At 40.8% G+C, this 144,179-nt stretch overlaps 1 protein-coding gene across 3 annotated transcripts; it reads right to left on the bottom strand.

Moving 5' to 3' along the window:
- Positions 1-37,284: 37,284 nt before the first annotated feature.
- On the bottom strand, positions 37,285-117,106 carry CC1H1orf87 (chromosome C1 C1orf87 homolog). Of its 3 annotated transcripts, XM_078450609.2 has the most exons (12): positions 116,915-117,106; positions 115,728-115,847; positions 98,067-98,283; positions 85,089-85,229; positions 84,264-84,527; positions 82,370-82,491; positions 78,474-78,636; positions 70,806-70,903; positions 57,969-58,033; positions 49,155-49,234; positions 45,448-45,655; positions 37,285-37,427 (listed from the first exon to the last, which is right to left on the bottom strand). In XM_078450609.2, exons 2-12 carry the CDS (start codon positions 115,832-115,834, stop codon positions 37,384-37,386), a joined length of 1,509 nt encoding a protein of 502 aa, XP_078306735.2. In that variant the 5' UTR covers positions 115,835-115,847; positions 116,915-117,106; the 3' UTR covers positions 37,285-37,383. The 3 variants fall into 3 exon arrangements, with proteins under 3 accessions (XP_078306735.2, XP_078306733.2, XP_078306734.2); XM_078450607.2 differs by lacking the exon at positions 84,264-84,527 and having other exon boundaries at positions 116,915-117,098; XM_078450608.2 differs by lacking the exons at positions 84,264-84,527; positions 85,089-85,229 and having other exon boundaries at positions 116,915-117,100.
- Between the last annotated feature and the right edge of the window lie 27,073 nt (positions 117,107-144,179).

The raw sequence follows: 144,179 nt of genomic DNA, 5'->3' as shown, positions 1-144,179 counted from the left end.
GCTGTTAAGATATAAGAGATAATGGATGCTAAATGGTCAATAGGTATATATATTTTGTATACATATGATATATATATATATATATATATATATATAATGATTTATACATACATACACACATATATACATATATATACACATTGCTCTATGTGCAGTATATATAAAAGGTATATAAATATACATATATACATTGATACACACACATATCTATACTTACATATTGCTATACACACATTGCATCATACAACATATGACACATGTTTACAGGTGATAAGAATCAACAAGAAATGGCAAAATGGGATGGATAAGATAGAAAAACGAGGACACGGGTGTGGTTAGAAGGTTGGCATTAGTGGGGAGCCTGGGTGGCTCAGTCAGTTAAGCATCCGACTTCAGCTCAGGTTGTGAACTTGTGGTTCCTGAGTTTGAGCCCCGTGTTGGGCTCTATGCTGACAGCTCAGAGCCTGGAGCCTGCTTCAGATTCTCTCTCTCTCTCAAAAATAAATAAACATTAAAAAATTTTTTTAAAAGATTGGCATTAGTGTTTGATGCCAATTTTATCCTAATGTTGGTACAGAAAATGTTGGGAATTAGAACATTCAAAGGTTCTATATAAATTCAAATATAAAATATATTCAAATATAAAATAGAGCCTAAACTTGAAAATTCCCTGAGCAGACAATACCATGTAAGTCATGTAAGCAACACACAATCTAGCTTATTTTATGAACATAAGCCAAACTTAGCTTGGATCATTTTTTGTAAATGCCCTCATAATCATAAAAGAGACTTCAGTTACCTTCCCGAAACGCTGTAAGATTATCTCTTTTACCAATCTCCTGCTGTCTAGAAACGCCCACTTCAATAACCAATCCTTTGTAATGGTTAAATAGCTTCCTAATTTTGACTGTATAAGCCATCCTCCATAGTCATGTCTCTGAGCTTCATATCATTTTGGAGCTGGAAATTTCCCAGACTGTGAACTGCTATTATGTGCACGATAAACTCTTAATACTACTTTGCTGATCTGGTTTAATTTGTACTGTTTCTGAATTTTCGGCAAGGTGAAGCCTGACGAAATGGCTGCTGATGAAACTTGTTGCAAACCGTAGACTGTGACCAGGTACCAAGGACACTTAACCCTTAACCCTGCCCTAGACAGGTGGACCTGGTGAGGTGATATGTGTGCACACAGCAGCTGCTGAGGAATAGTATTCATTTATTGCTCAACAACCATTTATTGAGCACTTATCACAGGTTGGTTTCTATTCTAGGCACTGGAGATACAGTGGTGAAGAAGACAGGCAAGGCTCTGGCTCAGGGGACATTATGTTCCAGTTGAAGGCAGCTAATAATAAAACAATAAGAAAAAATCAGATAGCCCTATGCACTATTCAGAAAAGTAAAATAGAGCCAGGCCAAAGAGCATGATTAGTGGTTCCCTAAGGCTTACTGGTCTAGGAAGATCTCCCTGAGCAGGGAACTTTTTGGCAAGGAGCCAAAAATGCTAGTGTAGTTAAGGGCGGGGGCAGAATCCATAAAAGGACTAATGGCTCTATGGTGAGAAGAAACTTGGCATATTTGTGTTTCCAGAGCAGAGTGAAGAGGATGAAGAAATAAAAGGGCTAGGGGAGTGGTTGAGAGATAGGAGGAGGGAGATCATGTCAGGCAAGGAATTTGTAAGCCAGGGAAGAAGTTTGGGTTTTATGTGAATTTTGATCAGAAGCCATTGGAGTTTTTTAATCAAAAAGTGACATGATCTGATTTTTTCCCCCTGTTAAATGACACTGTCTTCCTTGAAGAAAATGGATTGTAAGTGTGAGAGCAGAAGGAGGGTGGGGCGCCTCGGTGGCTTGGTCAGTTAAGTGTCCGACTCTTGATTTCGACTCAGGTCGTAATATCACGGGTTCGTGAGATCAAGCCCCGTGTGGGGCTCTGTGCTGACAGCACGGAGCCAGCTTGGGATTCTCTCTCTCCCTCTCTCTCTGCCCCTCTCCCGCTCACTTCCGCACGAGCATGTGCATGCACTCTCTCTCTCTCAAAAGTAAAAACAAAACGAAACAAAAAATAATAAAAAAAATAGCAAAAGAAGGGAGACTGGTTAGGAAATCATTGTAGTAAGCAGACTGGTAGATAATGGCTTAGCATGACAACAGTAGAGGGGATGAAGAGAAGCATTTTGGATTCAGGATAGATTTTTGGAGGCAGGGTCTGTAAGATGGGCACGGTGATGGAAAAAGTAACCAAAAATAATGATGGCAATATCTCTTGGTATGTTACTCAATCCACATAACCATACTCTGAAGTACATGCTGTTATGAACCCATTTTCCAAATGAAGAAATGGAGGCACCGAAAAGTAAAGTATCTAATTTTTGACAATTAAATAAAACTAGGTCACTATTCTTATTGTATGTAGGTAGTAGTGCTATTTGTCAAGATGGGGGCAGCTCGGGGCACCCGGGTGCACGGAGCCTGACGTGGGCTCAAACCAACAAACAGCGAGATCATGACTTGAGTTGAGATCAAACTGGATGCTTAACTGACTGAGTCACCCAGGTGCCCTGCCCTGCATTTAAGAAATTCTTGAGTGAAAATGTCTACAGGGTAAATTCATAAAAGTAGACAAATTGGATCAAAGAGTTATGTTCATTTAAATGCTGATGTAACTGGTTTTTCGAGTCTCCACCACCTCTGTATGAGGAGGTCTGTTTCCCTACATACTTGCCAACTTAGAACTAATGGTTATTTGCTGATTGGATTAGTGAGGAATGATTGCACTTTTTTTTCCCAATTTTATTACTTATTATTTTTAATTACATTATTTTTAACCTCAAAAGTGATGTGGTGCATATCTTTGTAAGAGACATTTACATTTATTTTTCTCTGAAATCATGACCTTCACCCAGTAGTAGACTTTTATCTATTATTTATGTTATTTTCTTCATGGTTTTCCTGGTCTTTTTGGATTTGATTCTAGTATTTTTACCATATAGAAGTGTTTGTTTTTTAATGTAGAGTCAGAATTACCATTTTTTTTCTTTTTTTAGGGCTTCACAGCTTTGTGTCATGGTGAGAAAAACTATCCCAGCTGCAGTAATATAATTTCCCCACATTTTCTTTGAATTCTGCTGTGGTTTGATTTTTCCTTTAATATTTTTGACCCATCCGATCCTTATTCTGCTGTGAGAAGGAGGTATAGCTCTAACTTCATCTTTCCCCCAGTGGCTATCCGTTTACTAATTAATTCATCTTCTTCCTACCGATTTAAAATACTATATGTTTTTTTTCAGAAAGTAAAATATTCTTTCTCCCTCCCTCTCTTTTATCTATGTATTTACATATGTATATATGTACCTATCTATCTATTGATCGATCTAAGATTATGTGAGCCCTCTGTCTGTTGATCATTCTATCTATTCATGTGCTAATACATGTCTTTTTTTTTTTTTTTTTTAAATTTGAAATCCCAGAAGCTTAATTATTTTCTTCAATAAAGTTTTAGCCTTGGTCCCCCTACTCCACAACTTTCCTGTATTTCATATTTTTCTGGCTATTCTTTCCATCTGATTTTCATTATCGACTTGGGAGTCAGCTGACCTAGCCAATTACAAGGGAGATCATGGTGGTAAAACCTGATTCTATTGGCATCAAATCACATCTATCAGAGTCTTCCAGACTCTCAGAAGTAAGAAGTCCATCCTTCTAGGTTCTCGGACAAAGAGCTCTCATTTCCTCTCTTTCTTATGCTTCAAATGTAAATCAGGAAATCCAGTTGAGGTGATCTTCAAAATACATCCAGGACCCAAGTATTTCTCCCCACCGCCTCCACTGCTGAAAATCGTTTCACAGGTTATCATTATCTCTCACCTGCATCATTGCAAAAGCTTGGTCTTCCGTTTTCTGTGGTTGCCTTTTGAAACATGCCAGCACATTCATGCCTGAGCAGTTTTTGTTTTTTGTTTTTGTTTTTGCTTTTTTCCCAACGGAGCTAGAAGTTGGTCGCATACACGGCAAGGGAGTAGCAGGTAGGATAGCAAAGGAGAGGCTGTCTGGCAACAGGCAGCGGTGGGGGGCTGTAGTTAAGGCAGGGGGAGTGTGAGGTATGGGAAAGTATGGAATTGTGCCCAGTTGTAAGTAGCCCATTGGTCAGCTAGGGCCTATGGCTATTTTGAAGTGGGTCACCTAAGGGGCTTGTTTAGCCTATTGGTCATTGTGGACCCTTCTACCTTTCTCAGGTCTCCATTGCTCAAACCTGTTGCCTTAAAGTGGCCTCTGCATTCCCCTCTGATAGGTGGACAATGATGAATCTTTGGCATTTGGGTGGAGGTCTCATCTTCAGTAGCTGCTTCATGCTGGGGGAGACATACTGTCTCTACCTAGACTTGTGGGTCCATCAGGGGTTCTGTGCAGTTCAAGACTAGAGCATGGTGTTTTATCAATGTGTTGGTAGGCGATTTGAGCGAAATTCCTTGGTGCCCAGGTGCATGGAATTTAGGGGAAGGAGATCCTCTGATGGTATGGGGTGGAATCCTTATTGAGCCATCATTCGTATATGGAATTGTTGGATTCTAGAAGAATCTCTGTGATTTAACAAAGAGATTGAAGAGGGTGGGACCAATAATCAGGAACCAATAGTCAGGAATATGAGCATTGAGGCCAGGGGTCCTAACAAGGGAAGAAGCCAGGATAGCTATGACCAGGTTTCTTTCCAGGAAAACCACCTTTGTGCTGCATGGTCCCAGAGGGAGGAAGCCACTCAGATGTGTACAAATGTATTTTGCCTGTAGATCAAGGAGGAAGCTGGATCCAAAGAAGCAAGGGAAAAAAAGGGAGGGGGGCCTGAAAAAAGCAAGGTGGTGGCTGTACAGATTGAGTCCATAACATGTGCAGATTCACCCTGGATGAGCTTCGGCTCCCAGTTGTGCCGCACGTTGGGGGGACAGAGTGGGAGAGGCAAGGAAGGGGGTCCTTTGCCCTCACAGGATCTGGCTGTCTGACCTGTTCACCCTCAGGCCTTCAGACCCTACCAGGGAGCCACCTTGGCCAGAGACCTTCAGTTATCTGTACGAGGGTTAGGCTGCTGAAGGGCCGAAAAGAGAGTAGAGGGAAGGAAAGATCCCTCCTAAGGGCAAGAGGGGCAATCCCTCATGCTTTTGGGCAAGGGTGGTCTGGCTGGCTCTCTCTGGAGATTCAGGTCCTCACCATGGAGTAACCTTGGCCAGAGGTAGTCAGTTCCCCAGGGAGGACCAGAGCCAGGGCTACAAAGAGAAAGTCTGGAGAAATTCCTGGATAATCCAGGGGATGTCCTGGTCTGGCATAAGTTTCCTGTGAGGTCACCACATGTGGGAGGACCCAACCTCGTGGAGGCCGGTGGTGTGGGTGGTGAAAGAACTCACTCAAGGCAGAACAAAGGGCGTAGAAGTTTATTGAATATACTGCAAGGGAGCCATGGGCAGGACAGCAAAGAGAGACTGTCTGCCTCAGCAGTTCTTTAAAAAAACAAAATCGGATCATATCATTTGTCTGCTCATACAGCTGCTGAATGGCTTTAATCCTCACGATAGCCCCAAAGGCCCAGTATCATCTGGTTCTTGTCATTTCCCTGTCCTTGTCGGTTACTCCCCCCTTTCAATCTGGTGCAGTCATGGTACCTTCCTGGAATGCATCAGGCACACTCCTGACTCAGGGCCTTTGCACTTGCTCTTTTCTCTCTCTGCAGTGCTCTTCTGCCAGATACCTGCACGGCTCTGTCCCGAACCTCCTTCTGGACTTTGCTCAGAAATGATCATTTCAAGAAGGATTTTTCTGACTGCCCTGCGTAAAATGACAAAGTCTCTCCCTGCTGTTCCATTTTTCTTTATGGCACAAATTCTCATTCTGCATGCTACAATGCTCTGATTTGTGTTTATTCTCTCCCTCTGCTCCCCACTAGAATGCAAACTCCACAAACAGAGGTGATTTTTTTTTTTAACTTGCTTCACTCACTGTGGTATCACCAGTGACAAGCACATAGTGGATCCTCAATAAGTATTTGTTGACTGACTGTGTCACAAGAAGAAGAGAGAGGAGGAGGAAGAGGGGGAGGAGGAGGAGGGCGGAGGGGGAGGGGAAAAAGGAGAAGGAGGAGGAGGAGGGAGGGGAAGAAGGACAAGGAGGAGGACTGGAATTCACATCTTGGAAGAAAATAAAGCAATCTGAAGGAGACATTAAGGAAAGTAGGTCAAATATCCAGAAAGATAGTGAAAAGATGAGCTTCTGAAAGGTGAAAATGGGGTATTTCACACGTAGCAAAATAACTCATATTTGTATTAGCACCAATAGAATTTCTTTTTTTTTTTTTAATATATGAAATTTATTGTCAAATTGGTTTCCATACAACACCCAGTGCTCATCCCAAAAGGTGCCCTCCTCAATACCCATCACTAGAATTTCTAAATGTGAAAACATAATCTTTGAAATTATTATGAGACTTAATGTGTGTGGTACTTGTTAAGTACTGACTTCATTGGAAGCGATTTAAAAAAGATTTTTAGAAACTAATTTAATCTGAGGAAGGTGAGACAGGGAAGCCAAGGCACAGAAGAGAAGGAGCTTGCCCAGAGTTATTTGGCCATAAGTGGTGAAGACAGGATTTAGACCCAGATGACCTGTGCTCCCAATCTTTCCTGTTGTGCTGCTTCTCTGGCTCCTTTCATTTCCCAACTGTACTGTTTCCTCTGGTCATGGCCCTGCTTGGGACTTATCTGTATCTTTCTTATCTATAAGATGGAGGTAATGGGGTTAGCCTACATGGTATGCTGAACTTTGTAAAGCAAGTGGGGTTCACAAGTGGTGTTTACCGTGGTTATAGGTCCTATGGGATGCCGTCTATGCATTTTGAAAACTAAAAGAACAGGTAAGAACTTGACATGGGAATCTCAAGGACTGCTAATGAAAATCCTAAAACACCCATAATTTCCAAAAAGTGCGTTCTCCCAAAGACAGGCAACGCTAAACGCCACCAGGGTGTGTGATCATTTAGGACGGTGAAATCTGCGGGAAGTTCTGAGAGGAGCCTGAGAACTTTTGGGAAGCAGTGGGTTGAGTCCGCCCCCATGTGGTCATAAGGTGAAATTACAGAAGCTTAGTTGCTTGGGGAATTCTTGCTCTGTCCTTGTTGCCTTCTTGCTCTGTCCTTGTTGCCGTCCAACCCATGTGCCCGTGTCCCAGATCTAAGGTCATTGGTGGAACTCCAGCCATGCCAGTCTTTATCTCAGAGAAAGGTCTTTATCCCTTGTTTAAACTGGTCACGGGATAAAACTTACTTAGGGAGCATAGCATTTCTAGCCTTTTGTGATCTGAGGCCAGCTAACCTTTCTATCCTTGGTTACATCCAAGGGCATGTCTCTGTTCCCTATACCTGCCAGACACACTCCTTGCTCTGGACTTCTGAATGTATGATTCCCTGGCCTGGAATGCCCTTTGCCTCCCTTTATATCAGAGAAATCTCTGTAACTTTGAGCTAAAAAATACTGTGGACCCCTGTGTCCGTGCTACCAAGAGCCTGAGTTATTTTTGGAGGAATGCAGTGCTTTTGTGAACTTGCATACTCCAGACCCTAGCACTATGCAACCCACTAGCAAAATTGTGACCTTGCTTTCAAATATTCTAAATTGCATTTTATCGTAAGAGTTTTAAACAATGGAAAGCAACTAATTCGGACACCCTTACTTCCCACCTTGACTAATGAACTATCCTCTTAAATGGTTTCCCTGTTTTCATTCTTTTTTTCCTTCAGTCATTCTCCAAATAGTTGCCAGAGTGAAATGTCTAAAAATTGACATTAATAGACTACTAAGTTGCATGGAACCCTCTGCTGGCTTTCCATTACTTGCCAAGTGCCCTTCAAACGTTTTGATTATGCACATTTATTAGTAAAATGCTTTCAGCATCCACACATAACATAGATTTGTTTAGGTATTTACAAATCATATTAGGTACAACTATAGTCATAGATCATGTATGTTATAAAACATAAAAATAAAAAAGTTAAAAATAACAATTCTTACAATGTTTTAATTAACCCTGTAAAATATCTTGCTGTATTAATACTCACATTTTTATGGTAAGAGCGATATTATTGGATGTACTTGAGTATTTTTGAAACTTCTTATTTTATTTCAGTTTTATTTGAGTACTTCATTTCCATGGCTATTGTTAGCAATAACAATAGAAGCTCAAACATTTTTTCAGTATCCCAGCAGAGAATGAATGAAACACTTGGTGCAAATGAAAATCCATCTGGAAACTGCCGACTTAAAGAAAAGGATCTGAACTCTCCAAAATGGCTTTCGGGAGTCTTTAAAGCTTGACACAACCCACTCTTCCAACTTGGCTCTGAGAATTGTTTCCTTTGAAATACTTGATCCTAGACCTTCCGGACAACTTATGGGTCCCAGGTGGCACTGTACATTTTCACATTTTTGTGCTTTTGCATATGCATGAAACGCCCTTGACCTCTTTTGTCTGCAGTCAATTTCTAGACATCTTTCAAAAGTATGCATATAAAGGCCATTTGTCATTGAGCTTTTCCAAATTCCAGCCCTAAACCCTAGACTCAATTGCTTTTTCATTGGGTACTTGGATAACATCTTTACATCCCCCCCAGCTACACACACACACACACACACACACACACACGCATGCACACACACGTATATATATTTTAGTGTATTATAGATGTTTGATTTATTTGCCCAATTTTCTGCAAGACCAGCAAAGAAACTATCCGTTGACAAGTTCCAAGTTTATGGGAGAAGTTCAAAAAGTGATTTTAGAATGAATGAGTGAATGCCAATAATTGCCATCGAGTCTGAAGACTGCATATGTTTCCCAAATAGTTCTATCATGAATAAACCTGTCACCTCCAAACACGACAGAGGCAGGTCCCAATCTCTGTGGTGGGATGCCTTGATCTCCTGTGGCGAAAAGCCCATATTACTCTTCCTTTGCAGGAGACTTCTTGCCAGGGACTTTTCATAATGGCCCCAGTCACCTGGGGTTGTTCTGCTCCATTGCCTGTATTCCGCCCCAGGACTGCTGCTCTTATCTGTGCTACCCCTCACTGGAGAAAGAGGACAATATCCTGTGGATATTCTTGAATACATAGGTTTATTTTCCTTGCTTCTTTCCTTCCTCCCTTCCTTCTTTCCTCCCTTCTTTCCTCCCTCCCTCCCTTCCTTCCTTCTACCTTGTTCTCTATCATCCAACCTGAGAGGATTTGGAGGAACATGGTCCAATTCAAGAAGCCAACAGGAAAATGAAGACTTTCTAACAATTAATGAATTGAACCTTGGGCTGCACATTCTGTTGTTAACTTGATGTCACTAGCACTCCACCCAAGGACTCTAAGAAGCTACGGGCTCCATTTGCTGGAATCCCCTTCCTATGGGGTTTCAGGTTAGAACTGGCCAACGAGCAGCACTAGCAGGGGATTTGGAGGATGGAAGGGAAGGAGAAGCAAGAGTCAGCTGCAGCCCTACGCCAGGGCAGATAGGGAGTTCTCAGAGGTTTTCCTACAAGCTCTTGATACTATTTGCTTTGCTGCTACATAGTTGGCCGGAGCTTCACAGACATCTTCATCAACTTTATGGCGAGCTCTTTAGAATCACCCCCTACAATTCCCAAGGCTGAGTGTTTGGTGTTGGCTCCCCTGATGGTTGCTCTTCCAGCGACTCCAGTGAATGTTCAAGTCCTTACTCCCATAAGGAATGAATGCCTTCTTCCTGGAATACATGGAGTTGTTGCTGTGTTGTTGACCAAACTCTGCCACCTCTTGTGGTAGTGAGGGGTATAGAATGAGTTAGATAGTTGGGTTGTTGACCAGCGGTAGCAGGCATTGAAATCATCCCCAAACACAGGGGTTTAGAACAACAGCCATTTCATTGGCCCCCATTCTGTGGGGTAGGACTTTGGACGTTCAGAGCTCAGAGAGTATGTTCATGTCAGTTCCATGTGGTGCTGCCTGCAGTGGCTTGACTGAGACTGGGAGATCCAAGATGGTGCCATGTAACACCTGAGGTCTAGATGCTGGCTACCTGCTGAGGTGCCTTGATTCTCCTCCGTGTGGCCTCTCTCTCCACGTGGTCTGCCACCACTCAGGAGTCGTGACTGAGTTTCTCTCCATGGCTTCCAAGAGGGGAAAGCGGAAGCCACGAGGCTTCTTAAAGCCTGAGACCTGAAACCGCAGAGCAGTATTTTTGCCACATTCTGTTGGCTCCTTAAGAAGGGAAAAGTGACAAAGTCACGGGAGGGAATGTAGCAGCCACATTTGAAAACCATCTCCACAGTAGCTGAGGAAACTGAGATATAGAGAGGTTAAGTAACTTGCCCAAGGTCACTCAGCTGCAAGGGGTGGGGGCAAGATTTGGCTCTGATCAGTTTGACTCACATGTTCCTGTTTCCTACCACTATGCTACATTGCCTTACAAGTTCCCTTTTATTTATTTCTAAAACTCTTCCTGACTACACGTTTATGTGTCCAATTTCCATGGCCCCTCCCCTCCAAAACGCTATCTTCTTATTCTAATCTTGAAATAAATAGCCTTTTAACTCAACCCTCCACAACATTTCTCTTTAAGGTCTCACATTAAAAAAATTAAGCAAAAAACCTGTCTCTATTTCAGATAACTAAGTCAGACACCTCTGAGTGTCCTAATACTTTAGTTAGTATATGGAGTCTTTGTGTTTTACTTAAGCCTGTCAGAACCCTGTACCTGGGCTTAGATCTTGTTTACCTTTCTATCTTTTGGATCCTATAGCATGAGGGCTAGTGCATCATTGGTAATTAACAAATATTGATTGAAGAAACATGCAAACAAGCCCACCCTGTTTTTTAAACACCATTCTGGCTTCTCTGTGCCCCGGGAAATGTTTGGTCATTAAAAGTAAGATCTAGGAGCCTGGGCCCTACTCCTCTTAGTGACTCAGAACCCTCGAGGCTTCTCCCCTGCCCTTGCTCTTCTCCTGTTCCACGTTCAGCTAATTTCTGGCCTTTGCCTTAGTATCATGGCGTTGGCTCAGTTTTTAAGTGATGGTTTTGACATTCTTGGTTTTGACCTTTAATGACTTTTGAGAGCCAGTTTGGATTGGATCTTACCTCGCTTCCCATGTCTGTCATTAAGATCATGGTTTCAGTGGCTCCATTATAATCTCCACAGGAACGGGGACAGTGTCTGTTTTGCTCACCGTGACTAACTACACAATACAAATTTCAAAAAGTATTATGTGGGTTGAACTAACTGGTGCCCGGAACCAGGCCCACCCTGGCCCCTGATGAGACTTCTGTTTGAGACAGTGAATGACAGAAGTATATAATGAAGTGCTATGGGGCTGCTTTTGCACTAGGGAGGAGCATAAGGACAGATTTATCAAGAGGGGCTTCCCATAAGCCAATAAGCTGAATAATCTCGAGTGAGGCATGCTTAACATAGCCATAATGAACCTTGTGTCAGAGGGGCCAACCGGTTGCCAATTCTCTATGCATATGGTGCTCTTTTTTGCTAAACTCCCCTGGAGCTCCTTTGCTTATTTAACTTTCCTTAATAACCAGCAGATGGCTTCTGTCTGGGCAATCATCAGCTGGTGCTTAGCAATGGCAGATTCAAGAGGAGGCATGGGACTTGTTAGGGGTGGGGGAATCCAGATGCCAACATACAGAATGCCAGGTGAAGTTATCAGGCATTGTCTAATTGGTGTTGGAGGCAGGGAGGACAGCTGAGAGGGGTATTAGAAAGAACCCTAATCAGGGAGCCGGGCAATGGCGGTGGAAATCAGGAGTAAATGCAGAGCAGAGACTAGTTCTGTTCTGAGTGTTCACCATCTAGCTCTGTGTATTATGCACGCAGGTATGCAGTCAACGTACAGGGAATATAAACTGGGGCCCACCATTTACTCACATATCCTTCCATTCAACAAATGTGTGTTGAGGTCCTAACTGTGCACCAGACCCCATCCAGCACAGCCAGGCACTTGAGATACAGCAGTGAACAAGACAGGGTCCTTCTTGTATCTGTGATTGGTTGGCAGGAACATAAGTCAATACATTCATGCGGTACCATAAGCAAACAAATGGGTCCCTTCCCTTTAGAGGAAGAGATTCAGGTAGGCGGCACAATGGCATGGAAAGGATATTCAGCAACTGGAAGAGTCTCAAAGACTGGGTAGTCAGCTGACTGACAGAAATAAGCAATATCGTAGAGATGGAGAAAATCTAGGAGAGTCCAGGAAAAGCTCTTCTCTGGTTGGTCTTAGTCTTGCTGTGTAGAGTATGAATAATGGCCAGGACATATGTGATGAATCAAACTCCTTACAACAGTGGAGGGCTGCCCTTTGTTTCAGAGTCCAGGCCTGCTCTCCACTGGAATGCTCACCAAGCCCCCATAACCTATCTTATGGAGGCTTATGGTCTGGTGACGAGTGGGGGAAACATTCATTTATGCGTTCAGCAACTGTTTATTGAGCCTCTTCTCTGTGCTAGACACTGCTCTACGCCCTGGGGCTACCATGCTGGGTTACATAGAGACAACAAAAACAGACTGCCCTCATTCTAGAGGAAAACAAAAGAAAAAGGCAACAAATAAATATATGATATTATGTCTGGTAGTGACAATTGCTGTGAAAGAAGATGAGGTGGATTAATTGGCTAGAGAGAGACACCAGTGTGTAGGGGTACTTGAGTCAGGGATGGCCTTGTTGAGAAAGTGGCATTTGAATGGGGACCTAACTGGACTGAGGCAGGAGGCCGTGTGAAGGTCACGGGGAGAGCATCCCAGGTGGGGGAGAGCATGTGTAAAGTGTTTCTGATGTGGTGAACATTTGGTAAGTCTGTCTACTTACCAAGGAGACCAGTGTGGCCAGAGTATAATCCAAGAAAGAGAATAGAAGATGAGTCGGGAGCAGAAGGCAAGGTCGTATTTCGTAGAGATTTGTAGACGAGAATAAGAAGTATAGACTTTATTCCAGGAGTGACAGGAAGACATTGGAGGGTTTCACCTAAGGAATGTTGCGGGTGTGAACACTTCTGCGTGTTCCTGAACGCAATAGATGCAGGCATGTTTTTCACCTATGTTACATTCGAATCTATGCACACACGTAGGACATTTTAGAAAGAGCACAGCATTGTTGTTTTTTGGGTTTTTTTTTTTCCATGTTCAAGCTTTGGCTTTGTCTTTTTATCCCAACTAATCTTAATGGGTGAAATAATTTACAAGGAAAAACAGGCACTGCCTCTGCATCAATGTGCTACACTGCACAGGTTTACTAAATGCTAATTTATTCCACCTTCATTTTACCTGCTGGTTCAAAGGCTGGCAGCTTGTGTTCGTTATCTGAATGAATAACTGAATATTGATGCCATTGGCATTGCCCAGTGGACACTAGATGATGCAACACAACGAGCAAATGGTCAGGTTGGGATGGAGTTTGGTGATTGTCTGAGTTCAGTGACTGCCAAAACACCAGGCTGGCACTCTACCTCACAAGTTTAAAAGTGAATCTGGCCTCACTCTAGGGTCTTTAAACCATCTACTCTGGGGTGTTTATCCCACCGATCTCTGAGAAAAGCCCATTCCAGTTCTTGGTGACAATTCAGGTTTTGAATATTTCTTTGTTTTCCCCAGTGATCCAACTGGTGAGAACTGATGAGATACTATCATTTTTAATGTTTCAGTAATTGTTAGAATTGTTTCATGTTATCCAGGACATTTTACTTTTAAACAGCCTTATTGAGATTATGATTGACTTATATATGTATAATCTCACACTGAGATGCAGTTGTCTCATTTAAAGCATACGATTCAGTGTTTGTTGGTATTACATTATCAAATTATATATAAACGCAACATTACATCCTATGTTATATTTTTAAGTGTATAATTCAGGGGCATTAGTTACATTCACAGCTGTGACCATCACTGCTAATTACAAAACTTTTCCATCATCTCAAACAAGAAACTCTGTAAAACAATAAGCAATATTCAGCAATAACTCCCCCAAACCTCCACTATGTAGTCCTCAGTAACCTCTAATCTACTTTCTATCTTTAAAATTTTGGCTATGCTAGATGTTTCACTTAAGGAGATGCATACAAAATTTGTCATTTGTGTCTTGCTTATGTCCCTTATCATAATGTTTTCAAAGTTCATCCATGTTGTAGCATATATTAGAACTTCATTGCTCTTTAAGACAATGATATCCCATGTGTGTGTGGAACCGTACGTTACTGATGCATTAGTCTGTTGGTGAACATTTGGGTTCTTTCTATCTGTTGGCTATTGTGATTAATGGTGCTATGCACATTGTTGTAGAAGTATCTGTTTGAATCCCTACTTTCCATTGAGACACCATCTTGAACTAGAACTTACATGGAATTGGGAGTCAGGAGGCCTCAAGGCTAGCCCGGCATCTGTCTATGAATAACTATAATTTCCTGTACAAATAACTTTCTCCCTGGGCTCAGTTTTCTCATCAATAAACAAGACCAGCTTTAAAACTTTTTTATTAGAATGCTTTTAGATACTAGAGTATAAGATTTCACTCGAAAAATAAACACATAAAAGTTTTATTCTATTGGTGCAAGCATATTTTATAAATTCACATCTATAATGCAAAACACTGACTATCATTTATGCTGTTTTGAAACCTAAGAAATGAAATACGAGACTATTAATGATGGTTTTTATCTATTTGGCCCACTGATACATCTCTTTTTGCAAGCAGAAGACCGTTTACCTCATTTTTCTTCAAGGTGTTGAGTGATTTGGTCTCTGATTAATCATGGCAATAAAGAAAACCCATCTGAACCGGTTTAAAGCAAAACGTAAACAAGTATTAGGAGGTCAAAGGAACTCCAGGTTAGATAGAGAATAGGGTCTAATGGTTGCACGGGCAGAACAATACCCAAATGCCTTTCTGGAATGCCTTTCATGCTGTCTCACCTCCACCAGGTACTGGCAGTGTGGAGACAGAGAATGTGAATACTACCTGGAAGACATCTGGCACTGACGTCAATGGAAGCTCACATCAGCACTCTTTGCCATCTACCCGCTCCAGGAATGGATTTGACCAGTGCCTGCTTCCTTACAGTGTGTGTTGTGAATGAAGGTTTTGCCAAGGTGGCAACTAACGGGCAGGGCCTAGGTCACATACCAATATCCTTGCCGTAAGGGAGACTGGAAAAAGTTAAGTCTGACTTCTACTTTGGGGAGATGACATAAATCACACAGGGAGTTCCCCAAATATAAGAAATATATAAGGTTCATGGTTGGCCACCAATTGGACTGATGTCCCCTGAAGTCTTGATTTCTTTCCTCTGGAAAATGAGATGACTATTCCATATTGTGAATTTACTTAAAAAATTATAGGTTGATAAATTCAGCAAAATTTGAGTGATTATGAGGGTTTTCAATGTGATTGATTGCCTTTTATTCTGAATGCCATGGAAGCCAATAGAAGGCTTTGAGTGAGAAATGACATAATCTGGCATATATTTTAAGAGAATAAACTCTTCATGCTATGTGGAAAGAAGATTTATATTGGAAGGGGATGCAGTTGAAGCTTGGGGCCTGTTAAGAGTCTATCGTAATAATGTATGGGAGCTTTGGCCAGGATGATATTTGGAAAGTCACAAAAATAGGTCGGAGTGAGGATACATTTTGGGATGGGAGATTATAGGACTTGCTAATAGCATGGATGTGGAATATATGAAAAATAGAGGCATCGAGAATGATTGTAAGGTTTTGGCTGGATCAACTGAGTTGTCATTTTTTTGAAAGAGGGCGAGGCAGGTTTGGAATTGTGATGGTGGTGGGGAATTAGTTCATTTTTTGGAATTGTTAAATTTGAGATAACACTTAGACACACAAGTGAAGATACCTAGTAGTGAGTTGGATGCCTGTAGTTCAGAGGAGAGGGCCAGGCTGGGGAGATAAGTAAACACTGGGTGTAGGCGGTATATACAAAGCCATGGGCTAGATGAAATCAGCCTGAGAGTGCCGGTGGACAGAGAAGAGCAGTGTTCAGAGAGCGGACACCTGGGCTACTCTAACTCTATGCTACAAACACAAAAAGAGAGTTATTATGCTTGTGAGAAAAGACACAGAGCATAAGAGACACCATGAGTGGCCACCCACTGCCAGAGTGGTCCAGCTTGTCTGTTCGAAAGTATGGACTCACCAGATACCCTTTTCCTATGCCTGCTGTGTGGTTGTCCAGGCATCAGCATCCCAATGGAACAATGGCAGTGAGCTTGGTGTCACAGCATTACTCTGACCAACACAGGCATTATGACTTTGTGCTAATTGGTAAGTTCTCATGTCTTTGGTGTATGGCAAGGTTCATTTCTTTTGGAGGTGTTGTGGTATTCAACATCTACCTTCTGACCTGTATCGTAGATCCTTCCTGGTCCCGTCATTAGTTGACCCAGGAGCGGGAGGGTAGAAGACAGACGTAATATTGGTTAAGCTTGACCCTCAGTCAGGTAGTAATGTAGGCTCAGCCCAGTCTTCTTATGGTGGTGCCTCAACTTTTCATGGCAGCGTTCTTCTCCTTCCTCATCTTTACCTGTGTCCAAAGCCTTCCGGGGCAGTCTTTACTTAGAGTCCTTCATGAAGACATTTATAAAAGGCTTGCTACATCCTGGGTACCTTAAGAATATTTATTGTTTCATTTAATTGAATTATCAAAGCAATCCTATGATGTACATTTTCCTTAATTCTTACTATCCCCAGCTTACAGATGAGGAGACTGAGGCTCAGGTAGATCATGCAGCTGGTAAATGGCAGAACTGAGAAACAAGTGCGGGCCCGTTTGACTCCCAAGCCCGCGTTCTTGCTTTATTGCACTAATGACATATCTAATGTATTAAGAGAAAACACGTGACAAACCTGTGAGTGGTTGCTGGTGAGGACTCAGTGGGTTGTCCTAGGAAAAATGCAGGTGGGGCTGATTAAAAAAAAAAAACCAAGCAAACAAACAACACAACAGTTAGATTTCTTCAGCAGGAACATCTTTGCAAAAGCAAAGAGTGGGAATGGAGGCAGATGGGAAGCTCCAGTTGTGACTGTCTTCACGCACCAGCTAAGTTGGCTGAATTCATGTTGGAGGAAAGAGGTAAATAGTATACATTTTCATCCAGGTCACCAAACCAAACACCTGTGATTGAAGTTTTTACTTTCTGGGTGATTGTTAATGCACTGTGAAGTCACGGCATTTATGTCTCAGTGTCAGTGGGGGGTGGTTGAAAAGGACAAGTTATTCAGATCAAGGAAATCTAAGGGCTTCAGGCAAACCTACTCCCCAAACCAATCATTTTGCATTTACAGTGTATATCTAATCTTCCTCCTTTTTCTCCCACTGAAATGTGACCTTAGCCTTCATCTCTGAGCCAACCAGCCTTTGAGCAGATGCGGTTTTATGGCTTTGGTTGAGAACTCCAGATACAAAAGCTTACACAAGTTTTAAGAATGAGCTGAGATAACTACGAAAGAAAGCTCTTGCTGGAGGGGCCATGAAGCCAGGAACAAATCTCCAGGCCATGTAATCACAAGGGGTTTATGCAAACCTCTTAAAGGAGGTTTACACAAATACACATCCAATTTCTCCTTTAGAAAGGGCTGTTCCTTTCCAATGAGTCAGTATTTAACAGAGCTTGGCAAAGCGTGAGCCTGTCAGCTGGAAGAAGATGAGGTTTTAAAACCCAACCTATTCTTTAAAGGAGAAAATAACCCTTAAGCTGCATTAACATGGCCTACCATGAGCAGCAGGGATGGGGATTCTGTTATCAAGGCATCCTCTGGGCTGGCGTTTCCTTTCCAGGCTGCAGCAACCTCTGCTTGCCTGCACCTGCCTTGTTATCTGCCTCCTGCAGACGAGACTTGCCTTTGTGTGTGCTGTCTCTGAGTATGTATCTGTGAGCAAGGCTTGGCTTTCTGGGCTTTAATTTTGAATGAGATGGAAAACACACTCGGCACAGCCTCTGCCTCCTATGTCTACGTCGTGGGGCAAAGTTCACGTTCATGTTCCTATCTCATGAGAAAGAATGGGCTGCACTGGGTGTAGACATGATGGGATTATGCTCTAACGTGCTATTGTTAAATACTGAAATACTGGCCCTTTGGGGTAGTATCATACTATTTTATTAATACTTTCATACATCTGAGTCATTTGTGTCTTGAGATCAAGATCAAAGACTCAACATTTTCAAAGCATGTGAAAAGACACTTTGCTGGACAGTCTTCCAGCCTGGCCAGGTCTGCAAAGCTCGCATCCCCAGGAAGCCCCCAGGTCATGTATCACACAGCTTCTATTGCAGGAATGATTCTTCTGTGCTCTCCCAACTGGGTGGAATGTGAACTGAAAGAGATGTAGGTAGTCCCGTGCCCACTGGGATCTCCATCTGTAGATGGTAACATTGCATTCAAGGAAACAGGGGGGAATCCAAAATGGCTTATTTGAAACCAATACTATGCTCTCAACACAAACCCTGTGGTGTCTGCCCCTCTTTGCCCCTTCCCCGAAATGTTTGTTTAAAAACCATCTTCAAAGTTACCAAACAAGAGATGGGATTATTTGAGTGGCATCACTTAAACATACTTGAAATTATGTTATAGCCCTGTCTTTTCACTACTCTCTCTCTCCTTTCCCCTGTTACCCTCCTCTCTCTCTCTCTCATCTGTCTTGAATCCCCACTTCATTTCTTTCCCTTCTTGGCCCCAGTTGTCCCCCACAAGGAGGTGGCTAGACTCTCCTAGCAGAGGACAGCTGGTGGGGTTGGTGGAGAACCAGGGAGGGGAGATGGGAAAGAGGTACAGAAGGTAGGGCAGCTGGGTGCTGGCTCTCATGCCAGAGGGTCCCAGCAGAGACATGGGGCACCCCAGTTCCGGTCATCAGCACTGGCTGGACAGGAACAGTGTGTGTGGTTCCATGGACTTGTCACCAGTCAGAGGATGAAGCTGTGGGGGAGGTGGGCAGGCATGAGGGGCACTCATAAGGGGAGACAGAGCACACAGATTGATAAAAGGGCAGTTCTGTGCCATTTTTGTGATGGCATGTGCCTCTCTCAGTGGCTCCATCCAAGGCGGAACTCAGTGGCTCATGCTACGTAAGTTTTGAAACCACTGAAAAAGTTTTAATCAGGGGGAAGCAGATGTTCTATAGCCCTGTGTATGAGGAATAGGACAGCTGGAGTTTTGAGTTCCATTCCTACATGTAATCTTCCTTTGTTGTAAGGATGTTAAATGAATGCAATAAAAAACCCCCTTCATATTGTTGTTCATTTTCAGCTTGTTGAAGACTGACCTGTTTCCATGAAGGAAGAAAACCATGGAGTCAACAGCATATCTGTTGAGTCATGTAAAGGCTCAATAAATATTTGATGATAGTTCATGTTCCATGGAAATGTGTTCTCTGTGTTTGTTGTTTTTTTTAAATTTTGTTATAAAAGCCTAGTAATCCCATGGCCCAAGTCTCTCAGGAGTCTGATGGATGCTTGAAACGGATCCGGTGATGATTCTATGTTACAGCTCGTAAAGTATTAGAACTGAAGGGGCATCTGACCCACCTTGCACAGAGGAGGAGAAATGAGTTTCTCAACGACACCCGGAGAGTTTTTCACAGAGAGAGGAATTGTTGCTTGATTTACTGGGCAAAACTTCCCACATACCATTTGCATGAAGCAGGAGCGTCGGACCAGGGGTGGGTATTTTCACAGCCCTGAGAGCCAACCCAGGGAGCTCTCTGACCTCAGCTTGCTCTTACTTATTCCCCATTACTGCCTCAGATAAATCCTTCCTCAACCCGTTTCCCTTACTGCTATCATTGTTGGTTGGAAACCCTATCGGGAGCTTCCCAGGTGTAATCAATCTGAAACCAGGCCCCCTACAAGGAGGGCAAGGAGAGATGGAAGAGAGAGGTAGACCACCCCAGGTTGGCAGGTGGCAGTTTTAACAAGCGAAGGGACTTACACACGAGGTTCGCCCTGGGCGCCAGCAAGAGAAATAAATCTCTGCACCTGCTCACCCACCAAGTCTTAAAAGTTTATAAAGAGGCCTCAACACGGTCCAGTCACATATACCAGGCAAGTGTTCTCAGCCCCACATTACTGTCTCCAGGCTGTGTCCTTGCAGCAGCTTCTGGGAGCAGGAAAGGGAAGCAGAACTCACACCCCATCGCCAGGGGAGATGGGGGTAAGGAGCCTCCAAAGGTCCCAGGTCAGCTCACGGGTCAACCAGCGGTCACCTTTTTTGGATGATGTTCCCAGTCACCTCCCTGGCCCTTATGGGGCAGAGGCGGGATGGCCTCTCTACTTCAGATGCTTGGGCCCAGGCATCACTACATGCCCTTCTCCTTACGTCCTTGGTATGGCTGAAAAACACTGGGGTGGAGGTTTAAATGAGATTTTGCTAAAGGAAGGGGGTGGGGGGCATGGCGGCCAGGCTTGCCTCTTTCCTGAAAGGTTGACATCATCAGGAGCCAGGTTTACCTCTAGACGGCTGCAGGGTAATCTCCCACCTCACAACCTGGAGGGACATTCAACCCGAAATACAAATTTACAGCAGCTGTGGGAGTGCGTGAGCTTTTTTTTTTTTTTTTTTTAAACAGAGACAATGGGCTTCTTTTCCCGCTCTCTCCTGTGTTTATTTCCTGTAGATTTCTCTCCCTTTACACAAGAGGGCGCTGGAGCCCACGGTACTGCGTGCCTGGCTTGGGGACCAGGATCCAGAGAAAGACAGGACAGCGTCCTGGGTGTGTTCCAGGTGATGGCACCGGCCCTGCCAGTTCTGGGTTCAGGTACTCAGTGGGTGTTCCTGATGCAGAGACGGGAAGGGAGCGTACAAACCCCGCCTGGCATCCAGGAGCGTGGGGGTTCTGGGCCCCTCTGTGAGAGAAACACTGGCCAAGCCAGCTTGCAGGGTATCCGGCAGGGAGTGGCTCTGTGAAAACCCACTGAGGGACTCAGGGTCTGTCAGTCCAGAGAACAGGAGATCGGGGTGAAGGGATCTGGCTCTGCATTTTTGAAGGGCTTTTTCTGGAAGAGAGACGAGGCTTATTTCCTGTGGCTCCAGCAGCAGAGCTGGGACCAATGAATACTGTTTATCAAGAAGGGGGCTTCAGCTGAACACAGGAAGAACTTTGTAGGTGTAGAAAGCAGCACGGTTGAGGCAGTAAGTGCGGGCTGTGGCCTGCCATCACGAGCTCTGTGACTTGGATGAGCCACTCAACCGCTCAGCCCCAGTCTTCTTTTCTGTAAAATGGGAATAGTGATGTCTACCTTGTAGGGCTGTGGAGAGTCATATTTGAAGAAAGTACTCAGCATAGTGCCTGAGGCCTCAAACAACCCTATGAGGCCAGCATCGCTACTCTTATTTTGCAAAAGTGGCGTTCGGAGAGGATAAGAGACCCTGCCTAGGGTCTCGAGCCCCTGAGGTTACGAAGCTAAAATCCTAAGCCAGGTCTGTCTGTCTGCAGAGCCGCACTCCCGCCAGGGCACCATGCTGCCTGCCTGTGTCAATGTGGGGTCTTCACCCAGAGGGCCCCTGGGTCTGGCGAACTGTTGGCGGGTTTATCTATCACACACAATGACGCAGGGGCACATATGTTGTTCTGGCAAAGGCGAGGCACATTTTCCAATGTCGGTCGAAACAGTGGATGAATAATACAGGGAGAGGGATCAACAGAAGGGGCAAGAGGAGGCCAGAACCGCATCAATTCCCCTGCCCCCAACAGGGGCAGCAGAAGGTGCAGCTGGCGGGGCCCCGGAGTGGAGCCGCCAGCCCAATCATCTTGCCGCTGGGTTGTGCCCAGCTTTCCCTCCCCATTCTTTCTCGTTTTTGACACTTGTGATTATTACCAATCCTGGTGGCGCTGACGCCCGGGAGTGCAATGGTTACCATGGCATGCTTAATAGCGAGAGCAGATGTTTGGCAGGCTAACTCCATGCATTCTAAACACACAAGGCGAAAGTCGGTGGAGGGCGTAATTGATTTGCTGGCTGCGGAGGGAAGCCAGCCCGAGCCCGCACTGGGCCAGGGCACCATATACTCTAACGCCGCACACAGTCTCCTCATGAGCTGACCCCTTGCAGGCCCCTCTGGCCTCACGTGTTCTCAGTTCCCACCTGCTCCCTCAACACCTGCAGCCTCACAAACAAGCTCTGATCTGTCTCCTGTCTGGGCCTTTAAACAAACTGCCGCCTCTATCCCCAACCCCTTCATGTGGGCAATGCCCACAAGCCCCTCAGTCCTCAGCTTAGACATCGCTCTCCAGCATGCCCTCATGAAGTCCCTGTTGACACGATCACCCTGTTCCTACCCTCTCATAGGACTTACTCCTGTTCTGTGATTGCTTGTTTAATTGTTTACCTCCCCCATAGAAGGCGAGTCTCTTGAGTGCAGGAACCATGATATTTACAGGGACAATTCTGACTATAATTCGTATAAAAATTACGTGAAATAAAAACTTCTCTCCTTTACCATTCAGTATCCCATTTCTTGCCAAACACATCACAAGTTGGTCATGACTGCAAGTGCCCATGTCTTCCCTCCACACAAGATTATTATTATTATTATTATCTGCATACAAAGTACACTTTCCTACCTCTCAGCCTCTGTTGGCACCATGAACTCCATCCAGAAACCTGGTGTCTTCTTATTCACGTGTGCCTTTTCAAATCCTGTCCCTCAATCAAGACAGCTCTCAACTGCTGCTCAATCTTCTCTGATATACCCTCCCCCAAGCAAATGTGATCACTTCTCAACCCCACAGGCCCCTTCCCTAATACCCCCACTCCCACCCCACACTTAACTCCACAACATACTGTGTGCATCTCCTTCAGGATCCTTGACCTTCCAAGATTCGGTCAAGGAGAGTGGAGAGCCCAAGCTCTGGCCTCAGGCCTGAGTTCATGTCCTGAGCCTGCCAGTTACTTGTTATGTATAACTTGCAACATGTTGAATGACCTCCCAGCTTCATCTCTCCCTTTATAAAAATGGATATAATCACACCTACTTCAGTGGGTAGGCATGTAGGTTAAAGGAGATAATATGTAGCTCAGTGCATGGAGCACAAAAAGAACTCATTAAATGGTTGCTATTGTTAACTCACTATTTACCTATTTGCCTGATGCTACTCTCCTCAAGGAGAGGGCCTTCCTTGAGGTCAGGTGCCATAATTCCTCTGTGTGTCCTGCACCATGATCCAAGTTCATGGCTTCCTTTATGTACAACTGGGCGAGTGGAGGAAACGTGCCCACTCCATTGAGCTCTACTTTCCTTGTCGGGAAATTGGGGCTATTAGATAATAGATGTCTGAGTCCCTTTTCAACTGTAAAGTTCAAAAATAATCCGAGTCAACTTAAAAGAGCTAGTATGAGAGGGACGTGCATGGAGCAAAGGCATATTGAATTTCTGCTTCACTGTGAAGATGCTGGGGATGAGGCCAGTTTATAGTTGATTATCACCCTGGTGACACAAATGGTTTGCATTCACCTTGCCCATCTAGTTCTGAACCAGGTAAGGGAGAGGCAGAGGAAGAAGAGTGTATGTGTGTGTATTTATGTATGTGTAAGCAGCCGTGTGTGTGTGTGTGTGTGTGTGTGTGTGTTGGGGAGGGAAATGGTGGATAGCGAGGAGGTTTTCTGGGGATAGAACTGCTGAGAATTTGCCTGAAATAAAAATAGACACTTTGGTTTTGACATTATTTTCCAATAACCGCAACTAAGAGTAAAGAAACTTCCAGTGTTATGATAGTGACTCAAATATCAAATTACTAAAGAAGAGTGAGAAAGCTTTTACAAATGGTTTCATGTCGGGTACTGACAAAAGTGAACATTTGTGAAGGTCACTGAGCTGGCCTCCAGCTGGGTGGGGGGTAGGACTGGGAGGATTCTGTCATTTCAGTTATACCAAAGTTTTCAAAGCCTTTTTTCCTATTTTAATAAAATTTCTGTGATTTTTAAAAGCTTCTTCAAGAGAAATACAACTGTGGCTCGTATTTCTCAAATTATGAAGTGGATTTTTTGCGTCATGTTTTCAACAGTTGCAATTTCTACCTCTTTGGAAGGTCTATGTAGGGGATACATAGTCCTTCCACATGAGCCCAATGCTCTCTTGGTTCTGGGCTTATGTGCATGAACCTCAGGTATTTCCCACTTGGTTGAACTACAGTTAGCTTGTTCCGACTTCCTCACTTCTGTTCATCATGTGAGAGGTGAGAATGAAGTCTCTGGATTATTGCCTCTCTATACTTTAAGGGTTTCTCTGGCTCCCACCATAAGTTGTGTGATAGGCCCACACAACTCTGAGCTCTGGAGAGCTGGATTCTAAATCCGGATTTGTCAAATCTGTTACACTAAATCTGCTACACCTTTGTTACACCAGGAATATATTTTCTCCATTATGGGCCTGAGCTTCTCATCCGGAGAACACCAAGGTTGGACTCCATCATTTTCTGTGTCCTCTCAGGTGATCATATGGTTTTTCTTCATTCATCCGTTGATATGGTTTTTGATTGGTGAAACCCGCCTTGCATTCCCAGGATAAACCTCATTTGGCATTATACATTTCATGTATTACTGGACTTGATTTGCTAGTATTTTGTTAAGGATTTTTGAGCCTATGATCATGAAGGATATTGGTCTGTAGATTTCTTTGCTTATAATGTCTTTGGCTTAGGTATCTGGGTAATCTAAGAAATGAATTGGGCAGTGTTCCCTCCTCTTCCATATTCTGGGAGAGTTTATATAGAACTGGTATTATTTCTTCCTTAAATGTTTGGTAGAATATTTCAGTAGTCTCCATCCCTTTGAAGGTTTTTCATATTCTAGTCGGTTGCAGGATGATTGAAGGTACTTCCTGGAGTAGCCCACCTCAGGCCCTTTGAAGCTCCCTGTGAATGGAGGAACAGTGGAACCACTTTTCTGCAGACCGTGTCCAGAGGGGTCCCCTTCTCTAGTCACTTCTGGTGCTATCTCACCAACTTGTCAGTCACAATCTTCCCATAATGATTTTGCATCTTTTGAAAGACAGCATGGCATGGTGGAAAAGCTCAAATCCTTGGCTCTAGCGTGTGACCTCAGGCCCACATCCCTGAACCTCAGAGAGTCTTGCTTTCTGCATCTATAACTGGGCACAGTAAATTTTAGTTGACAAGGCTGTTGTAAGGATTGAAGGAGATAATACTTAAAAATGTTTGGCATAGTAGACTCTCAACGCATATTAGCCCCCTTCCCGAGAAAATAGGAACACCCTGTCCCATTTTACTCAGGCCATGGGATCCATCTGGATCAAAAGCCTGTTTACTCACCTCTGAATCTGGGATAGAGTTTTTCTGAGGGGAGTCAGAAATGCAAAGACAGAGTTGTTGTTGTTGTTGTGTGTGTGTGTGTGTGTGTGTGTGTGTGTGTTTTGCCATCTGTTCAACAAGACAAATGAGTTTACCTTGAAAATAGTCACATTACAAAGTGATTGCTGGATGGGAACAATTTGTTATAATGCTCCAATTCCACTGCTTCTTTCCCAGTGGAGAGAATGCCCTCTTCAGTTACTGAGGCTCCATCCAGAGCGTTGCTTCCTAATGGGAACTGGAGAACAGGCAGCCATTCAAATTCTAACTGGGGCCTAGAAGGATGGTTCCTTTTGATTGGAAAAAAAAAAAAAGTCATGAGTCAGCCGCTTAGGAAAATGCCTCACTGATGATATTAGTACATAGAAGCAATTTCATCTGTCTGGGAAGCGCATTTTCAAGAGGCAAGATTGACAGGGCAGAAAGGACAGAATGTTAATGAAGCTGTCAGAGGGGATGATAGTGTTGTTTCAGTTCTTGGCAGCAGAGGGAGCTGTTGTTTTCTAATCCCGAAATAGCTACTTGGCAGGAAGGTGACATCATGGAGTCTGAGGGAATCTTGGCTTCTTGTTGGCTGTCATAGAGTTCCACGATTTACTTAGGAAAATTGCATTTGGGTAGCTCTTCGCCCTCACTAGGAAGAACCAGTGGGCAAAGGATGGTTAGTCATAGTATTAGCTAGCGCTCTGCCTAAAATTTGCTACGAGTCAGTCAAGTGTTCTCAGTACTTCATGTATATTAACTCATTAAATTCTCACAACAGCAATATGAGGTAAGTCATAATATTTCTAAGCCCATTTGGGGATGAGGAAACTGAGGCAGTCAGGTTTTGTGATTTCTCCAAGGTTACACGGCCGATAATTGTCTGTACTCTTAGCTATTAATAAGTTGCATTTGTGCTTTTGATTTTATTTGATTTTACCAACAACCTCTATGAGGTAGGTACATTTTATTACCATTATTTTATTAGTGGAGAATCTGAAGCCAAGGGAGAGAGAGAGACAGAGACAGAGAATAAGGGAGAATGACCTTTGCAGACTTTGGACTTGAAGTGTTCAAGACGGTTTCAGTGCTAATATTCTAGGCTTCCTATAATTGGCCAATAACACAGAAAAAGAGTTGGAGATCAGGACTCAGTTCCAAGCCTGACTTATTCTTATTGCTGCATTGATTCCCACATGCCTCCCTCCTCTGTGCAGTGCTATGTGGGAGTGAGGTATCACAAGATGCAGAAGCCTAATCTCTGAGCTGTAGATGCCCTGGACTACATTGATGTCTCCCATATTTGAGTTTCTCAGCCCCTGGATCTAGAAATATAGGATGTGATGTTATCTCTCTCATTTGGTAGCCTGGTGACTTTGACCTTTGGTTTCTCTAATCCATCTGGGGAAGTATGTTTTCAAGAGGCAAGGTAGAAAGAAGAAACAAAAATATCATTTTCACCACTCACTACATGAGACAGGGAGAAGGCAAGTCCTTGGCCCCCCTGAGGTTTACTTTCAGTAAGATGGGTATTTGGACCACACAATAGTGACTCTTAGGGTCAAAGGTCTCTCTTAGGGTTGACATTCATTCTATGAAACCACAAGTTTATGTAAAGCCTCAAGGCTATTATTAAATCTTCATATGACGGCAGGAGACCTCAACCCAAAGGAACGACTCTAATGCAAGATTCTTCACCTTGGCACTATTGACGTTTTGGGTTAGATAATACCTTGTTGTCTGTGTGTGTGGGAGGTGTCCTGTGTATTGTAGGAGCAGCATCTCTGGCCTCTGCTCATGGGATGCCAGTAACACCATCACCTCCTTGAGTTGAGTTGGTAGTACCACAACCAAGATACAACCCCTAATAGTGGAAATGTACATACTGCGGTAGACCAGGAGGACAGATGCTTTAGGTTGATGATGATGATGATGATAGGTAGATAGATAGATAACGTTTTTATCACTGGCTACTATGTCCCACGCCCTGTCTTACACAGTCACACGTGTAAGTCACATCCTCTTTTCATCTTCACAGCCGCCCTATGAGTTTGGTAGTGTTAAACCTGTTTTATTGAAGAGGAAACTGAGGCACAGAGAAATTAAATAACTTGATCAAGGTCACATAAAGCTCATAAATAGTGAGCTGAGACTGTATACTTCAGTGATAACACCATCTGATCTCCTCACGGTAGTCCTGATGGAAAGACTTAATGTGTGGGCCACAGACTGGTGTTGGCCCATGGACTGTTTGCTTAAATCTGTGTTGGAGTAAATCAAATGCATCACTAAGCACACCATTTAGTTCGGCTAATATTCTTTTGTAGCCAGACTTTCTCAATGAAAGAAGCATTGCATAGATGCATAGATTTGTACGATGACACAGGCTCCTTATCTTGTTACAGGCAAACATTTTGTTTGCAAGCAGGCACAGAAATGAAAATGTTATCTAATATTTGCACAGAACTTTACCACTGACACACTGTGCTCCCTTCTATAATCTTACATACTCCTGATAGATGTGCCTTTCCAGACCCTATGAGGCTCACTGAAGAGGCAACATAGGGTAGACTCGCTTTCTAGTTGAGGAGACTGAGGGTCATAAAATTAAGTGATTTGTTCTTGCTATTAAGATAAGTTGGGGGTCCAAAATATAAGTCCAAGTTTCCTAATTCATAGTTCACTGTTTTAAGTTCTCAGATAGGACTGTATTCTGATCATATCAGTAAGTGGCTCTCTTCCTCCCTCCGGCTCCATTGTCATTGTAAGGACATAAAAATAGATTACCTTTCTTTCACAGGATGCTCTTCTATTATAAGATGACAGGGTTATCAAAAGAAACAAAATCATAATTCTTTGGTCAGTGTACTTCCCATTCAAAAAGTCGGAATCTCTGGTGTCGTAGAGGGAGCCTGGGTTTTGGACTCGGTCCTAGCTGCCTTATTTACAAATGTGATTTTAGGCAAGATTTTAAGCCTCTCTGACCCTCAGTTCCCTCATGTGTCATATGGGCAAAATCACATTTGCTTGTTGGATTGTTGCAATGGTCAAATTACGTGTATGCAGTGTGTACAGTGCCTACAAGGTCAAGTGCATGGTGGGAGCTAAGTCAATGTGACTTTTCTCTCCTTCCTTTTATCTAGCATTTACTTTTTGATCCACTTCCAGATCTCTAAAACTGTCTACTACAATAGTAACTAATAACAGTGGAAACTAATCTTTATCACTAATGCACAACCCATCTGGGAGAAAACCATTCCTTCTTAAATCAGGACTAATCAATGGGGCCTCAAGACCCAGTTCCGTCCTACCACGAGCTTGTAGGAACAGATGGAAAATGGGCTGGGCAGATGGAAAAACTCCATTTTCCAACAGGAATTATTTATTTGTGAAGTTGGAACCCCTTGGAATGAATATTTTGAATTAGGAGGATGAAATATTGTAAGATTCACAACAGGGCCATGAAATTAACTAATGCACTGTGACTACCAGCCTCACTGTGAGGCAGGGAGTAGGAATAATAATGGGGCCTTCAAAAAATGGTTCAAACACATAAATTATTTACTTGTGTGTGCGTCAGTGTCAATGACTCCCTTGAAGCTGTTCTGCCGATGGCGTTATCCTTCATGTCCTTCCTAAGAAAGGCTGTTCTTATGGCAAGGTCCTTTGCCTTGTGATCAGATTATGATAGAACATGAATATTATAAAATACATGGCTATCATTTTATGAGGCCTGGGTAGTGTCAGACACTGTATGTGGGGTTTTCCATACCTTATATAGCCTTGATAATGATCCTGAGAAGTAGGTACCTTAAGGCCTGCTATTTTACAGATGAAGAACCGTAAATTCCGTGAGGTTTGAGGTTTCCTGCCTCTGTTCTTGTGTCTCAGAGCTTTCCCCCCATAGCCGCTGAACAATCGAGACGTTCATCCGACCACACCACACCCCTTTGTGCTTCGTGTGGAATCTTGGCTGGGCATCAAGAGCCTTGAAGACCCGATTTTATCTTCTCCAGCTTTGCCTCCTCTGCTTTCACCTGGAGCATCGTGCTTCATGTATATGTAACCACAGCTCCCAGAACGGAGGGTGGGGTCGTGTCTCAGGGGTTTTGCTCATCTTGCTGGGCCTACCTGGCAGACTCAGCCCTGCCCCCCAGGTACCCCACTCCCATCCCTGTTTTAGACGGTTGCTTCTCCTTTGCCAGGACTTGGCTCAGTCCTGAAGGTTCTAGGAAGCCTTCCCTGACCACAGCTGTGTCCCATCACTGGGCTGAGCTTTGTGTGCCCCTGGGTATGCTGTGGCCGAGTGCTCCTGGCTTTTCTCTTGCACAGCACTTGCACTCTGTTGTGCTCAGCTGCTTTAGTGTCTGCCTTTGCTTAACAGACGATCAGTCCTGCCTCCCTCATCTCTGCATGCCCGGTACCCTGCACGGCTCTAAGCACAGTGGGGTGTTTGTTTTTGTTGAACTGATGAATGAATAAATGAACGGATGGATGGATAAGAATGACAAATGATTCCTGCCAAAGCGTCCATGTGGTATGTCTGTGGTTTTCGTGATTGCCTCAGACCGACAAATTGCTACGTTATCCATATAGGAATAAGTCACTAATGCCTCCCCAGGATCCCAGAGAGGGGTGAGGGAGACCATAGCATTGGCTGAGTGGTGTTCTCAGATTGAGAAGGATTGAGTGGGGAGAGAGGTAAATGGGAGTGAACTTTCATTTTTTGATCCACTAAGTACCAGGATGAGAAGCTACTGACAGGGCAATTCCAGACAGCGATCAGTATTAGAAGGAAGGAAGGAAGGAAGGAAGGAAGGAAGGAAGGAAGGAAGTCCAAGTTAGTGGTATTTGGGCAAGGGCATTTCCTAGGAAGTCTAGGATTTTGGGAAATTCACTCAAACTGTTTACTGAGGCCTGCCCATTGTACATGCTCAGCAAATACTTGTTAAATAAAAAAGAGAGAACTATACAGGTCTGAGTTCCTCTTTTCCCTCCTTAGACACAAGAGACCCAAGGGAATTAGAAGCCCAGAAGGAAGCCCTCCTCTACGGTGGAGGTCTTCGCAGGTCTTGGAGCTGGGAAGGTCTGTGTTAAATTTTGACTCTACCACTCTTTTGCTGAGCCTCTGAGCCTCTGAGTTTCAGCTTTTCACTCCTAAGTGGAAGTAATCCCCACCTCCTAAGGCTGTCGTGAGTATCGGGTGAGATTATAGTACCTGGCTCATAGTGTGTATCAATACTGAGAGTTCCCTTCCCCTTCCTCTGGGTTCACTGAACCTTGGCAGGACACAAATCCCAAGCCCTCCCAGTATGTGGGAACACAGTTTCTTGCACCCTGCCAATCTTGCTCTTGGGATGGGGGCACACTTACTGCTGGCAAGTGGATAATAAGCTGGGATGGAGTGGAACTGGCAGGTCTGGCGAGGAGTGGCCACTAAGAGCTGTGTAAGGGAAGGTAAGTTCTTATCTCTGTCTCCAACTCCTCTTCCACATTTAGCAAAACTGCAGAATTTCTCTGAATCTCAGCATCTTCATCTGCAAAATGCTCACCATTCTTCTTGAATTTCCCTCCATCCCTGTCTTGTATTTTTTCCCCTCAGGATAGAGGGTTTATCTGGAAACATGCCTTAGACACTGCACAGGACATCGCAGTTGACCTGGTGAGAAATCATTTGCTCCAGGAGGTGGGGGAATAATGAGCCCCAAATATGTCTTCCAAAGGCAGGGTGCAGACTGGATCTCAGGCTCTGGAAGCTCCCACTGTGTGTAGGACTTTGTTTTAGGTCTTCTTGAGAAATAACGGGCATCTGATTAGACCAGGCCTTCTGGACCACAGGTCAACTAAGGAAACTAAGGGAAATGTTGATGTAATTACAAGTGTGATGATGGTTATAAAAGAGCAGAGGAGAGTAATTCAGTTTAGGGATAGGGATGCCTTCTCTCACCTTTTCTGCCATTGGGATAAGGTGGCCAAGACCTGGCAAACCTTGACATGTTTCATAACCCAGATATTCTGTCATTCATGTTGTTCTATACTGGAAAGGAACTACTCACCTTTACCATCACTGACACATTTTCATCCATCTCTAGTGATTCTGAGGACGGAAAGCTACTGAATTAGAAAGAAGCCTACTTTACGGGGTGCCTGGGTGGCTCAGTTGGCTAAGTGTCCGACTTCAACTCAGGTCATGATCTCGCAGTTCCTGAGTTCAAGCCCTGCGTCGGGCTCTGTGCTGACAGCTCAGAGCCTGGAGTCTGCTCGGATTCTGTGTCTCCCTCTCTCTCTGCCCTTCCCCTGCTTATACTCTGCCTGTCTCTCTCTCTCTCTCTCTCAAGAATAAACATTAAAAAAAATAAAAAGTAAAAGAAAGCAGCCTACTTTATTGTTTACCAGTTCTGATTGTTAGCATGTCTTTTCCTGGGTTGAGTCAAATCCATCTATCTATAACTTGCCCAATTCCTCACTCTACTTCTGGACCCAAAGGGGAACAGAACATCTCTCTTACCTGCCTTTCTGTTTCTTTGCTCTCTCTGTCACATGCTGAATATGATGGCAGGTGGTTCCATGGTTGCGTAAGGAATAAGAAATGTTGCTAACCGAGGGCAGCTGGTGGGGATATTCCGAGGTTGAGATGGCTTATATGGGATGGGCTGTTTATTCAGAGATACACACATTGGAAAGTAAAAATGGAGATGTAAGTCAGTGTATGATTATGGAAAGTTTTTAAAAAATATTTTAATGTTTATTTATTTTTTGAGAGAGAGAGAAACAGAGCACTAATGGGGGAGGGGCAGAGAGAGAAGGACGCACAGAATCTGAAGCAGGATCCAGGTTCCAAGCTGTCAGCACAGAGTCTGACGTGGGGCTCAAACTCATGGACTGCAAGATCATGACCTGAGCCGAAGTCAGATCCTTAACCGACTGAGCCACCCAGGCACCCCTGGGAAGTTTTGTAAGTAAGGGCACCTTCCTGAGCTCTCTCCCCAACTCGAATCAGGTCTGGAAGAGAGATTCTTTCTTTCTATCTTTCCCTTTTTTGTTTGTTTTTGGGTTTGTTTTTAAATCCCTGATGCCTAGAAGAGCCAGGCACAGGGTTAGTGCAGGTGTTGTTGCATTGACTGATCAAACTTTACATCCTCTTTGGCCACAAGGGAGGGTAGAAAGAAGCCTAAAGTGGAGACCAATTTTAGATGAACAAATTGGAGCTTTTTGGAGCAGGAATTGTCTTAGAGATGAAAAGTAGTGAGGTCCACATCCCTGGAGGTGTTCAAACGTAAGGAGTCTGAAAGAAACTCTGCTCAGAGACAACATGAGAATGTTGAGAATAGTTTTGCTGGTTGGAATCTTCCAGGGATTGGCCTATTGATCAGTACTTTGGAATTCCAGTGAGACAGAACCTGGGTAGGGGTTCCCTCATGGAATTGTTCAAGATTGTATGGGAGAGCAGGATGTGTGTTTTGAGCAAGGGCTTGGTACAAGGCACCAACTGTTCTCCAATGGCTAAGTCTTCGTCAGAGCTCAATCTGCTTGTGAATTTGTCTGGAATGCATTCCTAGCGGCACCATCTGTTTGGAATTGTCCTACCATCTGACCATTTATTCTCCATCAACTCCCCTCCTCTGGGCACTCTCACTGCCAGTTAAGAGTCTACCCATTGCCCAACCTGGATAAACTGAGTCTGAGGAGAGACTGGACAGCACACAGGGGAGGAGGAGGGAGACCTTCCAATGTACTGGCATTCAGGGCCATGTTGTGTCTAGGAAGTCCCCACCAAGCCTTCGCACAGAACCTGGAGAGAAAGCATGTGGCTGAGCCAGAGCCATATTGTGCTCCAGGCAGTCTGATGGCTCCACAAATAATATTGATGCCTTTTGTTTGGAAACTCTTTGTGGAGGTTTCCCATTTCCCAACAAGCCACGCTAAATGCTGGGCCTCCCCCAAGCCACTGCCTTTTGCATGGTCCCACAGCTAACTGTGCAGGCAGATGAGGGGCCCTGAATGCTAATGAGAGGAGTGGCTGGCATTCCTGAGGCCCCCCAGCTCTGAGAACCCCGGCCTTTGTTGCTAAGGAGCGTTGGAACTGTAGCTGAGAGGCTCTAACGAAGGGGGAGGCAAGGAGAGAAAGAGAAGAAAGGCCAGCATTTGTTTGCAGAGCTTCACAGTTCTCTGGCCAGCTCCAAAGCCGTCCAGTTGCTGATCCCAATTAGAATATCAAACCCCGTATTGTTTCTCTTAATGATCTTGGGAAATTCCTCTGAAGAGTCAGCTAGCACTTAGCAAACTCTTTGGATTGCGTGATCTATACAGTTGTGTTTCTGCTTGTGTGAACACAGGATGCCAAGAGTCCTGAAAACACCCTTCATTTCAGTCCCCAAAAGGCAGTGATGAAGCTGGCAGAGCTGGAAGAGGGCAGAAAGCCCCAGGGCTTCAAATGTTTCATGCGGGGGCTCCATTCTACAAATGTTTTCCAGGTGCCCACCTGGGAGTGAATCTGGGTTCTGTGCTGGAGACGAAGGTGAGGAAGACCTTAGCCCTTTCTGGAAGTGACCTCCAGACTTTCTGGGGAGACAGACCACACATACTAGAGAAAATTCGCTCTAATGTGACCGGCAAGGCACTGTTGGGCTTGAAGTTGTGCACTGGATTCTAATCCTGACTCAGTCACTCACTAGCTGTTGGTCCTTAGGAAAGCACCTTTTACCACCATGAGTCTCAGTTTCTTATCTGTACAATGGGCATAGTAGTAATGCCAGCATAGTTAGGTTACTATGAGGAGTCAGGGAAGGTGGAAGAATCAAGAATAAGAATGTGTAGGGCACGGTCTCTGCCTTCCAGGACCACACAATCAGGGAGCCACCTGTTGGCTTGGAGGTGATCTGTACTTGGAAAAGGAATTTAATGGTTTGGTCCATTGAATGGGGTAAATGGAAATACTGTATAAGAATAAGATAGGAAGCCAGTTTTCCCTTATGGAGCATGTCTATGTGACAGATACAGAGCTGGGCAATTTGTACCATTATCTCCTTTAACATGAATGACTCTGTGAGGGAGATAGTGAATTGCTCAGGGTCACACATCTGTGAAGGAATCTGTCCAACTGGTGAGATTCAGCTTCTATCGTGTCTTCAGTGACCCATTTTAGAAGCTAAGGCTTTCAGACAGTTGGGGCAGATACAGTTGACCTAGAGTCTCTCCAGGGCATACTGGAGTTTAACCAGGCCACTGCACACAGACACCCATGTAGAAAGGTTCTGCTAGAGAAAGCTGGTCAAGACCACAGACAGCAGAGTTTCTCTACCCAGGGTTAGAAGTTCACAGTCACGGGGAATATACAAAACATCACTGACCTTAGGGGGGAAAAAAAGAGAGAAAGGTAACAGATTTTCCATAAGTAAACCATGGGGAAGTCCTAGCACAGAGGTCAAACCAATATTCTAATACATAATGACCTCATAGCATTTTCCTGTTTGCGTTCAATGGTTTGCCTCATGGCAAGGCCTCATTTGACATCTGCTGTCACACTGTCACCTTGATATCTTAGCTTTTCTCTATGAATTGAGTTGAATTTTGCTTCTTTTAATGTTTACTCCGAGAAAACCTAGTGAGTATTTGCTTTTGCAAAGTGGAAGTCTTGCAAATTCGTGCACGTGCGCGCACACACACACACCTTGGGGTGAAGTAGTGGACAATTCCAGACAGGAGATGATCCAGAAACAATTGTCCCCTGGTTCTAGAAGGCAGATATATCTCAAAATTTGTTTTTGCTATAGGGGTAACGTTATGTCCCTGTGTCATGTCGCACAGTCGGTTGCTCAAGCATCCTGATGCTCAGCAGCTAAGGGAAGGGATGTAAGAAAGGTCCATGTCTACTACGTGCAAGGAACTGTCCAAGTGACATGCCTCTCAGTGTTTATAACACTTCTGTGAAACACTCAGTGTTTTTATTATTCCTGTTTTACAGTTGAAGGAACTGAAGCTCAGGGAGATTAAAAACTTTCTAAAGCTACCACCTACTAAGTGACGGAGATGGATTTTGGCTGATTTAAAGCCTATTCTTTTTCTGCTCTCTATTGAAGGGTGGGTAGTGGCGGTGGGGTGATTGTGGATCCAGATCTGGCCATTGCTACCCACTTATAGAAGCATTCCCTCAGTGAGCTCTACAGGAGTACAAGGTATGCACATAGCCCTGGGGCACCTTTCTGCTGCATTCCAGGTCCACGGAGTCCCCTCCAGCTGTGTGAGTTGCTGGGTGCTGAGGCTATTCCTGAGGAGCTAGTCTAGATGTCACACACAAAGAATTGGGTAGGGCAGGATCACTGCTCTTCAGGACCCCACGATTGAGTCTAATAATCCTGCCCTCATGTTTAGGGCCTCCCTTCATCCAGCCCTCTCTCCAGTTCATTTCCCTACAGAGATGTAGAGTGGAAAGGGCATTCTTAGTGTTCTCCAGAAGGCTCTATCCCTCTGGCCAATTATCAACAGGCAAGCAGTCTCAACAACTCTTCTACCCTTTACTTCTTTGAGCCTCTCTCTCTTCATCTGTGAAATGGAGTTGTAAAACCTGCCATATTGAGTTGTCAGCGATGGATGAAACAAAATATTTCCAGGTCCCAGCACACATTAGCTGCCCAACGTATACTGAATTGTCTGATCTAATATTCTAACTTTCCTCATTTGGCATTTTGGTAGTCTGAGAAAGCCATGTTTGTTTGCTTACTTCTCTGACCTAAAAGGCTAGTGGGTCCAAGGGTTCTAGAATGTTAGAGAGGTGGTCCAGTCTCCTTTAAGAGGCATTTTTGGAGGTTACTCAAGGATTATAAAAACTAAAGCAGGCTCACACTTGAAGCCCTTAGAGATCATTAATGTTAGTGAATCAAAACTATTTTATTCTTAAGATCTTGTTTGTAAGACTTTATGAAACATTCCCCCCCCCCTCCACCCTGTATAAAACGGATAAAAAGGGATACTCAGGGATCTTTTTTACTTTTCCCCTTGACCTAACTCCTGCATCCTGTCTCCTGCACAGTTTTGAAAACCAGAATCCAGGTCACGCAACGTTAATGATGGTTCTGGGAACACATTTGTCTCTGAAGTCCTAGGCTAGCATTCCTTCGGTGAGCTCATGCTACCTGTGTGGTGTGATGTGTGTGTGTGTGTGTGTTCTGGGGGAGGTGCAAAGTTAGACAGAAGAACTATGGGGACTGGTGGAAACTTTTGCTTGATTTTCCTGCCAGAGGGAGCAAAGAAGATGTTACTTAGTTCAGAACCCTTTGTCACTCATTGAAACTTCTATCCTATACTCTGGGAAAAGGACAGTGTAACAGCATCTACTTTTGTACTAGAGAAAATATCTCACTTGTTCAGAAAACATTGCTTGGAATTCTGCTCCTACCCTTAGTATTAACCTATTGTTAATAATTTTATTTTTCTTATAATGTGGAAATCCTTCCTAGAACAGTGACTAGAGGCGGATCACACATCCAAAAATGATATAGTTAGGTCTCTTATGTGACAGGCATTTGAGGGAGTTGACAACAATATCTAGCATATTTTTTACTCTATGGAATTTCAGGGTTTGCAAAAGCAAAGTTTCCTCAGCAAGGTAGAAAAAAAAATCGTGTAATGTTCATAAGGAGCTTTATTGGAATAAAAGGGGGTTTTAAGAAATTGGGTTCTTGCCACCTCAGGAGAGGAAACCTGGTTTTCTCAGGTCACTCTGAGCTGCCTATCAGGGAGTATCATAGCTAGAAATGAAGCCCAAGTCCAAAGCATCTTCAGTTGCTGCATCGGCCTTGACTCTGTGACAGTGTCTCCACCACTATGCATGGGCTGGGGAGAAACACGTGTCTGGGTAGAAAGGAAGAAAAAGGAAACATCTGTTCTCACAATATGGGTTTGTTATCATAGCTCCTTTAAGTACTGGAGTGCTGGCTCCAAGAGCATATTTTCTCCCGCACGGAATCTCCTCAAGGCTTGGTCGATTTTCCGAGGGCTCAGGGACAGGTTGTAAATGAGATTGTTAGTTGTGAATGAGGCGTCTGGCCCGTTCCTTTTCCAGGACTCCTGCGATTGGGTTGGGTGGGTGGTAGGTTTTGAAAAGAAGAAAGAAAAAACAAAAAAGAGAAAACAAATCTATTAGCTCAAATGACTTCTGTGTAAAAACAAAATGCTAATATTTTGACACTTTAGGCTTCCTAAAGCAATTTAAGCTTGTTCTTTGGGGCCATAACACTTTAAAAGCCAATTTTTAAAACAGGTGGAGTGCCTGCGAAAATCGATTTCTAATTTTTCTGGTTTATTTTTATCTTATGGAAGTAGCCAAACACGTTCCTAAACAGGCAGGTTTCAAACAGCCCATTTTTATGCTTTTCTGGAAATGTATTTGCTGTGACTCCCTCCAGCTTGCTGTGTGATTATAGGTAAAGCATCACGTTTCTCAAGGCTCAGAGTCTAAATGTGTATAGTTGAGATGGTAGTGCTTATCATCACAGGATGTGCTCTGGTACTTACGTGTTATATGTATCAATGCCAAGGTGCTTTCCATGTTAAGGGTAGGTGGATGTTGGTGGTTGCAAAGAGGAGTTTTAAAGGTAGAGCAGAGCATCAGCAAAGATCAAGAACTCACTTATGAGCTCCTAACTGTGAGCTCATATATGTCAGATACAGATATGCGCTTGGGAATATAGAAGATTTAGAGAAGTGACCTTTTAACCTCAGGAAGATCCAGTTGAGACAGTCAGATATGCAAAAAATTAACTAGAATGCAACAATAACAATAATCACACACACGCATGTGCGCGCACACACACACACACACACACACCATTTATCATGTTTCAGGAATGCCTCCAAACATTTTACCAGTAGCAATTCATTTAATGCTCACAACAGCCCATTTTACAGAAGAAGAAACTGAGGCATAGAGACGGTAAGTCACTTGCCCAGGGTTGCTTAAAACCATGCATTTAACCACTACACTACATTATAGAGTAAGGAAGAAGAGATTATTTTAAGTGAGGCTCAGATTTTTTCCTAAATATGTTCCTTGAATTTGGGGGATCTACACCACTGGTGTCAAGAAAAGCTTTTAAATATCTTGTATAGGGATTAAAGATGCATCTCATGCATGTTGTTCTTCTACTCTTCTATACTGGTGTGGGCTGTGGTAGCGATTGTGGATTCTTTCTCAAAGAGGCCAGAGATGGTCCCCGGGTCATGTTGGAAACATCACTACCAGCCCATTAGAGTTTGTGTCTACTGGATACCTGTTATCTCTGTTGAAGCTGCCAAGTAGTATTCATATATATTTTTTTAATGTTTATTATTTTTAAGAGAGAAAGAGAGCATGAGCAGGGGAGGGACAGAGACGGGTGGGGGGGACACAAAATCCAAAGCAGGCTTCAGGCTCTGAGCTGTCAGCACAGAGCCCGACATGGGGCTCGAACTCATGGACTGCGAGATCATGACCTGAGCCGAAGTCTGACTCTCAACCCACTGAGCCACCCAGGCGCCCCAAGTATTATTTATATTTAAATGAGCAAAGACCACTGAGCATGATGCTTTCCTCTGAACTGCTCCCTGATGGGTCTTCTTAGCAGTGGACTATAGACAGGTCCTAATGTGATTTATTCTATTCGTTCTGTTTGGTTCTGTCCTGTCCTGTCCCATCCTCCCTCCGTTTGTTTATTGTCTATCTCTTCTATTAGAATGTTAAAAACTGAGAACAAACTGAGGGTTGATGGGGGGTGGGAGGGAGGGCAGGGTGGGAGGGAGGGCAGGGTGGGTGATGGGGATTGAGGAGGGCACCTTTTGGGATGAGCACTGGGTGTTGTATGGAAACCAATTTGACAGTAAATTTCATATATTAAAAAAAAAAAAATTAAAAAAAAAAAAAAAAAAAAGAATGTTGATCTTGGCAGAAATAATTTTCTTTGAGTTGGCCAATTGCATCTTTGCAGTTCTCTGGATTGGGTGGCTGTTCTTGGTCTGGTCTAGGTTGGATCCCTCAAGACATTTCCTCATATTCTGCCTCTGGAATTATTAGTCATGGACTTTGGAATAAGTGTCTGGCCAGGGAAGGTATTTTAACTTTTTGAGCCTCAGTTTCCTCAACTTTAAAATAGGGATAATTAAATTGTATAAAAACCAGTAAAATAATGAAAGCTTAGAACAGTGCCCAGAACTATTAATCACTCATTAATGCAAGAATTATAAAATGATTATAATAGTTATATCATCAACATTATTTAAAATATATAATAATGTATCTTAATAAAAAATTTTTAAAAATACACAATTTAGTTTATATTTCAATCACAAATTAAAAGTAATGTTAAGGGGTGCCTGGGTGGCTCAGTCGGTTAAGCGTCTGACTTCAGCTCAGGTCATGATCTCACAGTTCGTGAGTTCAAGCCCTGCGTTGGGCCCTGTGCTGACAGCTTGGAGCCTGGAGCCTGCTTTGGATTCTGAGTCTCCCTCTCTCTCTGCCCCTCCCCTGCTCACGCTCTGTCTCTCTCACTCTCAAAAATGAGTAAATGTTAAAAAAAAATTTTTTTTAAGTAATGTTAAAAAATACATCTAGAAATCACCACTGGTGTGCATGGGGACATTTTCTGCTATCTTCTGAGCTTTACCATTGGTAGAAGATTCCTAGTGTCAAACAAGAGTCCATTGACTGAAATTTGTATCTGTCTAATTTACTGTCATTAGGGGATGCCTAGGACAGCTGCATAAAATAACCCTTACAATCTATCTTAGGGTTGAAAACCTGTTCTTGTCCCACCAGAACCAAAATAAAAGAAATAATAAGACTTCCTTTAACATCTACTTTATTCTACAGTTTACAAAGACCTCTCAAATGTAATTTGATCCTTTCTCAAATCTGGGGAGGTATGTTTTATTATTTTATTTTATTTTTTTAATTTTTAAAAATCATTATTTATTTCTGAGAGAGAAATAGAGTGTGAGCAGGGGAGGAGCAGAGAGAGAGGGAGACACAGAATCCAAAGCAGGCTCCAGGTCCTGAGCTGTCAGCACAGAGCCCGACGCAGGGCTCAAACTCACGAACTGTGAGATCATGACCTGAGGTGAAGTTGGACGGTCAACCGACTGAGCCACCCAGGCACCCCGAGGTATGTTTTATTATTAACAGTCTTAGTTTATAGATAAAGAAACAGGCTCAGAGGATATATATATATATATACATATATATACTGGCTTTCAGGGCACAGCAATTAGTAAAATCTGGAGTTGAATCTAAGTCTTCTGGTAAAAACAAACAAAGAAACAACCAACAAAGCAACAAGCAAAACCTCATGTTCTTTCTGGTGTGTCATGGGAGTTTAGTGTAGTGGGAAGTCCAATAGAACTGGGTTTGAATTATGGCTCAACTCCCCACTGGCTATTCTTTTACCACTTTGAGGTTGGCTTTTTCCTCCGTAAGTAAGGACATTAATGCCTTCAGCATGTGGTTGATGTGAGGAGTTAGTGATTCAGTGTGTGCAAAGTCCAGACTCATGCAAAGAATGTCCTTGAGGTCTCTCATTGCATTCTGCCTCCTTGAACGTGAAAACGATTTCTATCTAGCCTTCAGTTCATTGGGAAAATTCCAAATCTACCATTCACTCAAACATTTATCCCAACCACCCTTTTTCCTTTAGAAAACACGACCAGTTATTCACAGTCATTTCTTATTCTTCCTCTTCAAGGATATTTTCTTGACAACCCCTGTTAGAAAATAAGCACAAAGTAGGTTCCCAGAAACACTAATTTGATGATGGATGGTCTGTCTTCACCCTGAATGAAGAACACCCTGGCCTACATATTTCCTTGCACATAATAAAGAACACTGATTCATCAATAGGCAAAGTAGGTATCATCTGCTCAGTGTCTAGATTGAGGCTGTGGTGGTCAGCTAAATACTGTGGTTAATAAACCAATGAAATGACCTCAGTTAATCCTCTTTCCTCATTAAAGATAGTTTTAGATGTTCCCAGATCAGGCTGACACATTCCCTGGCTGACAAGGAACTAATGAATTTCATAGAAACAGAGAAAACAGGCATAAATAGTGAAGAGGCCATGAGAGAGACATTTCAAATCTGCTGGAGTCTGCCTCCAAAGTCAACAAAACTCTGTTTTTCCTCAGAAGAGTTCAGAAGTATGAGAAAGGTCCCAGCCATTGGGGAGTCTTTTAGCAACTGAGTTTATGATCCATCATCCATCACTGCAACTTAGCATTTGTTTCTTTAGAAATGTCTTCTCTCTCCACCTGATGTTTTTTTGTTTGTTTATTTTTGTTTGTAACCCCATCACCACTCTAGTTATGAATACCTAGGCTCATGATTATTTCAGTAATGGCTTTTTTAAAAAAATGTATTTTTATTTATTTTAAGAGAGAGATAGAGAGCAAGCAGGGGAGGGGCAGAGAGAGAGGGAGACAGAATCCCAAGCAGGCTCCACACTGTCAACACAGAGCCCAATGCAGGACTTGAACTCACCGACCATGAGATCATGACCTGAGCTGAAGTCAAGAGCTTAACTAGCTGAGCCACCCAGGCACCCTTTCAGTAGCCTTTTAATCTCCTTTTCTCCAGTATCATCTGTAAATTATCCATCTTAGCTTTTCTTGTGCTCTGCTCTGGTTGAACCTTTGGTGGACACTGGGTAGAGGATTATCCTAGGACTTGGGATTCACAGTAGGATTTCAACTTCACTATCCAATCCAATAGAAATCTTCTAAGCTTTGTGGAAGATGGTTTCAACTCAGAGCATCCTCCCCAGTTATCTAAAGCTTCTCTCTCTGGGAGGCTCACTCAAGCTCTCTCTTCCATGGAACCCTCTCTGAATACTCAGCTCACATTAGATGATGAGCTTCTTTTCATCTCTTCTCTCTTTTCCTTGGACTCTAACTCTTGTGTCTTCAATTATGATGCTTTACTATATGTTGTCCTTGAAAATGTTTGTTTTTCAGCATTTAACTACTCTTAGTCTTGGTGTCAGACCTAAAAGCTCCTTGAGGTCAGAGACCATGTCTTTTTTTTTTTTTTAATGTTTATTTATTTTTGAGAGAGAGAGAGAGAGAGAGAGAGAGAGAGAGAGAGAGAGAGAGAGAGGCAGGCTGGAGGAAGAGCAGAGAAAGAGGGAGACACAGAATCAGAAGCAGGCTCCAGGTTCTGAGGTGTCGGCACAGAGCCTGATGCAGGGCTAGAACTCAAAAACTGTGAGATCGTAACCTAAGCCGAAGTTGGACACTTAACCTACTGAGCCACTGAGGTGCCCCCAGATACCATGTCTTATCCTTTCGGGTTTTCCTTCTGGTCCAGACTCTAACAAAGTGCTGGGCTGATAACACATGTTTAATAAATGATTTTCTAATTCAGCTAGATTAGTTTTTCATTAAATTTTTTTTTTCTCCTCCTCTCTTTGGTAGAATTGTTTGAAGTCCTTGGGTATTATATGGTAATTATACTTTATGTGGTCTAGAGTTAAGTGATTTGGAAATTCAAAACAAAATGAAACAAGAACACACAGTGAATGGAAATACACGCATTGCTACTATTACACGATTACTTCTAGAGAGTACTAATGCATCTGCTATTTCTTTTGTTGAGATATAATTGACATATACCATGGTATAAGTTTAATTTTTTTTAACGTTTATTTATTTTTGAGACAGAGATAGAGCATGAACGGGGGAGGAGCAGAGAGAGAGGGAGGCACAGAATCTGAGCTCCAGGCTCTGAGGTGTCAGCACAGAGCCTGACACGGGGCTCAAACTCACAGACTGCGAGATCATGACCTGAGCCGAAGTCGGACGTTTAACCGACTGAGCCACCCAGGCGCCCCTACCATTGTATAAATTTAAAGTGTAAAATATGATGATGTGATACATGTATCTATTGGGAAATATTTACCACCTTAAGGTCAGTTAACATATCCTTTATCACATACAATTACCATTTTATTGTGGTTGTTACTGTGGTGGTAAGCATATTAAAGCTCTACTCTCACAGCAACTCTAAAGTATACAATACAGCATTGTTAGCTAGAGTCCTCATGCAGAACATCAAATCCTTGGAACTCATTCATCTTATAACTCAAAGTGTGTACCCTTTGATCAACATCTCCCATTTTGCCTGGCAACCGCCGTTCTGCTCTCTACTTCTCTCAGCTCCATATCTTTTTTTTAAATTTTTTTTAACGTTTGTTCATTTTTGAGAGACAGAGAGAAACAGAGTATGAGCAGGGAAGGGGCAGAGAGAGAGGGAGACACAGGATCTGAAGCAGGCTCCAGGCTCCGAGGTGTCAGCACAGAGCCCGATGCAGGGCTCAAACTCACAAACTGTGAGATCATGACCTGAGCTGATGTCGGACACTCAACCGACTGAGCCACCCAGGTGCCCCTGAGCTCCATATCTTTAGGCTCCACATATAATACGCTAACTCATCATGAACACAGAATGTAATTAAGTACAATGATTTCAGTCCAGGTGCTTTTCTATCTGCTCCCTCTTTTTCATTCTCCAGGCTTCTGACCTTCACCTGGCCTTCATTTTCACTAGGATATTGCAATAGCCTCCTTTCTCCTTTCCCTGCTTTCAGTTTCTCCTCAAATCTGCACGTAGCCATTGAGGGTCTTTCTGAGATACGACTTCATCATACCAGTTCTCTGCTTAGAAACTCTCAGTGCTATTCATTCCCTTTGATCTAAATCCAAATTCCTTGGTCTGGCGTCTAAGATCTTCTTGGAGCTAGAATCTTATATTTTCTACCTTTATCATGTAACATTCTTCTTAATAGCCCTTGTCTTTTTTCCAAACCAAACTTCTGACACTGAGCTTCACACATAACGCTTTGCTTGGGTAACTCGCACTTTTGCCAGAAAAGTCTATTTCATTCCTTTGTACGTAAACCGTGCTTTATCCTTAACGGTTAATTTCACACTAGCATAACCTTCCCGGATCACCTCACTAGGAAGGAATTCGCCTTTCTCTGAATGCCGACATAGCACACTGTAACGGTATTTATCACCTTCCATCTTGGATTTATTTATGTATTTATATTCATTTATTTGTTCCCTCAAAAAAAAAAAAGTTGAATAAGGGTGCCTGGGTGGCTCAGTTGGTTAAGTGTCCGGCTTCAGCTCATGTCATGATCTTGCATTTTGCGGGGTTTGAGCCCTTTGTCGGGCTCTGTGCTGACAGCTCAAAGCCTGGACCCTGCTTCAGATTCTGTGTCTCCCTCTCTCTGCCCCTCCCCCACTCGTGCTCTGTCTCTCAAAAATAAATAAACATTAAAAAAAATTAAAAAGTTGAAAAGAATCATGCAAGGTACTAGAGCTAAAAAAGGAATATAGTCTACTGGTGATATTGTAGTAAGTCTCCAGATAAAAAAAAATACAATATATCAAACAGGATAATGGTTGTTAAAGAAGTCTAGGAGGCCAGATAAAGATTGGCCTAGATCTTTCTTGGGGAAATCCCGGGAGTCTCAGAGGAGTAAAGCCTGAGTTCTAACATAAAACATGTTTAGGTTAGGCATGAGCTAGCCAGGCGGACAAGATGAGGAGTTGGCAGTGGGTAAGGTAGGAAGAAGAGAGGTCGACAGCTCAGACTGTCTGGGCATAGGGTTAGAAAAAGCAGCCACAGGGGAAAGCATAGCGTGTTTGAGGAAGACAAGTTCTTCATTATGACAGGGTAGGATATGCTGAGAGAATAATGAGTTGAAGGAGAAGAGACTGGTCAGGTGGACAGAACCAGCTTTTGCCTTGCTGAGGAGTTTGGAGTTCAGCCTGCCAGTGGGCACGCTGAAGGTTTCAGTCAGGAGTTTACAAGATTGGATTATGGGTTGGACTCCAGTAGTTAATGGAGAAGGATCAAAGACACAAGAAACTGTAAGCAAACTGGTGGGTGATTCACGTCTGATTCTGATTCATCTTTGTATTTCCTGCTTGTGATCCCAGTGCCAGTGCACGTGGTTTCTATACAAACTGTACTTGGTAATAAGTGAGAGAGAAGGAGGTGTCCACTTCCAGACTAGAACACAAATAGAAAGGTGTATCCACTGTATGCGTCCCACTTCACCTGTATTAGTCAGGTCACACAGGTAGAGGGCATTTTCCAGCTTCCTGAACTTGTCAGTCCATGTCTCATATTCTTCAGGCTCGTTCTTCATCATTGGAGTCACGAGAGGCTGTGAGATTGGCCTGACCTTCAAAGCTTTCAGGGGATCTTTGGGGGATGAAATCTCAGCAGGAGGGTTTTCTGGTTGCAGCTCCTCTTCTGGAATTTTCTACCAAAACAACACAGGCATCTCACTGGCAATACATTCACCACAGAGAGCTCCTCCAGTCTCTTGGCCAAAGATGAGGCCACACAGCTAGCAAGATTTATTGCAAGGTCTGGCTTTGTAAAGCTAGAGGATGTGTTTCAAATCGTCAGTGCCATAGGACCATATCTGCCAATTCTTGCTGGATATAAACTACTATGTTGAGTGCATGTGTGTGTGTGTATGTTTTAAGAGAAGAGTGAAATCATGACTTTCATTCAGTTTACATTTCTGATTTACACAAAACAAAGGTTTTTGTAACTGAGACATTTCATGACATCCTACTCTATTTTATACTAGTGGGGTTACACGAGGGGATGGGCTTCAGGCAATGCTTATAATTTCTTGGTGGGAAAACTTCTGCATCATGAGTGTGAGATTCTTGATGAAAAGTGATTGAAACAACACTGATATGATCTTAGGCTCCTGGGCTCATTTTAACAAAGCATAAGTCACCTCTGCGATCTGTCTGTCCTATTCATTTAAGAAAGGAAGCAGCAGCCCAGGGAATAGAAGTGACTTACTAAGATCAGACAGTCGATGGTAGACACAAAACTAGGAGGAGGGTGCAGAGGTCATGTCCAGCTCATTGTGGTGTTCTAACTCTGCGCCCTGCACAAAATAGAGATGCCTTTAGAACAGGTAGACAAATGAGTCCCCGCCATGCCATGTAAGACATTCTGTCACTTATCGTGAAGACAGAGAGTGGGCATCTATTGTTTCATCTGATCAACCCCACTTTTCCAGGAATTGCCCATCTTGTCTATCTACATGGTTGTGGAGAGAATTACCATGTATCTACATGCATGGTGCAGGACGAGGCATCTAATAGTGAAAAATGGGCCAATAAACACACTTTCCAGTGACTGGGGAACTATTTGTGAGAGCTAAAGACAGAGAGATAGAAAAACAGAGTCATTCTGTGTAGGAGGTAGGAATGCAGCAGATTTTCCACTCAGTGTATTGGAAATGCAAAAAAGATGGTCTGTTGAGAAAGACAGATAAATGGATAGTTAGACAGAAGGATAGATAGACAGAGGGTAGGAAGTTGATGGCAGAGAGAAGAGAAAAAAATATAGGAAGACATGATGTCCAAGTCCCTGAATTGGGCACACTGTTACAGTTCTATCCTTAGGCAGCATAATATGCTTGTTTACCCTTCCAGTATATTTCGTTGTTAGGGTTGGTTCTATTAATTGCAATCCAAATAATCTCAACTAATTTGCCATAGAATCATTCCTCTACCTTTGGTATAATATCTGTGCTTCCCCCAATTTTCAAGTATCTGAATTTCTCCAGTTTTGTACCTTTGTCTCAAACTTCTCATATACAAGTTGTGAAAATCCCAAAGCTCTAAAAAATAAAAATTGCAGTAAGGAACCAAGTTTTGAGTTTGTTAACAAACATGGATTAAGCTGCTGCTGGGGAATATGAAGAATTGGTTTGTTTGAAATAATAGAATGCTATATGAAATTGAACCCCTATGGATGACCAGCAACCAGCAAATTTTAAGAGATTAATATAAAAGAATTCCTCTTTGATATATATATATTTTTTTTTTCTGACCGGTGCTCATTTCTCTTCAGAAAGCTCTGAGTGCCTGGTGGAGCCAGGGAGAGGAAGGGGGTGAGGGAGGAAAGGGGAGAGGGGACCGCAAGAATCCAGGCTGGCGCCTGGCAGGAGGAAGATGGCAGAGGGCTAAGCAGTAGCCACTGCCCGATAAAATCAGTGTTAAGAAACAGCTGAAAGTTTTCATGAAGTAAATAAACAGGACTCTACTTTTTAGAGCCTTGGACCACTTTAGAAATCTGATGAACGCTTTAGATAATCTACCCAGCTAAAGGCACACATGCATAGAGTTTGGTGGATGATTGTAGAGAATTCAAAGAGGTCATTGGATCTGAGAAACTGATTTAAAATAACTTTGTATTTCTTCAGATAGTTCAACAGTCTCTTTGACCACTAAAGGCAGGGAAAGGGGGGATTTGTATGGACCCGAATTAGGCTCAACCAAACAAGTAAGTAACACATCCTATACTGTTTTAGTCCCACGTTATCAGGATCAATTCCAAATTCCTTACTTGGCACATAAGGCCATCCAAGTTCTTGTCCTTGTTTATTTTCTTTCGGCCCTATGTATGCATCTTTTTCTCTCATCTTTTTCCAGCCACAAAAATCCAGAAAAAAAATAATGCCTTTATGTTTTATACATACTATTCTCTCTGTTGTAAAAGCCCTTCTTACCACTCATGCCTTGATTGGTTGGACTTCTACACATCCTTCAAGACCCAACACATATTTCACTTCTTGTGGGAAGCCTTCCCCAAAGCTCCAGGTGGATTGAGGGGTGATTCTTTGTAGCCCCTTTATCCATCCCAGCACTTATTCCAGGATATTGTGATTGTTACAGTGTCTCTCTCTTCTACCAGAGTTCTAGAGACCGGGTCTGTGAGGTAGTCATTTGTGGATCGTCAAGGTCTTGTTAGTGGCTTGGCACATACTTGGTTCTAAAGACATGTTTACTGAATGAGTAAGGGGATGAAGAAACGATTTTCTCTGGGAAAATAGGAAATTTGCTTTACCAAACTTCTGCTTCAATTTCACTCCCTAAAAATTGGGGCAGTGAATGCTGCTTATACAGGAATGTGAGAAGAATCAGTTATTGCAGAAATGCAGCAAAATCCTCAAACAAGAGGCAAAATAAAAGAGCAAAGTATATTTTTTATAATCTTATTCACAACAGACTTAACACTCAAGGAGAAAAGCATTTGCTGTTGTTTCTTGCGTGGCAAGAGGCTTGCCAAAATGGATACTATTTTCTAAAATATTTCAAAGTGTGAAGTGCATGAAGAGGCCTCCCGTCATTTTAAGATGAATTATGTTCTAATCCGGGCATTTAAAAAACAACAACAACAGAAAAACTCAGGCTGTTTTTCAATTCTGTCTGCATCTTCTTTTGGCTAAGTGCTGGGAATATTAAAGCGGATTTTAACTGCTTGCCAGATTTTTTTTTTTTTTTTTAAATCAAAGAGCCCATTACATTTTAAAATGTGATGTCTGGGGAAAAGGTCACCCTCAGTTTCTGGAAGCTGGACTTAAGATGTTAAAATAGGTCTCATAACCATCTTTTATTTTGATGGCAGTTGGTGGATTGGTCACAGGCTTTGGAAGGACACCTGTATCCATGCTACAAGTCCAGTTTCTTGGGGGCAGATGGCAGGCCCTTCACCTCGTGTTGAGAGAGATCTGTGTGCGTACCAGCTGGGACAGGAACCAACCCACACTCTCAGAGTTCTTCCTCCCTCCTCTGTTGGAAGAGAGTCTCAAAGTCAAAGATAGCCTGACATCAAGGTGTTGGGTGGAAATCAAAAACCCAGAAGGGAGGGCCCCACCCAGCATCAGAAAATAGAGGGCCAAGGATCGTTGAAGCCCTTCCCCAAGCTCTGGGTAGCCAGGTGCATACCATATGTTCTGTTCTGCCTTGAGATATCTTAGCAACTTCAGCCTGCATGGTAGTGGCAGAGGTTTCTTTTGCTTTCTTTCCTGGACAAGAAAGAAAAAAACCGAAGGGTTTAGTTTGGCCTCTTCATTTTAGTACATACACATACCTACAGAGGCAAAGAAAATGTTGAAGCTCTGTTATGGGGTTGGCACTGTGTTGGGTGCTAGGGATCTACTGGTAGATAAAAGAGATCTGGTAGCTGCCTTGATGGAGCTCACGAAAGGGAAGCAGATGCTCCAAGTTATTATTCGGTTACAAACTACCAGAAACACAACAAAGGAAAATGTGAAAATATTTGAACATATATTGAGGTAGTGGTGAGAGCGGTGGAGGATATGAGAAGGCTCCTTGGAGGAAGGTACACGTAAACTGGGGACCTGAGGGGTGAATAGGAGTTTCCAGGTAAAAGTGATGCTGGCGGTGATGCTGGGCAGATTGCTTCAGATAAGCAGAGACAACAGCCCATAGTGCCACCTTGAATCAGGAGGGCTTTTGCAGCTTGGAGAGTGGCAAGGGCCCTCCTTCCATGGTTCTGCCTCTTTACAGAGAAGCAGGAACTTCTGCCCCTCTCTCCACGCAGGTGTGTGCCTCAAGGCTCCGGTAAAAGCTTTGCCTTCCTTGCTCCTTTCAGTGTTCAGAAGTGCTGTACAGGAAGAGGTTTGGACATCATTCCTAACCCAGGGGGTTCCACTGCCCAGACACTACTTGCTCAGGCTGCTGCCTTCACGAATAGAAGAAATTTCCTTAGGATGCAGGAAAAAGACATGAGGCTCTTCTGCTGAAATCCTCTTAGGCTTATTGTGTGTATCATCCATTCATCACTAGCCGCTTCCATCACACTGGGTGACTCACTCATCTGTTTCACAAATCCATGCGACGACCACACAGTACAGATTTCTGGGGACTTCAGCTTCGATGTTTAGTGCGTTGTTCAAATATGCCATTAACAAATACCTGTTGTTCCTGAGTGGGGTCTCACTACTTTCAACAAAAATGGTTTAATCAATACATTGCGCAGAAAGGTGGAGAGTTGAGGCTCTGGCCTTGGGTTGGAGTCCCGGCTCCTGTCTCTATCAGCTGCGTGGCCCTGGGCAGGTTCCTCGTCACCACTGTGTCTCAGTCCCCACTTCTGTAAAAGCTGGATAGTGCTGCCCAGAGTTTAGTGTGAAGATTAAATGGACTAGAAACTGTAAAGTCTCTTAAAAACTGAGAACAAACTGAGGGTTGATGGGGGGTGGGAGGGAGGGGAGGGTGGGCCATGGGCATCGAGGAGGGCACCTGTTGGGATGAGCACTGGCTGTTGTCTGGAAACCAATTTGACAATAAGTTTCATATTTAAAAATTAAAAAAAAAAAGAAAAGAAACTGTAAAGCAAACTCCTGGCACACAGCAAGTGCTCAATAAATGTTAACTAATAGAGGTACCTATGTAGGGATGCTCATGTAAATTAACTTACATTTCAGATGAAAAAGACTTTTGTTACACCTTTAATATTGTACCTGTGAGCCATGACGCATCTTCTCTCTCAGTCTCTTGATGAAGGTAAGGTGACTTCATGATATCTGAAGCTTCATTACCCAGCATTAGAATAAGTACTCAGTTAGACTAAATGAAGGACCAGGTGCCCTGATTTGGAGCCTAGGAAATAAAGCCACTGAATATATAGTTCTATTCCTCTAATTCCTTTTCAGGTCCTACGGGAGGAGGGATTTCTTCTCTTCATTTCTTTATTCCCCTGTACCTAACCCAGATGCTAGAGTAAGACTTAATAGATGCTTAATGAGAATCATGATAGCCAGTTCAGGCAGCCCCTTTGAGGCAGATCCGATTTAATCAGCTGAAAATTTGCCATGGGAACCCATCATCACCTAGTAGCGCTGGCCCCTGCTTATTTCGCCCAGTATGTGGAAGAAAAGCTTTCTGCCGGTGAGAAAAGGTTCCAATTACTCTGAATGATCAAGTTTGAGATTTAAAAGGATTCTGGAAGCAGTGTGTAGCATAAGGGTGGCAAGATAAACTTTGGTGTCAGACCTGAGTGCTAAACCTGGTCCTTCCCTTAACCACCGCAAGCTTTCAGATCCTGACGTTGTCAGTTGTGGAAAGGACATGACACCAGCGGTCTGCAATAATATTGTGGCGATTCAAAAGAAAAAAGTTACTGAGAGAAAATACTTAACACGGGGAAGATGCTCCATGCAAGGTATTATTATTTGTTATTGTGTTATCATTATTATATGATCTTAAATCTCATTTCCCCAGAAAACGAGACTTAGCATTAATTATGATGTGAGCACTGTTTATTTTCTGGGCACTGTTCATGTACATTATCCCTTTTAGTATAAGAGCTAGAACCTAGTCTTTGTTCCAGGCCAGTTTCTCTCTGGTGTCTGCACTTCTCTAAGTTACATTAGAGGAAAATACAGGCTAGTCTCCCTGGTCTCTCTCAAGTTTCCCTTTCTCCCCTCTAATACCTATGAGCATATAAAGAGGTAATGGTTTGCACATGTAAAAATGGTTTGAGAAACCCGAGGCAGAACTAATTTTTTTTTTTTCTAACACAGCAGGAAGGATAAATAATAACCATCTGTCTAGTCTGCCAGTTGATGATTTGTACTGGAGGAAATAAGCCAAGCTGGCTTCTAGAGATTTCCAGGTGTTGGAAGGGCCAGGTTTTACAGGGCTTCCAGTGGATTCTGATAGTCACACAGCCAGCCCTCCCTGCCCCCACCCCCTCCACTAATGACTTGAAATCGTGGTCTTCAGTGTTGGCTGCTAATATGCTACCACCTGGGGAGCTTTAAAAATTACTAGTGTCTGGGCGGCACACCAGACCAATTAAATCAGAATCTCGAGGGGTGAGAACCCAGCTCAGAACTTCTAAAGAATTCTCTAGGTAATTCTAAAGTGAAGCCACAGGAGAAAACAACTGATGTAAATAAAGACTTCTGGCCTCATTGGACCTAGTGAATGAACTTTTGTGAGAAGGAAACTAATATATGTCAGATATCTCAATATATGCCAGACATTTCCTCACGTGTTTTCTTAATCTCAAGAATAACCCTGCAAGGTAGAAATTGTCTCCATCTTACCAAGGAGGAGACTGAGGCAACACGAGGTTCAGTTTCTTGCTTAAGACAATAGAAGTAGCATTAAGTCTAGGATTCTAATGCATTCACTCATTCAACAGCCATTGCTAAATGCTTACTGTGGTACAACAATGAACAGGACAGAATCTTCTCATGGAGTGCGCATTCCAGTGGTGAGGGCACGCAGATAGATATGTAAAATAATGTCAAGTAGTGATAAGTGCTAGAAACACAACTGCAGCCAATTATGGGGTTGGAAAGTCTTGGCAGTTTCTATTTTAGGGAGCAAATTCACCAAAGGCCTCTTGAAGGGACATTCAAATAGTCCTGAGAAACAAGGAACAAAGGTATGCAAATGTCTGCAGAAAGAGCATTTCAGGAGAAAGCTATGATAAAGACAAAAGGTCACAAGGGAGGAATATTTGGTGCATTCAGGCAATAGCTGAGAGGGGAGTCTTGTTGATGTGGGATGGAAAGGGAAGAGAAGCGGGTTAAGTATTAACAGAACTGAAGGGCCTCATGGGCCATACAGGTGACTGGAATTTGTTATTATTATTATTTTGGCTTCCATCATTCATTTCTTCTCTGGTGATTGTTCTCTTCATTATCCCTTTCTAGTGATAGCAAAAATATTTTGGTTGGTGGGCACCACTCTTCCCCTATCCTGGTGCTGTGGTTTGGTAAGAATGACCCCCATTTCCAACTCCAAGCCTGGCCTCTGGTTAGTTGAAGACTATCATGGTTATCCTAATCACAGTCTTGATTCAAAGGTGGACAAAAAAATCTAACCTAAGTGTCTGAGGCTAGAGGAGACATCCACTACGGTTTCTCAGCTAGCAAAATTCCTCTGGGAAGGATGGGCCAAAAGAGAGTGTTGTGAACATGCGATGAGCATAGCTGTCATAGCTATTTTGTTACTGCAGAAGAAGTGCCTGGAGTAGTTGGGGCACCACCAGGTAGAGCCTAAAGATGATGCCAGCACCATGTACAGCAGAGCAGAGAGCCAGAAAGAAACCAAATCTTGGATTTTAACGTTTAAATGACTACATCCAACCATGCTTATAGTTCTTGTTGCTGCCAGACTTTTCATTTAGATAAACCAAACCTCTTTACTGTCTCAACAGAGTTGGCTTTTCTTAGAACTATAAATAGTTCTAAGTAGGAATTACTGCGGTTATTTTTTTCCATAATAAAAGGGAGGTTAAACTCTTAGTCATTTTTCTGTGTTATCTTGAGTGATAGGTCTTCAAGAGACGTTTGAGGGGATCAGTGAACCTCTGAGGCTACAGCCATTCCCTCCAATTCCCCCTCATTAGCAGCTTTGCTGTATCCCTGCTCTGTGCTTCCTGTTTTTTCTTCCTCATCCTCACTCACAGGCTCCATAGTGAAGAAATTCGGTTTGGGTATACTTCATTCTTGTGAAATACTATTTTAGACCTCATACCATAGCATGTCTGGAGGGGTCTGAGCTCTTCTGTATTTGTCTTAATGGGAGTTCATAGCATTTCTTGGATCTGTGTCTTGAAGTCTAGAAATTTCTAAGTCATAATTGCTTCAAATATTGCTTCAGCTCTATTCTCTTCCTCCTATCTTTCTGTGACTTCATTACATATATACTGGATTTTTTGCTGCTTCCTGTATGTCTCACATACTTTTTTGTATGTTCTATCCTCATTTCTCCTTCATGCTTCAATATGGATATCTCCTACCAAACTATATTCCAGTTCACTAATCCTTTCTTCAGCTGTGCCCAACCTTGTGTTCAACTCATCTATTGAGTTTTTAAAATTTAGTTTTTATATTTTTTACTTCTAGATATTCCATATGATTCCTTTTATAGATTTATTTGCTAAAATTCTCCATCTTATCCATTTTTTATATATATTAATTACAGTTTTTTAAAAAATCCATTTCCTCTTTTGTATCATTCCTGATTATTTATAATTAAATCTGGACATTTTGTATGAATAATTCTAAAGATTTTATATGATTTTAACTTCTTCCAAGGTTTTTTTTCTCCTTTCTATACGATATTCAATTTGAATTCCAAATAATAGCTTTCAGAGAAATACTGTTCTGTCTTTTATCTAGTCTTCGGGTTGATCTTTCCAACAGGTTTGGTCTGCTGTAAACTAGTCCATTCTATATCTTAGCATAAGTCACAGATATTAAGTATTTATGTGATAATCATGTGTACATTAAAAAACAAGTTCATAGGATTCTTGTGGGTCCAAATGAGATAAAGTTTGTGATATAAGGCATATATATATACATGGATCATTTTAATAGGTTATTATAGAATCTTTGAATGAAAACAGGCCCCAGGAATGAGAAAATTCACAATTCTTCACACTCAAAATGAGTAGCTGCCTTTAGTTTCTTAAAAGGTACCTTCTTTCCTTTCATAACACTCACCTGTGGAACTAGAAAAATGGGAGATAAAATGCACCCCCTCCCTCCTCCCCCCCCACTGAGGGCCTAAGAGCACTTATCAGCATAGCTCTAGCAATACAGAATGGGAAGAGATCAAGGCATTAACTTTCTCAGTAAGCAACAGGCCATCACAACAACAATGCCACAATAGCATTGCCACAGTCCTGTCATTCTGCAGAATGCAACATTCCCTAAAAACTATTGTCAGACTCACACTTAGCCCTGTCAGAGCAGTAGGGCAGGTTTTTATTTCTTTCACATTTTCTGTTCTTTTTACAGATGAGAAAAATGGGTCCAAGATACGTAAAATAAGTTCCAATATAAGGTGGTTATTTAGTTGTAAAAGTGTGACTTCTACCCTTATTTTATATGGTTTTCTATGCCATATGTTATGGGTTAAATTCTGTCCCCCCAAATTCTTATGTTGAAGTCCTCAACTCTTGTTCCTCAGAATGTGACTGTATTTGGAGACAGGCCATTTAAAGAGGTGATTTAGTTCAGTTGCAGGCCATTACAATGAGGATACCAATCTAACTGGTGTTCTTATAAGAACAAAAATTTGGGCACATACAGAGACACCAGGGATGTGCACACACAGAGAAAAGACCATGTGAGGATAGAGTGAGAAAGAGGCCACCTGCAAGCCAAAGAGAGAGGCCTCAAAACAACCAAGCTTGCTGACACTGACTTTGAACTTTTAGTCTCCAGAACTGTGAGAAAATAAATGTCTATTGTTTAAGCCACTGTAGCAAACTGATGCATCAAATGACCCAGCTTATATTAGAGAAAGAGAGAGTGTTCGGTTTAAATATTTGTTGTTGAGGGGCGACTAGGTGGCTCAGTCAGTTAAGTGTCCTACTTTGGCTCAGGTCATGATCTCACGGTTCAGTTCGTGAGTTCAAGCCCTACATCGGGCTCTGTGCTGACAGCTCAGAGTCTGGAGCCTGCTTCAGATTATGTGTCTCTCTCTCTGTCCTTCCCTGCTCGTACTCTGTCTGCCTCTCTGTCAAAAATAAACAAACATTAAAAAATGTAAATATTTGTTATCATTTTTTTAATTTTTTTTTAACGTTTATTTATTTTTGAGACAGAGCATAAACGGGCGGGGGGGGGGGGGTCAGAGAGAGGGAGACACAGAATCTGAAACAGGCTCCAGGCTCCGTGCTGTCAGCACAGAGCCCGACGCAGGGCTCGAACTCACAGACTGCAAGATCATGACCTGAGCCGAAGTTGGCCACTCAATCGACTGAGCCACCCAGGTGCCCCAATATTTGTTATCTTTTGATGTACTTGTTATGTCTTTTCAACAAAAGTGAATTCTCTGAGGTTATAGGCTTCACCATGAAAAATGAACCCTGACCTGAGATCACTCTGTTGTCTTCTAGCATATCCCTTTTGTCTCTTTTCTATAATGGTGGGCTGGGGATCTACACATTTCCCAGATTCCCTGGCCCACTGGCTTTAGGCTGAATTCCAGCAATGGTAGACGTTTGGAGGGAGATTGGAATGTGAGAGGAGTAGAAGTACTAACTTCCTGTTTTTGGAGTCAGTATCTGTCCAGCATCAGGGGAGAGCTATTGCTATCATGCTTTTCACCATTCTCAGCACTAATCATCTATGGAAACTCAAAATTCAGATTAACAGCTACAGCACATCCCATTCAGTGGGCCCAGTATTGACCACATGGTGCTCTGTCAAAAATCCAAGCACCAGCCTCATTCGTGAAGGACTGAGATTCAAACTATGTGGCGTTCCAAGAACGAGCTGTGTGGCACCTCCTTCAGAGTTCTTTCTCTAGCTGCTTGACATATTCTCGGAGATCCTAGAATCAGCTAGGTAGGAATACTAGCCAAGATCCTGCTATTAGTACCCTTTGTCTGTGTTCCTTTAGCCCTAAGGATGATAGCTGCTTCCTACAGCTACTAATACCTGGGTTACCTCCACTGTCATGTTTTGAATTGTGTCTCCTAACACAGCTACCACTGGTGCCCATTAATGTTGTCTTATTTGGAAACGAAGTCTTTTTTATGTAATCAAGTTCAGATGATGTTGTTCTGGATTAGGGAGAGCCCTAAATCCAACTAACAGTGATGTCTTTATATGAAACAGGAGAGGGGGATACAGATACAGAGACGTTAAAGAGACGGAGAGGGAAGAAGGCCAGGTGAAGACAGAGGCAGAGAGTGGAATTAAGCAACCATAAACCAAGGAATACTTAGAGCTACCAGAAGCAGGAAGAGGTAAGGAAGGACTCTTTTCTAGAGCTTTTAGCATGGCCCTACTTGGTTTCAGACTTGTAGTCTTCAGAACTGTGAGAGAATAGATTTCCGTTATTGTAAGCAACCCAGTTTACGGCACCGTGTTGCGGAAATAATTACACACACCATTCTCTTTTTGCTCTTTGAATCTCCTAATGCTTGTGCAGCCAATCCCCCAATCCCTTCAAGCTTTTGGTACCTTGTATTTTGATCCAAAAGGTAATTAGTAAATGGTTGATGGATGTAGTAAATAGAGAAATCGCAACAGCAGATTAATATCAATGCATATTTTTTCACCTGTCATATTTAAAACTTGCTAATTGCTAAATATTTTGCCCAAATTCATCTTTATAATTTCACTTAATAATATGTCTTGGAAATCTTCCTGTATTTAGGCCAGCCATGTTATTTTACAGCTGTGTAGTTTTATCAATTGCATCGACTGTAATTTAATTAAATTGTCCCTGAAAGGATTTTTCATTGTTTTCCATTCTTATTTTTTATTAAAAAAATGTTTTTTTGTGTTTCCATTTTTAGAAGCATTTACCAAAAAATATTGCAATAGGCTTTATTTTATTTTATTTTATTTTATTTTATTTTATTTTATTTTATTTATTTTTTTGTGAGATGCAGGTAGGGTAAGTACCTAGCTGAAGGATTCCTAGACCTGAGGGGTTGTGCCCTTAGGAATTCTAATAAATAATGTCAACTTGTATAAGTGTGCCTTATCCATCTTAAAGGGCTATCACTAGAGAATGTTTCATGATATAACAAAACCTGAAGGACTATGCATTTTATGACCCAGCTGGCCTACAAGAATAGCCAGTGAGGCAATTCTGACTCTTGCCTTTTCTTCACTGGTGAGCCACTTACTTTTCTGGGAGCAGTGAGATGGAAGCCAACAAGCAAACCACCGCAGCAAAGCTGGACAGTCAAGAGTAGCTCTGGGAAATGAGGGGGGGCGGGTGTCTCTCAAGGAACAAAGTAACCCAACTCACCTGTAGGCAAATCATGTGGCAAATCGGAGGAAGCTTTACTCAACAGTTCAACAACATTCTGCCATCTGTGCAGGAAAAAAAAAAGCACATAGTATTGGTGGTCAATGCAGAAGCTCTGAAAGAAATGTGCAATAAATGTCAAAGTTTATGTTGATAGTGATATTGAGGGAGCCTTTTGATACCTGTATCGTTCATGGTGTAATTCAGGACACAGAAACTACTTCAGGTGTCTCTACTAGAAAGGGCTTTCATATGGGAAAATGGGTGCTTACAAAATTATCGCAGGCTCAGTAGAGTGGAGGTTGGCATCTACTGTTCTGCTCAGGATCAGGCTTTAGCAGATATAGTCCTGAGGAAATTCTGACTGATGTCTCAGTTGCCCGTGACTGTGAGGTTGGTGACTAGGCAGTACAAGGTCCATTTTGGCTGCTGGAAAAACTGATGCCTGCCAGGGTCTGGCATGGCTACTACTGCAGGAAAATAAATATTTAAAATGTCCCTCCCCGCCCCTTCTGCCTTTCAAATCTCATGTGGTTGCATCTCACAGATGGAACTTAAATCAATTCCAGAAGGTTGGTGTCAAATATTCTTTTGTAGCCTTCCCAGGAGTGGGAAGTATTGCAGTGCAGGAAAAAAAAACATAGGAGGGGTTAGAAGTGGGTGCTGAGTGCAAATAGACAACATTTAGTGAAATCCCCAAGCAGAAACTGCATTAAGCAATATACGTGCATGTGACAGAGAGTCATTTAAGGCTGGTAAGTACTTTGGAACACGTTGGTAGTGAAAGTCACATGTATTTGCTTGCCTAACACCTACCCTCCATTTGTATACAAATATATTCTTCTCTGGGGTGAGGGACTATAATCAATGTCCCATACCCTACCCTAGCCAATGTTGTGACTCACCTTGTCTAATCTCTATTTATTTATCACTTTCTCCATTCATCCCTCCCTACCTTCCTCTCTCCCATTCTCTGTCTCTGTATCTCTCATTAATTTTTCGTTCTGGGCGCGCCGGGGTGGCTCAGTTGGTTAAGTGTCTGACTCTTGATTTTGGCTTGGGTCATGATCTCATGGTTGTGAGATCGAGCCCCACATCGTGCTTTGTGCTGGGCATGGAGCCTGCTTAAGATTTTCTCTCTTCTTTTCCCTTTGCCCCTGCTCATTATCTCTCTCCTTCCCTCCCTCCCTCTCTCTCTCTCTCTCAAAAAAATTGGGATTCTGTTTTTTTTCCAAACTTTTATTTTCCCCCAGATTTTGCATAACACCATATCCTTTCAAAATATTTCTTTTTGCTTATGTTAGCAAAAGGCAGTTTCTGTTGCTAGCAACCAAACCGTACCTGGTAAGAATTTTTATCTCCTCCTTGTCCATCAGTCAAGCAAATATAAAGAATAAGTTGTGAGATACAGAAGCCCTGGATTTTCTAGAAGTGGTCTAATGTCACGTGACAATAAGATAAAAAAATGATTCATTAGACATGCAACTGGTCTGTTTTGCTTATACCTCATAAAACTTTCCCTATACACGACATCGCAAATCAGAAAAGGTCTATGGTTGGTATAGAAAGTAAGGCTTCTAGACCTTCCTGTCACTTTGGGCACAAGAATAGATAAGGCATAGGTATGCAGCACCACAAACCAGATAAGGTGATGACTTTATCAACTACTTAGGTGCTCTGCAGGGAAAAGACAGCTGGAGAAGCAGCACTCTTGAGAAATATCTATAATCATGCAAAGATCTGATCTTAGCACAGATCTGAAGGTGAACTACAATAAAAGAAATTCCTGTCTTCTATGCCTGTTGCAATTCTCTCCTCTTAGGAGGGCCAGGCTTCTGCCTACTGTATCTTCTGACCCTTTGAAAAACAGCCACAACAATACAACAACAGGATGCTAGTTCCGTTGATGTTTCCTCATTGTACATTTCTTCTTCAGAGCTATTAGAAGCTATCAAATATGAGATAAGGCATTTGGATCAAATGGCACCAGAAACTCTCCTGCCCCTTCTTGAATGGTGCTGAGAGGAAGAGGAGGAGACTGCGAGAAAATTTTGTCAGCATTGAAACTGGACACTGCCTGATTTAAGTGGTGTATAGGATTTATGTGACCAATGAAAACTTTAAGTTCCTTCTAATAAAATATTTTCTTTCTTCCATAGTCTTTACATTACCCTGGAACCTTCAAAGAGCCATTGACAATTTGAATGTGAGAATGGGTTCCAGTTACCATTGTAGGTACTATAATTCTGATCATAGAGGCAAGTGCCAAACTCCCAACGCAGAGTCAGAGAGGTCAGGACTGGACAACAAGGTGTGTGAGCCCATTTCTAGATTCAGGCAGATCTGAGTTCAACTTCTAACTTCCACTGCAGTTACTAAGTCCAAATGGCTTTTAGTAAGCATTCTGAGTACTTTATGTGCATTTTCGCCTTTAATTTAGACAGCTGTCCTATGAAACGTGTAAGTGAAATGCCCAAGGACATACTGATCAGTGAGGTAGCTAGAATTTAAACTCAGGCTCTTTGACTCCAAATCCTGCACCCTTAACCATTGTGCTATATGGCCTCACACGTGAATGTAATATAATTTGGTTTCAGTTATGTTTTTTTTTCTCCTTTGGAATCCCATGAACACGGCTCCAGTGTCTTCTGATATTTATTATTGCCGAAGTTTGAGGTCAGTCTGATTTGGGTTCATTTAAAATTAATTTTTTCCTTTATTTGCTTTGGTTTAGTTTTATTTTGTTTTTGGCCTGCATCCTTAAATAATATTCTTTGTCTCTGGAAACACAAAACTTTTGTCAGGATAGACATGGATACATTTTTTTCCCCTTTATTTAGCTTAGTCATACTGAATCCTTTCAATCTGTATACAGAGCGTTTTTTTCTTTTTTCCCCATCTCTGTAAAGTTTCTTCAGCTGTGGCTTTTGTTGTTAGTTCTTGTTCAGTTTTTCTAGTTTCTTCTTCCACAATGCCAAGTCCTCTTAGGTTCAATTTCTATTCTTATTCGTCTATGTCTGCTCTCCTCCCTCATTTTCTTCTGTTTTTCTTTTCTAGATTTTGTGAAAACCTCTCAAGTTTGACATTATGTATTAGATTTTCTCTGCTGTTAATTTTCCTTTTTATTGATTCTTTTTTTTATATAAATAATATTTTATTGGAACACAGCCACAGCCATTTGTCATGTGTTGTTTGTGGCTGCCTTCAGGCTATAGTGACCTAGCAGAGTAGCAGAAATAGACTGTAGACCCACAAAGCCTAAGTCATTTGCTACCTGGCCCTTTATAGAGAAAGTTTGCTTACTTAAAAATATAATACAAATATCCTAATATCATCAAATATCCAGCAATATTCAGATTTCCTTGATTATCTCCTATTTTTTATTGAGATATAATTGATATGTAACGTTATATTAGTTTCAGGTGTATAACATAATGATTCAATATATGTATATAGAGAGAAATGATCACAATTAATCTAGTTAATGTATATCAACACACATAGTTACAATCTTGATTACTTCTTTTGTTAATGTTTGTTTATTTTTGAGAGAGAATGAGAGACAGAGACAGAGTGCAAGCAGGGAAGGGGCAGAGAGAGAGAGAGAGGGTAGAAACAGAATCCAAAATAGCTCCAGGCTCTGAGCGGTCACAACAGAGCCTGAAATGGGGCTCAAACTCACAGGATGTGAGATCATGACCTGAACTGAAGTCAGATGCTCAACCTACTGAGCCACCCAGGCGCTCCAATCCTGATTACCTCTTAATACGTCTGTTGAAGCTTCAGTTTCCTTGAAACTATACATATTTTACCAAGTTCTTTCTAATTTCTTCTGTTCACTTTAGGACTTTTCTAAATTTTGTTTTAATAGCCTTTTAATCTCATTATGCTTATTACTTTCCAATTGGTTTCATTAGAGGACATGGCTCCATACAGCCTACAGAGAACACCAATGGTTCTCTAAATGTTTTCCGGTTTTTAGAGTAAGTCACATCCAAAGTTCACTGCTATTTGGAGCCAACCAGATTGCCATGACCTACCTGTCCATGGTCTGCAGGATTTTTAAAAATTAGGTCTGATAGTGGGGTTTTCTCTTTATTCACTGTCAAGTGAGGAGCTGTTCACATTCTGCACAACCCAGCAGATGAACTGAATAGTTTTCCCTTGGCCCTATTCACTGCTCATTTAGCCCTGCAGTCAAGGAGTGAGTGACAACCCTCACCGATGCCTGGTAGCCCTCTGTTGGGACCCAGGGTATGTATGTCATAATGGATACACTCAGCATATACAACTACCATGGATCCCTCTCTCTGCTCCAACCCACATGACTTTAATGTCAGGAATGATGCCTCACCAAATGCAGACATCACAGCCATGTTTACCCCTGCCCTCCTTCCTCACCCCAACTTTCTGCTCTGTCATTCCTGGGAGTTGTGCCTTCTGCATAGGTACAGGAAAGCAGTCTGTGAGGAAGTGGGCATGTGTGTATCCTTGGGTGGGGAAAAAAGGGCAGTAGTACTCTAGCAGCTACAGAAAGCAGTGCCTGTGTCATTTTGTAGTTGGTGAAGACTTGGGGCCTCCAAATCAAGGGGAAGTCTGGTGAAGGGACAAGGGATCTTCTGTCTGTTGTACTTCTCACAAGTAGACAAGGCAAAGCATGGGCGCCAACTCGCTGATTTTCCCAGATTCCATTTACTTATAGTAGGTGAGATTACTTCTAGATTTTGACACTAGAGTGCTTATTAGTGTGTGTGTGTGTGTGTGTGTGTGTGTGTGTGTGTGTGTGTTTGGCTCTTTTTTTTATTCAGTTGGAATTTTAATCATGGATTGTTAAGTGGATGACATTTTATATAATAAGTATTATATATCAAAAAAATGTAAACAAAATCCTAAACACACCAAACATGCAAAATGTGGGCTATTTCATAGGAATACCCTTGTAATCTTCATGAACTTAACTACAGGTGACATGTTTCTTTGTGAGCTCCATACAGGCTTAAACCAAAAGTGTGCTGGTGCTGACTTCCCAAACCCGTTAACTTTCTCCACCTTGCGAAGTGTATGCTCCAGCCAAAAACCGAGTTCTCCAGACTTGCTATGCTTTTGCTTGCTTCGTTGTCTTGGCACGTTCTGCTTTTCCCTCTGAGACACTCCCCTCCTTCTTTTTTCTTGTTAGTTACTACACGTCCCCCACCAGGCTCAGCTGAGATGTAGTATAGAATAGTGCTGAAGGGCCAGCTCTGCTCAGACTGCTAGAATCACAGGTTAAGTCCCATGATCTGAAGCATTTGATCATTAGAGCCATGCCCTGAGGGATCCTGTACTCTTCTCCTCCAGCTGAAAGGGTACAATATATGCTAGAAGGGGGAGGTAGGTAGGCTGTCATAACAAAATACTGTAGACTAGGGAAATTAAGCCACAGAAATTTATTTTCTACAGTTTGGGAGGCAAGACGTCCAAGATCAAGGTGTCAGCAGGTTTGACTTCTGCTGAGATTCCTGTCATTAGCTTGGAGGTGGCTGCTTTCTCTCTGTGTCCTCACATGGTCTTTTCTCTGTGTTAGCCCATCCTCGGTGTCTCTGTTTCCAAATTTCCTCTTCTTGTAAGGATACCAGTCAGATCAGATTAGGGCCCACCCTAATGGCCTCATTTTATTTAACACAATTGCCTCTTTAAAGGCTTTGTCTCCAAACACAGTCATAGTATAAGGTACTGGAGGTTAGGACTTCAACATATGAATTTGGGGAGATGCAATTCAGCCTATAATAGAAACAAAGATTCAAAGAAGCCCAACTTTTGGGACAATTTACTTAAGGTCTCTGAATCTCAGTTTACTCATCTGTGAAGTGCATATAAAAACATAACTCATGGGGCTTTTGGGAGTATGAAATGAGATAAGCCATGTAAAGCATCTGGCCCAAAGCTTGTGTCACATGAAGTGCCACATGCATCGATCCCTTACACTCTCAAGTCAGGAGGTTATTTTGGTTATGTTGTTTAAAAACCCAGTGACCGGGATGCTCATTCTACTCCCACCATCTTCCTTTGTTGTCACCTTCTTGATGATAGAAGCTATGTTGTATTCTTCTTGCCTTCCAGTTAACTGTGAGAAGCACAGCCCTTCTCTGATCCATAGGCAATAAATTCTTGAATCCATACAAAAGGATTCTTTTTACATTTGACAGATGAGGAAATTAAGGTGAAGAGAAATTAGTGATTTGCCCAAGTGCATTTCCGAGCAAGAATTTCTATCTAGGCAGTCCATGTGATTCCAGAGCTCATGCTGCCTTTCCCCAAGGACAGGGACTGAGAGGTAGAGGAGGTGCCACACCAGGGAGGAGAAGTTACCTCCAAGCCCTGGGCTCTTTTGGATCATGCCTTCCTCTGGAACTTAAGAGCTTTTGAATCTGTATCTCACACCTCTCCTGGGTCTTAGGAGGGAGGACAGGATGGAGCTCCTCAAATCCAGTCTATGCTCAGCACCAAGCCCAAGGGTGGACCTAGCCATGGAACTCAACCAGTTTTTGTAAATCCCCTGTGCTTTGCCACTATCCTATAAGCTTCTGAGTTTCCTAGACCTGTCAGCATAGTGTATTAAGAGTGAAGGCTCTGAAGCTAGAGAGCCTGCTTTTGACTCAGCCTCAGTGATGAATTCATTTACCAGTAACCTGTTGGTTTTAGCCTCTCTTTACCTTAGTTTCTTCTTTTGAAAAATAATAGTACCTACCTCATGGAGCATTCACAAGGATGAAAAGAGTTAATATTTGTAAAGCGCTTAGAACATTGCCTGGAATATAGTAAGCTGTATATAAATGTTGGCTCTTAATAATAATAATAATAATAGGAAATATATTATTGAAAGTAATAATATAATAATAATTATTAATATAATTAATAATAATTATTATTTTCACCCCATATGGATACGGACTTCTGCAAGAGAAGACTGGAATTAATGAACTCTTAAAAGACATGTCTGGTTTCCAAGATCCAGCCATTGGGCAGACCCATAAAATGTCTCTAATTGTTCACTGTCTACCAATTTTTCAATTCCCATTTACAAGTAATTGCTGAATCAAACACCTCATGTTTGCTTTATCTCCTAAAATCCTCTGGTCATCCCTGGGATTATCAAACCAGTCCTTTTCAACCTAATTGCACTCTTCATAATGGGCCAGATGTGGACGAGAAGTCCTACTCGTGGCTGTGTCAATTGCGGCTTCCAGAGCAGCTACATTATTTATCCCCTCCCCCAAGACAATTTGGCTTGTGTGCCTGTGTTTTAAACTGGGTTTGAAGCATTTAATTTTGCCAATACAATTTTCGGGTATTAGTTTGCCTCCTGTTCTCTCTCTGCCCTCCTTAATTACCATTTATTGCAAAGTCACACAGAAACATTAAATGCTAATTCTGACTTACGTGTTCCTGGCCAAGAACAAGGATAATAATTTCCATCCAACACAACCTGAACTCATTTTATATAAAGGTGATTCAGAGTAGAGATTTGAAATCGTAATCAAGTCTTTCTCAAAATCGCCTTACCCTAGCAGACATTCACTAATGTCTCTGCTAATTGGTAGGCAAATGGCAAAAAACAAAATCTCAGTGTTAAAAAAAAAAAAACGCAAAAAACAACAACTTTGTAACATCGTTGGTGAAATTGCTCCTCTCATCAGCTCTTGCAATGTGACAGTTTAAGAAGGGAACACAACTCATTTTATTTGGTTAGATGGGGCTAATCCCACATCACCATAATCCCTCCTGATGTTTTATTGATTCTAAAGGACATTTAATCAGGAAGCAGCTCAGCACTAGAATCCCGCTAATTAGCAAGCAGCCACATTCCAAATGGGTTCCCAATTGAACAGCAGATTAATGGACAATATGTACTAAAATAATGATTCGTGCATTCAGCTCTTAAAATGTGTGTCTAAATTGCATCTTTAATCTCTTAAGGATATAGGTTTGCATACAAAGCCCTTAACGGAATGGATTTAATTCAACAGAAGAAGCTTTAGCCAATGACTGTTTAAGGATGAAACAGGTTTATCACTTATAAATGCAATTCTTCACTGGTTCTCATGGTTTGATGTCCTTGAACATTCAAAGGTCAAAGGTGAATAAAGAAACTGGTGCGCTTCTCTGATATGCATATAAGCATGGGAAATTGAGAATATTGATATATAGCCTAACCTCATTTGCTTCCCATTCACTCTTACTCTCATATCTCTGTTTCCTGTAATCTTTGTTCTGGACCCCATGTTTTAATCAGGTACACTATGTACCAGGTATAATGTGAGCTCTGATACTTGCATTTTCTCCATTTATACTGATGCCTTTTTAGGACTCCCAATTTTAGCTTATTGGTTTTCTATTCGGCTCTTAGCCCACTTTAATGCTTTTGCTGCTTAACCGCCTCTGCGCCCCCCCCACCCCCACCCCAGCCCCTTACTCAACTACCACCAAGATTTTACAGAAGGGAAACTCCCATGTTCAAAGCTGGTCTAGTGGAAATTCATTGGCTAGGCTCAACCTCCTCCCATCATTTATTTATCAATTGATGTTCCCATTAACCTTTACACTTCTATGTTTCTCTGTATTGCTCTTATCATCATGTGATGTATCACACATTCCAGTGTACTTATTGTTTCTCTTCCCCGTTAGAATATAAGCTTCAGGGCACCTGGGTGGCTCAGTCAGTTAAGCATCTGACTCTTGATCTTGGCTCAGGTCATGAGCTCATGTTTGTGAGTTTGAGCCCAGTGTGGGGCTCTGTGCTGGCAGGGTAGAGTCTGCTTGGGATTCTCTCTCTCCCTCCCTCTTTCTCTGTCCCTCCCCACTCACATCCTCCCCACCACCTGACTCTCTCTCAATAAAAAAAAAAGAATATAAGCTTCAAGAGTGGGGAGACTGTTTAATTCATGTCTATATTCCCAATGATTAGAGTAGTGCTTGGTAAACAGTAGGAACTCTATAAATGTTTGTTAAATAAATGAATAAATAAAGTAATAAAATATTTACGGTGTGCTTTCCATGTGCCAAGTACTGGCCTACAAGATGTTGGGAATATAATGTGAGGGAAACAGTCATGTTTCTTGCCAGCATGGAGATTACGACCTAGACACTGAAGTAACAAATCATATAAATAAATACATAATTATAAATAATGTTAAGTTTTAGGAAAAATAATAGCTGAGTGCTAAGAGAAAGTATAGCACAAGGAACCTGGTTTTGATGGGGTGGTTAGGAATGGCCTTCTTCAATTTGACCATGAGAGGGACTTAGTCACAATTTGTGTATCTGCATGCATTCCTGAGACTATTTTGAGATTCCATCCCTTCCTTAATTCAGTTCAATTTCATAATGCTTCTTGAATTCTAATATATGCCAGGCAGCACTCTAAACACTTAGCATACATCAATGGGTAAAAACAAAGATTCTGCCTGCCCCCTGGAACTAGAGCTTATAGTCTATCAGAGATCGACTGGTAACAACAATAAACATCATACATCAGCAAATCACCGAATACATTAGAAGTTGATAAGTATGGAGAAGAAAGCAGAAGGAAAGCAGGTTAAGAGGAAGAGGAGTGAGAGACCACAACTTTAACGAGGGTGGTTAGTGTAGGCCTCACAGACAAGGTGACATCTGAGCAAAAAAATAAAGATGAAAGGGTTATCATGGAGATATCTGAGAAAGAACATTTTAAGTAGAGGATACAGTCAGAGGATAGTTGCTGAGGTGGATGGGTGCATGGTGTGTGTGAGAAAAAGAGCACAGTGTAACTGGAACAGAATGAGCAAAGGAAGTTGTAGATGGAATCAGAGAAGCAATGGGGGAGCAGATCATGTAGAACCATTTATAAGGACTTTGATGTTTTTTTCTTTTCTTTGATGTTTTTTTTTTTTTTTTTCTGAGTGAAATAAGATTCTCTTGCAGTTTCATGAGCAGAGCAATGATATAAATTATGTTAGGTTTTAATAGATCACTGTAGCTGTTGTACTAAGGATAAACTAGGGAGAAGGGAGACGCCTCATTCAGTTAGGAGGCTATTGTAGTAATCCAGGAGAAAGATAATAGTAACTTGAACGAGGTGTAGTTAAGTAACAATAGAGGTGGTGAGAAGTAACCAGATTCTGGGCATATTCTGAACATAGAGTTGATTTACTAGTTAATTTTTGATGTATTCAACATAAAATGTGAGAAAAAGAGAACACTTAAAAATTACAGGTATGTCGGCTTCATTTTAATTCAGTTCAAAATATGTTCTAATTTCCCTTTTCCCTCTTACCATAGGTTTTTTAGAAGTGTGTTGTTAGTTTCATAATGTTTGGAGATTTCCAGGATTTTTGTGTGTTTGCTTTTAATTTCCAATTTAATTCTATTATGGTCAGAGAACATATTTTATATGATTTCATCATTTTAAACTTACTGACATTTGTTTTGTGGCTCAGAATATGGTTTGTTTTTTAAATATTTCATGTATGCTTAAAAAGAATCTGTTTTCTTCTGTTGGTGTTATGTAACTGCTACTTATATCAAGTTATTTGATAATTTAGTCCAAATTTTTAATATTGTTACTGATTTTCTATCTGCTTGTTCTGTCAATTACTGACAGAGAGGTGTTATATTCTCCAATGGTAGTTGTGAATTTGTTTATTTCTCCTTTAGTTTTATTTTTTTGTTTCATGTAACTTAAAACTATATTATTAAGGACATGAACATTTAGGTTCATTATGTCCTCTTTTTTTTTTTTTTTTTTTTTTTTTTAATTTATTTTGGGACAGAGAGAGACAGAGCATGAACGGGGGAGGGTCAGAGAGAGAGGGAGACACAGAATCGGAAACAGGCTCCAGGCTCCGAGCCATCAGCCCAGAGCCTGACGCGGGGCTCGAACTCACGGACCGCGAGATCGTGACCTGGCTGAAGTCGGACGCTTAACCGACTGCGCCACCCAGGCGCCCCTATGTCCTCTTAATTAATTGACTTTTTGGCATCCCTTGCTTTGGAATGCACTTTGTCTTACATTAATATAACTGATCCAGCTTTCATTTCATTAGAGTTAGCATGGTATATCATTTCCATCCTTTTACTTTTGGTATGTCTTATATGTTTATATTTTAAATGGGCTCCTTGTAGACATCATTTAGTTGAGTCTTGCTTTTTTAATGGAGTCTGAAAATCCCCTTTTAATTGGTGTGTTTGGATTATTAACACTTAACGTAATTATTAATATGGTTGGGTTTAAATCTAACATCTCAATATTTATTTTCCATTTATATTATTTGTTTCTTGTTTCCCTTTCATCTTTTTTGTCTTTTTTATTTAAATGTTCTTATGTTTCATTTTATTTTTTTAATTAGCATTTTAACTCATTACATTCTTCTTTCAAACAAAATTATACTACTTAGTTTGTAGTATAAGAACCTAATCAAGAACATTTTCATTTCCTCCTCCCAGATTTGTATGCTATTGTCAAATGTTGCACTTATATTATGAATCCCATGCTTCAGTGTTCTTATTTTGCTTTAAACAATAAATTATCTTTTAAAGAGTTTTTTAATAAAAAATGTATTGTTTTTCATACATACATTTACTATTTCCAGTGCTTTTAATATTTTTGTGTAGATCCAAAATGATAATTTTCCTTCTGCCTGAGGACTTCTTTTAATATTTGTACTACTGCTCTGATGGTTATAAATCCTGGCATCTCCATCTTATCTTTGTTTTATAGTCTATTTTGTCTGATGTAATTACAGTGACCCCAGCTTTCTTTGGTTCCCATTTGCTTGGAATGTCTTTTCCATCGCTTCACTTTCAGTCTGTATATTGTCTTTATATCTGAATTGAGTCTCTTACAGGAAATATATAGATATGTCTTGTTTCTTTTTTATCTATTCAGTTACTCTGTATCTTCTGATTCAAGAATTTATTCCATTTACATTTAAAGTAATTATGGATAGGTATGTACTCATTGACATTTTGTTCATTGCCTTCTGGTTATTTTGTAGTTCCTCTGTTCCTTTCTTTTTCTCTTGTTCTTTTCATTTGTGGTTTAATGACTTTCTTTAATGATATACTTAGATTCTTTTCTCATTGTCTTTTGTGTATCTACTATAGGTTTTGCTTTGTGGCTACCATGAAGTTTACATATAACAACTTATATTGATAACAGTTTATTTTAGACTGACTGGTGGAAATACGAACTATTCCCAACCTTTGTGCAAGATCTAAAAATTTTTGTGTCTTTCTTTTGTCTCTCCCTCCCCCCCCCCCCCCCCCCCCTGCAATCTGGCTTTGGGTAGTTTCCTCAAATGGATATATTAGCCAGTACTCACATGAAGACTCAAGAGCAACTCTTTAGAAAGAGAAATGTTCAGATCTCTCTTCTCCACTACTCTGTACTGTGCTTTCTAACCTTCTTAGCCTTCTTGAACTCCAAACTCCATCTTTTTAACTAAAGAAGAATCTGGGCTCTGGATTTCCTCTTCTTGCTCAGTACTTAGCTTACCTTATTTATTTTCCTTTCTTCAGGAATTGCTGTTCTGTGCTGGCTGGTGTCAAATGTCTGAAAACTATTGTTTCATAGATTCTGTCCTGTTTTTAGTTGTTTAAGGTGGAATGGTAAATCTTTTCTTGATGGTCTATGATGGTTGGAACTTGAAATTTCCTGCTTTGTCTCTCTATGACCAAGAAGACTCTGTCCTTAATATAAGTAAACATTCCTTAACTATCTATAAGTGATGAAATTGATAGCTTCACACAAAAAACTTCTAAAGACAGATTTCAGTATTTAGTATCCTAATAAAGGACTACGTGAATAAAAAATCAACTTACTTTATTTCACCATGATAACCCAAATTCTGGTGGCTTAGCAATGTTTCCAGAAAACTCAAAGTCAGATACAATCCATGTTTTCCACATATAGCCCTGACCTGCAGAATAAGAAAGAATTTGGAGTTTTGTTACAATGAAATTAAGATTTGAATTTCCTTCCCATAATTAGAACCCATATGATTTTGACAAAGAACTAGTACCCAGGAGTGAATTATCTCATCAGGATATCACTCACGGCAATAATATCCCACTGAATGAGCACTGGGTGATATCTGGAATTGTTCAATCACTGTATTGTTCACCTGGGACTAATAGAACACTCTATGTTAAATATACTGGACTAAATTTTTAAAAATTAAAATAAAAAAATAGCAAATTTGTATTTGGTTGGTGCCGAGGTATTGCTCATTATTCAGAAGCCATTGGACTTTGAAATGTTGGTCTTAAATTTTTGTCAGCAATGGAATTGGTGGTTAAGGCCTAGAACTTATATACAATTATTATTTAGGTAAATTGCAAAAAAAAAATTGTGTATCTCCTTTGATTTATAAAACAAGCTTGAGGTATTAGCATGGTCAATATTGCTATCTGCATTTAATATATGACAAAACCAAGACTTAGACTAAGTCACCTCCTTGATGTTACACAGTTAATAAATGATGAAACTTAATCTAGAAACCAGATGCCAAATACATTCCTGTTGGATGATTGAATAAGGTGTCAGTGCTGTTTCCCAAGTACTTAATATTTTCTTAATTTAGCTGACAAATCAGTTCAGATCTCAGGTTGGTGGGTGGATGACACTGAGATTCAAACATGTCAGACTTTTAGGGGTATGATAACATGTGTTGTGTGTTTATCTTGCTGTTTAAACATGGACTTTGGAATGAAACAGTACTCATTTTGGACACCAACTCTGCTTTCTGTGATCTGTGTGACCTTTCTGTGCCCAATGTTTCATCTACTAAGTAAGACTAGTATTTTCTACTTCCTAGACTTCTGAGGTTGACATGAAAAAATAAGCAATTAGAATAGTGTCTGGCTTCAAGTTAGGCATTTGATTAATATTTGTTTAAATGAAGAGAAGGAGGAAGGGAGGAGAGAGAATGAGGAGAAGGAAGGGAGGGGAGAGAGAGAAAAGAGAGGACAGAGGATAGAGGGATTAGAGGAGAGGAGAGAAGGGAGAGAGAGAACAAGGAGAAAGAGGGGAAGGAGGGAAAGAAGGAAGGGAGGGAGGAAGGAAAGGACAAAGAAAAAGAGATGTCTAATTTAGTGTTTGGATTAAATAGTAGCTACTATTACTACTTTGAGAGGAAGTTCAGTATAGTGACTGTATTAAGCATGTTTTTTATCTTGAGTGATTGTGCCCCCCCCCCCCAGCTAGCCAATTCCTAGATTTAGTAAAGGACTGGCTTGAAAGTATGCTTTTCTTTCAAATGCAAACCAACCTCTTTCCTGGGGCTCTCACACTTGGGCTGCTATGCCCTTATCACCCCCAGGGCCAAGTACTAGGTGACAGCCCCTGAGTCCCTGAGCTCACTGAAATAAATCCAACTAGCTAATCCTAAACCTGCTTACCCTGCCTTGCCCCTTCCACAATGAGGGCTCTTGACCACATTTTCCCCTTATCCCCTCTGCTTCCTGACCAACCCTGCTGCTTCTGGTGTGGCCTGTGGGAATGTGCCATGCTCCCTCCCCTTGGAAACTGCGAGTAACAAACTATCTCTTCAGTGGCAGTCATCTCCTGATCTGTTGGTCAGACCATAGCTGAATAATAATAAAACCTGGATTTTAAAATAGTGACAAAAAAACTAATCTTGGTTTGTCTTTATGGAAGGAAATAGCAATAAATCTAAGTTTAAAACTTGTACATGTTATAGAGGAGTAATGTCAAGGATGTTTCAAGGAGGGAAAAAAGATCAATTTGAAACATAGAAACAACTTAGTAAGAGTTTATAAGAAGAATAAGGGGTCAGGAAAAATTCCAGGCAGAAGAAAAACATGTGTAATTAATGGATGAGAAAGAGTATGGTGCTTTTTACAAATGGCATGTATTTTTTTATTTTTTATTTTTTTTATTTTTTAATATATGAAATTTACTGTCAAATTGGTTTCCATACAACACCCAGTGCTCATCCCAAAAGGTGCCCTCCTCAATACCCATCACCCACCCTGCCCTCCCTCCCACCCTGCCCTCCCTCCCACCCCCCATCAACCCTCAGTTTGTTCTCAGTTTTTAAGTCTCTAATGCTTTGGCTCTCTCCCACTCTAACCTCTTTTTTTTTTTTTTTTTTTTTTCCTTCCCCTCCCCCATGGGTTTCTGTTATGTTTCTCAGGATCCACATAAGAGTGAAACCATATGGTATCTGTCTTTCTCTGTATGGCTTATTTCACTTAGCATCACACTCTCCAGTTCCATCCATGTTGCTACAAAAGGCCATATTTCATTTTTTCTCATTGCCACGTAGTATTCCATTGTGTATATAAACCACAATTTCTTTATCCATTCATCAGTTGATGGACATTTAGGCTCTTTCCATAATTTGGCTATTGTTGAGAGTGCCGCTATAAACATTGGGGTACAGGTGCCCCTATGCATCAGTACTCCTGTATCCCTTGGATAAATTCCTAGCAGTGCTATTGCTGGGTCATAGGGTAGGTCTATTTTTAATTTTCTGAGGAACCTCCACACTGCTTTCCAGAGCGGCTGCACCAATTTGCATTCCCACCAACAGTGCAAGAGGGTTCCTGTCTCTCCACATCCTCTCCAGCATCTATAGTCTCCTGATTTCTTCATTTTGGCCACTCTGACTGGCGTGAGGTGGTATCTGAGTGTGGTTTTGATTTGTATTTCCCTGATAAGGAGCGACGTTGAACATCTTTTCATGTGCCTGTTGGCCATCCGGATGTCTTCTTTAGAGAAGTGTCTATTCATGTTTTCTGCCCATTTCTTCACTGGGTTATTTGTTTTTCGGGTGTGGAGTTTGATGAGCTCTTTATAGATTTTGGATACTAGAATGGCATGTATTTTGACATTACCCACCTACTATAGTTTTATACCCTTTTCTAGACTGGGCAGTAATTATTTGTTCCCTAGAACTTTATTACAAAACCTTGGCTTACTGAGGGCTGTGGTTGTGTTTCATTCATATTTCGATCACCATTGTCTAGCACCATATTGAAAAAAAAGTATTAATAATTTTGAACAGATGAATACATAGACGAACAAGGAAGCGAATGAATGAGATGAAGACAGAAAAAAATAGAGTGTGTACGGGCAGAGATTGGCAAAAGTAACTTTAGAGAGGTAGAAATTAGTGACATTATGCCATTTTAGTCCGTAAATAAGAATGGAATTATCCTCATGATTACAGCATATTGATGTATTTTTAAACATCAGAGGTTATTCTAAAAACAGTTGATTTACTTCTGGCAACATTGAGTTTTGCCCTAGGCTAAAATGAACAGCAGATTAGAAATAGTACATCAGGGTTCCTAGAAGCAGATTGATTGATAGCTGCTAAGAACTGACAGTTATAAAGGAGCAAATAAATAAATAAATAAATAACAACAACAAAAAAACCAACATCTAGCAGAAAATCCTGCCAACCTAGTGTTACTCAGGATTATTACTAAAATTCTTTAAAGCATGAATATATATAATGATGACCCTTATTCAATAAGAAAGGATTTCATTATGTGTAGTTTCTTCTGTTTAGTAAGGAAATGTTTTTTAATCAAATGTAAATAAAATGTCTACATTATTTAGAAAATTCCACGTGAAATAAATATTTATTTCCCCAAAATGCTCCTTGAAAGAGTGGCACACAGATGCTCTCTCAACTTCCTCTCTTCCCACTTATGGCTCCATTTGCATTTTACCCCATCACTGTACTTAAACTGTATTTGCTAAGTCACTGGTAGTTTCCATGGTTTGAAATTGTGTGAGTACTTTTCAGTCCTAATTACAGATGGTATCTTCATAGCATGAAACATGGCTGATCATGCCATTCTTCTATAAATCTCTTTTTTGGTTTTCCTGACCATCCCCATGTCTCGTTTGATTGTTTTTAGTCTCCTTTGCTGGCTTGTCTTCTAACTACTCCTTAACAATGAAAGTCCTCCTCAACCTTCCTTCTCACTTTCTGTATGTCCTTGGGTAACGCTAACTATTCCCATGGCTTCAACTCCATATTGAAGACCCTTAAATCATTATTTAATTTCTCAACCCAGATCAATGTGTTTAAAACTGAACTCCCCATCCTGTCCTCCACTCCTCCAAAGCTACTCCTTTTCTGTTTTCTATCATGGTGAAAGGTATCACCACTCACCAAGTTGTGAAAGCCAAAATGTTGGGAGTAATTTTTGGTTCTTCCTAATTCAGGGCCCATACCCAGTTAGTCACCAAGACCTACTTTACTAGCTCTATCTCCCCTGTTCTGCCTTGGTTTAAAACCTCATAATTTCTTGCTTGAATTGTTGGAACAGCCTTCTAAAGGGCTCTCTTTGCCTTTAATTCTTCATATTCCATTAAGGTGCTTTTGGTCAAATTTCAAATTTGATCGTATCATTCATTCACTGTTTAATATCTTTTCATGATCCTTTTGGGCCTTCAGGATAAGGTTAAGCCTCCTAGAAAGACCCTTCATAAACTGGCTCCCACTTTCTCTTCTAACCTCGCCTTGAGCAGCATCTCCCACCAATCCCAGCCACCGCATACCTGCTGTGTCCTGTCCATTTGAATGACTTACAGTTCCCTGAATTAGCCACGCTGTCTCTCCTTTCAGTTCCATTTCACATTATTCTTTTACATAGAATGCCTTTCCCATCCCTTAGTTTGCTCCTCCTCCCAATTCTTTGTCAAATTCACTTGTCCTCTAAGATTTAGTTTTTGTACCATCTCTTCTGGAGGGTTTTTGAGGCAGGCTAGTTTGGTGTTCCTTCTTTGTGTTTCAAGTTACTGCCATTACTCTATTTGTCATACAGAGTTGTGACATAGTTAAAATGTCACCCTTCTCCTGGGTTCCTGGAGAACTGAGGAACTGAAATCATAATAGTCTCCTCTCCTTAGTGCCTTCGCATACTGCTCAGAACCCAGGATGTGGACCTACATTGCTTCAGCAATCCTGCCAGAAGCCATCATTACATCAAGACATGCTAGAGGAACAGGATGAGGGAGTCCACAGAATGAGGATGGGAGATGTTTGATATGTTTTTAGACTGTTCTATGAGAAGGGCAAAATTTCATTCGAGTGGCAAGACCCATAGATTATCCTTCAAGAATACATTTATTTGAGAGGTTATAGATGATCTGTGAACACTCTGAAATGTTGGCTGTGAGGATGGTGACCCCACCCCCCTCAACACAGGGACACAGAGTGCATTGATTTCATGAGAAATTTAAGGAAGCCTGTGATTCTTTCCCCTATGCTCCAAGGAGATTAAGAATTACTGGTCCAACAAGAAAAGCCCTTCCAACTCATATCCTTTCCTGGTCTACTCTGAAGTCCTGTGTCTAAAAGCATGAATGTTGGGGCACAGCTGCTGCTGTTTTTTTGTATCCAATGTCCCTTGGGCCTCAATTTGTCTCACGTTCTGGGGAAACAGAATTCTATTTTATATGCCTCCCAGACTGTAATATACTTTGAGTGAGTTCCAGATGTCTTAAGAGATGCCAGATGGCTGAAGAGAGGCAGACCAGCTTCAAGGAAAATGTGCCCCATTTCCTTGGATATGAACCACAAATTTAAGCTTTCAGGACCAGCTCTAAGAGCCAGTACTCAATGTGGCCATCACTTGACCCTGGGAAAGATTCCCCTTCCTTGGGCTGTTTTGAGTAATAATTTAACCAAACACTGAATTTTTTTGTTTAATTAGAAGAAAAGGAAACTAGTATTTACGGAGTGCCTCATGTATTAGCGTGCTAAGTACCTTCACATACTTATCTTGCTGAATCCTCACAATAGATGCAGGAGATAGATATTTCAAACCCAGTTTTTCCAGTGGAAAAATCTAAAGACTCAAAGAGTTTAAGAAAACTTATTTTGATTCCCAAGTTATTTATGTTTTATTCTCCAAGTATTATCTGAGAACCTTCAAGCTTCATTGATGGTGTTATGTAATTTCCAATCTAACAGAGAATTGCTGTTTCTTACTGATCTGATGAACGTAGTGAAAGCTATTTATGTTGTGTGGAATCTCTGGTAGTGTTCTCTCTCTCTCTCTTTCTAGTGACACATGCTTGCATGTGTCATATTCACATACGTACACACACAATTACACCCTACTATGACCTTTGCCTTTGCATGATTAGTTGACTGTATAAATGAAAGCATAGAGAAATCTGCTTCTGTCCTGGGATAAGTGTCCACTGTCATTATATTGTGTCCTTGCTTCCTTAGTAAACATCACACGTTCTTTTAAATTCTTTCTCATTTCTAACCTGTTTGCCTAGATGAAAGGCATTTTCTAATCTTTACTATAGCATTTTCTTTTTCCTCCCCCCTCCCCCCTAACTAATTTCCAATCCCTTTATTCCCCTGGAACTCTAAGTCTTGTATCACAGACTTAATGGATGATTCCAGATACCTTTTGCCTAATAGAGTTCCGATTTTGGCCCTCAATATCCCTCTACTCTTCTGTACTTTGAACCCTGGCTCTACAGCTTGCTAGCTGTAGTCCTTGGATGATTCAGTTGACCTCTCTGAGACTCAGTATTTTTCATTAAACGGGTATTATAACATCTATCTGGATTTTGTAGTCATCTGTAAATGTTAAATTAAAATGGTGTAACTAAAGCATTTAGTGCAGTGGTTGGCACTTAGTAAGAACTCAATAAAGCTTGGTGGTGACAAGTTGTTGCTAATGGAATGGTAGTAATACTCATAATTATTATTTGCCCTGTATCTGAGGTAGCCTCATGCCTAGGGTTTGTTTTGCTGAAGACAATACTTGAGTTAATATGGTTCTGGATCTTCCTCCATAAGACACATCTGCACTGTTAATTAATGTTCCCAAACAGCAGACCAGTCTCTATCAGCAATAAATCACACTAGTTCCTAAACTTTGGTGTTCCTAAAGCATGAGATACCACATGCTGATGTCACTGGAAACTGGTACAGGGTGTGAGAAATGAATATTTGGCCTTGGAAAAATATTTATTTTCCATCGTGAAATGTTACTTGGGTGTTGTCATATTTTCTATTATTTTTTTAAAAATTTTTTAACGTTTACTTATTTTTGAGAGAGAGAGACAGAACACAAGTTGGGGAGAGACAGAGAGAGAGACACACACACAGAATCCAAAGCAGGCTCCAGGCTCTGAGCTGTCAGCACAGAGCCTGACACGGGGCTCGAACTCACGAACTGTGAGATCATGACCTGAGGTGAAGCCAGACACTTAACTGACTGAGCCACCCAGGCGTCCCTCATATTTTCTATTATTAACATAAAACGTGTCCCAGTGTAAGTAATTCCTGGACCGATTCTGCACATTCCATAATTCCTTTTTGTCGTCGTCGTCTTTTTTTTTTCTCCTCTCAGGCACAGAAAACAAGTGTATAATGTGATCCACAGGCAGAACACAGATCATAACTATGCTTTCTTATAGACCCAATGCCCTGAGGCAGCCTTTGGAGATCAACACATCTGAACTCTAGTTTTGGTTACCTTGGGTAGGGGCAGGGAGCCAGAGAACGAGCGATCTTCTTTTTGAAAATTCCGACTGAGGTTCTCTATGTTGAGTTTCCCATTAGTTGTCCTTAGTGCCATCAAGATCTCTGACAGGCTCTTGCTCACTTCTGACTGTGGGCTGGCATCCTGACGAGCAGTACTGTTTGGAGGGGCAGGGGAAATGCTATGAAAAGATGATCTACCCAAAGCCGTTCTATGTTTTCATACCAGATCTCTCACCCCTGACTTACACTGTGGAACCAGAGAACCCACCCAGAAAGGTCTTCTAAATCTCAGTAACCTGGTCATGGCATCTGAGCGTGAAGATTTCCTACATTCATTCCAATCGATTCCATTCTCCTGACCACTAGAGTCTCTTCTCCATGAGGCACCAACCAATTCAACTAGAACATAAATCAAACTTTGTAACCTAATCTCTAACTCTTTTTTCCAGTTGAGAGAAAAAATTGGAAGTGACCACAGTAGTTTACTCTAGCTGCCTGATCTTACTTCTCTTAGGCCCAGATAATTATTGATGGGAAATCAAATTTCCCAACCGTTCATTGCCACAAGCAAAGCAAATCAGATCCTGCCAGATCCCTGTAACTGGGGAACCTATTTAGAAGGAAATCTTGAATCGAGTGAACTTCCTCTGTTATCCTTGACTTTGCAATTTGTATCTGGAAAACCCAGAAAAGTTTTGGTAATAATGATTTTGCAAATGTTTATAATTATTAAGATGGTTTATCTCACTGACTATTGTTACTTTAAATAATAGGTGAAAAACCACAGGGCGATAAAGTGTTACAGTCGTTTACTTATTTGATTTAACTAGTGAGATTTTTACTCATTTAGCATTCACATGATGTTCCTTCCGGATCCGTCTGAACTGTCTTCTCGGCAGTGGAGCTTTTCCTAATTTCCACCGTCTCAACGTCAAGTGCCACTTCCCTACAGGGACATTCTGTGACATCCCTCAATCTCCACTCCTATAAATCAGCCTCCTTTCAGTGGTATGCCAGTAAAGTTTAACAACCCGCTCTCCAAGATAAGGCCCCAATCTGTTAGCATTACTAATTTTTACGGTGCAAGTGCTCCCACCATGGCTGACTTCAAGCTACCAACCCGACGTCACTGAATGAGTATCTGGGAAGTGGTGCTCCCAATTGGCTCTCAGTGGTGCTCCAGCACCCTGTGCTTGATCAGCTCTTTTATAATTCCTTGTTCTTTTCCTTAATAAATCTCCCTCGTGTTGCATTCACATCTTTATTTCTTTGGTCATTGCCTCGTGTCTGGCTTCCCTATTAGACTGCTCCATCAGATGTGGATCAACTCTGTTTTGTTTCTTACTATTTCCTGGGGATCTTGTGCAGCACTTGGAATCGATTCTTTTTATATGCATGTATTTAACTTTTACTAAAGGTCATATTGCACCTTCTTTTGCTCTGTGACTCTTACTCGGGCTTTGGCCTAATAGCTAATATTTTCCAAAAGCTTGGTACAGGAAGGGGTGGCTGTTTGTCTTTGTTTTGGTCACGTAGTTTCTTCACCCTCCTTCCTTTGTTCAGAGAGTTCTCTAGCTCAGGAGTCTGCCTCTCACTCCAGCCGAGGAAAATGCTAGCTATTTGGTTTACTAGTCTCTCTTTGCTGATAGAGCACATGACCCAGGCCTTGCCAATCAGATGTATCTGTCCCAGATTTGAATCGCAAATTTTCCTTCCTCGTTCCTTTTCTTGCAATGCCATTTCCTGGGGGTAGGAATTCATGAGGCTTTGGCCCCTGACTCTGAACACCAATTGCTAAATGGGCAGGAGTTGTATGGAACCCATTTGTTTCAGCTGGTGGGGTTTCTTAGGAAACCTGCTGCAAGAGTGTGTTTCATCTGGTCCAACTTAGGTAAGGAGAGCCATTGCCACTGTTGTTGCCACAGGTGATGCTGGAGGCTTTTTAAACATCACAGAGCTGCCCCATTAAAGGCTCTCCCTGACAGAATGAGGGAGAGCCTTTTCCTGAGCAGCACATTGATTAACAAAGAGCCTGGATGCATTACGGGCCATCAGTTCTGCACTTCCACAAACATGCTGTCTGGTTTGTGTAAAGCAGCACCTTCTCTGATGAGTTCAAAATGATCTCTCTGTGCACCTCTTTTACAGAGTAGATATCCAGATGTCCCTGCAAGTGGATAATTAGGGTGCCAATTACATTAAAAAAATTACTCGTTGAGCATCTCCCACGTGCCAGGAACTATGCTCGACACGGAGTTGGCTAGGGCACACGCTATTATCACTAACCTCAAATGTCAAGTACATAGTTACAAGTACCACAACTGTTAGGCAAGGAAAGGACTGTGGGGCCATACCACAAAGAGATACAACCTGGTCCAGGGCTCAGGAAAGCCTTCCTGTCCAGGACCCATAGTACCCATACCTGCCAATGGGTAACCATGTGTTTTAGTGCATAGCTCACCGCCTCTCTGGGCCCAAATCTCATGGTCTGTGTTTTATGAAGTGTGGTTGCTGATTATTAAAAATTTCTGTGGCTACAGGCGCCTGCGTGGCTCAGTGGGTTAAGTGTCTGACTCTTGATTTCTGCTCAGATTATGATCTCACGGTTTGTGAATTAGAGCCCTGCATTGGGTTCTTCACTGACAGTGCAGAGTCTGCTTGGGACTCTCTCTCTTTCTCTCTCTCTCTCATTCTCTCTCTCCCCTTCTCCCACTCTCTCTCTCTCTCTCTCTCACAAAAATAAACCTACTTAAAAAAAATTCTGGGGGCTTTATGGCTCTCCATAGCACAGTTGCTCCCAGATATTTGACTCATAGACCCACATGGCAGTGTCACTTTCTTTGCAACTTGAGCCCTTGAGGGAAAGAATGGGCCTTGCCAACCTCTGAACTCACTGTGCACAGCTAGGTGTGCCTGGCAAGCATCTGGTATTCAACGAATGCCAAAAGGGCATGAAAATGGCGCACTGTAGAAAGGAATCAAGTCTAACATTTGGCCCAAGGACATTTTTACAGGAAACTCTAGTTCCCTAGAGTGAAGTGATAAATTCCAATATCATGGCTCTTAATCACTGTGTCTCATTATTTGTAATGGAAAGAGTATCTTCTGGTAGGATAGTTTAAAAAAAAAGTAAAAACACTCTTCTATAGCATTTACTATGTATCGGATACTGTTTTTGAGAACTTTGCCTTGATTGACTTACCATTATAAATCTATGAAGTGAAGGGAAATCTCTTATGGTTTCTATTTCACACTTGGAGAATGGAAGCACAGAGAGGGTAGCTGACTGTCCTCAGGTTACATAGCCATTAAATGGCAGAAACAGGAATTGAGCCCAGGCTTTAGGTAATGGAGGCTATGTTCCTAACTACTGCACTTTGTCAACTTTCTTGGAGAACACAGAGACTCTCATGCTTTATTGTGCCTCATCTCTAATGATATTCTTCACATCCTGTTTTTACTTTGTGTCATCTCTTTCCTTTGAGATTATATGAGGGGATTATTGATTCTTGTACCTGAAACCTTTCTTTGCTAGTGCCCGTAAACCAGGAGTTCACTCATGAAGCGTGTTTCTGGAATCATACCTTAGAGACTGGAGCTCTGTGCCAGTATACAGTCATTCCTTACTTCATAATGAGGGTTTTCCTTTTCACATGGCAACCTCATAAAAAAAGACACATGCTTGATCTCAAGAAACTATGTAATTGTTGCAAATAACTTTCTGTGCTGGCTTTTGTACCAGAGAGAGGAAATGATCAGCATAAGCCCAGTGTTGGTGAAGGGCATGGTGATTCTACCTTGGGTGAGCTTTTCAGGTGAATGGCCTCTGATGTCACTGCCAGCTCTAGAAATCTAGGAACACTATGCCCAAGAAAAGAAGGAAAGTACCCTTGGCCATGATCGTGATAACTCTGACTCTTGTTCCAGTTGCTGCCCACAACTCTTTGGCTTTGCTGGGGGTCATCTGAAGCTGCAGCTTTTAAAAACCAGAAGAGTTTTCCATAGCTCACCTGAAAATCCAATATGAAAAAGAATGCTGTCATTTAATGTACATATAAGGGAAATAAATGCCCATAAGGGAAATGCCTATTGAGGTAGAGGGTATTTGGAATTTTTTTTACCATTAAAAGTTTCTAAAACAGCCTTAAAAATATAGTATAATAATTATTAGTGCTTTTGAAAAGCAAATATTCCTACTATCCCCCCTTCCTGATTGCCTTGTGGTTGGGTAGGGCTATGGGAACAATTCTGGCCGATGAGTTGTGAGCAGAAGTGACATGTGCTCCTTCTGGTTGAGGATTAAACTGCTCACACGAGCCCCTCCATAGCTCTCTTTTTATCCCCCTCTGCCAGCACGTCCAAAAATACTCCAGAGTTGCTACCTCATCCATGTGGGTTTGGGAGCTAAGATAATGGCAAAACTGTGCCTTACCTATTAGGGAAGTGTAAGTGAGAAGTAAACTTTTGTTGTTTTGAGCCACTGAAATTTTGGGGCTGTTTGTTACTACAGCATAACCTAGCCTCTAGCTGCTCTCTCACATCTCATATATTTATTATATATATAGCATTTGCTTGTATTTAGATATATCTAGCAGATATGTTCGGATTATTTGAGGACAAGGTCTTATTAAGCTAAGTGAAAAATCTCAAGACCACCCCCCCCCCCCAGTCCTTTTTTTCTTTTTAAACATGGGAAAGGACTGAAAGAATGTTGTCCATTTCCATTGCTGGTCTGGATGACATCCTACGGACTCTGGTGGACATACAACTCCAGGGCAGTTGGGGGATAACCGTGGGGGAGGGAAGCTATATAAGGTTCTGACATAAAATCAATCTCAGGCCAGAGAATTTGATTGAATTGAAGATTCACAGTGGCTGTACTAAGTTGACACTGTATTGCTAAATACTTCTCATCAATATACAACTAATTATAGTTGGTTAGTTGGTTAGAAATGGGCAGGAGAGAGAACTAACATTTGTTTGAATACCTACTAAACGCTAAGCATGCGACCAGGTAATTTGCACTTATTATATTACTAAATTCCCAGATTACCCCTATGAGGTTTGTTTTAGCCTGGTTTTCTACACATGCTCACTCATGATTTACCCATTGCTATTGCTTTTTTCTATTGTAGGATATATTCCTCTAGCACCCTGGTTACACTTGGACTATGCTTTGTATCTACCCATAAATGTGAGCTTGGGAAGTGCAGTGTTCAGAGCAAGAATGCTGGACTTGTCACTGGGGAGCCTTAATCTCTGCTTTGGGTCCACCATTAATTCTCTGAGTACACTAAGCAATTTCCTTTCCCCACTCTGGATCTCAGCTTCCCAATTAGTCAAATGGTGGTGAATTGTATTTCAAATATACCTCCCACCTCTAACTCTTTAGGGAACTCTCTACAATGATACATCCTAGTCAAATTCTCCATTCTCATCTCAGAGCCTACAGACTGACCAACATGTAAGTTGACTCAAGTGAGCCCATTTTCCTGAATCTGTAACCCAATAGTGCTAAGGGCAGATAATGAAAGTCAGGAACAGCAGTCTTTTAAAAAGAAATTAAATAGAGCTAAGAGACTTAATCCATTTTCTATTCTGGTTTCTTCTGACTAGAAATTTCCACATATGAATACAAATAAGCTTTGTGTCTTAGGAATCAATAGTAAAGGTTATTTTTAAGAAAAAAAAAGAGAAACTAAAATTTTAATTCTACTACTCTGGTGCGTACAAGTAAAATAAACAAAAGGAACCCATGCTTAGAATAGCAACATGGCTGTACCATTTCTGGAGAGCCCCTCTTAGAAAATCTCTGGCAAAGGATCTTGACTATTGGTAACTGTAGAGGGACTTCCTGTCTTAAGAAAAGGTGGCTTAGCTGAGACTGGAGAAGAAATCCTGAAGAGATAGGATCCAGGATCCTCAGCTCTTTCTGAAGCTTTTTTAGTAAGCCAGAACTCAAAGGGCGCGAGCTGAGTTCTCTTCTGACCAGGGCAAGAAGAAAAGCGTCTTCTCTTGTTGTTCCACTTGGCCTCTGGCCAAAATCCTGACACAAGAGCAACAGCAACAATCAATTAACACAGCTCTAAAATGAGAAGTGATGGCCAATGTAAAGAAGCAGAAGCCTAGTGGGGCTGATATCAGAGCACCCACTTTCAGGCCTCATCTAGAACAGTGCAAGCTGGTAACAGCTGGAGGTAGGTATTCATTCTGGGCATATTTATTAGTTTGCAATACCTCGGGACTGTTGCCTTCCGAAGAAGAAAAGAAGAAAATCATTTTAGAGTGCATACTCTGTGAGAAGGCTACTGAAGGTATATCATCCGTCTTCTACAAAATAACTTTTTAAATTATAAGAGAATTTAGAATGCCAAGTTTTAGAGACCCATTGTCTCCAGAGGAAGAAGGTGGAAGAAAGATGAGAAGTTCAGTTGAGACAATCAAGGTTTGCCTGTAAGCTCACCAAGGAGCTTCTTGGAAGCTTCATCATATGGCCTCTAGCATCCCTCTCAGACTGTCTCATTATCTGCTGCACATCAAAGTCTACAGGCAACAAATAATACCCTTCATCCACAATAGAAAACAAGGCAAGTCTTAGTATACGTACTTTAGGTTGGTCAGAGCTGTCCCTTGCCATCTGTTCCAAAGACCAGTCTCTGAGGTTTCTCCTGGGGAGGCCATGGATATAGGATAGGGACTGGTCTCCAGTTGGTACTGAGATACAATGGGCATTTGCCTGGATGGGAATCTTAAAGAAACAAAGACAAATGGTAGTAAGGATCAGAAGGAGAGAGGAAAAGAGAAAGAAGAAAGAAGGGAGAATATGAACGAGGAAACAATCTCTTAAAACACATTCCCAGTTCTAAGTGACTTCAGTCCATAGAGTGACTGAATCAATGAGTCCCCAAAGAATGCTTGTCTCAACATCAATCTCAGCATTATGCAATTCATACATTTGACAAATATATTAACAGTAAAACAGTGCCGTTTCATTTGTGCAAGAAAGAAGGTATCTGCGACAAAGGAAAAATAGGTATATCATAAGGCATTTATAGGCAAATATAGGGTTCTTATTAGAGATAAAGGTATCCTTAGGCTGTGTGGGTGTGTGTGTGTGTGTGTGTGTGTGTGTGTGTGTGTGTGTGTGTGTATTAAGCTCCACACCCAACGTGGGGCTTGAACTTACAACCCTGAGATTAAGAGTCCCATGCTCTATGACGGAGCCAGCCAGCCACTCCTTTAGACTGTGTTAATTAACAGATTGAGGAAGAACAGCAAAGGCAATTGTGAGTTTTGTCAGGAATGGAACAGAAGAGATTCAAAAGCCCAGAATATTATATCCCAAAAGCAACGTTCATAAAGTTTACAATAGAATAAATGATGGAACAAAGGTGAGTGATGAAGTACCATTCGCTCTTGCCATGGTGTAGGTGTATTACTCATGTTTTTTTATTGTCTATATTTTATGACGTTTTGACATCTCAGGTAGCCTTGCTGGCTGAAAGAGACTGCCCTTCCCAGGGTTCATGAATTTCTCACGAAGCAAATATTTCCCCTGCCCCAAACCAACCCAGTCCAGATACTGGATAACTAGGGACCACCCCTATGCTCAAAATCTGCTGGAATTATTCAAGCTAGCCAGTCCTAAGCTGTTTACCCTACGCTGCGTTGCCTTTCCTGTGGAAACCTGTATAAAGACTGTAGCCTGTGCTGTCCCCTCACTTCTGCCTCCTGACAGAGCTTGGTCCTTCCTCATGTGTTCCTATGATATGTGGCATGCCGCCTTTGTGTGGGAAATGTAAGAAACTATTCTCTGAAAGGCAGTTGTCATTATATCTGTTACCGTGTCATACCAGATAAAAATAAAATCTTGGGAATAAATTGAGACACATGATTATTTTTGATGTCAGGTAATTGAAAGGAGACATTATCAGAAGGATTCACTGAAAGCTGAATGTCTGTACTCAGTTGATAGTCATGTTGAATAACCAGTCAGTATGGATAGCAACCTGTAGGTGCTTTATAGTCGTGAAGCATTTTAAAGAGGCTCTTTAAAGTGGGAAGAGTGAGCAGGAGTGGTAGAGAGTTCTAGAATAGGCATAAAAAATAATGACATTGTGGAGCCTAGGTTGCTCAGACAGTTAAGCATCAGACTCTTGTTTTCAGCTCAGGTTATGTTCTCATGGTTTGTGAGATTGAGCCCCGTATTGGGCTCTGTGCTGACAGCATCGTGCCTGCTTGGGATTCTCTCTCCCCCCCACTCTCTGCCCCTCCCTTGCTGGCATGTATGCATGAGCATTTTCTCTCTCTCTCTCTCAAAATAAATAAATAAAGGTAAAAAAAAAAAGGAATTGTTCAAAATTTACCCCCTAGTAAATTGTGCAGATAAGATTTGAACCCTACATTTCCCCCACTACCCCAGGAGGAGAGAGATTCCACATTCAGTCCACAGAGCAGTTTCATCCTATAAAATGTTTGGTTAGGTATTTCAGGTGTTTCCTAGAACTTTTTCTTTTTCTTTCTTTAATTTTTTAAAAACATTTATTCATTTTTGAGAGACAGAGCGTGAGTGGGGGAGAGGCAGAGAGAGGGAGACAGGATCCAAAGCAGGCTCCAGGCTCTGAGTTGTCAGCACAGAGCTCGATGAGGGGCTCAAATTCACAGACCACAAGATCATGACCTGAGCTGAAGTTGGATGCTTACACAACTGAGCCACCCAGGAGTCCCTAGAACATTTTCTTAGAACAGTATGTTTCTTTGGAAATTATTTGTAATATAAAACATTTCTATTTTCAGCCACATACAAATATTTTTCTGCCTCTGAGCATTGATATACTTCTATATTGCAGGATTCTTTAAAAAAAATTTTTTTAATGTTTATTTATTTTTTAAAGAGAGAGAATGAGCAAGTGAGCAGGGGAGGGGCAGAGAGAACAGGAGACACGGGATCTGAAGCAGACTCCAAGCTCTGAGCTGTCAGCACAGAGCCCAAGGCTGGGCTTGAACTCATGAACCATGAGATCATGACCTGAACCAAAGGCAGATACTTAACTGACTGTGCCACCCAGGTGCCCCTATACTGTAGGGTTCTGAAGGAGCATTTATCAATACTTCACCATTCCAATGGAGTCAAGGTGTCCCTTTCCTCATTTAAACATCACAGTTTATTGAGTGCCTTTATCTTCACTACAGATACAGGTGAACAAGGCAGGTATGCTTCTTGCCATCACAGATCTTTTAGCCTAGATGTCCACAGACTAAATTTTATAGCCTCTCCTATGGAAAGAGGAAATTATATTCTACTCCCAGGACTGCTGTGAGGAATGAGTATTATAATGCATTGTAAACAATTTGTAAATTCTAAACCTTGATTTGTTATTTGCTGTGTGTCTCAATAGAGTGAGAGCTCTGTGTGGGCCAGAACAGTCTGGTAGCCCGCTGACTCCCAGCATTTAAGAACAGTGCCAAATTTGAAGAACAAATAGAGAAACACAGTGTGAGAAAGGTGACGATGGCCTGTTCAGGCCCTGTGGCGTGTGCCTGGCTTCAGACTTCTCCCTTTGCTGACATCAATCACCCGGGGGCTGTTGTTTTTCCAAACATTGTATCCACAAAGTGTCAAAGAAGATAACAAGGAAGATGTTGATGAAGAATTACCATGTTTCTGACTTCAAGGGTTGCCAGAGTATCTGTAAAATCTCCAGTTCTACAGGTTTCTCTCATTTGTTTTACTTTGAATCACAAAATAGTGCTTGTGGCTAACACACAGTGGATTTGGGGCATAACACCAGTATTGTGACATTTACCTAGAAGAATTGTTACAAATGAAGCACAGAAGTTTAACACAGATTTAGGGGCGCCTGGGTGGCTCCGTCAGTTGATCGTCTGACTCTTGAGTTTGGCTCAGGTCATGATCTAATGACCATGAGACTGAATCCCATTTTGGGATTCTTTCTCCCTCTCGCTCTGCTGCTACCCCACTCATTCTCTCCCTCTCTCTCTCTCTGTCTCTCACTCTCTCTCAAAATAAATAAACTTAAAAACATTAACACAGATTTAGTAATTCTTCTTGGGGTCTGGGGAGTGTAAACAAGACTTTTAAAAAATATTGATTATTAAAAAAACTATTTTAAAGTGGTTATATTGTGATGGGGAGCCTGGGTGCCTCAGTTGGTTGAACGTCTTTGACTTCAGCTCAGGTCATGACCTCTCGCTGTTCCAGAGTTTGAAACCAGCATAGGGCTCTGTGCTGACAGCTCAGAGCCTGGAGCCTGTTTCAGATTCTGTGTCTTCCTCTCTCTCTCCACCTCTCCCCTGCTTGTGCTCTGTCTCTCTCTCTGTCTCTAAAATAAATAAACATTAAAAAATTAAAAATAAATAAAGTGGTTATATTGTGGAATCCATGAACACCCTCCTCCAAGACAAGTGAACACAACAAATTGTCTTCATATTGTGCAATGCATAGCTGGGGCTTGAGAGGAAATCTGCAGAGACAGCATCTAATGCAGATTTGAAAAGTTCTGTTTCTTCAACATTTGAGACCAAGGTGTTGATGTGTTCTAGAAAGCTGTTAAATGGCTCAAAAAGAGATGCTAGTGATAATAAATACAATCATGAGAAAGATGGATATAAAAAGCTTGACAGGATTTCTTAAGAAATATAGAATTGAAAAAAAAGTATTTCCAAATTAATAAATTTAACATGTGATTTTTATACCTGAAGTCAATACAATAAGTATTAGCATTAATCATTTGAGTATTTTATTTATATTTACAAATATAAACATATATATTTATAAATATAAACATTTATATTTTCTTTACATTTTAACTTGCAATTATAGAACACTTCAAACACAGGCACATGTGGTAAGGATAGTATAATAGAATTCCATATACTCGTCACCAGGCTGTAATTATCAACTGAAATGCTTGTTTTATTTATACCCACATCACCTGCCACCAGAAATGAAGTAAATAAACCACAGATGGGCTATTATTTCATCAACATTTTTTTTTTAGCATGTATCTATAAAGCAGTGGTTTTCAAAGTGTGGTCCCTGGGCCAGAAACCTCAGCATCACCTAGAAACATGTTAGGAATGTGAATTCTTGAGACCTACCCCAGACCCACTGAATGAGAATTTCAGGGCTTGGGGTCCAGATATATGTGTTTTAGAAAGCCCTCCAGTACTTATAACACATGCCAAAGTTTGGCAACTTCTGCCTTAAGAGTAACAAATTTTTGAAAATATAACTACAATCCCATTATAATACTTTTAAAAGCAGTAATTTCTCAACATCTTCAAATATCCAGTCAGTTGTTGAAAATCCTCCAGTTATCTGATACATCGTATTTTTCAGTTTGTTAATTCAAAACAGGAACCAGATAAGATCCGTATATTGTAATAGGTTTAAATCTTTTACATCTTTTTAAATTTCTAGTTCTTCCTATTCCCTTCACTGCCCCACCCCCGCCTTTTTTTTCCTGCCGTTTTTTTTTTTTCCCCTTGTAATTGATGTGCTGAAGAAGCCGTGTTGTGTGCCCTATAAAGTTTTCCGCAGTCTGGATTTGGTTGCTTGTATTTCTGTGCAAGGTTTAACCAACCTTCCCATCTCTATCTTGTAAAATAGTTAGAACCAGGGTCTTGATCTTATTCAAGTTCAGTTGTTTCAGCAAGATCCTTTCACAGGTGATACATTGTCCCATGCAAACAAATGCGGTCAGATTCTTTCTTTTTATAGGTACTGATAAGCTCATTGCTTTACTCCATTTCTTTTCCATTAGGGTTTCATAAATGGTAATATTCTTATCCTATTATTAGCTCTCATTTATTAATAGGAATGCTTCTTTACAGAGAAACTGTCTTCATTAACTATTATCTAAAATACAGTTTGTGTACCTGGGTGGCTCAGACCTCTGCACACTGACAGTGTGGAGCCTGTTAGGGGTTTGCTCGCTCCCTCTCTCTGCCCCTACCCTGCTTGCTCTCTCTGTCTCTCTCAAAATAAACTTAAAAAAATACAGTTTGTATAGAAAAGGCAAACAATAAATGCTTCTATTATTTACCAATTTAAAAAATAGTCTCCCTAGCGTTCTCCCAGGTGACCAATGAGGTTTTTTTTTTTTTTTAATCACTATAAGGTTATAGATTTAAGCATATACAATGCATTTAAATCCATTAAAATTACTTTTATTGATAGCCAAAAGATCCCACTTTTGACTACTGGGAGCCTTTAATATTTTATTATTATTATTATTATTATTATTTTAGTGAGAGCCATTTTAAGTTAGATTCCAAGCCTTTTTTTTAACAAGTCTCGGAAAGTGTTTGGTATCTCCATTGCTTCTGGTGTAAGTAGACATTCCAGGCTCAAAGCTGGGATCATTGTCAGATCCAGTGTGAAGATTTTGCCCATTTTTTCTTCCAAGAGTTTTATAGTTTTGGATCTTATACTTAAGCCATGGATCCATTTTGAGTTAATTTTTATATATGGTGTTAGGTGAAGGTCCAGCTACATATTTTTGCATGTGGACATTCCAGTTTTCCTAGTGCCATTTCTTGAAAAGACCATCTTTTCCCCATTGAATCATCTTGGAACCCTTGTTAAAAAAATCATTTGACCATATATGTGAGGGTTTATTTTGGACACCCTATTCTAATCCATTCTAATGTCTGTCTTTATGCCAGTACAATAGTGTTTTGATTACCATACGCTTGTATACCTTCTTTCTCAGGATTGCTTTGGACGTCAGGGTCCCTTGAGATTCAATATGAATTTTAGGTTGGATTTTTCTATTTCTTCAAAAAAATGTCAGTGGGATTTTGATAGCGATTCACAATGTTAACTTTTTTTCTATACAAGAACAGCATACCTTTTCATTGTTCAAATCTACTCTTGTGTCTTTTAGGAGAGTTTTTTTATTTTTTCTCATAAAGGTTTGGACATTTCTTGTTAAGTTTGACTAGGCATTTGGTTTATTTACTTATTTAATTAATATAGGTATGCTTTTATTTGCAATTATAAATGCTGCCTTCCATTTTGTGTCCTAACTAGCTTTTGTTTATAATATATGAAGGCTACTGTTTTGTCAAATTTTCTTAGTGTTTTAGTAGTTTCTTCATTAGCGGTTTTCAAATTTTATGTGTGTAACTGTATCATTTGACAATAGTTCTTCCTCTTTCCAATTATTCTGTCTGTAATTGCTTTCTTTTTAAAAATTACATTGGCCAATACCTCCAATTTTATATTAAAAACCAATGGAAATAATAGATATGCTTGATTTCTTTCAGACTCTAAGGTGAAAGCCTCTAGTGTTTGTCTAGTAAACAAATGTTGGATGTTGGCTTTGGGTAATATATAGAGAGAGGCATTTTGGAAACAAAAGTGAATAAGAAAATTTTTATTCTCAGGGAATTTATAGACTCATGGAAGGAGACAAGGAAGCCTATGTTTTTATTTATATATAAAAAAGTATTCATTTACTTATAAGGTTTATTTGCAAGAAATCTTACCATAAATGATGTGTTTATGAGAGGCATTACAGCGTAGTACATGCATTTTTCTCAATGTTGCCCTTGAGGGGGCAAAAATTCATTCTTTGGGGGCAAAAAATTCTAAAATATGATAATGGTTTCTAGCACTCAAAAGCTCAACTCTACTCAACAAAATAGTATTTTTTGGCATTTAATCCCATTCTCTTTAGGGAGAGTTTTGATTTTTCTCCTGAGGAGTGGGGTCCAATAATCAAAGAGAGATTTAGACAGGCATAGTGGATCCAGACTACTTGGGTTCACATCCTAGATCCACCAATACTCAACTGGTTGTATGAGCTTTGGCAAATTACTTCATGTCACTCACTGTGTCTCAGTTTTCTCACCTATAAAATAGAGATGTGAGCACCTACTTCATACCATTGTTTTCTATTTTTTTAATTATTCTTTTTTAGTGTAACTGACACACAAGTTTACATTAGAGGAAACAAACCATTTTAATAGTATAGCAACATCTGCCAGAGGGGTATGCACAGACTGATTTATAAGTACCTTACAAAAGGCATTTACCACAATCTTGGTGATCAGACAGTGATGCTTCTTAGTAGAGTTGATATCTCAGTAAGTTGAGACCCTAGTGTAACTAGAGGTTACATGAAGAGAATTTCATATAAAAGGAATAGCATGGACAAGGCATAGAAGACAAAATGGAACAGAACTCTATCTGGGAAATAGAGATTGTTTAGGGAAAGGTGGGCATGTGAGAGAAGTAGAGACAACAGAAGTGAGTTGGAGTGGTCATCAAGGACTTTGCATTTTATACTAGGGCAAAGGGGATTAAACAATGGTTTTAAGTCTTTTAAGTAGTGGCCACACTTGAGTGCTTCTGAAGTTCTTCCTAAAAGAGGCAAAATATATACCCTTACCCCAGTTGTGTTGTGCTTTGCCATGTGGTTTACCTTGGCCAATGGGGCAGATGTTCGTGGATAATGATGTGGAAGTATTGGGGTTCAGAGTCAACAGCCAAGAAAGAATGCTCCAGACATCTTTGGTGCAAAAAGGTGGTTTTATTAAAGCACAGGGACAAGACCCATGGGCAGAAGAGCTGCATTGGGGTTGTAATGGGTGACTGATTATATACTTTCAAGTTGGGAGGGGGTTAGGGATAGCATAAGTCTCCAAGGAATTTTGGAAGCAAGGTTTCTAGGACCTTGAAAGGGCTAGCTATTGTTAGGATAAGGTCATTTGTTACTGTCTAATAAAACCTTAATCATAACTATGTGGAATAAAGGCAAAAAGGAAATGTAGATAATATCAAATTTCCTTAGAACCTGCAGCCCATTGACAAATACTTGAGGCTGGCAGAGTAGAACATTCCTCCAGGAATTCCCAACTGTTTTAATATTGATACTTTCCTTGAGGGAAAAATAGCTTTAGCTTGACAATAGTTAGGCCTCCAGTATCCCATGAGTCTTCTCTAGCATATTAAAATGCTTTTGTAGGGGCACCTGGGTGGCTCTGTCAGTTAAGCTTCCAACTTCGGCTCATGATCTCACAGTTTGTGAGTTCGAGCCCTACGCTGGGCTCTGTGCTGACAGCTCAGAGCCTGGAGCCTGCTTCGGCTCTGCCCCACCTCACTTGTGCTCTGTCTCTCTCTGTCTCTCAAAAATAAATAAATGTAAAAAAATTTTTTTTTAAATGCTTTTGGAAACTTCCCCCGGTCTTTACCTCCCCCAGCTCCCAAGTAAACAATCAACTATTCCTCACAATCCCAGGGCAGCTCTTTCTGCCCATGTGTCCTATCCCTGTGCTTTAAGAAAACCACCTTTTTTGCACCAAAGACATCCTAAGAATTTTTTTCTTGGGTTGGCTCCAGAACCCCAACATTTGCACATCAATAAGATCCTTCAGATGTATATCAGTGAGCTTTATGCTTAGAGGATGATTGCAAACATATATTTGGAGGTAGAGATAAAGGGAGTTTCCAAAGGAATTTTTTTTTTATGTTAAAGGAAACCTACAGAATCCTGGAGGTCAGGATAATGTTAAGCTAAGATCACTTTTTGCCCTCAGCAAAGAGTCAACATTGAGGCAGTTGAGTTCCCAGAGGAATGTCACTCTGCCTGTCTCACAGACTTGTCAATGGGCTAAGTTGCAAGGAAATTTAATTTTTTCTTCTGCCTTTGTTTCCCACATCAGATATGACACAAGCAAAGACTTAATACGTACTTGTGGTAGAGTCTGCTGTCTTGAAACATTTCCATTACTATAAGAAGAACTTGCCTTGATGAGCCTACTGGGTTCAGAACAGTAAGAAAAACCCAGAGCAGACCTGAACTAAATCTATCATTTGCAGCCAAGCCTAGAAAAGTCTAAATAAAGGAAGCAAAAGCTATCTTAGCTCACATCTGCAGATGTGAGCATAAATGATTCTTGGTATAAACCACTGAGTATTGGGGTGATTTGTTACACAGCAGTATTATTATAGTAGCTGGCCAATACAGAGAGAGAAGCATAGAAAAGGACAGCCAGTTTGGAGATAATTAAAATCAACTTGCTGAGGTACAATGGTGGTCTGACTAGGATGATGGCAGAGGAAGCAGAAATAAGAAGGCATTTTTGAGAGACATAAAGGGTTAGGATTTAAAGGGCTCAGTGATACTAGATTCAGGGAGAGAGAGAAGGAAAGCATGCCTAGGTTTCTTGCTGATATAACCGGCAAAGATGGGAGTCTACTCTGTGAGACACAGACCACAGAAAAAGAGCAGGATCAAAGGTTCTGTGTTGAACATGATGAATCTACCAATGCACGGCCAAGTGGAAATGTCCTTGACCTCTGTCTCTTCATCTACAAAATGAGGATAACATCATGTGCCTCCACCTACCTCTCAGGGTACTGTGGAGAACAAGTAAGATAAAACACACAAAAGCACTTTGAAAAGAACACATTACCGATCAACTATGATAATTATTAAAATTAAAGCACTCACACTTTTCATTTTCATGCTGCCAGATGCAAAAAACACGCTCTAATTTTATTTTTGAAACCGTGCTACTGAGTTTGTAGCTAGTCACACATTCTTTTTTATTTTCTGAGAGAAGGCAGAGCTGATGCTTCTGAGAAATAATACAAACAGTATTTGTATTTTCAAAGACACATAAGGAACAGAATTTGGAGAAAAAGGATTCTAAGGCTACTGTTAAGAAGAGCCAGGCTCTTGACTTGTAAAGCCTCAAAGTAATCACTAAAGCTCTCTGGGCCCCTCATTCTTCATTTCGGAAGTGGAGATTTGTACTTGCTGATTTCTAAGATATCTTACTGTTCTCAGATACATGAAACGATGAGCTCTCATAGCATTTTCAGCTTTACTTACCTCCTACTAACTAATGATACTCTTCAAACTTGATCTGTAATTTAGAAAAGAGTTTCACACTTGCCTGTCCTCACCCACGTTAGCTCAGTCTTTATCAGCAACTTTTCTTTTGGAGCAAATTCAGGCAGTCCAGATTGCCTGTTACATCCCAGGCAGGAAAGCTTATTTTCATCTATGTGTGAGAGAGAAGGATCTAGAAGGAGTTCTGATTGGTTTACTTCTTTCACTGCAGCAGAATTCCATTTACCACTTAGTCAAGGTGGTAATGAGGGTCTCTTTACCAGGCAACTGTGGCTGCCATCTGGCAGGCCAGCATCATAGACTCGGCAGACAGAACCAATTAGTCAGAACCCACACCTCCCAGGACGCCTTGCTGTATTTGGTGGCTGGGTGTTAGCCCTGCTGAGTCTCCCACAAGAAACCTCATTGAGTTCTGGGAGGGGAGGAGCAAATCATCCCCCTCTAGCACTACAGAGCTAGCAAAGAATCCGTATCTTGGAAGTCCAATAACAGCTTATTCAGTGAACATTCTGGCCATGATAATGGCTGCTGCGGAAACTGTTCCATGAATGGGCTGCTTGATGTGGTAGAGGGAGTGTCAAGAAACCCATTTCCATTTATAAGAGAAAAACTAGAAATGACTTAAATGCCCATCAGTAAGGGATTAGTTAAATGAGCCATATTATATCCATACAAAGGAATGAATACAGTTGGTGGTGATTAGGAACCTAGGACTTGAGCTTCAATTTTGGCTCTGTCCCTTCTCAGCTTCAGGACCTGGGCAAAGCACTTGACTTCCTTGTTTTTCAGTTCCTTCCTGTACAGGCTGAAGAGAATAAGAGTTCCTACCTCATTGGGTGCTTGGGAGTACTAAGTTAGTTAATACATGTACAGAACTTAGAATGGTGCCCGGCACATAATAAATGATATTTAAGTGCTTGTTCTGAGTATGATTCTCATAGAACCATTCAAGATGATGCTTAGGAAGAATTTTTTAAAGCCAGGGTGAAAATTCTTAATATGAAATGAATTGAGCAGGATCACAAGGAGTAAATACATAATGATTCTCATTCTATATCTATGCACAGAGAAAAAAAGAAAGAAATATGTTATTATTTTTCTTTGGTTGAGTTTTCTTCTTATATTCTCCATCTGCCAAAATTGTACATGAGTATGCAGTACTTTATAATTAGAAAGATGATTTGAAAAAAAGAGAGAGAAGAAAACCTGGATAAACATCTTCTCTCTACACTTATGAGCCTCTTCAACTTTTCTGAGCCTCAGTTTTGTTTTCCTTCCCTTTTTGAAGTAGGCTTCATGCCCAGCATGGAGCCCAACACAAGGCTTCAACTCATGACCCTGAGATCATGGCGGGAACTTAGATCAAGAGTCAGATGCTTAACTGACTGAACCACTCAGGTGCCCCTCTGAGCCTTAGTTTTATCATCTATACCATAGTGATAGAGAAAACACTGGTACCTACCTCAAGGGGTTAATTCCAAACAGCAAGTGATATAATTTATCTGAAAGCAACCAGTCAATAATAAAGTGTTTTATGACATGATATTATTACCAAGGTTATCCTTGGGGAGTAACAATAAATACATTAATGCAAGAGTCAAAATTATGTAAAAACTCAGAGGTCTTTAGAAGTTCACAATAGGTCACTTCACCTTTGCAGATGCACTATATCCTGCTGCAACCAGGCCCTGAATTCAAGGACTACTTATAAGACAGCCGAAAGAACACATTAACTGGGGATTAGGAGGCACCATTTCCAGCATAGGTTGTGCCACTGCCATTCTGGGCAAGTCACTGTTCTTTTGGGACCTGTGTTCAACTAGACCTTGCAGAGTATGGTCTGAGGTCCACTGGTGGGCCATTAACCACTCTAAATTATAAGCTTTGCAGAGTTCTTAGGAGGAAAAGATCACAAATCTATAGGCTTTTATTTTCTCAGATGACTAAAGACTAGCTAGGATCTAAGTGATTTAGTAAGGGCTATTAAAATTATAAACTAAAAATAGTTATGTTAGAGTTTACTGCAGACTCGAATTCAGTATTCTACTGAAATATTTGGCTGTCACTTAATGCTTGGCGTCACTGCAAAACTCCGACTCTATGTATCCGTCTAAATGCAATTTCAGCAATTTTTGGAAGTGGTACTTTGTTACCAATGAATCATTAGTTTTGTCTTGATTTGGATCCAGTTTCCAATTGCTGCTATTCTTGCTTTTTAATTACAAATTACTAATCATATGGATTCATCATTATCAAGTTAGTGTGTTGTGAATTGTTTGGTTGATTCTTAACAGAGTGCAGAGATATATATTTCTATCAGGATGGTTTTGGCTGATAATTTTTCGATATGCAGTTCTGGTTGCATTGGATTTTGAAAATAAATGAACTCTTCTTGTAATGTTAGACAGACCTTTCCCCTTGAGCATATCCCAGGGTTGCATGTACATTTACATGTATCACTATATGATCATCACTGATTTAGCTGCAGGTGGAGTAGGTTGGCCAATTCACTTGGTGGTCAACCAGAATGCAATATACAAAATGATCTCAAATTTATTTTCTGATTTAAAAAATGAATTCCAAGTCCCTCTTATGCAAAATATATTAATTACCATTAGTACAAGGGTGTGTGGTATGAACCTAATTTGAATTTTCCTAGTCAATTACCAAAAGAAGCTTGGGTTTTTGTCACTCACTTTGCCATCCAGAAATCTGCTTGTGAGTGCTCCTGTGAGGAATTTCTGGTTGTTCTCTTGGTGCTTGTTTTCTTCCTCATCATCTGGGTCATGGTTGATTTGATGATCAGTAGGATTAGTAGGAGCTGGGGAGTCTCTGCTCATCTGTCTTGCACTACCAATCATGGATTTCTGGAGTACTGTTTGAGTTTCTGCCTTCAAGTTCTCATTTTCCTTGCTGTGAAGAAACAGTTTTGCACTTTGTTACTCACAGGGCAGACTCTGAATACACTAGGCTGGCATAAGAAATAGAGGGTGTTACTCTGGTGGTGTGAACAGTGGTAACTCAGCACGGTGGCATGAAGGGGGAGACGTTGGTTACTGTGTATGGATCATTTAGCTAGAGAGACTGTGCTATCCTGTGGCTTCTCTTCTTCTCAAGAGTCCTCCATTTACATTTAATATTAAATAGGGAAAAGAAAAGGAAAAACCAACTGTAGGAATGATTCAAAGAAATGCAAATAATAAACAAACTAAAAAAAAAAAAGAGTCTACCTTGTTTACCAATTGAAGACTCACAAATCAAAGCAATTATAAGACATCATTTTAAATTGAGAAAACTTCGAAAATAAGAAAGTCAAATGCCAACGTCCATATAAATAGATATAACTAATATATTGGGTGACCTGACAAAATGTATGAAGGCTCAGTCAGGAAGTCGCAATGCTTTAACCTACTAAATCAATATTTAAAATTGTGTATTATGGAAAAGAATGCAGAAGCAGAAAAATTTTAAATTCTAAGTATTTAGTAATAGGCGAATATGTTGAATATTTAATTCTATGTTCATATGATAGAATTTATAAAGCCATGAAAATAGTTAGGAATAGTCTTAATGACACAAGAAAATGTCCAGTTATACAAATAAGTGAAAACTATAATTATCTCAACTATGTAAAATGCATGTACATAATATATGTGTTTATGTGTGAGAGTACATAGTACATCTAAAAAGAAACATGCCAGAAATAAACAGTAAGTGTCTCTGGGTAGCAGAATTCAGAATATTCCTAAAAGTTTATTTTATGATATTACAATATTATTTTATAATCAGGAAAAGTCAATTTCTATATAGCTATAGAAGGCATACTAAATTCCAACTGTTAGTATTGATACAATGCAAAGGATCCATTTTAAATCATGACATCATCGGAGCATAAAACAATCACTCCGTTACTTGTTGATTTGATAAAGCCAAACAAAGCACAGGCAATGATTTGAATGTATGTATGCTTTTTATAGAAATCCTCTTGGTTGAGGTAGCATGAGAAGGAAAGAAGGCCTGATAAAGAACTCAGAGGAACACCTACATTTACAAAGAGCAGAAGAGCCCTACAAGGAGATTTAGAAGAAATTCTCAGTAAGGCAGGAGGGAAACCAGGAGTGTGGGGCTTGGAAACAAAGTGAAAAGGATGTTTCCAGAAAGAGGGCATAGTCAACAGTGTCAGGGGCTTCTGAGAAAGGTGAGTTCTGAAAAGTGTCCATTGTTTTAAGCCATAAGGACACCGACAGGAATCTTGAAAAAGAAGCTTCTGTGAGGTAATGGCGATGGATGCTGGGCTGAAATAGGCTGGGGAAAGAAGGGGGCAAGAAACCGAATCCCAGAGGTATAAAGACCTCTGCAAAGAAGTTTGGCTGCAAGAGGGGAGAGAGATGGATTGGTAACTGGAATGCAATGAGGGTTTCAGATTGGGCTTTGTTGTTATCATGTTGAAGGATAGTGGAGACATTAACACAATTAAATGTCAATGGTGCCAACTGAGCCAGAGGGAAAGAGAGGATGTCATTGATGAAATATGATGAACCCCAACAAAGTGAGGTGGGGTGTCATTGAGAGAACAGAGGTAGAAATGAAACCTCAGGGTAGGATAGTAGGGAGATAGGTGAGGATGTAGACAAATTTATTTATACATTGGGTGACAGCTTGACTTTTCTCTTTGATATATAAGGTATGCTTCCCTGTTGGCTCTCAAGGGGAAGTGCTAGGGAAGGAAGTCTGAACTAAGGGCAGATGGCTTGAGGCAGCTGCTATGAAAAGTGGAAAAGAGCTGGTCAGAACAAGAAGAAAGTTTGGCTGGGTACAACCAAGTAGCCATGAAGGTTGGAGACCACAATTTTGTGGCTTCGGGCTGAGAGGGGGCATACCCTTCTCTAGGATTGCCTAGGAGTCCTTGTGGAGATGGGAGAAGGAGAGATGGGTGCGTTCAGGGCTGGGATTTTCCAGACAGGTGCAGTCGAATGACAACAGAGCAAGGTGGGAAAGTGAGGACAAAGGTGTGTATTTAACAAATAATTCTTGTAGTAAAAGAAGACATAGAGCATATGATCCCTGACCTCAAGAAATTTAATTTCATTTGGCTGTCCAAAAATAACACAAAGAGTAAAGTTAACCACAGGTAAAAACCTGCTTCCAGAAATTAGATCGATAGCTTCTAGGTAGTGGTTACCTTTTTAGGGAGGTGTAGAGCCCAGAAGGGAATACCAAAGGCCTCTGTGGTATCTGTACTATTCAATTTTTTTTTGGTTTTGGTTTTGTCTTTTACCTTGGCACTTGTTACAAGGGTTTAACACATTTGTGAAAATTTGGTGAGACTATATATATGACATGTGCATTTTTATGTGTGTATATATAATAGATACATTATATTTCCATAACCTGTTCAAAGAAATTAGTATAAAATTTACATAAATATGAAACATACTTAATTAGCATATAAATCAATGTCAAGTGAATATACAGAGAATCAGTGCTATTTGAAGTTCGTAAGAGAGACGAATAACTAGGATTTGCAATGGTTGCAAAAAAAATATTACTGAGCGTTTAACTACATGACAATCCCATTAGAGCCATTCACATACACTAGGTAGTTAATCTTGAGATTAACCCTATAGGTAGGTGCTTATATTATTTTCGTTGTTAGGATGAGGGAATTCAGGCTCAGAGAGTTGATGTGATTTGTCTCATTGTACATAGCTTTTCAATAGTGGAACCGGAATTTAAACCTAAATCTGCGTGATGACCCCTGAGTGCCTACGGCCCCTAGAGTCAGGAGAGAATCCATGAAAGTTTACATTTTGTGAGGAGCAGAGAGTAGAGGAGGAGGAAGTGCAGATTTGAAGGCAAGAATGGGTTTGGGGCAGAGAGTTAACTCCACTGGATAAAGGCAAGGGAGATAAATCATCTTTTCGTTAATCACCTTCAAAATCCTTTTGTGGGCAGTTTCAGGACAGAATTGCCTGAGAAATGTGAAATGTATCTGCCTGTCTGTTAAAACAGTCACAGTAGATGTAAAACCAAAAATAACCTGTTAAATCTGTTCAAAGTAAAAGCTGTTTAAAAAAAAAAAACACAACATACATAGCACTTTAAAATTATCACGAAAATGACTCCCCAGCTGAGAAACGGCATGTGCCTGTTGTTAGCACAAACAATTCGTCAACACACATTGGTTGTTAGGCTGTTCACAAACGCACAGTTCTTTCTTCGAGGCTTGTGTGCTATCTACCTGCAGAACTGAAAATAGAAATTTGTCATTTGAAGAGGAGGAAAAAAATGCCATCAACACGATCTTGGAAACAAGGCACGACTGGCTTCTTCATGTGTACTTCTGACCTCGGCTGCAGCTCTCAGGGACGCTGTGAAGAGTTTAGTGCCATCCTACAACTAGAGCAATTAGGATTACTGCATTGCTGGATGATAAATAAATGAGGCAAAAGCTGTTCAGTTGTTCCCTCTGTCACACTGGGCTCTTCCTGCAAATCAGCCCTTTAGGGCACCGTCTACTAGAGCTCAGAGTCTCAGGGTTAGAAAGAAACATTGCAAGGGCTTCTGGGAGCATCGACTGCCCAAAGCAGTGTAGAGACTTCCCATTGGCCCACCTCCGGTATAACTCCAACTCACCAGATCTCACATTCGATTTGGATTACACCCCTGCCGAGAACATCAAATCTCAAATGGAGGACCCAGGGGGGCTCAGGGAAAAGGTCACCAGATGCCATCTTAAAGGTCTGCCAGCCTTGGCAGGGACTCAGTGCCACCAGCTTCCAACTGTGCGCCATCTAACAGGCCTCCAACCCTCTGGAGAAGACAGTCCTGAGTGTGCCAAGGCAGTGAATGGGGATCCAATTTCAGTAAATGAAAGCATGTTCTTATTTGGAAGTAATAGTAGATAAACAACACAACCAGACTTTCCTTTTTTAAAAAGACAACAACAAAATAAAAATATGAAATGGGACTGGGGAGGGGAGTGTAGCTGAAAATCTCACCAAACTCCACGGGGAAGCTGAATTGTGAAGCCTGTGCTAATGTGGCAAATGTTATTGTGATGAAGTGTGAGAGGTTTTTATTTTTTCTTCTTCGTCTTTTTTTTTTTAATGCCAGAGAGTCATACCATGTATTATTATGATAGAAATTAAACCTTCAGAAAGATTTTTAAAGTACTTTAACTCCTAAACCTATGCCCAAATCATTTCTTCATCATTGGAATTCTATGAACTAACATTCTAAATGCTTCCATGAGTCAAGCGCCATGTATAAATTTACATAAATCCTTCCATGTTAGCTTAATCATCCTGAAGAGTGGGTATTTTATCACCATTGTGCAGATGAAAAACTCAACGATCAGAGAGGTTCAGTACATTCCTCAAGGCCACCTTGCAGGTAGAGATCTAGGATTCATTCCCAGGTCTGTGTGGCTCTAAAACACACGCCCCTTCCTCTACATTACTCCTCAATTTTCTACCAACAATATACAAACTGTTTTAAGCAACAGGATTTTTATTCTCTTTTAACAAGTTAATAAAAAGGAACATCTATCAAGGCATCTCGTCCATCTTCCCAGCTAGACTTACGTCCCTCCACAGAACCCTTAAGTGGCTGACGTTCCGCTGTGGTTCGTAAACTTCCCAGGGGCAAGGAATTCATTATATCCCCAGAGTTATTCCCAAAGTATTCCATTTCTTTCTTCACAACATTGAACCGAACTCTGACATCAATGAAAATAACCAAAGTTGATTTCTCAAGGCAGAGTAAAATAAAAGGGTTATTTGAGACGCAAAATGAGCAACCAATCCAATCCGCTCTTACTCTTTGGCGTGATGTACTTTTGGCTTCTAGAAAATGATAGCCCAGCACACCTTCCTCTTCTGCATCTTTCTTCCGTCACTTATATGCAGTTGTACAGCGTGACATACACATTTACACCGCGGATGTTTTCTTCTATTTGAATTGTCTTTCAGCTATGCACTACTATTTTATTAATGTTGTATTGGGCATCCAATGGGCTGCATGGTCTTTCAATTTGTGAAAAACTGTGTGATAACAGAAAAAATAGAGTTATGTAAACAGGAGATCATAGACCAATTTCATACCAAACCGGCTTAAGGAGGATGGGAATGATACGTGAAGGTATTGACTGAGAGGAAGAGGCTAGAAAGCAACCAAAAACATTTGGGGTCTGAGAAATTGCAATCTGGGAGACACAGAGTGGACCAAAATTGATAGTGTGCTCCAAATTCCAAGCAGGGAGTACAGGTTTGTAAAGGCAAAACCCACAAGATTGTATAGCTTGTTTTGAAGGAATTATAATTGATGCTGACAGAGCGAAACTAATATATAAGTGGCTGTTTACTTAACAGATACTACATTTTACCTATTTCAGTCCAGAGTAGAAGAGTATGCTCCAGAAGGTGGTGGAGTTGCAATTTTCAAGTTGTAATTGACTAAAATCAGAAGTCCCTGGTGTTCCAGAAATTGAAACAGGAGACTGCACAGAGGCCTGGCTTCCTTAATATCCACCCCTCCCTGTTTTCAGTCATTCTCTTTGTAATGCTTACTTTGCTTTGGAATCTTCTTCCACAAAGGAATTGACAAATAAAATGTAGTTGAAAGAGGAGATAGGAGGTGGGAAAATATTCCAGAAAGGATGAAGGGCTCGTACTTGGAGACAATGACAGTGGTTTCTAACCTTTGAACCTCAGACCACCTGAGGTGGGTCATAATCATGCAGGATTCTGGATAATAAAACACAACTTGGATCATTCTGAACTCAGTGAATCGGAATTTCTCAAAACAGGACAAGAAAATCTGTATTCTTCGCAAACATGTCACATCATTCCTATGTACACTGAAGTTTAAGAAACAACAGTGTAGAGAATGAAAAAGAGGGGTGGCTGGGTGGCTCAGTCAGTTGAGCGTCTGACTTCGGCTCAGGTCATGATCTCACGGTTCGTGAGTTCGAGCCCCGCGTCGGGCTCTGGGCTGACAGCTCAGAGCCTGGAGCCCGCTTCAGATTCTGTGTCTCCCTCTGTCTGCCCCTCTGCTGCTTGTACTCTGTCTCTTGCATTGTCTCAAAAATAAATAAACATTTAAAAAATTTTTTAAAAAGTCTTTTCCATAATTGTGCAAAATTAATCCTTAATCACAAGCAGTATAATGTAGTGGTTAAGGCCATGAACTATCTGTCCTATGGACCTGATTCTTAATCCTAGCCCCAGATGTCAATTGACTTTGGCAAATTACTTCACATCTCTGATTTCCAGTGTCTCATCTGTGAGATTAGAAAAATAATCCTTATCAATATAAGATGTACAAATTATGTACCACTGAGCCTGGATCTCAGTCAGCCCTTGACAAATGGTAATTTTATGTTAGTCCTAGAGTAGAGTGCTATCTCCTTTATAAACACTTCCTTCATCACCCAAGTACAGAGAGGTGCTCTTCTTTCCTATGGACCCTAAGAACTTTCTTTACTGGTAAACTAAAGTTCAAAAGATCAAAGTTTCATAGTACATAAGAACTGAGGAAAATTTATTTCGATAGGTAAAAAGAAACAGTCCAGGGGCGCCTGGGTGGCTCAGTCCATTGAGCATCCGACTTTGGCTCAGGTCATGATCTCACGGTTCATGGGTTCGAGCCCCGCATCAGGCTCTGTGCTGACAGCTCGGAGCCTGGATCCTGCTTCGGATTCTGTGTCTCCCTCTCTCTCTGCCGCTCCCCTGCTCACACTCTGTCAATCTCTCTCTCAAAAAATAACATTAAACAATTTTTTTTTTAAAAGAGAGATAGTCCATATAATCCATCTCACCGCCTTGTAATTGACTAGCAACAGTGAATCCAAGTTCTAGAAATCACCTACTTTAAACAAAGGAGATTAATTAGTATTAAAATCTGCTCTGATAAAGCATAATTGTTTAGAATCACTTTCCTTAATTTTACAGAAAAAAAAAAAAACAAAAAACGAAATATTGAGTCATCACAATGTCCTCAGGTGGATTATACCCAGGAGTTTTGCAGACTGCGCCGTTTTTAAATCTTTGAGCCAGCCTTTATCAGCTGGAAATTTAACGTCCTTTGCACTTGCGTTCTAGTCTGTTTTGCTTTTGCAAGTCTAAGCAAAATGACAGTGCAAAACTGGCTTGCCTTTTCTCCAATTAGCTCAGTGCTTTAAGGCACAGTTTCTGAGCCAGGACTTCTGTCCATACTGTGAAAGAATGCAGCACAAACCATTCTCTCTCTGGACCACCCCCCAGGTACATCCACGTGGTCTATGGAAATGAGGAGTGATAATTATTGCTATGTTATTTTGTTTAATTAGGTTGAACTAAATCAGGGGTATCAGGAGATCATGGATTTAAAAAGTGTACTAGAGGAAAGGAGGAGAGGATTTTTAGGGCCGTGGAAATACTCTGTGATGATGGATACATGTTATTATACATTTGTCCAAACCCTTAGAATGTACAACAGCAAGAGTGAACCGCATTGCAAACTACAGACTTCAGGTGATTATGTTGTGTAAATGTGAGCTCATCAACTGTAACAAATATATCACTCTCGTGGGGGACGTAGATAATGGAGGAGGCTATGTATATGTGTGGGCAGAGGGTGCATGTGGTATCTCTGTATCTTCCTCTCAATTTTGCTGTGAATCACGTTGCTCCAAAAAAAAAAAAAAAAAAAAACATTAAGGTCTAAAAAAAGTTTACTACACAAATTCTCAAAATTATAAGCAGTTAAACTAAATGTGGCAAGGTGCTATAGTATCTCTTTATAGAAAATTTCCACATACAGACAGGAACTTTTGTTTTGTTTTTTTGTTGTTTTTTGTTTGTTGGCTTTTAATGTTTATTTATTTTTGAGAGAGAGAATGTGAGCAGGGAAGGGGCAGAGAGAGAGAGAGGGAGACACAGAATCTGAAGCAGGCTCCAGGCTCTGAGCTGTCAGCACAGAGCCTGATGTGGGTGAGCCCATGAACCATGAGATCATGACCTGAGACTAAGTGGGACCCTTGACCGACTGAGCCACTCAGGTGCCCTCCCCTTTTTTTTAATGTTTAAATTTTGTTTTGCTTTCAAACCAAACTAGGATTTTACAATTTTGTAATCTTTTAAAAGAACTTCCAGTCCATAATATAATGCAGATATCTTTACACATCGATACTTATGTCTCCATGAGAACATTTAAAATATCTAAACAGTATTTCATTGCATGGATATACAATTTATTTAACTGGTCCTATTTTGTTGAACCATTTACTGTTCTCCGTTTTTTACTAATTTAAACATTGCTGCCCTACTGGACACTTTCCTATGCCTCCAGTTCCTTGCCTCCTTCCTCAACCCAGGAAGCTGATCTGTGTGGACTAATGATCTGCTCTGATGCCTTCTGGTTCTGGCTGGTTTTGGCCAGTGGGTGGCCCTGGCAGGAGATGACTCTTTCTCCGCAATGTTGCCTTAAGTTCCTTGTGTTTCTTGCCCAGAGGTGACTACATTTCTCCAGGTGGCCTGAGCTGCAGAGTGCTCCCCAGAAGCATTCCCCTCTTCTCATCTCTGCAGACTGAGGACGGCTCACAGCTTTGCCTCGGCTAGCCTGTGGTTCCTGCGCAACACCTTGACTCTTAGAAACAAAACCCTTCTGGAATCATGCTAATTTGAACTTACATAATCTGTTTCCTGTGGGACCCAGCCTTATACATTATTATGTAAATTTAAAAAGGCAAACCATCTATCCATCTATAATTGTTTCTACAGAGTTGATTGATAGAGATTTTATGCCAAAGTACATGCACTTTTAAGGCTTTTGATATGTGTACTTAAAAACCAATAGCTTATGAGTATTCTTTTTTTTGAAATCTTTGTTAACCCTGGATATTTCCCTTATAAAGTCATTTCCAGTTTTATTGGTAAAAATAATGTCTCGTTGCTGTTTAAATTTTTTTCATTGCCACTCAGGTTGAATCTCCCCCACACCCATCACACACATATCTAGTGTTCATTTTTTTCAATGCTTATTTATTTTGAGAGAGAGAGAGAGAGAGAGAGAGAGAGAGAGAGAGAGAGCTCGAAGCAGGCTCCATGCTGCCAGCACAGAGCCCACAGTGGGGCTCAATCCATTAGGTCATGACCTGAGCTGAAATCAAGTTGGTCGCTTCACCGACTGAGCCACTCAGGCACCCCTGTAGGTGTTCATGTTTATTTCTTCTTTGTGAATGGCCGATCTAGATCTTTTGCTAGTTTATGAAACTCAGCTGCTTGTCCTTTTCCTACTGATTTTCAAGAGCTCTTTATACCGCAAGAAGAAAAATTTTCCCGTCATATATGTTATAAATGGTGTCCTTCTGAGTTTGCCTTTTACTTTTTATTCTGTTTTTTGAAATATAGATTTTTCAAATGGTAAAGTAACAACTTTTACCTCATAGTCTCACTATTTAGGATATATAGGCACCTATTTTTTTTATAACATTTATTTGGCATTTATTCACGTAATGCCGTACACTCTTACTTAAGGTTTTTGTTTGTTTTTTAAGAGAGAGAAAAAGAGCATGAGTACGAATGGGGAAGGGGCAGAGAGAGAGAGAGGGAGAGAGACAATCTTGAGCAGTCTCCATGCTCAGCAAGGAGTCTGTCTCAGGGAACAATCCTCTGACCCTGGGATTGTGACCTGAGCTGAAATCAAGAGTCATACACTCAACTGACTGAGTCACCCGGGTGACTTAAGGTGCCCCCTTACTTAAGGTTTTATGCCTATGTCTAAAATAGTATCTCATGCTTCTTTATATGCCTTACAGTGCCAACAACAATAATAATAATAACAGTAATAATAAACCACCAATTGTAGGAGATTAATAAACAGCTTATTGTAGTAAAAAGGCATAAGAGAAGTATGATTTTAACATATTACTCGATCACTTTGAACTTGTGAAAATGGAGATAAAAGTGTACCCTCTGATGTTGCTCTGTTTTAAGGAAAGATGGGAGTCTGTGGGTACTAAGATTTTATGTAGATTATATAGCAAGAAAAGCGATAAACAAAGATAAGATGTTATGCTCAGTTATTTCTCTAAAGAAAAAAAAGAATAAGCAGGGTACTTGAATTCTTAAATTATAGGTTTTATCTAGTTAATTGGTCACTGCTACAATCTCCTGCGTGGATTACCATAATGACTCCCTAAATGGTCTCTCTCTTTTTACTCACATCCCTTCTAATTTATCCTCCACACGGCAGCCAGAACCATCCCTTAGAAAGTATACATTTGACTGTGACTTCTGCTGCTCATAATATTCCAAGGGCTTCCCATTCTGCATAGAACAAATCCTAAGTTCCTACCATGGCCCACAGGTGCCATGATCTGAGCCCTGCTCTGACCTCATTTTCTACCCCCTCTCCCCTTGTTCACTCTGCTACACCAACATTGGCTTCCTTGGTCCTCCCTAAACATGCCACAAGGCTTTCTAGGGGCTGTTCCCTCTGCCCACAATGCTCTTTCCTTGGGTATTTGCCTGGTTTACTCTCTGTGCAGATCTGGGGAGGCACCAGGAGCATGGAGAACACCTGCAGAGTCACTTGGTACAGGCTGAACCTCATAGACAGAAAAGCAGCAGCTACGTGGGTGCCCTGGTCTCTGGGTGCTGTGCTTCTGAAAAACCTTATCCTCTCACTTTTTACGAAGTGAGCATGAGGTGGCCTTGCACAAAAAAAAATCTGCTTAGGCTCCAGGTAGTCAGTTTAGGTGCTGTTCTTAGCAGGTGCTGGGAAAGCCAGATGTCTAACATTGGAGAACTTGGAGCTTGTGGGAAGTTGCAGCCAGCCTCTTCTTCTGAGGCACGAGCAGGAAGAAGAAACCAAAACTTCTAGTTTTATGGAAAGTTGGAATCTGGTGAGCCACACGCACCAGTATTAAGTTGGGCCAGTCTTGGCCAGCTCACTGTTAAGTAACCATGGATAATTCTTATTGGATAATTCTGGCTCTTGTCTCAGTTCCAATGACATTTGCTCAACGAAGCCTTGTGGGAACACTCTCTGTGACTTGATATACTGTTATGATCCCCCTCTATTTTTCCTCATTTGAACAGTCATTCTTCATATGTTTGCTATATGTCCCCCATCATTAGAATTTTAGGTATACTGCTGTATTCCCTAGACCTGGCACTCAGCAGGTGCTCAATTAATGTTTGTGGAAAGGAGATTGATGGAACTCCACCTATGCACTGATTTCTAAAGCTTTTCACATTAGCACTTTTAAAAAGTTCAACAAAGCAAAAAACAATGTATAAACATGAAGGGCTTTGAGGGATCAAAAAATGACAGAATATGGGCTCCAGGATAATCATGTGGGGAAATACCAAAACTTTCTTCTTTCTAGGCTACAAGTATCAACACACATTATTACCATTTTTGCTATCCCTTCCTGTAAAAATCTGCAGCCAGCCTCCCTGTGTTTAAGAATGCCATACTAACAGCAGTGCAACTATGGAATGAAGTGCTTTGGGTCATTGATTCTTGGCATTGGAAGGAACTGTAGAGGCCAGCTTTATTCACTGGAAGCATCTATACTCACAGGCATTTCTTGAAATGAACCCAATTCCTCTTTTATTTAATGACTTAATCCCCAGGTTTTATAAATGTTCCCCTAGGCCACGTTTCACACCCTAGGTTTTCCATCATGCAGTGCCTTCAGCGGCCACACTCTTAGTGTGCCAGGGTCCCTCCTAAAACGTGGCCTGCAGAAGCACAGTGCTGTACAGGTGGCATATCCTGTTCTGAATCCACTGGGCCTCGCACATCCCACTCTGTGGATACTCTCCGCTCGTGCTGAGCTCAAACCCAAGGGTAGAGGGGAAAACATTCCATTTTCTCCTCTCCTCTCTACTACCACCACAGACTTCTGGTCACCAAACGTGTATGGGTTTCCCCACGCCAAGCAATTCAACCCCAGCTGGGTATCCCTACGAACCAATTCAGTTGTGACGATATCTACCTAGAGTCAGCACAGACCCTATGGGGTAAGGGTTCATTCCCACAAGACTGCCCCACCCTCTTCGGACATCAGTCACAAGTCCAGTGTGTTTTTGATAGACCCACTATAAATCAGGGTTCTTTCACCCCCCTCCTCAGGTTTGAGTAATTTGCTGGAGCAGCTCACACAACTCAGGACAACAGTTTATTTAACCAGACTATTTATTGATTATAAAAGGATATAACTCAGGAACAGCCAAATGGAGGAGATGCACAGGGCAAGGTATGTGGGAAGGGGTGTGGAACATCATCTGTATCCTGTCCAGGCACACCACCCTCCCAGCACTTTGATGTGTTCAGCAACCTGGAAACTGTCTGACTTCCATACTTGTGAGATTTTTAGGGAGGCTTCATCACCTAGTTATGCTCAATCATTAAGTCAATCTCCAGCCCCTCTCCCCCTTCCCCGAAGATGGAGGGTAGGGCTGAAAGTTCTGTTCTTAATCACGGCTTGGTCTTTCTGGTGACCAGCCTCCATCCTGAAGCTGTCCAGAGGCCCACTGAGAGTATCCTCATGGAAACAGAGACACCACATCACCCAGGAAATTCCAAGGAATTTAGGAGCGTTGTGTCAGCAACCACGGTCAAAGACCGAATACTAGAACAGAAGAGGCACCTGGTGCTCTTGTTATCTCCTAGGAAACTGCAAGGGGTTTAGGAGCTCTGTGTCAGGAACTGGGAGCAGAGACTAACATATATATTTTCTATTGTTTCACAACAAGTAAAACCCAGACATTTATTCCATAGAAACATTTACACATACTCTTAATTAAACACAGACTTTGAGTGTATCTCCGTTGATTTCGTCTTGTTGGTTTTAGCTCATTTTCCTGCCAGGGCTTTCCAGCATTCTTCTTCCTACATGTTTACTGAAGTGATTTGTCTGTCTTCCTTCAGTTATGGATTTAAAAAGGTCAAGGTGCCTGGGTGGCTCAGTCGGTTAAGTGTCCGACCTCAGCTCAGGTCATGATCTCATGGTCCATGAGTGTGAGCCCTGCATTGGACTCCATGTTCACAGCTCAGAGCCTGGAGCCTGCTACAGATTCTGTGCCTCCCTATCTCTCTGCCCCTCCCCTGCTCATGCTCTTTCTCTCTCACTCAAAAATAAATAGAGATTAAAAAAATGTTGACTAAGAACAGGGTTACACACAAATCCTCTTAACCTCCCCACTTCCAACATGTAGTGTTGACATCAATTGTTCAGTCACCACCATGTTGGCATAATCTGGTTTTAGTCAACATGTACCAACCCTTAGTGACCATCACTTTCGTGTTTTGTTGTCACAACTAATATATTTCATTCTTTGGCCTGCAATTTTGCCAGGGATTGTCCACAAGCCTCAGGTTTTGTGGTGTTATTGCATACTTTTATCTCCTTTTAGAAAATGGGAATATTTGTCTCCTGTCAGTTGGCATTATCTTCTTCTTGATGAGCTTTGGAAGATTACTCTTCAGAGTTCCATAGTTACATTTGCATAATACTTTAGCAACATGAGCCTTTAGATTTGGATTTAAAGCAACTAAGCATTGTCTTTCTAGCTCTTTATTTTTCTTGGCATCCACTGTACCCTCGTTCATTTATTAGGCTTTCAAAATGTAAAGACTTTGTACTCAGTGCTGAGGGTGCAATTGTGCACACAGGATTTACAGTTAAATAGGGGAGCCAGAAATGCATAGGAAATCATAGAGTGTGACAGTCCCTTAAGGTTGCTATGGAAGCCCACGGGGGCGAAGGGCAGGGGGTCAGTGAATCTGGGGCTGAAGGTGGGGCACCTGATTAGATCTGCATTTTAGAATGATGATGCTTGCTGTACTTGAAAATTTGGCTTCTCAAACTGAAATGTTGCTTAAGAGTCCCCTGGGAATTGACAAAAATGCAGATTCTGGCTCACTGTGTCTGGAGAGGGGCCTGGGATTCTGCATCTAACCAGCTCCCAGGTGAGGCTGATGCTGGTTTTCCATGGACCACCCTTTGGGGAATAATCCTTTAGATGAGTGGATTAGAGTAAATAGAGAGAAAGTAAGGCTGGTGGGGTGATGTGGGAGGCAAGTGATGATTCCAAAACTCGGGGACACTTGTTTTATTCTTTGAAGCCTGCAGATCGATCTCCTTGTTGAGGAATTTGACTACTAAATGGGTATTGAGTATTTTTCTTTCATCTGTCAATAACTGTACAGGCTAAATTAAGGAAAGAGGGAGGGAGCTCAATTCCAATCTTAGTTCTTAGTAACCAGCCTCACTTTAAGCCCACAGGGTCCTCACTTGTCTCATCTATAAAATGGGAGACTGGTTGTTATGGGCTGCATTGAACCCTAAAATTCATATGGTGAAGTCCAACCCCTAGGACCTCAGAATATGACCTTGTTTGGAAATAAGGTAATTGCAGATATAATTAGTTAGATTGAGGTCATACTAGACTGGGATGAGCCCCTAATCCAATTGACTGGTATTCTTATAGAAAGGGGAAATTTGTACACAGACACATATACAGGGAGACTGCCATGTGAATCTTTGATTTGTGCTTCCATGAGCCACAGAACTGCCAGAAGCAGGGAGAACGACCTAGAAGAGATGGATTCTTCCCCGGCTCTACTAACCCCTTGATTTCAGACTTCTAGCCTCTGGAACTGTGGGACAACACAGTTCTGTTGTCTAAGCCATCTAGTTTGTGGACCTTTCATACAGCAGCCCTGGCAAATTAGTACATTGATTTAGACCTTGAAGATCACATTCAGGTCTGACATACTATTCGACCTTCTCCACATAGGTTACAGGAAATCTGAACTAAATGTGGTTATACAGGAGGATTTCTGTTTTCCATCCATTATGAATTTGTTTTTAGAGATTATTTATTTATTTTGAGAGAGAGAGAGAGCAAGAGAGAGAGCAGGTGAGGAGCAGAGAGAGGGGAGAGAGAGAATCCCAAGCAGGATGTGTGCTGTCAGCATGGAGCCTGACATGGGGCTTGATCCCATGAACCATGAGATCATGACCTGAGTCAAAATCAAGAGTCAGATGCTTAACTGACTGAGCCACCCAGGCATCTCTTTCCATCATTAATTTGTAATTTTTCTTTTTAATTCAGGTTGTCCTTTTAGAGACTTCTTTCTTTTTTGGCTTTCACTTCTGTTTCTTACCTAGATTTTTGACTAACAGACTCATCAGATTCAGCTCAAAGAATAAGCTCTCTTGAGACCTGGGCTGAAGGGTATACACGTAGCACAACTAAAATGCTTCCGAGATAGATTTTAGGACATACCTGACATGACAGTGGTGGGTCTGTTTTTACCTCAGCAACAAGAACATTTTGAGAATCATTTATTTTTGAACTATCCAGAAATATTTTAGCTAAGTGTGTTAATTAATGGTCCTATGTAATTCCAGCCACGGTAACATCAAGCCCATAGAAAACAAACGAAACGACCTGTCTTGATGTTCTTTAAACTTTTTTGTCTTATGGTCGTCATAGAAGAAAAAGAACTGCGTCTTTTATTTCACAGTTCATGTATCTAACCTAATGTAGTCTTTTATTTCCTGGATTCTGAAATTTAAAAAAATAAAGAGAAGAAAATAAAAGGCACCTTTTCATAAGACAAAGGAAATTTTTCCCTATTTAAAAGGACAAGGACCCTCCCCAACCAACCCTTTTAGGAACATATTGGACTCTGATACTCCTGGAAAAAAGAAAGGGATTTGGGACACAAGGGGCTACAGAAAGAACCCCAGAGCAGAATGGAATTAGTACAGTAGTAATGTTGTCTCTGGATGGGAGGAGAACTGAGCTAGGCATCCAAACTGACCCTAGTACTTTCCTCGCCAAGCACGGACATTCAGTAGATCTTATCACTATAAGATTATTATATGATTATATCACAGTATCTTAGTTTTCTTATCTACAAAACAGAGGTAAGTGGCCTCCCAGACATAGAATAAAAAAAGGGATGGCAAGCATTCCATAGAATGAGATTTGATTTTTTATTAAATGTCTTGTATCCCTGGAAAAATATGCTTCAATAATAACAACAGAACCACTGAGTGAGCATCTTGAATACATTCCTGGGCACTGGAAAGGTGTTTTGCATACTTTTTCTCATTTGGTCCTCATAACAACCCTACTAGATACATGTGTCTTAGCCTTAATTAATAGATGGTAGAATCTGAGGCCAGAGACATTAATTAACTTTCTCAATGCCAAAAGGCCAGGAAGGCAGGGAGCCAGGATTCAAATTCACATCTCTCAGCTCTGTAGGGATCCCAAATGCTGGACTCATGGGCCGCAAAACTCCCTTGCTGTGCCAGACAGACATTACTAATTGATTATAGCACTCACTTTGGAATTTTTCTGGGCTGACAATACTGATGGTGGGGAGTTAAATTTACCCTGCTAATGCCTATGCTCCATAACAGTGGTCCTGATGGCCTCATTTTCAGAGATTCCAATTCAGTAGGTCTTGGGTTGGATTCCAAATCTTTATTTGTAAGGGTTTTCTAGATGTTTCTGATGGCAGCCAGGTTTGGTATCCACCACTTTCAGCACCTTTGTTTTGTGAGGCCAGATCTTATCTGTTTGTCTCTGTGTTTGGTCTGTCGGTGTCTGAAACCAATGGAAAAGCTATGGGAATAATCTCAGGAGGGAAAGGCCACGACTGACCAGCTGCTATTTACGGGATGATACTAGAGCAAAGGCAGGTCTCGTGCTTTCTTTTTTCTTTTGTGAACCACCAAAATGCTGGAAGGAAGACCTAGTCATAGGCTTCTGTGCCAAATATCTGGTGAATTTTAAAGATCCATGAGTGTCCTCCCTTACATGTGATTGTGATGAGTTGGAGGGAAGAAAGACCTCGTACCTAAGCTCTGAGAAGCCCCTGCTTGGAGCAGTATAGACTATAAATAAGAGTAAATGAAAATCTTATAATTTATGATTCATTATTAATCCCACCCCTTTAATTCATAACAAATTGACTAACACTGAACCCCCCCCCGCCCCCGCTAAAAAAATTACTACATGTAGTAGATTGCACACCTGATGAGAAGCAGCAGAAATACTCCATTAATATTTATAAATGTCTCTTTGCTTACATTCCTCATCTATTTGGAAAATCTGCCTAAGTAATTAAGGAGTAAGGGAAATTATAAAGATGAAAAATATCAGGAAAACAGTGCTCATGGAAGTTATCAACACGATTTTGCTTCTACTGTTACTCCTTCATGACTTAATTTTCCATGGACAACATTTTAAAAATGTAAATTTCCAGATTAAAAAAACCCAGCAACTCCAAACTTCATTATCTTCCCAGCAAAGCAGACATTTTTCAAACAGTAAACTTACATCTCTGGCTTCTCCACGAGGTACCGAAAGTGTTTACTTCCAATGATTTTCACCACCATCTCAGGCACTGCATCTGATCCACACGTAGTCTTCCAAACAGAAGACATGCTTCTCAAAATCCTTGGGTTGGAAAATAAGTAAACCTTTCATCGTCTGGATTTCCCTTTAGTCAATTTACTGTTGTCAATTATAACAACAAAAATAGCAGCAGAACAAAGTGCTTTGCCTATCTTATCTCACTCGACATTCCTAATAAAGGCATGAGTAAGATATTCCTAATTACGATTATCATTCTTGTTTTAGTTGAGGGGACAGGCATAATGAACTTATGCAACTTACTCAATATCATAGAATCAGTAATTAGCAGATTTGGGAATCCCACTCAAGAGGTCCACCAAATCGGTCTGCTGAGCCATTTGGGCACTCTACCTTTCTGTTATCAGGTGGTTTCCTTCCACCTTTCTTATGTGATTCTTGTGAAGTGAGAGAGGAAACCAGGGCTTTTCGTGGGTATGTGAAGATCTTATATTCAGCTCTCATGCTCAGTTTCTCCTTTTACAAAACCAGGATGATTCCAATTTTATTCCCTGGGTTTTAGAGTGAATCCAATGAGATAATACATCTGAAGGAGCGCTGTACATAGGGAAGAGGGATTTTTGTTGTTATTGCTGATGTGTGTTTCTGCAACAATCCAGTGAATCTACAATTGAGATCCAGTATTAGATAAGTAGTGGATGTTTATACAGATCTGATGCCAAGGGCAACTCAGATGTTCTATAAACCTGGCCCCAGGCTGATCACTCTCTTTCAGAGTCTGCTATTATTGAAAAGTCTTCAGAGGTCATTCTAATCCAAACGCTGGTTTTACAGACTAGTAAACCAAGGCCCAGAGAGGTGTATCATTTGACCAAAGTCACACAGCGAGTGAGAACAGACCTGTTTCTAGTGTGCAGGTCTGAAGTAGACCAGAGCTCTTCCCAAGACCCCAACTTCACTTAGTGTGTGGCCAACACGCAAGAAAGACCTGCTCTGCCAGGATAGCCCTGTCCAGTGGAACCTGCAAGCTCTGTGAAACTGTCTGAAACTTCAAGGACCACAGTTTGTGATTGTGTTGTCCACTGTCTGCCCAGCAGCTGCATGTCAGTCCTGAGCTCTTTCCTGGGATGAAACAGAGGGGGAGGCCTTACCCCCGAGGCGGCGTTTCCCCACCCAGGCAGCTCAGGGATACTCGGTCTGTGCTCTCCCAGGATCGCGACCTGAGACAGCCTGCGGGGGAACATGGTGGGGCGGGGGATTGGAGGCCAGGAGTCGGGCCAATCACCCGGCCCAGCGCGCGGGCGGGGCTGCTACCGCCGGGTCGCTAAGGACGCAGAGGCTGTTGCTGGGCGGGGTCCGAGTCTTCTACCACCTGCTGGAGAGGGGAGGGGGTGGGCTCCTCCACAGGCGCCGGGGTGTGGCTGCAGACAGGCGAGTCTGAGTGTTCTCCCATCTGTGCTTTGGAGCTTCTCCAAGACATGTGAGCGTCTTTCTTGCAACTCCTTCGCTCACCTGTGTGATGAAATGAAATAAGAATATTAAAAAAAAAATAAGTTTGAGTGGTATCTGTATGCCAGATTCCTCATTTGAGCCGGGCAACTATTATTACTTGGTAAGTTAACAATTACCAATAACATAATTTTATCTATATTTTAAAGATTAAAAAAAAAATAAGGCTTGGGGGTGTTGAGGAATTTCCCAATGTCCCACGAAGGCAATTGACAGAGTGAAGATTTGAATATATCCCTACACATCCCAGATTTCCAGAAAGTTTTTATTGTTCAGAGACTAAAGCAAACACGGGTAAAGACACTTTAAATTGATTCCAAAATGGTGTTAGTATTTCCAGCAGCAGCCCCAGTAACCATCCTGCCTATCTCCTGTCCTCTGGCTGTGCTGTGTTTTGTGATTTACTGTATCATCTACTGGCACATGCAGTGTGATGATACACGCATCCCCCCTCTAGGGCTCTCTCTCTAGTGGCAGAGACACACAGGACATTCTGTGATATACAAAGTACCTCGGGGGAGGAAAGGGGACAGTTCCCTTTTTACTCTGCCAGCCCAGCCTTCACATGGTCGCCAGAGCAGTGTTCCCAAGGCCCAATTCTGATAAGTCCCCACCTCAAGTCAAAGGACTCCTATCAGCCATGACGGTTGTCCGTGGTTTCAAAGTCTTCCACACCCTATGCTCAAGCTACTTCTCCGGGGCTTTCTATACTCCATCCAACCCAGTCTACTAACTGGCCTGGCCTGAACCTGCCTGCCTTTCTTTCTTTCTTTCTTTCTTTCTTTCTTTCTTTCTTTCTTTCTTTCTTCCTTCCTTCCTACCTTTCTTTCTTTCTCTTTCTTTCTTTCTTTCTTTCTTTCTTTCTTTCTTTCTTTCTTTCTTTCTTTCTTTTGTGCTTTATTCATTCTGTTCTCTCTGTACAAGACCCTTCATGTTTCCTCACAATCCATTCTTTAAGTTCCATCCCAAATGGTCAAGTGTATGCACCTGGGAATCGGATACCTTGGGTTCAGATCCTGGCTGTGTTAGTTCACAGTGATCTTGGCAAATCACTTAAAATCTTTGTGCCTTGGTTTCCTCTTCTATAAAATGAGGATGGCTTTTTGTGAAGATTAATTGAGTTATATAAGTAAAGCACTTAGAACAATGGCTGACACATAATGAGCAATATAAATGTTTGCTATCATCATTATTATAATTATCTGTCACAAAGCCAAATCAGATCCCAGAAGCTGAAAATGGTTTCTCTATTCTCTGTATAATTTGTGGTTTCTCTTTTCCATAAAATGTGTCTTCCTTTGCCTGATAGTGTGATTACTTGTTTGCACTGGTTGCCATACCTTCCTGGATTTATGCTTGTTGTAGGCTGAATAATGGCCTCCTGGACATCCCTGCCCTAATCCTTAAAACCTGTTAATATTATCTTCTGTGGCAAAAGGGACTTTGTAGACGTGATTAAGAATCTTAAAATAGGGAGATTATCCTGGATTATCTAGGTGGGTCTTAAATATCATTGCAAGTGTCCTCAGGAGAGGGAGGTAGACAGATAATGGACTGTGGAAGAGGAAGGAGTAGATGTGACCATGGAAGCAAGAGGTTAGAATGATTTAAAGAAGGGGTTTGAGCCAAGGAATGCAGGTGGCCTCCAGAAGCTAGAAAAGGCAAAAAACAAAAACAAAAAACCAAAAAAAAACAAAACAAAAACCTCCTCTGGAGGCTCCAAAAGGAACCAGACCCTACTAACTCCTTGACATTAGCCCAGTGAGACTGATTTTGGGCACCTGGCCTCTAAAACACTAAGAGAATAAAGCTGTGTTGTCATAAGCCACGAAGTTTGTGATAATTGATTACAGCAGCTGTAGGAAACAAATGCAATGTTATTGAAGAACCCACTTCTTTTTTATAAATGTTTATTTTTGAGAGAGAGAGCAGATGCACGTGCACATGAGGGGGGAGGGGCAGAGAAAGAGCGGGAGAGAGGGGATCTGAAGCCAGCTCTGCACTGACAGCAGAGAGCCTGATGTGGGGCTCTTGACCTGAGAGCCTGATCACCAGGAGATGCTTCGTGACCTGAGCCCGTGTCAGAAGCTTAACTGACTGAGCCACCCAAGTGCCCCAGGACCCACTTCTTCATAGAACTGATCACATTCTATGGCTCAAGGAGGCCAAACAGAATTCTTGTTGAGGACCGCTGTACAGGTATTGGATAAAAAGGAGGCCTTCTATCTTTTGGGGTTACTAAAGTGTGAGGATAAGGTATTGAGGTTGTTGGCAGATATTTATGTCAACACATATGCCTTTTCAGCAGATGAGGAGGAAGCCAGATCAGAGCTGAAAATGGAGCCAGTGTGGGGAAGGGAGTGACAATGAAGAGCCTGGATCCAGCTATGCTTGAAGCTAGCAAGATTCTAGGCCTCCTAAACACTGAAGTGAAAAATGTAGCTCTTGCTGAAAAGATATTGTGAAATGAGCTTCATTAATCTTTACCTAAAGAGTCCTGGCGAATGCAGAGACTTTTAAAACTCCAGGTTGCTAAGGTTCATATGTGGGCTGCAGTTAATTGATTGGTATTTTAAATTTCACTGTTAATTCTGTGATAGACCTTGAAGAAGTCAATCAATTTTGATCAAATCAGTTATTCTACTAAAGGCTCCCTTTGACCTTATCTTGACCTAAAGATTTTATAAATGCCAACTTGAAACACAATGACATAGAGGGAGGATTTCCACTGTAGCTCTTTTATTAGTTTGAAGGTATCCACTCGAAATTGGATATATTTCTTTCAGATCCAAGGGAACATCTGCTTTGCCATTTCCTAGCCAAATGACCTTGAGTAAGCAATTTAACTCTTACCTTCCGGTGGAGACAAACAATAATTATCCTGAAGATTGCTATCAGGATTAGAGATAGCATTCCTAGAGCCCCTGACATGTAATAAGCTTTCATAAATTGTATTCAATAGCAGCTAACGTTTAGTGAATATTTATTATGTGCCAGACATTGTACTAAAAGCTTTTTTTAAAAAATGTTTATTTATTTTATGTGTGTGTGTGTGTGTGTGTGTGAGAGAGAGAGAGAGAGAGAGAGAGACAGAGACAGAGAGACAGACAGAGAGACAGAGACAGAGAGAAAATCCCAAGCAGGCTCCACCCTGCTGGAGATTCAATGTGGAGCCCAATGTGAGGCTTGTTCTCCCAACTTGAAGATCACTACCAGAGCTGATATCAAGAGTGGGATGTTTAACTGACTGAGAGACCCAGGCACCCCATCCTTTTTTTTTTTTTTTTTTTACATATGCTCCTCACTCAACATGGAGCCCAATGTGAGGCTTGAACTCACAATCCTGAGATAAAGACCTGAGCTGATATCAAGAGTCAGTTGCTTAACCAACTGAGCCACACAAGTCCCCCTGTGCTGTTCATTCAATATCTCATCTTATGGATTTAATATCTCCATTTTAGAGGTGAGGAATCCAAGGTTTAGAGAAGATAACTTGCTGGAGGGAGCATAGCTAGGAAGAATCAGAGCTGCAAAAAAAATCCAGGTGTGTCTAATTCTAGAAGTACCCTTTATAGCCACTACTCCATACCTCCTCTGTGGAAGTTAGCCATTATTGTCAGTATTGTTATTAATGTTGATGTTTTCATTGGCACTGGTTTAAGGCTCTAGTTCCCTTAGAGAATGCAGATTCTATGCTAGAATTTTTTTTAACGTTTATTTATTTTAGAGAGAGAGGGAGAGATGGAGCACAAGCAGGGGAGGAGCAGAGAGAGAGGGAGACAGAATCAGAAGCAGGCTCCAGGCTCTGAGCTGTCAGCACAGAGCCCGATGCGGGGTTTGTACCCACAGACCATGACCTGAACTGAAGTGGGACACCCAAATGACTGAGCCACCCAGGTGCATCCTATGATAGAATTCCTAATGAGGAGTGGCCTCTTCTTATCTGGGATTTTCTACTTCACACTCTGGTTTACAAAATGACATAACCAAGAAACATCTCTCTAGTGGTTTATATTAAACAAGGCAAAACAAAAAGCTATGTAATAAATGTCTCCAGAAGATTAAATACTGTGGTTAAAACTGTCCTTGAATTCAACAGCTTTAGATTACAAGTCACCAGAGAAGGATTCCAGAGAAACATCTTCCAACGGAGACAGCTCTCTTTCTTTCTCCAAAGAAAGATGAATAGCTATAATAAGGAAACCAAAGAATGCTTCCTCCTAAAACTTCACGATTTTACATTTACCATCAAGTGGAGTAAAGAAAAGGAAAAAAAAATGCCTCCAAAAAATGTTTTGTTTTTGCCCATATAAGTCAAAGTAGAATGAGTTTATAAATAGGAAACAATAAGGCACTGCTCTTTTGAACAGTTTAATCGCAGATATGTAAAAATGAGGCATTTTGCATTGAAGTCTCTGTTCAAAAATAGAGATAAATACTGATGTTAAACTGTACTGCAAAGAATTTGGGGCTTTACACATTTCCCCCCTCATAAACATATGGGACCCAAGCCAATGATCTTCTTTATGACTAAGGAAGGACTGTGGGTAAAAAGATGAGCAAATGACAGGCCAATTTTCTAACAGAATGCAAATATGGCTGAGTTTCTTTTCCTTTTTAAAACCCTCTCCTGGCTCTGGAGAAAGAAGATCACGTGGCATACTGATTAGATGGGCCAATTTGGGGCCCTGTATTATTTACTAGGTTGCCATAGCAAAGTACAACAAAGTAGGGACGTTATAAAAAACAGAAATTTATTATTTTACAATTCTGGAGGCTAGAAGTCCAAAAAGGTATCAGTAGAGTTGGTGCCTTATGAGGGTGGTGAGGGAGAATCTGTTCCATGCTTATGTCTTGCTTTTGGTGGTTTACTGACAATATTTGGCATTCCTTGGCTTGTGGATTTCAGCCTTTATGTTGGCTCGCGTGGTATTTTCCCTGTGTGGGCATCTGTGCCCACTCTACTCCAGGATAACTTCATCTTAACTGATTACCTCCCCAATCACCCTATTTCCACATAAGGTCACATTCTAAGGTCCCGGGGGTTAGGATTTCAACACGCGAATTTTGGTGGGATACAATTTGCTATCAACAGAATGTCTGTGGACTCCCACAGATTCGTATGTTGAATCCCTAATTCCCAATGTGTTGGTATTTGAGGTGGGGCCTTTGGGAGGTCATTAACTTTAAGTGAGATCATAAGGGTTGGGCCCTCATGACGGGATTAGTGCCCTTAAAGGGAAAGGGACTAGGGCTCCCTCTCTCTCCACGCTGTGAGGGTACAACAAGAAGACATACCTCTGCAAACCAGGAAGAAGGCTGTGTTTCAGAACTGTCTCCTTGATGTTGGACTTCCCCGACTTCAGGACTGTGAGAAAAAAGTGGTTGCTATTTAAGCTATTCAATCTGTGGTATTTTTCTTATAGCAACTTGAACTAAGACACAATTCAACCCAATACAAGCCCTAACTGCTTGGTTTCCAAACCTGGCTATGAACGTAGGATGAGTTACTTCAGGCAAACCACTTTGCCTTTCTGTAACTTTATTTCTTCATGGGTAATACCAATACCTACAGTAATGCAAAGTTGAAAGGAATGAGAAAATGTTTAGAACAGTGTTTGGTATCTGGTAAGAATTTGTTGCCATTAGCCTTACCTCCTTAAAATAATATATGCATCCTTTATTATGGCCCCCTTGATGTGGTTCTTGCCCACTTCTCCAGTCTTGTCCCCAACTCTCTTTCTCCCCACCTAATTAACTGAAGCTGTGCCATATTACCTAAAGTTCCTTCAACCTTCCATAAGTTTTATCCCTCATGCCTTTTTAGAGGTGGTTGTTTTTGCTTGAAATGTCTTCCTTGTGGCCCCATTTCAAACTTTGAAGATAAAGTCAAATGTTACCAACTACGTGAAGCTATCTATTCTCAGTGTCCCCAGGCAGGTGGGCGTGCTCCCTTAAGTAAACCAGCAGTCTTAACACCTTCTACTCTTCACTGTAATTACTGGTTCAATATCTTTCTCCCCTGTGGAGGTGCTCCTGTGGATGGTAAATGCTACATCTTGTTTGTCATGCGGCCAGTTCTAAGCACGGTGCTGGTACATAGTATGTATCATGAACACGTATTGGATAATTTGTAACAGTATGATAATGATGATGATGATAATGTTAAGGAAGCATCATTTAACAAAGGATAGCTTCTTCTATGTATTTAAGGTTTACTATGTGTCAGTCCCTGAGGAAGGGTCTCAGTTAATTTCAGTAATGATCTCTTAAGGGATAGATTATTTTCTTTGCCCTGCTGATGAAGAATCTGGTCTCAGAGTACTAGATCAGACAGGAGGACTATTGGTGGTAAAAAGCAGAAACTCCACTGAAGGGTATTCTAGCAAAATGGGTATTTGTCATGAAACTCACATGCAGAAATGAACTCAGCCCTCTGAAACATGAGGGACATGAGGAGAATTTTCTTTTTCTAACCCTTATTTCTGCTCCTCTCTGTGCCTCAGCCTCATTTATTCTTTTCTCTGCTCTACATTGGTGTTTTGTGATCCCAAGACCACAGGAAAGGAAGTCTCCCACAACAATTCATGAGTTTATATCATTTCCATTCAAGAGACCAGTACACCTGGAATTTCTTAGTCCCATTTACTAGGGACAAATTATGGTTGGCTTGTTTGGGTTAGGAGACATTTGGACCAATAAATCATTGCACAGGGGAAAAGAAGGTAAATAGAACTGTTAATTCTAGGAGAAGCCCTTGGCTCTGGAGAAGAGCTAGTATGCAGAAAGTTACAAAATACGGGAATCTGGTAGAGATTAACCAGATAGGAGGTTGAATAACTTGCCCAAGGTCTTACAGCAAATAAATGGTACAGCAATGATTCAAATTCATATCTGTCTCACTATATAGCATTGTATCTTCTTGGAACATGTGTTTTTAACTTCTGTAGTATAATATTAAGCAACCTGGAAAAACGTGGTTGTATTAAAAGGTTCTAGAGAATGAGCACAGAGACGTTCTCAACCACAGAAAGACCATTCCAGTCACCTCTGCCCTGGATTGTTAGGAACCTTACTTGCTTTTAAGTTTGAGCATCTGTAAATCACAATATCTCAAGGTTGAAAGGAACCTCGCAAGTTACCTTGTCTAATCAATTCCTCCATGCAGCTACATGGAGCATGGATAGTCTTCAAACCTTCTTGCCTAGTGATTCTGAAGGCCGCAAAGAGGCTATAGGGTAGAATTCAGAGCACTGGCTCTGAGGTCAGAGGCTTGGGTTCAAATCCCAACCCTACCATTTACTATCGTGTGTCTTTGGGCCATGAGCTTAGCATTTATGCCTAGTATCCTAATCTGTGAAAGGAGGATAATAACAACAGTTATATCATTCTTTTTTTTTTTCCAAAGCAATATTAATTGTGCACTTACTGTATGTGGGCCCTCATCAAAGTGTTTTGTATTTACCAACACATTTATCATCATAATAATTCTATGAGGTAGAGAGTGTTATTTTCAATTAAGGAAACAGGTAGAAGAGAGTGAAGTACCTGTCCTAGGTCACCCAGTTGGTGGTAAGCCTGGGATTTAAATGCTTGCAATCTGGCTACAAAGTTGATGCACCATCCACCATGTTATAACAGCTGCCTGCTGTTCTTGGGAAGAGCAAGTGATAAAACAAACACAAAGCACTTAGCACAGATCCTGGCACACTCTGTATCGTCAATAAATATCCACACAGTTGCTACCTTCCTCCCAGTCCCAGTTTTCTTAACACCAACCACCAAGCCTGAGTGCCATAAAGTCTTCCATTCTTGAATGCTTGTGGGAGAAGCAGGACGCCTGGTCCATTTGCTAATACTGCTTCATGGTCTAGAAGAAGGAACTTGTATAGATGCAGGACTTCTCAGTGCCCAGTATCCCCACCAACTTCTAAGCATGGCTTAACTAAGATAATGCTTCTTCCTTTTTTTAAAAAAAAATGTTTGTTTATTTTTGACAGGGCACAAGTGAAGGAGGGGTGGAGAGAGGGGGGCAGAGGATCCAAAGTGGGCTCTGTGCGGACAGTAGAGAGCCCGATGCAGGGCCTGAACCCACGAACCACAAGATCATGACCTGAGCCGAAGTCAGATGCTCAACAGACTGAGCCACCAACAGAATAGAAAGTCCAGAAATAAACCCACACATAGCCACCCAGGTGCCCCAATAATTTTTTTTTTTTGGAATAGGAGTAAGAAAGTGGTTGAAAGAAGGAATGCTTCTTGATAGTGCCCCCCAAAAGCCTCAGTTGATTTTATGGCAAAACTTGCTGTAATAATATCACTGATGTATCTATACCTATTAAATATTTACTAGGCATAATTTTATGGCCCTGGTTTGAATTGTTGAAGATACAATGATAATCAGATTTGAATGATCCTCTCAGAATTGCTAACAGGGGAGTTAAAATTTGCTCATAAACAATAATAATCCATAACTGGGTAGGTTAATATTGTTAAAATATCCATACTACCCAAAGCAATCTACAGATTCAATGCGTTCCTTTTCAAAATTCCAGTGTAATTTTTTCACAAATTAGAACAAACCATACTGAAATCTGTATGGAACCACAAAGCCTCCAAATAGACAAAGCAATCTTGAGAAAGAAAAACAAAGCTGGAGACATCACACTTCTGATTTCAAAATACATCACAAAGTTATAGTAGTAAAAACAGTATGATATTGGCATGAAGACCAGCACAGAGGTCAATGGAACAGAAAAGGAAGTCCAGAAATAAACCCACACATAGATGGTAAATTAATTCATGACAAAGGAGGCAAGAATATATGATGAGGAAAGAACAGTCTCTTCAAGAAATGAGGCTGAGAAAACTGGACAACTACATGTAAAAGAATGAAATGAGACCACTATCTTATACCACGCACAAAAATCAACTCAAAATATTTGAAAGACTTGAATGTAAGACCGAAACCATAAAATTCCTGGAAGAAAACATAGGCAGTAAGCTCCTTGAGGTTGGTCTTGGCAATGATTTTTGGGGGTTTGACATCAAAATCAAGAGAAATAAAGTGAAGATGAATAAGTGGGACTGTATCAAACTAAAAGGCTCTACGTGGAAAAAGAAGCTATGCACAAAATGAAAAGACAACATACTTAATGGAAATACTTGCACATCATGCATCTGATAAGGGGTTAACATCCAAAATATACAAATAACTTGTAATAACTCAATAGCAAGAAAACCCAACAATCCAATTAAAAATGGGCAAGGTATCTGAATGGACTTTTTTTTTTTTTTCCAAAGAAGATACACAGATGGCCACATACATGAAAAGGTACTTAACATCACTCATCATCAGGGAAATGCAATTCAAAACCACAGTGAGCTATCACCTCACACCTGTCAGAATGGCTGGCTAGTAGCAAAAAGACAAGAAATAACAAGTGTTGGCAGGGATATAGAGAAAGAAAAAGGAACTCTCGTGCACTGTTCGTGGGAATGCAAATTGTTGTAGCCACTATGAAAAACAGTATGGAGTCTCCTCAAAACACTGAAAATAGAACTACCACGTTATCCAGCAATTCTACTACTGCATATTTATTCAAAGAAATGAAAGCTCTAACTCAGAAAGATAAATACATGCTCATGTTCATTATAGGATTCTTTACAGTAGCTACGACCTGGAAACCACCAAGGTGTCCACTGATGGATACGTAGATAGAAATTATCTTGCCATTTGCAATGACATGAATGGATCTTGAGGGCATTATCTAAGTGAAATAAGTCAGACAGAAAAACAAATAAGGTATTATCTCACTTATATGTAGAATGTAAAAAGCAAAACAAAAAAATAAAAACCTAAACAAATCCCATAGGTACAGAAAATTGGTGATTGCCAGAGGTAAAGCATGGGGAATGGGTAAAATGGGTGAAGGGGTTCAAAAGGTACAAACTTCTAGTTATAAGATAAATGAGTCATGGGGATGTATTGTACAGCATGGTGACTATAGTTAATAATATTGTATTGTTTCTTTTTTTTTTTTTTTTTAATTTTTTTTCAACGTTTTTTTTTTTTTAATTTATTTTTGGGACAGAGAGAGACAGAGCATGAACGGGGGAGGGGCAGAGAGAGAGGGAGACACAGAATCGGAAACAGGCTCCAGGCTCCGTGCCATCAGCCCAGAGCCTGACGCGGGGCTCGAACTCACGGACCGCGAGATCGTGACCTGGCTGAAGTCAGACGCTTAACCGACTGCGCCACCCAGGCGCCCCTGTATTGTTTCTTTAAAAGGTACTAAGAGAGTAAATCTTAAAAGTTATTATAAGAAAAAAAATTGTAACTGTGTGTGGATGGATATTAATTAGACTTCTTGTGATCATTTAGCAATGGTTACAAATATTGAATCATTATGTTGTACACTTGAAACTAATATGTTAAAAATCATTATATAGGATATAAAGTAAGAAAGAATAATAAGAAATAAGTATGAAAACTTGAAGGAAAGAGAAATTCAGAATAGTAGGATTGGGGGAGATTTCATGGAAGAGTTAGCATATGAGTTGGGTCTTTTAAAGGTAGGTAGTCATATGGCATGTGAAAGGGGAAGAGACAGTATGCTAAGTGGAGAGAATAACATGAGTGGAGATTTAAAAAAATCAAGAAATTGTAAGATGTGGTGAAGGGATATTGTCTAGTTTCATGGTGGAGTGGTGGAAGGAAAAATTTGGATGGTAGGTTTGGCCCAGATTGTAGCAGATCCTGAGTATCATATTAAAATGCACCTATTATTTTTGATGAGGACAGAGAAACATGTATTGTATTTTACAGTATGAATGAAATGACCTCACCCACAGTGTTAGTTGGGAGAGTCCAAGTTATGCTGTGCTAAGAGACAATACGTAAATCTCAGTGTCTTTTTTTTTGTTTGTTTATTTATTTTGAGAGAAAGAGAGAGCAGAGGAGGGGCAGAGAGAGAGAGAGGGAGAGAAAGAATCCCAGCCTATCAGCATCAGAGAGAATCCTGTGCTATCAGTACGGAGCCCAATGGCGGGCTCGAACTCACAAACCATGAGATCATGACCTGAGCTGAAAACAAGAGTTGGACACTTAACCGACTGAGCCTCGCTAAAGGTGCCTCACTAAAATCTCAGTGTCTTGATAAAAAAGAAGTTTATATTTGTTCATGCAAATTGTGCTGTGCATTTGAGCAGACTCTAGGACAATTATTGTCCATGTGTTGGTTCAGCAATCTGGTCTCTATGGACCCTATGGCACCTCCATTTCAACACTTGCTTCTGTGGTGACGGTGGCAAGAGGAAGAAAGTTGTGGAAGGTTACCCACCTGGAACTAAGTGCTTTCTCTCAAAACCATACATGCAGTGCTTCTATTGTCCAGATGAGGAATATGGCCTCCTTATTACAAAAGGGAACTGAGAAGTATTGTCTCTGTATGCCTGGAAACAGAAAAGTGGATACTGATGAGCCCTACGAATGTCTACCACATGCACACTTACAGAAAAATTACTGATTCAGAACAAGATTGTATTTACAAACAAAATAGAGATATGTAAGATTTCTAATATACTATTAACAGAAATTTTCCCATCTGTTACACTTACCACTTTCAAATGAAGGAAATGTTGTTTACGGTTTATCCACCCACAGCCCATAATGAAAGAAAGATACCCACTTATTTCTATAATCTGCCTGTTATTATCTCTAGAGTAGCACAAATTGGTATACATTGCTTGTGATGTAGGTTCTGCCAACACGCAGCGGATTCCTGCTTTGGTTTCAGCTGCAAGCTGCCCTCTAATTAGTACAGACCAAGTCTTCCAAAGAAACACCTCCTTGTCAGAATGTGATGAGAGAGAAACCCACACTTAAAGAACTGAGAACACCTATGTGATGTGAATACACACGGTTGTCTACAGGTGATATGAACATGTTATACAATCTCAAAATGTCTTACTCTTACATAAAGTGGAATGTAGAGCTAGTAGGATTTGAGCAAAAGTGCCTGAGCTTTGACATCAGAGATAAGTTAGAAGCCTAACTCTATGAATTAATTGCTCTGTGACTCTGAGCCTTGGTTTCTTCATTTAAAAAAGATGGCATTGCTAACAATACAGCTGTCAAAATGTATTAATAATAGCTAAAGTTGAGAACCAGGTGTTATGTCAAGCATTCTTACATGTGCTACTCTTCTCTTTTTATTTTTTTAAAATTTAATGTTTATTTATTTTTGAGAGAGAGAGAGAGAGAGAGAGAGAGAGCGAGCAGGGGAGAGACAGAGAGAGAGGGAGGCACAGAATCTGAAGCAGGCTCCAGGCTCCAAGCTGTCAACACAGAGCCAGATGCAGGTCTCGAACCCATGAACCATGAGATCATGGCCTGAGCCAAAGTCTGATGCTTAACTGACTGAGTCACCCAGGCACCCCTACATGTGATATTCTATTGTATCTTTCTATCATCCATCCATCCATCCATCCATCCATCCAACAGTCTTCTGTCATCAACATGAATAAGGACAGTGATTCAGTTCTTATGTAGTGGGAGGGCGTGTTTCAGCTCGAGTCTAAACTGAGATTTAGATGTATTGATGAACTAAACTGGTGAATAAGACCTGAGATACCAGGTTTGCATGAAGGGATTTTTCCAAGGATGGAGAGGGTTGTTGAAGGAGAAGAATGACTTAGTTTTATGTGAGTATCTAGGACTGAGCCTGAAATAGGATAGACATAATAGCATTTATCTGAAATTTAGGTACCCTACCCATGTAACCCAAGTCTAGAAGCACAGGATAAAAGGGATGATGTGGGGAGACTCTGAGATACAGAGACACGAATGGCACCTGTTTAGTGAGCAGGTGACAAGGTGTAACACAAAAGAGAAAAGGGGATGTTTCTCTCTACTTTGGTGTGAGAATTAGAAGGCAGCTCTGCTCCAGTCTCTTGGGGGTTTGATGCTTTAATTGCTCTGGATCACAGCATCTTTGACAGGTAATCAACATTCTCCTGGAGGGCAGCCTCATCTGAGGCAGTGGCAAGATTCTGCTATCCTCTCGTGGCTTCCTGGACAGTTACCACATCCTCAAGGGCAAAAAGAAAACCAACAAAAGTAAAGTGTTGGTATGTTGGTGAGAATGCATGGAATACCCACTGGGATCCTTTGAAATTTATGGGAAGCTCCATCTTTAATATCAGATCTGTAGATTCTAATCTGAGGTCTGACTTGAAGGGGCTCAGAAAATCGTTTATCAAAGAATGAAAGAAGGTATGAAGAATTGTCCCAGTCTCAAGTGAATGCAGTGTTTCCCAATGGGGACAGTATTGGCATTCTTGATGGAACATTCCTCATTATGCAGGACTGTCCAGAGCATTGCAGGACATTTAGCAACATTAACTCATGAGCATTAGATGCTAGGAGTGCACCCCATTCAAGGTAGCAATAAAAATATAAGCCTCTTTCCATTTCAAATGCTCATTCTGGGGATGCTGTTCTTGGATTGAAAGCCATTGATCTATAGAACTCAATGTTACTGTGCAGCCTTAGAACCACTATTTCTGTGGGAACCGGTAGAATCTCTGTAGAACAGGATCTTACTTCTCTGTATGCTCAGTATTTATGACTGATCTTTTTCTCTTGCTTCCTTTGCTCTGTACTCTAGGAATCTCTTAGAAAGGAATTCTACTTGACATCCCAGTGTACTTGTCCAGGGCAATGAGTCTGCCAAGTTCAACCTAGTAATCTGAGGAACTGATTTGGCTGCTAACTTCTCTGACTCTAGAAGCTTCTCTGTATTGCATTAGAACTGGTAGAGATTTCAGAAATAGGAGTCAAAATATCAGCTTTGCTGATGGTCCAGTAGATGTTAAGGATCACAGCTCTTTTGGCAAAGTAGATTTGGGATCTTTTCTACCTCATAGACCATAGCCCATGCTACAGCCTTTTAGACTCTGGCTGGAATAGTATATGTGTATGTGTGTAGGAGAGGGGCGGGGGAGCGAGGTGAGTGAGACAGGAGAGAAAGATGCCTTTCAGGATCATTTGTTTGCCATAAACTTAAAAACATCTGCCTCCTGAAACTCCAACAGCAAAACTGCCAATTCTAATACACGCCATTGGGTGGCAGTAAAACAGAAATGTCTGCAAAGAAAGCAGAAATCCCTTCAGAATTATAATAAGTTTTATAGACCAAGACGACTGCGGTTGTAAAACATGGTGTATCAATTGGCATATTTGCTGATCAAATCTTTACAAGGTTCGAATAGACTCGTAAATACTGGGTTTTCTAGTTTGGCCAATTCATGCTTCATGCTTCTGTTTCAGACATTTAGGAAGGCGGGAAATCCAACAAATGGTTCAAACACCAAAGCAATATGCCACTGACAATTTGTTTTCCTGTGATTGAGGCAAAATATATATGCCTCGATTAGAAGCACTACCCAAACAAGCAGAATCTGCTACATTCAGAGATGAGCTCATTTCTCATGCAAAACACAGCCCAGGCTGGAGTGAACCAACAGCTAAATCATTTTGCTACTTGATTTTTGTAAGTGAGTTCCAATTCCCTTACTATTCCCACAAGAGTCTTATTATACAAGGATGTTTCCATTTTTTTTTAAATAAGTAGTTACTGGCTGATGATAAAATCAGGTGTTATGACAAATGAATAAAATCACAGGGCAGGAGGTGATATCAAACACCCCTTTCATTAAAGTGTTGGTGTCCTAAGAATGGTTGAAAAGAGGAGTGGACTGGTTTATGACTGTCAACATTTGAAATGGGGAAACTGAAGCCTAGGTGTTAATCAACTTGCCCAAAGACATGTGACCAGTGAGTTATTTAGCCAGACTGTGAAATCAAATTTTCCATTAGGCATTGGATTGACTGGGACACCGATTCCCTTTAGAGACCCATTCGAGAATTTTTGGCTACCCAAGCAAGTCAAGAAGCGAAGCTTCTCTCTGCTTTGTTTTTGTAGACATGTACACTGACCATTTTTTTAAAAAAGAGAAATTGAAATTCCTTGGAAAGCTCACCTTCATCAGATAGTGGCTGCTTATCTTACATTTATAGATAAGGATCTTGTCTCTGGCCACAGAGACAACTTGTCACTTCCCACAGATTCTGCCTTAGGAAAGGTCTTTCAGTTTCTTCCTTAAAGATTTTTTTTTTAAGTTTATTTACTTATTTTTGAGATAGAGACAGAGCACAAACAGGGGAGGGGGAGAGAAAGAGGGAGACACAGAATCCAAAACAGGCTCTAGGCTATAAGTACAGAGCCTGACGTGGGGCTTGAACTCATATGGGGCTTGAACTGAGATGATGACCTGAATGGAAGATGGATGTTTAACAGACTGAGCCACTCAAGAGCCTCTTCTTCCTTAAAGTTAATGTATATGTGCCCTTTGCTCTTTCTAGAATCCTCTGCCTGAACATCCATTAGATATAGAGTGGAGACCACATCTGTTTTGCTAGTAGTTATATGCATGAAAGTGTTTGGCACAGAGGAGGTCCTTAAATAATTATTGTGTAATTGAATAGACTGATCCTATCCTGGCTTTTACACAGTGATACTCTTTTTGAAGAGGTAATATTTATTCAAGAATTCAAAATAGGGGCACCTGGGTGGCTCAATCAGTTAAGCGTCTGACTCTTGATTTCTGCTCAGCTCATGATCTCGCAGTTCATGAGTTAGAGCCCGACGTTGGGCTCTGTGCTGGCCTGCTTGGGATTTTGTCTCTTCCTCTCTCTCTCAGAATAAATGAATAAACTTAAAAAAAAGAATTCAAAATAATATAGAGTAGAAAATGTAATATCTATTATATATTATGTATATTTATAATAATTTTAAAGAATTGAGTTTTAATTTATCCTCACAATGTATATGCATATAATTATATCTATACTATCATCTATGTACCTATGCATGAATCTGCATATCAAGTATATATAGACTTCATTGTTTGTTTTGCTCTAGGGAAAGAGAAGTTGATAATTATTGATTTCTGTTATGTGCCAGGTACTATATTAGGTCTTCATACATAGTGATGCTATTTAATCTTCAAATATAAGCAGCTCAAGTGATGAAATTAGGGCTGGGAAAATTGGGTAATGTGTCATGTGTTCAGAATGTAGGTCTGGGTGTAAATCCAGAAGCTCACGGTATTTCTGTTCTCCAGAAGTGACTGCAGAAGAACATAAGTCCCTCTGCAAAGGTAAGACAGCAGTCAGTGGCAGAGCTGAGTGGTAGAATCTGGAACGTTTTGGCCTTTACCTCCCCTTTATCCATCAGACTTTCTACTGTGTATAATGAGAAAAGGTAAGAATTTGTTTCCATTCTGCTGGAGTAATTTGGCAGATTTCAGGATTTCATGAGGTCTAGACTTTCCATTGGTTCTGTTTATACTGAGAAATGATTCATTTGGCAACTGCCTGGGACCCATGTGAACATCTGCTAACTTGTGGTATTAGCTAGTTCACAGATTCCTTGGTCCTCCTGACTTGAGCTGCTGCAGAAGTTCAGGATTGGGAAACACAGATTTTGTAATCCATTTGTTTGCATGTAAAAAGGCGTTTTCAGCTCTCCCACTCCTTAGTGATTCTCTTCTAAGCCATCTTGCTGTGCATTTGTCAAGGAAATTTGCCATTTTCAATTAGGAGACAACAATTCAAGTTAGAGAAAGCTAAGCACCAGAATTCATTGAAAAAAAAAATTAGAAACAGTTTAAAAATGAGAATGGCCGTATTTGCTCTATAACAAACGGAGCATTGAAAAAAATCAATAGTAAAAGCAACAACTAATGGTGATAATGTCTTCCCTGACTCATAGGGATATTTAAGGGTAAAATGATGTAATTGATGGGAAACACTTTGAAAAATAAAAGCACCATGCAGTACAAGACATTACGCTTATTATACGATTGTCCTGAAGCACAGCTAAAAGTAAGCCTTCTCTCCCTCGGGATCAGATGTCATCATTGATAAATCATTTGTGTAATTCCCAGAGTGCAAAGGATTTCTTCAGGGCTCCAGGCTCTGGTACTTGCTGTTATGATCTCTCTATCAGGGTGTTCAATGGATCTGGCCAAGGGCAAGTCACACCCTCTCTAGGCCTTTGTTCCCATATCTTTGAGCTGGGGATTGTTATTACTACTAATGGCTACCACGTGCAGAGTAATTCTATGTCCAAGATACAAAGCATCTTAGGTTTATGATTTCATTTAATGCTTATGGCCCTAGAAGTGCCTTATTTTATAAGGAAAATGAAGAGGAAATGAAGAGGAAAATGAAGCTCAGAGCAATGAAATGTTTTGGCCTGGATCACACAGCTAGAGTACTGTGACGTGTCTGTAGAGATCGACAGGTCTTAACTTTAGGTATGCTGTATGTATGGATTGTATAGATTTGACTTTCCAGCATGCTTTCCTCTAGTCCTTCTTTGGAGAATTGCTCCTATACCAGAACATACTCCACAGTATTCTGACAGGGCCGCTAATCCCATGTACCTCTTCATGTCAGCACAGGGTAAATAAAAGTATGACCCGGTCCAGCCAGTCACAATAATTCACACAAGGTGTCGGTAAAGAATGAAAGCTTGGACGATCAGAATTCCTAGGATTTGTATACACGAAAGTGGAGAGAAAGACTTCCTCTCCTGTAGGCTTGCCAGTCAGAGAGAATGGAGAGAATGAAGACAACGGAGTATATACCAAAGGCAAGAGATGGAGGGCATTCAGATTGTATCATTTCATGCCCAGGTCCAGCAGTGCATGAGGTGAGATCCACCCCACCCTTTTTGGTCACTGGAGTCAGTAAACACCATTTTTTTGGTTTGTTTGTTTTAAAGACATATTTTGAGAGCAGTTTTAAGTTCACCCAATAGTTGAAGGTACTGAGATTTTCCATATCCTCCTGACCCCACCCATTTGGAGCTTTCCCCATTATCCCCCAACGGAGTGGTGCATTTGTTACCATTGGTGAACTTGCATTGATAGAGCACGATCCCCCAAGTCCATACTTTACATTATGGTTCACTCTTTCTCTTACACATTTTATGGATTAGGACAAATGTATGATGTCAAGTATCTATTATTAAGGTGTCATATAGAATATTTTCACTGCTCCAAAAGTTCTCTGAGCTACGCCTATTCACTGTGCCCCCACTTCCATCCCCAGCAACCACTGATCTTTTTACTGTCCCCATAGTTTTGCTTTTTCTAGAATGTCATGTAGTTGAAATCATACAGTATGTAGCCTCTTCAGATTGGCTCCTTTGCTTAACAATATGCACTTAAGGTTCCTTTATGTCTTTTCCTGGCTTGATAGCTCCTTTCTATTTAGAGTTGAATCATATTCCACGGACTGGATGCACCACAGTTTATTAATTCATTTACCTACTAAAGGATGTCGTGGTTGCTTCCAGATTTTGGCAGCTATGCCTAAAGCTGTTATAACCATACATGTGCAGGTTTTTGTGTGGCCATAGCTTTCAATACATGCCATTTTTTAAAGCTAACTTGAATTAGATTTTTAGCACTTGCAACCAAAAAGGTTCTGATTAATAGAATACATAACAAAGTATGTTTATATACATGGTTTTCCTTCGTTCTCACAGCTAGCCTGTGCCAGTATTCTTATGAATGCCTTTTTTAATAGAAATGAAAACAAGAACTAGAAAAACTAGACACACACACTTGATATTTATACTCAATGTTTGCACCTCCAAAGACCTTGTTTATTCCACAATACCCTGCTAGATACAGAAGGTAGAACCAGACATGCTCCTGGGCTTTGATTTTACTGTAAAACAAAGGCAGGTGATCAATTATATTGGAGTAATCTCTCATTTATTCTGCATCATCCAAAAAAGTTAATATTTTTCTAGCTATTAAGGCACATACACATAAAAGCCTCAAACTTATTTTAGTAATATCTTGATTTTAATCTAAAATATATTTCACTCTGTCATGTTTTCTTGACAACAATACTAATTATGATTGTATTTCTACTTGATGATCTAAGTCATAGTTTCCCGTTGTAATAGACAACACGCTTTATCATGTTGCTAATTCAATTGTTTATCTTTCTAATTAGATAGTAAGGTCGGTGAGGGTGAGTAGCATGCTGTCATAATAAAACCAATAATCCCACATAAATTTCCAGTTCTTAGCCCAGGACCTGCTGGTATGCAGTGTTAACTAAAGGTCTGACATAAATGCATATATAAGTGGACCCAAATAATTAAAAAATGAAACAATAATTGTAATGCAATTCAATTACTAATGTTTTAGAGGCTACTGAAATACACAAGCTTGGCCTTTTGCTGAGCCCCAAGTCGCTAAGGCTTTTGTGTTTCTGTCTGTGTTTCTGCCTTTGGCTGTGAGCTTTATTTAAGTAGTGTGTAGGAAGGAAAGAGAGATCTCTAACATCCTATAGAGCCTGGTTCTGTCCCTTAATATTTGTGTGACCTTGAATGAGGTCCCTTAATGTTTGTGTGACCTTGAAGATCCCTTCATACCTCTGATCTTCACTCTACCCCCTGCAAAATGGGAATCTGAAAAGTTACCCTAAAGATGTGTGGTAAAGATTGAGATAAGGCCAAAAAACCATCTAGTGGGTGAACAACAAGCACGTTTTTAATGAAATTTGAGAGGAGTAGGAAGCTGAATGCTGAATGTCTAGAGAAGGCCGGTGAAAGCTTGAGCAGCACTTCAGTGAAAGAAGTGTGCAGTCAAATGAAGACTCACACAGAAGGGTTTTCAGTGTGGTCTCCACTCTGCAAGTGTCTGATCAGCCTGAGGCCAAGGCCTGGTTGAGAATAAGGGAGGAGTTCCTTCTATAGGATGGAAGGAACACAATTTGCTCTGAGAGTAAAGGAATGTTTTTTTCTTTAGTGTCTAAGGAAATTAGTGCACATGTATAACCTGTTTTATTTTATCTTTGGACTTTTATTTATCTATTTTGAGAGACAGATTGCATGAGTGGGAGAGAGGCAGACAGGGAAAGAGAGAATCCCAAGCTGGCTCCGCGTTGTCAGCACAGAGCACAATGCAGGGTGTGAGCCCATGAACTGTGAGATCATGACCTGAGTTGAAATCAGGGATGGGACAGTCAACGGACTGAGCCACCCTGGTGCCCTTATAAACACTATTTTGCAGACCTTCTGTCTTCATTAGCATGTGCAAACCCTGCAAACGCTTCTAGAGACCCAATTCCAGACAGCTTTGTAGGAAATCAAGCTGTTGCCATATCTTATCACTTTTCCTTCCCCTAGTAACACCTATACTGTTCATCAAAGATAAAGGAAGATAAATACTAGGAAAACAGTTTGGGAGGTGGGAGGTCCTTAGGTCTTATTACCTAAGTGGCTTTTCAAAAAACATATCTAAATAGGTAATTACTGACCATGTGTTCACAGTAGAGGGTGGCAGTTAGGAATAAGGCCTGGAAGTCCCATAGGCAGGGATTTAATCTTTGCTTCTGTCTTTACTAATTTCGTGAATTTGCATAGTAATCTAACCTCCCCAATCCTCATTATACTCCTCTGTGTGATGGGTAGAAAAATGCTTGGCATAATTGAAGAAAAACCCAGAGCCTGGTACTTAGGACTTAAATAACGGCTGTAGTTATACCGTTTGTTGTGCAAGTACAGGTTATGTCAACGTTTCCGGTAGCTAGTTGGATCATCTGGTGTGAATCTTTAGCTTTATTAGATATTGCCTAAAGGTTTCCAGGAGTAGTTCAACCAATTTATTCTCTCATCAGCAGAGAATGAGAATTCGGGTAGCTCTACATATTCACCAATATTGGTATGGTCAGAATTTTAATTTATACCCATTCTGCTGGGTATGTAATGGTAATATTATTTCAATTTGCAATTCCTTAATGCCTAATGAAGTAGAGCACCTTTTCATATGCTTATTGGCCTCTTGGATATCTTCTTTTATGAAATATCTATTCTGATTTTGTCTTTTTTGTCTTGATTTTCAAATTAAAATTTTTTTTTTTTTAATTCTGGCTATGGATTCTTTGCTGTATATGTGTATGGAAAATATATTCTCCTACTCAGTGGTTTAACTTTTCACTCTCTAAATGCTGTTTTTGGCATATAAAAAATACTTCATTTTTATATAATGTGATTTATAACTTTTTCTTTTATGTGGTTGATTTTGTGTCCTGTTTAATCTTTGCTTACCTTCAGGTTATAAAGATAATATCTCTTTTCCTAGAGGTTTTAATGTTCTACTTTTCATACTGAGATCTGTATTTCATTGGGAATTTGTTTTTGTTGTTAGGAAGGGATCAGGATTCACTTTTTCCATAGTAGTGTCCAATTGACCCGGTACCATTTATTGCAAAGTCCATTATTTTTTTACTGCAGAGAATTGTCTGTCCAAATCAAGGGACCATGTAAGTATAGGTTTAATTTTGAACACTCTCTTGTCTTCTATTGATGTTTGTCTATGTACTCACCAGCAGTACCAATATTGCAATGTCTTAATGTAGATTTAAACAAGTCTTCATGTTTAGTAGGTGGATCTTCTAGTATTGTCCTTTTCAAGATTATCTTGGCTGTTATCAGCCTTTTGTGTTTTCGCATGAATTTTAGAATCAGCTGGTCATTGTTCACAAAGACAAATAGTTAACTCTGTTGGAGATGTTGAATGGGGTAGTATTGATTCCAGTGAACCATTTTGGAAGGAATTAGCATTTTTATACTAGGAATTTTTCAATACTTCAGCATGTTAGATCCCTCCTTTTTTTTGGTTTTCTGTGATTTCCCTAATTAATGTCTCATAGTTGTGAATGCAGAAGTCTTGTACATTTTTCATTATTTTTTCTTAAGTATTTCATGTCTTTGATGTTATTGTAAATGTCATTTTTAAAATAATGTTTCCTTACTGATTTAGAGGGGCACCTGCACCCCAACGTTTATAGCAGCATTATCAACAATCTCCGAATTATGGAAAGAGCCCAAGTGTCCATTGACTGATGAATGGATAAAGTAGATATGGTGTATGTGTGTGTATGTATGTATGTATGTATATAATGTATATATTATATGTATGTATTATATTATATGTTATATGTATATGTATTATATGTATATATGTATATAATGTATATAATTACTCAGCCATAAAAAAGAATAAAATCTTGCCATTTGCAGTGATGTGGATAGAGCCAAAAAGTATTAAGCTAAGCAAAATAAGTCAGAGAAAGATAAATACCGTATGATTTCACTCGTGTGGATTTAAGAAACAAAACAGATGAACATAGTGGAGAGAAAATAGTAGAGAAAGAGTCAACCAAGAAACAGGTTCTTGATGACAGAGAACAAACTGAGGGTTTCTGGAGATGATGGGTATTAAGGAGGACAGACACTTGTGGTGAGCTCTGGGTGTTGTATGTAAGTGATGAATCACTAGATTCTACACCTGAAACTAATATTACACTATATGTTAATTAACTGGAATTTAAATAAAAACTTTAAAAAGAAAAAATATGATTTTTAATTTTTTATTGCTCTATAAAAACACATTTTTATATTAACCTTGTTGATGTCACTTGTTAATTCTAATTGTATATTCTTTTAGATCGTCTATTGCATGCAATCATGTCATCTGTGAATGAGAACATCTTAATTTCTTCCATACCAGTTCTTAATTTTTTTCCTTCATTATTGTATCAGCTACATCCTTAGTACAATATTGAATAGAAATGATAATATCAAGGGGCGCTTGGGAGGCTCAGTTGGTTAAGCCTCTGACTTTTGATCTTGGCTCAGGTCATGATCTCATGGTTTGCGAATTTGAGCCCTGTGTCGGGCTCTGCCCTGACAGTGTGGAGCCTACTTGGGATTCTCTCTCCTCTCTGTGCCTCTACCTGACTGTGTCTCTCTATCTCTCAAAATAAATAAATAAACTTAATAATAATAATGAAAAAAAAGAGCAATGGTAGTATCAGGCATGTTTTTTATTCCAAGTTTCAGGAAGAAAGTTTTCAATATTTCATGATTAAGTATGATAATTGGTGTTTTTAAAGGATAGTATTTATCCAATTAAGAAAGTTCAGTCTGTTCCAAGTTTGCTAGGAATTTTAAGACGAAGAGTGTTGGATTTTATCAAATGCTTTCATCTATTGAGATTGTCTTTATTTAATTCTTTATTCTAGTAATGTACTGAGTTACATGGATTGATTAAACTTTGAGTGGTAATCAACCAGGAATTTTTATTTCTGGAATAAACCCTAATTGGCCTTGGGTACAATAGTTTTTACATACTACTGAATTGGACTTGTTGATGTTTTATCTAGGATTTTCCATGTTCTTTGACATTTTCCTTTTCTGTAATATTCTTGCTAGATAGTTGAATTAAGGTTATGCTGATCTCATAAAGTTTGAGCTCCCCTTTTCTATTATTTGGAAAAATTTGTTATGAAAGACTAACCAGTGAGGCTCTCTAAGCTTTAGAGACTTCTCCATTTGGTAAATTGTTTTACTTGGAGATTTAATTTTTTAAATAGAAATAATTCAAATTTTCTCTTTATTCTTATATTAATTTAGTCAAGTTTTTTGTTTTTTAAGAAAGTTGGGAATTTTATTTAAATTTTAAAAATTTATTGGCATAAAGTTATTCATCATATTATCTTATCCTTCTTCCTTTTTTAAGAAATATATATTTGTAAGATATGTTATGTTATGCTCTTTTTCATACCTAGTTATTATCTCTCTTTTCTTTCTCTCTTCTTGCTCAGTCTTGCTGGGAATTTATTCATTTTGTTATTCTACTCATCACTTTTACTCTGTTTACTTCCTCTATTGAATTTTTCCATTTTATTATTATTATTATTATTATTATTATTATTATTATTTTGCTTTTTAAAAAAATTTCCTTCCTTCTCCTTTTTGAATTAATTACTTAAAATGTTGGGTTTAGGATTAAAATTGCCTTTCTAATATATGCATTTAAGGCTACACATTTTCCTTTAAGCTTATACTTAATCAGTATCCTGCAAGTTTTGATGTGTTTATTGTAATTTAATACAAAATATTGTCTAATTTCCATTGCGATTTATTCTTTGTCTCAAGAGCCATTTAGAAATATTTTACAAAATCTTTGGTTTTAGGGATCTTCTATTTAGATTTTTGTTACCAAGTTCCAGTTATAAACCACAGTGTTCAGAGGGCATATTCTCTATGACTTCAATTATTTACAAGTTGTTGAGACTCACCGTATGGCCTAGCGTATGTACAATTTTGATAAATGTTCCAGGTACACTTGAAAATAACGTGTGTTCTGTTACTACTTGCAGGGTTCTCTGTCAGTTAGTTCCAGAGTATTATTTGTTTTATTCAGATCCTCTTTTAAAATTACTGATATTTTTGTCAGGGTACATATTATTGAGAAAGACACGCTGATATTTCTGCTATGATTGTAGATTTCTGTTTCCTTTGACTTATGTCAGTTTGTATTCCATATATTGTGCAGCTATGCAATTGGATATATATAAATTAGTAAATGCTAAATCTTTTGTGAAGTATTCTTTATTTCTGCTAGCATGTTTTGCCTTTAAGCCTACATTGTCTGATATTAGCACGGTCATGCTAGCTTTTTGTTTTTGTTTTTGCTCGTTTGTCTTTAGTTAGTATTTGCATGCTATATATTTTTTCATTTGTGGCTGAAGCTACTGAGGCCCTGCTCTTATCTGTTCAGCACTCACTCTGCTATGTGCCAGAGCATCCCACAGAGTCCACGTGAATCTACCCACGACTCTCCCTGACAGTTTTATCTTAAAAACTTGTTTTCTTTTTTCTTTATTTTTCTTAAAGTATTGTTGACATGACTCATGGGAGCAGGCAGGATGTAAGTGGTTAGTGGTGCTCCAGATGTTGCCCTCTACCAATAATGTAGGGAGTTTAGGGATAAATACCTTTGTTCCCTCGTCTCTCAGGCGAGACCACTGTGATACGTATTATATACCACCTCTCAGCAATCCATGTCAGGATTCAGTTATAGCTGCTTCAAGAATTAAACTGTCCATGAATGCATTCAATATTCCCTTTTGCCCCTGTCTTATTTTCTTACTACCTTGCATATGATCCTGGTTTCACCTAATACTAAATGATTTGCACTCAAATTCTTGTGCTAGGGTCTATTTCTGTGGAAACTTGGCCTAAGAAGCTATCTTTGTACCTACAGTTTGTCTATGTCTTCAGGTTTCAAGAACATCTCTTTTTTTAAAAAAAAAAGTTTTTATTAGTTTATTTATTTTGAGAGAGAGAGAGTGAGAGAGAACAAGTGAGCAGCAGAGAAAGAGGGAGAGAGATAATCCCAAGCAGGCTCCACACTGTACAGAGAGCCAGATGCAGGGCTCAAACTCACTAACCGTGAGATCACAACCTGAGCTGAAGTCAAGATTTGGGTGCTTAACTGACTGAGCTACCCAGGCATCCCTAAAGACCATCTCTTATTCTTATAAGGAGCATATTGTTGTGTTTTGTTTTTTTCTGTCTGACAATGTTTGTCTTTAATTGAAATATTTAGTCTACTTAATGTGATTCCTGGTATGTTTGTCAGTTCTGTTTTCTCTACCATGTCTCTCTTTATGTTTTCTACTCCATTAACTTGTTATACATTCTTTTACCGTAGCGTGTATCCAAGAAATTACAATAAGCATCCTTAACTAATTACAGTGTAATATGAATTAGCTCTTTTATAACTTCCCAGACATTGCTAGGGTCTAGAACACTTATACTCCATTTATTTTCTTCCTGATTTTTGGTGATTAACGCCAAGTGAAGTTAATACACATGTTTTAGAGTTTATAGACATTTTTATTGTTTTATATAGATAATAGTCATTTAATTTTGTATTTAAAAAAAATTAATGCTTATTTATTTTTGAGAGAAAGAGTGAGACAGAGTGCAAACGGAGGGAGGGACAGAGAGAGGGAGACACAGAATCAGAAGCAGGCTCCAGGCTCTGAGCTGTCAGCACAGAGCCTGACACGTGGCTCAAACTCACAGACCACGAGATCATGACCTGAGCCGAAGTCAGATACTTAACCAACTGAGCCACCCAGGTGCCCCATAATTTTGTATTTTTATGTATCTTTATCAATTGCCCTTAATTATTTCCTACATTTTGATTTTGTTGCCCGGGATCATTTTCCTACTGTCTAGAGAGCTGCTTTTAGCATTTCTTTTGGTGTGATTCGGTTAACAACACATTTTCTGAGTTTTTTTGTTTGTTTGTTTGTTGCTTGTTTGGAAATGTTTTTATTTACCCTTCACTTTCTTTTTCTTGATAAAAGTAATATTGTTTTTATTGAGAGATAAGTTACATATATTCGATAGCGCAAATCTTACATGTTTAGCTTGATGAATTTTTACATGTACCACCCATATCAAGGTTTCGAACCTAGAAAACGTTCCAGAATGCTTTTTATTTCTCCCTCCCAGACAGTACCCTTGCTACAGAAGTAACTACAATTCTGTGTTCTCCAACCACGAGTTAGTTTGGTCTATTCTTAAGCTTCATATAAATGGAATCATACAAAATGTACTTTTCTTTCTGGCTTATTACACTCAACATGAAGTCTGTGAAATAATTCATCTGTTATGAATAATGTAGTTCATTTTTTTATTGCCATGTAGTATCCCATTATATGAATATACCATGATTTGTTTATCCATTCTATTACTGATGGTCACTAGAGTTGTTGTTCACTTTTGACTATTAAATGTGTGATGAACATTACTGTTACATGTCTTCTTTATGTAGGACATAAACACTTTTTCTGTTGAGTATATACCAGTTTTCATTGCTTTTAATTTGGGGGGTTGGTAGTGACTTTTAAAAAGCCCTTTAAAAGCATTTTTATAGGTCTATAGCTTC

This window comes from Panthera onca, chromosome C1 (genome assembly GCF_046562875.1).
Source record: "Panthera onca isolate mPanOnc1 chromosome C1, mPanOnc1 haplotype 2, whole genome shotgun sequence".
In the NCBI taxonomy this organism is placed as follows: domain Eukaryota; kingdom Metazoa; phylum Chordata; class Mammalia; order Carnivora; family Felidae; genus Panthera; species Panthera onca.
The sequence above is the reverse complement of the archived record's forward strand: the minus strand, read 5'-3'. Positions and strand labels throughout refer to the sequence as shown.

What these genes read in the sequence shown, in the direction of transcription:
- CC1H1orf87 (XM_078450609.2), bottom strand. Translation starts at nt 115,834, where the DNA reads ATGTCTTCTGTTTGGAAGACTACGTGTGGATCAGATGCAGTGCCTGAG. An exon ending in ACAGCTCTGACCAACCTAAA is followed by an intron (nt 84,528 to 85,088) that starts GTACGTATACTA and finishes CTCTTGTGTCAG; the next exon opens with GATTTTGGCCAGAGGCCAAG. An exon ending in GCCACATGATTTGCCTACAG is followed by an intron (nt 49,235 to 57,968) that starts GTGAGTTGGGTT and finishes TTTCTTGTCCAG; the next exon opens with GAAAGAAAGCAAAAGAAACC.